The 140,323-nt window shown below is 35.5% G+C and overlaps 1 long non-coding RNA gene and 1 pseudogene across 7 annotated transcripts; both read right to left on the bottom strand.

Moving 5' to 3' along the window:
- Positions 1–18,950: 18,950 nt before the first annotated feature.
- On the bottom strand, positions 18,951–130,755 carry LOC149568317 (uncharacterized). Of its 6 annotated transcripts, XR_016361672.1 has the most exons (6): positions 130,520–130,755; positions 19,776–19,838; positions 19,602–19,682; positions 19,415–19,501; positions 19,222–19,332; positions 18,951–19,082 (listed from the first exon to the last, which is right to left on the bottom strand). It is a non-coding gene; the product is annotated as an uncharacterized LOC149568317 (long non-coding RNA). The 6 variants fall into 6 exon arrangements; XR_016361674.1 differs by lacking the exons at positions 18,951–19,082; positions 19,222–19,332; positions 19,415–19,501; positions 19,602–19,682; positions 19,776–19,838 and adding exons at positions 98,439–99,126; positions 99,260–99,387; XR_016361673.1 differs by lacking the exons at positions 18,951–19,082; positions 19,222–19,332; positions 19,415–19,501; positions 19,602–19,682; positions 19,776–19,838 and adding an exon at positions 65,973–66,352.
- LOC149568318 (uncharacterized) lies at positions 83,509–84,256 on the bottom strand (annotated as a pseudogene). The gene is made up of 2 exons (XR_016361670.1): positions 83,995–84,256; positions 83,509–83,850 (listed from the first exon to the last, which is right to left on the bottom strand). The product of XR_016361670.1 is annotated as an uncharacterized LOC149568318 (transcript).
- Positions 130,756–140,323: the final 9,568 nt, after the last annotated feature.

Genomic DNA, 140,323 nt, shown 5'->3' with positions numbered 1-140,323 from the left:
TATATATATATATTAGTACTATGTCATATCAAAGAGAAAAAAAACCTAGATATCTATCCCTTTGACCTAGGTGTTTAGAAGGGGATACCTTTATTCATCCTCATCAAATAAATTAAATGGAGAATCGCAAAAAAAGGCGAGGCTAAACATGTTCTTGACAAGACTCTCCCCCCTCCTCCACTTAACTAGGCATTCATCTTCCGAGGACTGAATAAATTTTTTTTTTTTAAGTCAAAAAAACAATATATATTAACAAGGAAACTTAATTCCCAAGTCTAAGCACCTCCACTTCATCTTGGCACATGTGACAAGATTTGAAAAAGGGGCTACTCACTGACATGAAGCCAGGACTTCCCACCAAGGTGTCACCTTCATGGAATAAGACAAAATACCTTGGGTTTAGTTGTTTAAAAGAATGTCCATTGTTTGAAAATGTCCCAAACTTCCTACTAGGTGTACATGCATGGGGTAGCAACCAAGTTTGCATCTAACATAAAGTTAGAGGAATCGTCCCTAGGTGTCCCACCTTGGGCAAGGAGAAATGGACACCTACCCAGGGAGAAGTTGCATTGGGAAGAGGGTAGACTTAGGGGACAATCGGATAGTGTTAGGAATGAAGAAAAAGTTAGTTAAAAAGGAAAAATATTGGGGTGGGTAGTAAGAGTAAGTTAATACATTGCAAGTATTGCTAGGTTTAGGTGGTAGTTAGTAGTAAGAAAATAATTTAGGTTAAAATGCAGAAAAATTAGAAAAGGAATTTAGATATAGATATGAATTAGGGTGCTAGGTAAAGTGATACTAAAGTTGGAATGTAGGAAAGTAATTAGTTATTGGTTAAGGAAAGGATATAAGTGATATGGTAGCTTATTATTTAATAAACTCCTTAATAGACTTTCTTAATTATGCTTCCATAATAGCGATTACTTAGAACATATTATAGCTATGTAAAGATTAGTATTGCTTTTGAAGATACTTAATTTAGTACATTTTATCTAAATGTTAAATATTAAAAGAGGGATTAATATTAATAATAATAATAATGGTAATAATAAAAAAACCAATGTGTGTGTGTGTGCGTGCGTGTGTGTGTGTGTGAAGTTATTGGTTTATGACTTGTTGGATAGGATATGTTGAGACTAAGGCACGCATTTAGAAAATGTAAGAATCTATTTAGAGGGAAGTGGGTTAAAAATGAGATACGTACATTGAATAATATAAATGAGACTAGTGGAGATTATGGGTTAGTAAGCAATGGAGTATTAGAAAGCATGTAAGTTTAGTGTTAGAAATATTAAAATATTAATAATTAAAGATTGTAACTAAATTTGTAGTTAAAATTAAAATGGTAGCTAAATCTATAATCGAATTAATAGAGTATAATGATGTGTGAGAAAATAAAAATAATCAAATAAAGTAATCAAATAAAATAATAAAGAAATTATAAGATAAAATAAAATGATAAAGATTATAATGATAAAATAAAATAGAAATATTAATAAATGAGTTGTTAGTGGGTATCATTATATAGAAATGTAGAGGATAAATAATAAAGAGTTGGTAAATAGTAATACATTATAGGAGGGCATGTGCAGGATCATGGTGTACCAAACTATGGCCTTAAGTGGCAGTGAAAAATCAACAAATCATGGTTATGTCAACTTGACACATAATTTTGAAGTGGTTATGGACTTTATATCAAAAAGTTGTAAGAAAATAATCTATAGGAAATTCAATTTAGTTTCTAAAAAACTAAGCCTTATCAGGAGAAAAAAATAATTGATTGGTCAAAAGTTTGAATTTTGATGCAGTACTACGAAAATTTCAGGGCAAAAATAAAAAGTAGGTGTATGTCTGACCACTTTAATCAAAATCATATGATAATATATTTTTAATATAATTATAGATATGAAAAGTAGACTCATGCCCAGATGTGATGCATATTTTTCGGTATTTTTATTCCAAATAAATAATTAAATATGAATTTTCTACCAAAAAAATTTTGAAAAAAAAAAGTCTCGTCTCTGACCACCTTAACTAATAGAAAATTTTACCAAATTTAATTTAAATTTATTTTTTCTTATACTAGGTGAAGTATAGAATGTAATGGAACTTTTAGATTTAAAAAATGTTATACCGTTTGAAAGTTATAGCTATTTTTCAATCAATATGTCAATCAGCACTTTACAATAATCTTCCTTAATAATTAACTAATAAATACTTATCGAACTCAGAATTTGATAGAAATTATATTGACAGAATCTTGAGAGCGATATTAAAAAACTTTTTTGTTTCATTCAATTTCGATCAAAATAACATTGTCAAATGGCTACCCGAAGTCTAAGTATCACTAAAACCCTCTTCAAAGTCTTTTGGGTTGACCAGGTAGGCTTGGTAAATACCAAGCCTAATTGGATATCCGATTTCAAATCGGATATTTGATATGCTTCAGCAAAATTTGGGTGGAAATTTTCAAATCCCAACCCATTTTGGAGAGAAAATTGTGTTTAAAAGTCATAGCTTATGATTTGTAAATTATTTTACTTATATTACTATGTAAAGACATATATTAATATATTATATATATAATAATGCAATGTAAAGATATAAGATATAATCTATTAATATATAATAATATATCATGTTAATCTTACTACAATCTATAAATATAATTTATATTATTATTTTTACTAAATATAATAACGTAATATATACATATATATTATATCTATATATATATAAAATATGTATTATATATTATTATATTAATATGTATGTTATTCATATATAAATATATATAATAACGTAATATTTTCATTAAACATAATATGTATTATATATTATTATATTAATATGTATAATAATATAATATATGTATAATAACGTAATATATTATATATAAATATATAATATGTACTATATATTATTATATTAATATGTATGTTATTAATATATATATAATAACGTAATATTTTCATTAAATATAATAATGTAATACATACATATATATAATAACGTAATATTTTTATTAATTATAATAACCTAATATGTGTGTGTGTGTGTGTGTGTGTGTTATTAATATATATGTATATTATTAATATATATGAGTCAAAAGGGGTCATAGGTCAACCATTGACCACCTTTGACGCATTAAATGACGACATATGTCCCTACGGGTCTTAGGACCGCTAGCGACATATTACAATGGTTAATATGGGTCAAACGAGCTCATAGGGTGACCTATGACCCCTTTTGACCCATTAAATGACGACATATATCTCTAGGGGTTCTAAGACCCCTAGAGACATAGTAAAATCGATCATATTGATCAAAGGGGGTCATAGGGTGACCTATCACCCCCTTTGACCTATTAAATGATGACATATATCCCTAGGGGTCTTAGGACCCCTAGAGAGATATTAGAATCATTCATATTTTGACTCATTAAATAATGACATATGTCCCTAGGGGTCCTAAGGATATATTAGAATTGTTCATATAAGTCAAAGGGGGTTATAGGGTGACCTATGAACCCCTTTGACCCATTAAATGATGACATATGTCCCTAGGGGTCCTACGACCCCTAGGGACATATTAGAATGGTTAATATATGTCAAAGGGGGTCATAGGTTGACCTATGACCCCCTTTGACCCATTAAATAACGAGATATGTCCCTAGGGATCCTAGGACCTCTAGGGACATATTAGAATGGTTAATATGAGTCGAAGGGGGTCATAGGGTGACCTATGACCCCCTTTGACCCATGAACATATTGGAATGGTTAATATGGGTCAAAGGGGGTCATAGGGTGACCTATGACTGGCATATTAGAATGGTTAATATGTGTGAAAGGGGGTCATAGCTTGACCTATGACCCGCTTTAACCCATTAAACGACGACATATGTCCCTAGGGGTCTTAGGACCCCTAGGGACATATTTGAATGGTTAATATGTGTGAAAGGGGGTCATAGGTTGACCTATGACCCCGCACGACCCATTAAATGATGAGATATGTCCCTAGGGGTCCTAGGACCCCTAAGGACATATTAGAATGGTTAATATGGGTCAAAGGGGGTCATAGGGTGACCTATGACTGGCTTTGACACATTAAAAGATGGCATATGTTCTTAGGGGCATATTAGAATGGTTAATATGTGTGAAAGGGGATATGTCCCTAGGGGTCCTAGGACCCCTAGGGACATATTAGAATAGTTAATATGGGTCAAAGTGGGTCATAGGTTGACCTATGACCCCCTTTGACGACATATGTCCCTAGGGGTCTTAAGACCCCTAGGGACATATTAGAATGGTTAATATGTGTGAAAGGGGGTCATAGGTTGACCTATGACCTCCCACGATCCATTAAATGATGAGATATGTCCCTAGGGGTCCTAGGACCCCTAGTGACATATTAGAATGGTAGATATGGGTCAAAGGGGGTCATAAGGTGACCTATGACCCCCTTTGACCTATTAAATGATGACATATGTCCCTAGGGGTTCTAGGACGCCTAAGGACATATTAAAATCATTCATATGGATCAAAGGGGGTCATAGGGTGACTTAAGACCCCTTTTGACGAATTAAATGACGACATATGTCCCTAGGGGTCTTATGACCCCTAGGGACATATTCGAATGGTTAATATGTGTGAAAGGGGGTCATAGGTTGACCTATAACCCCCCACGACCCATTAAATGACGAGATATGTCCTTAGAGGTCCTAGGATCCCTAAGGACATATTAGAGTGGTTAATATGGGTCAAAGGGGGTCATAGGGTGACCTATGACCCACTTTGACCCATTAAATGATGACATATGTCCCTAGGGGTCCTAGTACCCGTAGGAAAATATTAGAATGGTTAATATGTGTGAAAGGGGGTCATAGGTCAATGACCCATTAAATGATGAAATATTTCTCTAGGGGTCGTAGGACCCCTAAGAACATATTAGAATGGTTAATATAGGTCAAAGGGGGTCATAGTGTGACCTATGACCTCTTTTGACCCATTAAATCACGAGATATGTCCCTAGGGGTCCTAGGACCCCTAGGGACATATTAGAATCATTCATATGGGTCAAAAGGGGTCATAGGGTGACCTATGACCCCCTTTGATCCATGAAATGATGATATATGTCCCTAGGGGTCCTAGGACACTTAGGGACATATTAGAATCGTTCATATAGGTCAAAGGGGGTCATAGGGTGACCTATGTCACCTTTTGACCCATGAAATGATGACATATGTCCCTAAGGGTCATAAGACCCCTAGGGACATATTAGAATGGTTAATGTGGGTCAAAGGGGGGGGTCATACGTTGACCTATGACCCCCTTTGATGAATTAAATGACGACATATTTTCCTAGGGGTTCTAAGACCCCTAGGGACATATTAGAATGGTTAATATGTGTGAAAGGGGGTCATAGGTTGACCTCTGACCCCCCACGACCCATTAAATGACGAGATATGTCCCTAAGTGTCTTAGGACCCCTAGTGACATATTAGAATGGTATATATGGGTCAAAGGGGGCCATAGGCTTACCTATGACCCCTTTGACCCATTAAATGATGGCATATGTCCCTAGAGGTCCTAGGACCCCTAAGAACATATTAGAATCATTCATATGGGCCAAAGGGGGTCATAGGGTGACCTATGACCCCCTTTGACCCATTAAATGATGAGATATGTCCCTAGGGGTCCTAAGACCCCTAGGGACATATTCGAATGGTTAATATGTGTGAAAGGAGGTCATAGGTTGATCTATGACCCCCCATGATCTATTAAATGATGAGATATGTCCCTAGGGGTCCTAGGACCCCTAGGGACATATTAGAATAGTTAAGATCGGTCAAAAGAGGTCATAGGGTGACTTATGACCTTCTTTGACCCATTAAATGATGACATATGTCTCTAGGGGTCCTAGGACCCCTAGGTGCATATTAGAATGGTTAATATGTGTGAAAGGGGGTCATAAGTTGACCTATGACCCCCTTTGACTCATTAAATGATGACATATGTCCCTAAGGGTCCTAGGACCCCTAGGAACATATTAGAATGGTTTATATGTGTGAAAGGGGGTCATAGATTGACCTATGACCCCCATGACCCATTAAATGACAAGATATGTCCCTAAGGGTCCTAGGACCCCTAGGGACATATTAGAATGGTATATATGGATAAAAAGGGGGTCATAGGGTGACCTATGACCCCCTTTGACCCATTAAATGATGACATATGTCCCTAGTGGTCCTAGGACCCCTAGGACCCCTAGGGACATATTAGAATGGTTAATATGTGTGAAAAGGGGTCATAGGTTGACCTATGACCCCCCACGACCCATTAAATGATGAAATATGTCCCTAGGGGTAGTAGGACCCCTAGGGACATATTAGAATGGTTAATATGGGTCAAAGGGGGTCATTGGGTGACCTATGACCCCCTTTGACCTATTAAATCATGAGATATTTTCCTAGGGGTCCTAGGACCCCTAGGGACATATTAGAATCGTTCATATGGTTCAAAAGGGGTCATAGGTCACCTTTGATCTATGAAATGATAACATATGTCCCTAGGGGTCCTAGGACATCTAGGAACATATTAGAATCGTTCATATGGGTCAAAGGGGGTCATAGGGTGACCTATGTCTCCTTTTGATGCATGAAATGATGGCATATGTTCCTAAGGGTCATAGGACCCTTACGAACATATTATAATGGTTAATATGGGTCAAAGGGTGTCATAGGTGATGAATTAAATAATGACATATGTCCCTAGGGGTCCTAGGACGCCTCAAAACATATTAGAATGGTTAATATGTGTGAAAGGGGGTCATAGGTTTACCTATGACCCCCCCCCCCGACCCATTAAATGATGAGATATGTCCCTAGGGGTCTTAGGACCCCTAGTGACATATTAGAATGGTATATATGGGTCATAGGGGGTCATAGGGTGACCTATGACCCCCTTTGACCCATTAAATGATGACATAGGACCCCTAGGGACATATTAGAATCGTTCATATGGGTCAAAGGGAGTCATAGGGTGACCTATGACTCCCTTTGACCCATTAAATGACAACATATGTCCCTAGGGGTCCTAGGACTCCTAGGGACATATTCGAATAGTTAATATGTTTGAAAGTGGGTCATAGGTTGACCTATGACCTATGACCCCCCACGACCCATTAAATGATGAGATATGTCTCTAGGGCTCCTAGGACCCCTAAGGACATATTAGAATGGTTAATATGTGTCAAAGGGGGTCATAGGGTGACCTATGACCCCCTTTGATCCATGAAATGATGATATATGCCCCTAGGGGTTCTAGGACCCCTAGGGACATATTAGAATGGTTAATATGGGTCAAAACGGGTCATAGATTGACCTATGACCCCTTTTGATCCTTTAAATGACGAGATATGTCCGTAGGGGTCCTAGGACCCCTAGTGACATATTAGAATGGTATATATGGCTCAAAGGGGATCATAGGGTGACCTATGACCCCCTTTGACCCATTAAATGATGACATATGTCCTTAGGGGTCTTAGGACCCCTAGGGACATATTAGAATCATTCATATGGGTCCAAGGGGGTCATAGGGTGACGTAGGACCCCCTTTGACCCATTAAATGACAACATATTTATATACTATTAATACTATTGTAGTATAATAATAATAATAATAATATAAATAAACACTAAATATTAATACTATTATATCTATAGTAATAATAATAATACTATTATAGCTATAATAATGATATATATATATATACTATTATGGCATAGTATTAATATATATATATATATTAATACTATTGTAGCATAATAATAATAATATAAATAAACACTAAATATTAATACTATTATATCTATAGTAATAATAAGAATACTATTATAGGTGTAATAATAATATATATACTATATATTAATACTAATAAACCAAAGTCAGTTTCCCTCCAATTATTATTCTAATATTAATACTAATATAGCAAAGGTTGTTTTCCCTCCAAATCTCACTGGATAAGATCAGATATCCGATTGTAAATTGGATATTCGATCTGAAATTGGATATCCGATTTTCTCTGGCACCAATTTCTAACATATCCCTATCCCTGTAGACCCGACATCGCTTTTTCTGTTCTTTTTTCACGGGTTTTGCAAAAAAGTGTGTGCTGGGGCCCAACCAATCGAAAAAAATTCAAAAATATAACCTTAGGTGTTCAAATTTTTCATCTCAATGGGGAGCAGTAGTCATTGAAAGGATAAATGCAAAAGGAAGATATCCAATGAAGACATTGCAGCATATAGGGGAAGAGACAAAATGGAACGCCGAAGAAAAAGACAAGGTATGCTAAATATCAGTCAAGTTGATGATGAATTAGTCGAAGGTGAAATCATAAAGTCAGATAATGAGTATGTACAATTGGGGAATGAAAATGTACCTATTGAAAATGATAATGCCAAAATTGACAATTTAGAGAATGAAAATTTTGAAGATGAAATGCTACCAAGTCATAATCCAAATTGCATAATTGACCATGTCAAACATGACAATGCATAGGAACCTAATGCAAAAGAACGTTACATATCTCCTAATTATAATTGACATGAAGGTTCTAAAACACCAAAATGGATCATTGAAATTGATGTAATGATTATTACTAGTTTGGAAGGGAAAAAATCAGAAAGAACCATTCGATTATGGGCTTCAAGACTATATCAAATTTGTTTGGCAACAAGACACTGGCAGATCAATGTCATCTTTTCATGCACTTATTAAAGATGCAAAAGATGAGACCTATGCTTTCCAAATTGAAGATTCGTGTCAATAAAAAGTTGGAAAGAAATGCCATTATTTTGAAGAATCTTTTTAGTGCTCTCAATAGCATTGGGAAAAATAACAGGGAGAAGGATAATAGAGTTGCTTGAAGGGTTATTACAACCTCTTTGGTAAGTCATCATTTGAGAAAGGGTGGATATATGAGACAAACTTGTATTAATTTGAATCTAAATCGTACTACTTTGAGAAGAGCACTTAGTCGACGAGAGAAAATTGATGATCCTCTTCAAAATGAAACATGGGCATTTGGTAGGAGACTTCCACGTTTTGATAAGAAGCTATCCAATGATGTGAAGGAAGAAATTACACAATTTTGGCACTCTAACTCACGAGTATCACCCAATGCTAAAGACGTGTTAAAGTTGAGAATTGGCATCAAAGATTGCGCGCCACATCCTATACACTATTTGGAGGTAAGTCAAACTATGTTGTTCAAACAATTTAGAGAGAGTCATCCAAGTCTTCATATATCACAAAGGGCTTTTGAATCTTTGAAGCCATTTTATTGTATGCCACTCAAAATTCAAAATACATGTTGTTGCAAATATCATGTTGAGTTTTCTATGCACTATGAACTATTACGCTCTATCCGTTCTACTTTGCATAGTAAAGAAATGTTGGAGGATTGTGGTGCTAGTGAGCTTCCAAAATCATCAAGAGACTTGCTAGATCAACTTTTATGTCATAGAGTTGATGGTTTTTTCTTTTATGGAAATGCTTGCTTAAATGAGAAGTGTTCAGAATGTGGTGGCTTATCCAAGTTTGACACATGTTTCCATGAGGGGTGTGAACAAGATCTTGGAAAGACAATAGTGAAAAAAAAGGTATATGAAACGATGAAATAAACATTGAAGAGTGGAGGTGAGAGCTCTAGATGTGAATTGGTTGGAAAAGATATCAATGTAGCTAGTTTTATTTCAGATTTCAAGGTAAATCTTTTTTACAAGTATGCAAGACATAGTCACAGGTCTAAGTGGTTGGATGAACAATTCAGAATGTGCAAGGAGACTTTTCCCATTGGCACTATTATATCAGTTGTTGATTTTTCTAAGAACTACACATTACAACCTCAAAATGAGACATAATCTTAGTATTACAACTCTATTCAGATTGCTATTTTTTTTCACATAACATATAGACATGCCCCTGATAGTGTGGAAGATAATCGAAAGATTATTAGAGAGTATCATTTTTATATGAGTGATGATAGATCTCACTCTCATGATTTTGTGCAACATTGTTTCGAGAATTATTTTGATTTCTTACATGAGCATGCAATTGCTATAGATAGACATATCATTTGGTCAGATAATTGTATAGGTCAATTCAAGAATTCTCGCATGTTTTATTGGTTGTGTAGGATGCACGTAGAGAGAGGGGTACCTCATATTTGGAGTTTTTTTGAGTCCGGCCATGGAAAAAGGGAACATGATAGAGTGAGGGCATGTGTGAAGAGAGCTCTAGTCAAGGAGCAACTGAAGATTTCAGCAGTAGAGCTTCTTGATGCTCATAGCATTGTTGATTGGTGTAGTTTAGCATTATCACAGGGGGGACTCTTGATTCAGTGGTATGCAGGTTCTTTTGGTTGGTTGAGGAAGGGTCTGTAGCTGATAGATTAGATTGTGCTACAGTGAGAGACACATCAAAAATGCATTCATTCTGGAGCTCTGATTCTGGTACATGGACCATTTGGACACGATAGCTTGCTTGCTTTTGTCTTAGTTGTTTTCAGTATGATTGGGATCATTGTGAGTCAAGTGAGTGGGTGGACACATGGGCTCCACGTTATCTTACTCCATTGTCTATCATAACCTCTATGAGAAATGATGACATGGAAAGTTCACTTGAGCATAACCATCTATCAAATCTACTTTAGCCAGGACATGTCTTTGCATTGGTTGCACCACAAGGGAATGATAAGAAATCTGATTATTGGTCAGCACATTGTGTAAGAGGTAAACCAAAACTTGCACAACCAATCACAAATGATGATGGATTCACATATCCTATTGGTTCAGTGGTTGTCACTGGAACATGGCTGCGGACATACATGCTTAGAAGGAACAGAATTCTTGCATTTGAAGACTATCAGAAGCACAAAATAATTCTCGTATATTCGCATCTTATTATAGCAACAAATGTAAATTTATTGAAGCATCAAGGAAGACCAAAAGTAAAAGAATTTTTTACTATTGCTAATGTTGATCATGAAGCTCTGTTGGGACCCTAAAATAGAGAGAGGACCCTATTGGAACACTCAACTAGGTATATTTACTTCTTATGTTATTTTCTTCATAATGATTCAATGAATTGATGATTATCTTGTTTAATACAATAAGTTACTAATTTTTTTATGATATTGGAATGTAGGTACATCATGAAGAGTTTGGGTGGGGGTGGTATTGGGAAGAATTCCTAAGATTTATGATGTATTATGATGTAAAATGTGAACTTTTTTTGTATATGATTTTTGTAATAATAAAAAAGACAGGTTAAATTAGTTGCACATTCTAATTTGTATTTTGGTTGGTTCTTTGTAAGGAATTATAAGAGGAAGATATTGAACAAGTTCTTGCAAATTATATTTGCATGTGATACAAGGCTATAAGGACAATTTTAAGAGCATTTATAACTATATGAAAGATACTTGCTTGTGGATATCTTATTAAAAATTTGGTTTTTTCTCTATTTGACATAAATCTGACATTATGATTATTAAAACTATTTTTATCAAACTAATCAAATATGAAAAATCTAGAAAGTACGGATGAACAATTAGAATACTTGATTTCTTCCATTTCGCAACCAACAATGGCATTTGAAAGCATAAAGAGTCATAATATTGTATAATGTTTTGAAAGACTTTCATATTGAAAAGTTGTAAAGGACCATGAGATTTGAACATCAATAATGTCTAAGTTTGCATAGGGTATGTGAGTCATTACATAGGTCCTAATAAGGTCTCATAATAATCTCAAGTCTTTTCATAAGTTGAAACATTCAATAAGTCACTTAAAATTTAGCTTATTGCTTTAGAAAATCCAAATTTTGAATGTAATGGCTACATGAGCATTTTGGAAGGAAACTCTATAGTTTAAATTTTATGAAATACAGGGAACACTAGTGCAAAGCACCTAATCATTTTTCTTTTCTTGATGTAATATGATCTAGGGATAGATCTAATGATCTCCCTGTGACAATCCACATTTGTAATGGACACAAGACCTCATGGTGCAACTATAAGCCTTGGCCATCAATTGGTCCAATAAAGTGGATTTTAGGTAAATTTCATATTTTTTAGGTAATTCTAGATGTTTAGAACATTATTAGGGTCCCTCAGAGTTTTTAGATTCTATTTGCAATCAAATTTGCAATAAAACTTGTCTTAGCACAAAAATTGCAAAAAGTTGCTTAGCAACTTTTGCAATTTTCTTGACAACTTTTCAAAATCTAAATCCTAACAACTAGAACTATTTGAATCGTCAATGCCATTAGCTCCAGGTGGGTGGGTGAACCCTAGTGACACCCTTGTTCCAACCACGGAGACCATCTATCATTCGTGACCACCCCGTACCAAGGAGTCCCCAAGCTTCTCTAAGTGTGTTTTGAGGTAGATCTTCTTAGGGTCATAACTCGAAGCTCATGAGGGCTATCGATGAACTATCAAATGCTACAGGACAGTGATGTTGAGGCCTAAAATAGGCTACCTCATTTTTGAGAGATCACATTTCGTTTGGATTCGGCACAACGATCTCGCTCGATGCCAAAACTCGCAGTGTGCCTCAGTTCATAGGTGCACCACAGCGTAACTTTGAAACTGTTGATTGTGGCATCAAATTGTCAGCGCCATTAGCTTTGGATGGTCGATTGAACCCTAGTGACACCCTTGTTCCGACCACGGAGACCATCCATCATTTACGGCCACCCCATACCGAGGAGTCCCCAAGGTGCTCTAAGTGCATTTTGAGGTCGATCTTTCGAGGTTCATAACTTGAAGCTCGTGAGGGCTATCGATGAATTGTCAAATGCTAGAAGACAGCAATGTTGAAGCCTAAAATAACCTATCTCATTTTTGAGAGATCACATTCTATTTGGATTCAGCACAGCAATCTCTCTTGATGCCAAAACTTGCAGTGTGCCTCAGTTCATAAGTGCACCATAGCATAACTTTGAAACCGTTGATCGTGGCATCGAATCGTCAATGCCATTAGCTCTGGATGGGTGGTTGAACCCTAGTCACACCCTTGTTTTGGCCATGGAGACCATCCATCATTTGCGGCCACCCTATACCGAGGAGTGTCCAAGGTGCTCTAAGTGCATTTTGAGGTTGATCTTTCGAGGGTCATAACTCAAAGCTCGTGAGGGCTATTGATGAACTGTTAAATGCTATAGGATGGTGATGTTGAGGTCTACATAACGTATCTCATTTTTGAGAGATCACATTATGTTTGGATTCGGCACAGTGATCTCGCTCGATGCCAAAACTCGCAATGTGCCTCAGTTCATAGGTGCACCATAGCGTAACTTTGAAATCGCTAATTGTGGCATCAAATGGTCAGCGCATTAGCTCCGTATGGGTAGGTGAACCCTAGTCACACCCTTGTTCTAGCCATGGATACCATCCATCATTTGCAGCCACCCCGTATCGAGGAGTGCCCAAGGTGCTCTAAGTGCATTTCAAAGTTGATCTTTCGAGGGTCATAACTTGAAGCTCGTGAGGGATATCAATGAACTGTCAAATGTTATAGGACGGTGATATTGAGGCCTAAAATAACCTATCTCATTTTTGAGAGATCACATTTCGTTTGAATTCGGTACAACAATCTCGCTCAATGCCAAAACTCGTAGTGTGCCTCAGTTCATAGGTGCACCACAACGTAACTTTGAAACCGTTGATCATGGCCTTGAATTGTCAGTGACATTAGCTCCAGATGGGTGGGTGAACCCTAGTCACACCTTTTTTTCAGCCATGAAGACCATCCGTCATTTGCAACCACCCCATACTGAGGAGTTCCCAAGGTGCTCTAAGTGCATTTTGAGGTCAATCTTTTGAGGGTCATAACTCGAAGCTCGTGAGGGCTATCGATGAACTGTCAAATGTTGTAGGATGGTGATGTTGAGGCCTAAAATAACATATCTCATTTTCAAGAGATCACATTCTATTTGGATTCGGCACAGCGATCTCGCTCGATGCTAAAACTCGCAATGTGCCTCAGTTCATAGGTGCACCACAGCGTAACTTTGAAACTGTTGATCGTGGCATCAAATCATCAAAGCCATTAGCTCCAGATGGTCGGGTGAACCCTAGTCAAACCCTTGTTCTAGCCATGGAGACCATCCATCATTTACGGCCACCCCGTACCGAGGAGTCTCCAAGGTGCTCTAATTGCATTTCATCGTCAATCTTTCAAGGGTCATAACTCAAAGCTCGTGAGGGCTATCGATGAACTGTCAAATGCTACAAGACGGTGATACTGAGGCCTAAAATAACCTATATCATTTTTGAGAGATCACATTTTGTTTGGATTTGACACAACAATCTTGCTCGATGCCAAAACTCGCGGTGTGCCTCAGTTCATAGATGCACCATAGCGTAACTTTGAAACTGCTGATCTTGGCATCGAATCATCAGTGCCATTAGCTCTGGATGGGTGGGTGAACCCTAGTCACACCCTTGTTCCAGCCACGAAGACCATCCATCATTTGCGGCCACCCCGTACCGAGGAGTCTCCAAGGTGCTCTAAGTGCATTTTGAGGTCGATGTTTTGAGGGTCATAACTCAGAGCTCGTGAGGGCTATCAATGAACCGTTACAAGAGACAAGTTTGTAAGAAGTAGTGGCTTAGTGTTTTATCTAAAATAAGTTAGTGGGAAGGCTTTATTAGAGGGTCTTAGCCAAACTAGTGGGGTGTCTAACCTACTCTCTAATTTTAGATACAGTTAGGTTTTGAAGGGAGATTAGGGGTGCTCTACTACAACTATCCTTACCCTAGCTTGGACCAAGGTTGGTATCTCAAACTTGCTTCTTTTCCATTTCTTTCTTTTAGTATGGTTAAGCAAATATGCAAGTGTGGAGTTTATCAATGGAGTATGCATTGCATTGCATTGTGGAATAGCATTCATGTGAGTGCTTGAATGGTGTTCATTCCATGTAGATTAGTGTGACGCCATTGTGCATCTTGTTGTATTATGTGGAGTATTTTGAGTATGAGGTTTGGATTTCCTCTATTTCCTTGTTGTATTATGGGTGTTGTATTATTCATTGTATGCCATAACCATTCATATCTTGTTGGGGGTGACAAGGAAAGTATGGTGTAGAAAGAAAGTTTGAGGAGTTATAGCTGATGGTAGTGGGTTTGGAGGAGGAAATGTGGAGGCCCCAAGAGGGCATGAAAATTGTTTATTGCAGATATGGTTTGGTATGGCAAGTCTCCATTTTAGAACACACCTTCACCCTATGTTTATGGTTCCATCTGTGAAGCCATTGTAAAATAGCCTTGGGGGGGAATTGTTCAAGTTTGAAATGTAATGTTTATGCATTGAAAGATTGTATGTGTATCCCAGTTTGAGCCTGTTCTCTAGTGCAGGGGTGGTCTCTTTGAGGTCTATGGTTGGGTGGAAAGCACCCATGGTCCTTGTTATTTTGTTGTGTTGCATATGCAGATTTGTGTCCAAGGGAGCAATGGAAATGGCTTGGAATGATCATCTTGCAGATTGATGTTGGATGAGAAAACTTGACATTGTGCCCTCATTTGTGAAGGAGGATTCACCAGCTTGTTCACGTTCTCAAGGATCATGTTGCACAATGTTCATGCTACTCATTATCCATATCTTTCAATGTTCATGTTCCTTATGATTTTGAAAAGTCCCTTATGTTGCCCCACTGTGATGGAAGGAGATTGTATCATTGTTACCTAATGTACATGTAGAGGAAATGATTGATAAGGTTGTATATGCATGTTTCATTTGGAGTTTATATTGTTATGAAAGCATTGGTATGAGTTGTAGATTTACTTTGACATCATTTTTATCATTTGAAAATGTGAAAGAAATTTTTCTCCTTGTGGTATTGTAAATGGCTAGTTGATAATAACAATCCATAGATGTTATGTGATACCATTGATTGTATAAATTTAAAACTTAGTAGTTTCTTACAATCTTGTTGTGCACTCAATAATTTGGAAGGAAATTTTTATGTTCATATCACATGCACTCAACAAAAGCCAAGATTGATCTTGACCACCCTTCTAGAGTAGCCCCCAACATTTCCTAAGTCATTATAATGCAAAAAGTTTTCTCCACTCCCCAAGGCATATTGTTAAATCTGACATTCATTCTGACATGTCATGTCAAAACTTTTATCCTTGAGCTTGCCTCCTTGAAAAGGGGTTTCATCCCCATTAATATACTTGGGTGCATAGGAGAAAGGGTTTATGTCACATCCTTGTCTTGTGCACTAGTCATCCCCTCCTTGCAACAGTGGTCACGTGTTCCCAAGCATAGGTAGTCGACTTGAAATTAAGGGGGAGTGGGATAGCAATCCCAAGGGATTTGTACTTAGGAGAATGTCAAGTTGACATTTAATATGACTTGTTCACATTAGGATTGCTGATTGGAGGGATGGTAAAAAGATGTCCTAAGGCTTGGATTAGTCAAAATTATGCACATGACCCACGTGGGACCTTGTGGGGACCATGTGTAAGAAGAAATGTGGCCTTGGTAAGAGTTAGGGAATGATGAAGATTTAAGATAGATAGGAGATTCACCCTTTAGATATTTTTTTTTTTTATCAGATAATTATTTAATCATTTCAAGTCTTGAGTAGAGGATAATGACACTTAGTGTATTTGAGCTTAGTTTAAGGGTAATGTTTATATCAAGGGGCTCATTTAGAAACATGTAACAATTAAACCATATGGTAATGGAAAAGCTCAATATAGGAAAATAAATTAAATGAAATAAATAAGTTTACAAGAATACATATATAATTGAACATGATGTTAAGTATGGAGGGTTTAATTAAATTAGTGTTAAGACTGTAAATTAGGATAGTTGGATGTAGATATAATAGGGTTAATATTAAGTAAGTTGTCCAGATGATGGGATTGGAGAATCAAGGATAGAGATGGATGGTGGATTAAAATAATAACTCAAATCTAGTTTTATCTAGTCAATAAAGCACATTGACAGATAAGAGTTACTAGATAGAATTGAATCCATGACAAACCTATGTAGATGTTGGATTTAATGTCAAGTGAATTTTATATTTGGCTTGAGGGAATGTTAGTTAGAGAATGAATGTTGTGGATTCGATTGAAGATATTAGTCAAATATCAAAGTCGATAGAATATATATACCAATTTGAAAAGATAGTGTAGGAATAAAGCATTAGCTAGCTAGTATGTAATAAGGGTCAATAGGCATGTCATTAGAGGTAGCCCGTCAGCTCATGTACCCTATGTATAATTAATGATAATATGATTCATGCACACCACATTTTACTATGTTAGTTGCATGAAATGATGAATACATATATGTCAGAATGACAAGGTATGTTATATACAAACGTTATTTATATGCTTGCACCTAATCCTTGCATAAACAATTCATCTAACAAATTTAAATTGACACACTCAATACGATGATGTAGTAGGATGTATTTAAATACTAATCGTGAATTATTATTGAGTTAATTACTTTGAATTGGCCCTTAGACTTACTAAGAGTTTCTCATTTTATGTGCTTACTAATTTGTACTATGAAACTACATTGAATCTTAACATGCTTTGATAATAATAATATTGATAGTGAGAAAGTAAGCTTATGGTGAATAATTAGATGTAATAATGTAAAAAGTAAATGTAATAGTATAGTAATTATAGTAATTAAAATAGTAAATGTAAAAGCATGGCAATGTAGCTAGATTAGTTAGTAGTTGATGAGCTAGATAGTTAGTAATTGTCTTTTGTTAGAGTGAGTTTAATTTATGTATTGAAATAGTATTTTTTGTGTTTAGGAAGTGCTAGTTTGGTGAGGAAGCAATGTTGATAGAATGCATAAGGATGACTAAATAGAGTAAAGAGGGAGAAAATGACTCAGTATTGGTCCAGTCTTCGAGAGGACCTGTACCCAATAAGATATGGATGCAAGCACATGATACACGTTTGGCACATAAAACAAATTGTGTATTCCATAAGTTGTGTATAGTATGTGTTGAATGATGGATACTATCAATAAAAGTGGCCCCTTCTCCATCATGTAGACTTCGAAGCTACCTTTGGGGCATATCTTTTCTAATTTCCAATGGTTAGATCCAATATAGTGTGGTAGATAAGTGTACATTTTCTTATTTGACTAAGGGTGCTCATGTGATGAGTACTAAATCTAAATTCTCTAGATATTTGTGTTTAATCGATTAAGATATACCACACTTCCACACCATATAGTAATTGTCACATTAATATGTATTGTAATGATTAATGAATGTGTGTACATTGGTAATGAGGATAATAAGTAATTCTCATCCCCTTCCCTTACATGCTAGAATCACGACCTAGTCCATATGATACAACCAACAGACCTTAATAGAATATTAGTATCAGAGGCTTGTTAGGATATGAATTACCTCACTAATTTATGAGTGTTGTATCTTGAACTTGCTCTTTTGACTCGTGATGCTAACTTGAACTAGACTGTCATCCAATCTATTTGAAAACCACCTATGATTAAAATGTTACAACCGGATGACACTATCCACATGAGTCTTGAACTCCTATTCAATGATAACCTTGTTTTACAATATGTAATTTCTTATGCGACTTCATAAGCTACAAAAAAAAATTGTTGTATTTTTACTAGTAAAATTTAGGGCATGACACATGATCCATGATAAATTGAACAATACTAGATACTAAATTAATATGTATATCATTGTGCACATAAATGAAAAAAATAAATATCAAAATACATGTATCCATAGACAAAATTTTACACAAATATATATCAACAATCATGTATCCATAGACAAAGTAGTCAAATATATATCAAAATACATAGATCCATATACAAAATGTGGCTAATCATGCCATCAGAATGTGTATAATATCAATGTTTCTGTATACAATGTGGCATATGCCATCTCAAAATGTCTCATGATGCATCCTACGAAAACTATACTATCCTAGGGTGTTGGTGGATGATCAAAATGCAGCCTCTTCACTGCACTAAGTGGATCAGATGCCTCCTACATAAACAAAAAAGGAAAACCCAAAGTTAGACTACTAAATTTATATGATTCTACATATCTAACATTAAATTACTCAAATGCATAATGATCTTTTTTGTAATGGAGATTAATACTATCAAAATTTCATTATAAATACCTCTCTCATCGACCTCCTGCATCGGTCAGGAGTCCTCTCGTATACCCTCGAAAATGTTGGTACCTCTCTGATTGTGGGTTGTATATGTTCAAATATCTTTGTCAGATGAATCTACAATTTAAACTATAACATTATAATTCATAGCATGTTAAATTTATAATATATTTAATCATGAATTCAAACTACAAATTACTATTGTAGGCTCCTCCTCAGGAGTGAGTGGCCACGTCATCAAATCTACATAACTCTCTCGTTGGACCTCCTGTGCACTAGGAGTCTCCTATGAGATACAAAATAGTAGTTGTTAATATCACAGAAATCAGTTTTGAATTTATTTATGAAGATAAGGATAATAAAAAATAAATGATACTTATACATACAACGGGGCTCTTAGTGCGAATGGAAATCCCTGATGGTCTAAGATGCGAAATCTGTACAGGCTCATCACCAGTAGCAACACCCTATATACAATAAAGAATGTAATTAAATAGGATTACCACAAACATTTTACAAGAATGCATCGATATTTAATCAAATAGAAAGTGCCTAATTACCTTTCCTTTGTCAGTGCGTCCTGGCTCACCCTCCGCATTTTGTCCCTCTGGGACAGGTGCTACCTACAAGATAAAAGAAATATTAGCAACCATATATGCTACAATATCAAATAGAAAAAAAAATGCAAACACAACATAATCTACCGTAGATGTCTCAAGGCAAAATGAAATGGCCGAGAGCATGGCATCATCAATCTATCTGAGCTCCTCCTCAGTCATCAACTAAACGTGAATGAAGATCACATACATATAAAAGTCAATATGGCTTAAAAATTAAAATTATTCTACTATAAAAATTAACTTTAAATCACATATGTCATAACAAAAATATATATACATGTACCGACACCAAAGGAGTACATGCCTCTGCATTCCCCTCCTCTCTCGCATTAGGGTCTGTAGCCTCTACGTGTGTGTCTGGTGTATCCTCATCTAATAAAAAATGATACTTAGGAAGATCACCTATGGGACCCAAAAAAATATTCTTGCACGTAATGTAAGTGTGAGACACACAAACATGTGATGAGCTAGCCGATGATGAACTAACACTAGCATCATCAACACGATGAGGTAGGATTGACCTAGCCTGAGATATCATTAGGCTACTCAGCCTATGAATGGCTCTGATAATCTAAGAGCTAGCCTCTATCATAATATCTGGATGCTGCACTCGAGGAGGAGTGGAGATATCGGTGGGGGGACAAAAGTGCCAACTTTATTCTGCTGGGAAAAGGGTCTATCCTGAGGAGCTCCTAGTCCTAAGCCCATGTTGGGCTTCATGCTCCAATAGTTCACTTTAAGTTTCAATACAAATTCAGCATATAATTTTCTAAGGAAATAAAATGGTGTGTCTAAATTACCATGTGGAGGGATATCAAAGACCAACCACCAATGATCCCAAAAGTTTGCATGTATGGCATCATTTGTGCACCATTTAATCGATAGTTTGGATTTTTTTGGGTCAACTGGTAAACCTGTTTTCGGGTTTGCAAAAAGGCTGGCCAAATTGTCTTTGCTTATGTTGAGGGCCGCAACCTCGTCATAATCCAAACCATCATCAAACATCTCATGCATTTGATCACACCAACAAAGAGCAGCATTTTGTTGGTTTGTAAGGGTTTTAATGTTATCCACTATGGTGTTTAACATGGATAACATAGGAGCCAATGCAGGTACATTATTATATATTCTATGGAAACCTCTCAACTCGATGAGATTTTCATTTATCAAATCTTTGATTCGGAGAGGGTTTTGAGGGGGTAGAGGATCGTTTGGTGGACGATTTTGTGGGGGTACTGGATCGTTTGGTGGGGGGTTACGAGGAATATTATTCCCTGCCTTACTGTCATCATTCTGATTAGCCATTCCTATTGAATTGCAAAACGTAATATATATTTTTAAAAAACCTTAATTTTAACATATTTTTTTTCAAAAAAACCCTAGATTCAACTAAAACAAAAAAAATCATGCTAAAATCTATCGAATTTAGATTAAAATTTAGTTTTAAAAAAAAAAAATCATACCTCAATATATTATATTCGATTTTATAATTGATATCCGGTCACGCATCGATACTGGCCCCCAAAATGTGAGAAATAAGGGCCTGCGAGTATGTTCTTTTTTAAAATGTAATGCCGCAGGTATCGGATATCGAATATTCGATATTGAATCGAATATCCGATCGCCCATTATATTTTATATATAAGATATATAACATATAGCTTTGAAATATTATATTATATTATATTTTATATATTTTTATATTATATTTTATATATATTATATTAAATTAATATATATTATAATATAAATATTATATTATATTATTATATTATTATAACATAATATTATTATTATATTATATTATTATAATGTATTATATTATATTATATTATTATAGTTTATAATATATTATAATTTTTTATTATTATATTATATTATATATATTATATTACATTACAATATATTATAATATTAAATATTATATTATTATAATATAATACATTATAATATAATATTATTATTATAGGATAATATTATACGATTGTAATATTATAATAATATTATTATTATATTATAATATTATTATTGTTATTATTATATTATATTATATATTTAATAACAATATTATATTTTAAATTATAATATAATAATATTATTATTATTATATTATAGTATTATTATTATTATATTATATTATATATTTAATAACAATATTATATTATAATATTATTATAATATTATATTTAATAAAATTATATTATAATGTATTATATTGTTATAATATAATGTTTTTATATTATTATAATAATGCCATGAATATCGGATATCCGATATTAAATCGAATATCTAATAATATCGGATATCCGATAAAGCTCAGCCTTTCCTTCCAGGCTTGGTACCTAGATAAGTGGAAAAAACTCAGAGCAAATTTTGAAGCGCTTTTAGACGTGTTCAAACTCTATTTTTTTCACATCGCCACTTTTTGGCACACCATGATCCTACACGTAATCAGGATATGGATAATGAGTAAATGATAGACGATTTAAAATACCTAGCTGTAAAACATCTAGCTGGCTAAAGTTGTGAAAGGATATAAAGAAAGATTTTCATCGAATTAGTCCTACTATAATAACTTAGGATCAAAATGGGGCACAAAATGTAGCAAGCTATAGTTGTTACCTAGGGAAATCATAAACACACTTCATAAAGTAACTATGGAATCCATTATAACAACATCGATGCAGATATTGTGTTACACAATTACATACATAATTTCTCACCTCGAGGATAGGATGCGAATCTGATATAATAACATCACCTAGCTATTATGGTCTATTAATGTTAGGGCACCTCGTGGAAACTTGTAGTGTATGATATCTAATGAAAACAAATTCCTTTTTCACCAGTTAACTTTATCATCTCCAAACCTGATGATCAAATTAGTATCTTCTACCATCCTCGAGGAAACATGAATTGTTGTCCAAACACTCTGCAGTTTGACAAAACGTTTGTAACAAGTATAGTTCTATAAACTTTATCTTTAGTTTTCCTTTCAAAAAAATGGTGTGGTTGTGTTTTGCCTTGTAAATTAGGGCATGACATCACCTACTTCAATAGTTGGTTCTGAGTATGATTCATCAATGTTCTTGGAGAGGTGAAAAGAAATGTCTTCTTAAAATTTTACATCTCTATTGATTTCAATATTTGTTTGTCCAGGGACATAAATCCTGTAACCTTTGGATGATTCATTATATCTGATAAATATGTCCTTCTTTCTTGATGGTTCTAGTTTAGTTCTTCTTTCTTTAGGGATGTGAATATATACAGGGCACCCAAATATTCTTAGATGACTTAAGTTTGGTTTGTTTCTAGTAATTACTTCTTCAGGAGTTGTATTTCCCAATATTGAGTGAGGACATCTATATTGGATGTAAACTACAGTGTTAGAAGCTTCAACCCAAAAAGAGGTGTGAAGGTTTTGATCATGCATCATAGCTCTACTAGATACAATAATAGTTATTTTTTTCCTTTCTATAACTCCATTCCATCGAGAAGATTATATGGTACAAGAAAACTCCCTCTTAATCTCAAAAGAGATGCAAAAAGCTTTAAAAGTTTCAAAAATGTATTTGCCTCCATTGTCTAATCTTAGGGTTTTGATTTTCTGTCCAGATTGCTTTTCAAATACTGCTTTCAATTCTTTGAATTTTGATAATACTTTGGTTGATTCTTTAAGTTACAGGAAGTAAATCTAAGTTTTCCTAGAAGAGTCATCTACAAAAATTACATAGTTCCTCTTAGGGAAGGAACATACATAGAACCACATCAGTCAATATGGATGAGTTCAAGTACCAATTTGGATTTGTGTTCACTTTTGGAGAAGGTCCTTTTATGTTTTTACCTAAGGCACATCCTTTGCATATACCAAAACAATCAAGTTTTAAACTAGGTAACCCTGTTACTATTTACTCTATGGATGATAAAGCATGAAAATGAAGATGACCTACTCTTCTATGTCAAATTTCATTACTGTTTGAGAATTCATGATTTAGAGCTAGATTTTGATGGTTACAAAGTTTGTATAGACTTCCATTTCTAAATCCAATGGATATAGCATTCTTAATGTTGGAGTTTTTTGGCTAGGATAGTACTTTATCTTCTTGGAATGTGATTTGATACCCTTGGTCTACAAGGTTCGAGATGGAGACCAAATTTCTTTTTATGCCAAGTACAAACAAAACATTTTTTAGTTGAAGAGTGATACCTATATTTAGTTGAATTGAACACGATCCAATACCTTTTACTGGATGTCTAGAGTTATCCCCAATAGTAACTTCTTCAAAGGAGTATCCTTCAAAGATTTCAAATTTGTCTCTAAAACTTGAGATATGACAAGATGCTCCATTGTCTATTATCCATGTATTTTTTTGGGTGTTTAGTTCACTAGAGAGTGCTAGGTAGAATGCAAATTTTTTCATCCTTTGTATCTTTGATTCCTAGCAGTGTTTCTTGAATTTTCTTCCGTTTGGGATAGATGTTATGAGTATGATCAAATTTGTCACATTTGAGGCATTGTACTTTTCACCAATCTCTTTTCTTGTATGTTTTGTTAAATTCCTTTCTTTTCTATTTGAATTTACCTTTCTTTCCTTCATTTTTGGTATTAACTTGAAGAGCTTGAATATCTCCCCCTTGATTTAAATTGATTCCTCTTGAGATTAATCTTGACACATCTTGAGTACATTCATTTTTAGGTTGCTCAAATTTTGGAAGTTTAGGTCGAGAGCTTAGTCCACAAATAAAAGTTTCCCAAGATAAGGGTAATCCTTTTAGTGTTATAATACAAAGTTCTTTGTCACCTACTTGATTTCCAATAGTCACAAGTTGATCTTTTAATTCTGAGATTCTTAGACAATAAGATGTAATCGACTCTCCATTGATCATTTTAATGTATAGTAGTTGTTGTTTCAATGTTAAAAATATATTGGTGTTATTAATTTCAAAATTATTCTTAATAGTGGAAAACATCTCATAAGCTATTTTTAGGCTTGATATTGATGGAAGGATGTGATCTTTTACAGAGTCTATAATGATCTTCATAGCTTTATTGTTATGTCTTTTCCAGGTTGTTTTGTTTGGATCATTCTCTAGCATATATTTATATTCCTCTATGTATCCTTCTATTTTTATTTCTCGTAGTATGATCATTACTCATATTTTTCATGATGCAAAGTTTGAGGCTACTTCAATTTTTTCTTCCAGTCTTACATGACTCGCCATTTTTTAGATTGAAGATATTTTAATAGATTTAAAACTATTATAAGATTGACTAAAATTCTAATATCAATGTGGCTCTGATACCATGTAAATGTTTATGGATCTCTGATAGAGATCAGTGGTAATATATCTTCAAATAATTATAACTTTGATCTGAGATATGATTCTAAATATAATTCAGACTGTATTGAATTTTCCAACTTTAATTTTATACTGAATAACAATCACACAACATTAGTAGGGTTCACAATTTTTCATAAATCTCTCACAAAAAATGTACTACTTGCCTTCACAATATTATCAAAGTTTATATGAAAAAACCTTTTATGCCACAACCAGTGGTTATCAACTTACCATATTTTTCCTTAATAATGCATGTATTTTCTATGAATTCTACCTAATATTCCTTACCAACTAGTTGTCCAACACTCAATAGGTCATGCTTTAATCCATCAAGGTAAAAATCATATGTTTTAGTTTTCCCATAAAGAGTAATAGATCCTATTCCCTTGATATGACAAGTCACATTGTTATTGACTCTAAAAACTCCTCCATCATGACTATTAAAATTAATAAATTTATTCATGCCACCAGTCATATGATGTGAAAAACCACTATCTACAATCCAATCAGATTTATTCTCAACCTATAACACTAGGGCTTTCTCTTCTCTAACTTCTAGTTCAAGTTTTTCTTCTTTTATAGCTACAAATCCTAACTCATCATCATTTTCACTCTAAATTCTCTCATCGGAATCATCATCTTTATTTTAATATAAACAATATCTAGGCGTTCTAGACTTGAAATTATTTTTTGTACTTTTTCATTCTTTTAGGAAATTTAGAAGCATAATGACCAAATTCATCACAAGTCTAATATTTAAAGATTTTCTTATTATCTGGTTCTCGCCTTACAAGTAAGGTAATTCCTTCTTCAATCCTTCTATGTTCCTCAAATTTGGATCTACTACTACTAGCATAATCTCCACCGGTGCTTGCACTTATTGATAAGGAAGGGTGAACACTTAATGCACTAAAAGAAATTTCCACTCTAGGAAAATCTCCAACCTATTTTAAGCTCACTTATGTTGCTTCCAATCTTCCAAGAAGAGTCTCTCTAGTAAATTTCTCAGTACAAGGTATTACTTTCTCAATCATTTGTGATGTCTTCTTGAATTTTGGTGTCAAGATTTTCAAGATCTTCCATATAATCTCATCTTCATCTCTAGATCCATTATAAGACTTGATTCTGTAACAATTTTGATATTCTACCAATATAACTTCTTATAGATTCATCTTCCAACATTTTAGCCTCTTCAAACAAACATATCTTATTTTTTAATCGGATTCTCTTAGCATTCTTATCACCTTCAAAAGTAAATTCAAAATCTTTCCAAATTTCATGAGATAAATCTAAGGATTTTACTTGACTATATTCATTTTTCAAGAAGAGCTAACAATAGTGCTTCTCTGGAAATCATGTTACACAATAGATCTCTTTCAACTTCACTTCATTCTTCAAGATTTATTTCTTCCACAATCTTATTTTCATTCTTCATCATCGTCCAATATCCTAGACCCATGCATAACATATGTGTCTTCATCTTCTCTTTCTAGCTATCATAGTTAACTCCATCAAACTTAGGAATTTATTTTCTAAAATGACCCATCATTGATCTCCTTAAGTTGTTAAGCTTTTCCTTCAAGGACCTAATGCTCTAATACCAATTTTTAGAAAGTAAAGTCCACCAAGGTAACTAAGAGAGGGGCTGAATAAATTATCTCATCAATATAGTTATTATCAACCTTATTAAACCTTAGCCATAAGAAGATGCACATACAGGATAACACCAGATATGTTAACTAGGGAAACCTTTGACTAGAGGGGAAAAATGGATGGGAATGGTACCCAAAAAATTATGTACTAATACTAAAAAAATTCATAAGGCGATGGAATTTTTTAGGATCCAATGAAATACATTCTGTACAAATTAGTCCTTATTAGGAGACTTTGAATCCCTGTGAGGAGATTCCAGCCCTGTTAGGAGTTGTGCCAACCCTATTGTAGAAGGTAGATGGACCCACTATCCAAATAGATTCGAGGGAAAACTCACTATCCAACTAGCCTCTATATTATTCCTTTCAGAATAATAGCAATGAGACTAATCTCTACAACTCAAACTATTTCTCTATCCTCTTACTCTGCCAATACCACACCAAATACCTTTCAGATCTCAATACTAGATCTTCAAATTCGCATCACATGAATCCCTTTGATCACTTAATCTCATTTACCAACTTCACATATTACTTTCACAATTTGCACTTACGCACAATTCACTTCACATTTCATCACAAGGAAAATAACCTTCCTTTATACCATGTCCTCAAAATAATTCACTGAGTTCACCTTGAGGCATTCCCAATTAATTATAATAGGACCTCATTAAGATAACATAATTCATTACATCTTTTTATAATTACAAAATACTATCGGCTCACAATAACTACAACCTTTCACACTTGCGACCTCGAACCTCATGCACTCATTGATATCATCATTAGGTTGTCTAGTGTCACTATCTAACTTCACTCATCATGCTACTATCCCTATTAGGAGACACAATCCAAACACCACAAACTACTTCTCAGGTACTTTGTCTACACACTATCTTCTATAAATCACAAATAACTTTCACATGTCTTTGACTTTCTACACACGTACTTCTCCACATCATCAGGACATATTGTATAACATATCCTCAACTGTGCTTGACCTCTTCATCAACACTTAATATGTATGATCTCGTGCTCTATCCTTTACTATGTCAGTCTCTACAAAAATAATACTATGTTGACATCAATGACAAACGCAATCATGAATGCAATATGTCAATCTCTAGTAATGCTTAGGATACTCGCCCAAAGAAATACCATCAAAATTTATGCTAACATGTCCCAACCAAAATTTGAAGGTTGGTGATCACTGGCGGGTCTAGGAGGCCAAAAAACACATGATTAGCATGTTGCTCAAAAAGTTGTCAAGTAACTTTTGAGAAACTTTTGTAATTTTTTAGCATCTTTTACAAAGTTGCACTCTTAGTTCTATTAAACTTTTTCTAAGACCCTAATTAGGTCCCAATCAACTATAAATGATCTCAGACACCTAGAAACAATAAAATATTCCTTTTGACCAACTTTGAGCATGGGCTTATAGGTGCTACCACATGGAAAAGATTTTTTACAAGATAGGCCTTATTACAACCAAATATTCCATTATGCAAACAAATAAGGACCTCCTAGATAGACCATTTAGATTCAATGCAATTCCAAGAGATTTGATCATTGTTGAGGTACTCTTTCCCCATACTCCACTTGTGAATTAGAACTCAAGTTCTTCCTTGAAAAAAATTCTTCCAAACTTTTTCAAGATAGTTCACTCATTCATCCAAGTAGTAGTAGTGCTTGTAAGTATTCCTCCTTGTTTGTTTCATCACCTTTATGTCCAAAATGGCTTCTAACTCCAATGGTTGGTTGGAAGGCAAGTCCTTAAGCCATTGTGCATATTCTTCTTCTTGTACATCATCATATCCTACAATAACTTTGTATTAATTTAAATCAAACACATTAAATATAAGTGATATAGAAATTTATGAGGGTAAGGTGTAATGCCCTGCTAGGGAACTTGACAAGACTGGGTCTAGTTTTACTAAGTTTGGTAACAAATTTTTTTTATAACATTCATTTTTTCCAATAGATTATGTATCAACTAAGTACCTGGATTCATTCCCTCAAAGTATTTTAAGTTTTATTATTATAAACAAGTCCTACCTCTAAAATATAATCACAATTTACAATATTCATACAAACAAATTGCACTTAAAAAGTAAAGATCATAATACAAATGTAGGACACATTTCTTAATAAATACTTGATGCATTATGCTTTCCAAGTTTTACACAATAATAACTGCAACATTTTTCATTAATAAACTTTCAAGAGAGGGAGAGAACAACCATATTTTCACATATCATTAGTTCCCATTAAAGCCCTTCTTTCCTATCTACCCAACCCTTTACAATGCTTTCTTTTAAATACAACAAGTTCCCCTTTTAGGATTTTCATGTTACATCGATTCAAATACATCAAGTGCATATTGATTTGGAAATATCTCCTAAGTATCATCATAAGTATCTCCATAAGCACCATAAAACTCTAAGATTAGACAACGTGCAAGCCTCAAAACAATTTTCCACCCAACCATGTTGACCCTACAAAAGCACCCCTCGAGCTAGGAAACAAAACCATGATCCATTGGGGTCTAAGCTAGAACTAATGCTTGACCCCAAGAGAAGGACAACAACTAAAATGCAAAGATGAAAGACCATAGATCACAAAAAGACCATCAAGAGCCAAGGCTTGACTGGGGGGTTATAACCACATCTAGGTGAGTGTCATTGTACCTTGTTAAGGTGTTGTGATCCACCACCCAGACTTAACATCATCCTATAGCATAGAATTTATTTCCCCTAAGTACTCCAATGACGATAGGCATGACCTAGTAATGTTGGGATCAACCACCTAAAGTAGGGACCTATAAGATACATAGGGCATTGCTACTCTAAGTACTCCAACATTACTTTCGTAATTATCTTGTTTAGTGTGAAACCCCAAAACCCAAACCCAAGTTCATATTATTGTTATTTTATCACTTATTAACTAACTCAAAATTGGAGTTAGCGTACGTAGAAATCTGATCTCCAAACATAGAATCCCTTGTAGCCCCTTCCGAACCCCAGTACCTATGGTGAGCCACTCACCTAGGGTTTATTCCCTACTCAAGGAAACTAAAACAAAAGTATGTCTCAAACTCCAAAAGAATGTTTACATCAGAAGAATAAGAAAATTTCCTTGGTCAAAATGAAGAGTAACAATAAGAAATACAAATTGATGAGCAACCAAAAATATCCAAAACAACAAGAAAACTGACCAAGCAACTATAAGCATGCACATTTTTTCGTTATGCCTACACATCTACCCTCTGTTGTTGAACTTTTATCATATCTATGCATTTATCATGCAGTAAGGCACATTTTTTTATTGAAACCATGCATGTGCCTTTTCCTAAAAAGAATTGTACATTCATCCAACAAAGTTTCTCATATGTAAAGCATAACCGCAGAAATGTTAAAGCAGTGCATATGTAAAGAAGAATCATGCATACGTTAAGTATAATTGCACATTTATTAATTTGATGCATATATAAAGAAATACTACACATGCAGATAGGCTAGAAAAAGGCTGACAATTGGGTGTTTACAAGGATGTGCATATTTTCAGTATAGCTATACATTTATTAAAAAAATATAAAGGATGTTATAAATTGAATTCCCAAAAGTGGTCTAACCAAATGGAGGTTTCTTAACATAGCTTGTGTTGAATCTCTAGGCAAGAACCCTACTATTCTCCTCCTCAAGGGGATTAAACTCCTAGTAACCCATTTCCAATCCCAAGGTATTCAAAGATAAAATAAGAAATATGAAATACATAAACACCCAAGCAATATCACACAAATAGAGAACTAAGATCACAATCATAAGCAGAGATAAATACTTTCATTTTCTCTTTTCTTTTTCCTTCGTCTAATCGATTTAATATGAGAAGGAAATGATCACGAACTACTTGGTTTCCTAAAAAAAAATTGTATTTGAAACTTATGTGTATTCATCAAGCATCATGTTCTCCTATGGCTTCCAAGAAGGTCTAGTTTCCTCCTTCCTTCTAATTTTCCCAAGATTCTCCTTGTGCAAGTTTATATCCAACATTTTGACTATAGATCTACCTTAATATTTCATGTATTTTTCGTTGCCAAAAAAAATGTTTCCAACTTGTGCCTAGTTATCAAGGTGGTTACGGAGGTTCGATCCCAAAGATATTTTTTGGTGTATTGATTGAGTTGTACCATCTCACTACATGGTGATGGTGTGCTTTTCAGAGTAAAAGTCTTCTCTTCCTTTTGGGTTCTTATTTTCTGGATCCTATGCCAATTATTATTTTCCTGTGTTGAAAAAGCCCTAGTTGCAAGGGTTTTGAGGTTAAAACTCTAGATCAAGATTGAAAATCCCCTAAATATGTTCTTTTCATTTGGTACTTTTTAATTCACTTAAAGAAAGGGGTGTACGTTGTTATGTTGTGTTTGAGCTTAGTCGTTATTAAGTCATGACCTTGTTCATGCCTTTTGTTTTAAATATGTTCTATGCCCTAAAAAAGCCAAGGGTTACTTCTTCGTAGTTAAGGCACCTTCGTAAATATCCTAGGTGTTGACTTTTATATCACCCATGTTCAACACTTTAATTAATAATTAAACTTTGGTCTTAAACATTAATTGATTTTAAGCACATGAAATGGTGGGGCCTCAAATCAATGTACCCATTTCTCCTCAATCTCTAACATCTCTTCTAGCAATAATGTGTGATGTTTCCACGTGGTCGATGGTGGGACCAGACACTTATTACTTTTAAGCCAAAAATTGAAGGAAATCAACGGCCACCACTTGTTCACAAGATTTATTTCTTTGTGTGGAAACATAGTGGGATCAAGACAAATGTCTAGGAGATGGGCCTATGGCTTCTCAATATAATGATGTTGCTCATTGACATGATTCTTTTTCATAACAAGGTTACTTTGTGCAATGTATGACTCTATAATTTGAAAAGGATGATGAAGTGTTACATGTTCAGTTATGATCCACCATCTTGCCAATGGATTGGAAGTATTCCAGTTTTGTGTTATTTGAAAATGATTTTGGATTTTCCCTCAAAAAAAGGATTCTGCCAATTATTAATGATTTTCCTCACTCTTTGAGAATTTTCTTGAGGCCAATTGATTTTAATACAAAACCAAAGATGTGTCATCAATGGTGGGATATATATTTTTACCCTCGTACCACAATTATCAAAATATATGGATTTCTAAGAAGGCCTTTTGTGTTTCCCAAATATGTTTCATTGAGGATTGGTTTTCTTGAAGTCATGAGGCAAATTGTCATGCTTCAAGATACTGATTTCCCAATAGAAAAGGCCCAAAAAGGAACTTTCTTTCCAGATCTTATAGTTTTTCACCACTTTACAATCATTAAAGAGGGAAGGAATGATTTGGCATAGTTTTTTAGACCATACAATTTGGAAGTTAATTCAAAAAGGTTGAATGACATAGAGGGTTTCTATATAAAAAGTCAACGAGGTGACTAGAGGTAAACATGAATTTGATTATCTAGTGGACATCATCAAAAATAATGAAGATTTCAAATCTCAAAAAGAAAGAAAGCATATTGGCGTACATATCATGAGATATTGGGGGAAATTTGGGAGGAGGATCCAAGTTATGATCCACTCTCAAACTATAAGGGCATGGATCAGAAGTTGAAAATACTTTTTGATAATTTATTGAGTGTACATGATACTATGAATGAAAAGTTTGGGGGAATAAAGAAGACGAAGGTAACTTTTGTAGATGATGCTAAAAGTTCAAATGTGTTATTGCAATTTGTTGATGTAGTCCCTAAAGAAAGAAGAGGATGGAAGAGGATGAGAGAAAAGTCACAAACTCATGGTGATGAGTCAAAGAAGAAGACTGAAACTCTAGAGGGTTTACGAGTATATCAAAAGGAAACTAGAAAAGAGACCAATTAATTTAAGGACACTTGAGATAGTAAGTCTAGAAGCACTAGAAGCATAAAACCTAGTAAGAAGATCTCCTTCTCCAAAATCGCTAAGACCACCTTCTATAACCATACCACATGAAATGAATCCTGATGATATCCTCGATGAAAGAGAGGTTGGTGAAAGAGATGCCCCAAGGGATACAGAAAACATTTCAGATGAGGAACAATTGGAGGGATTGAATCTTCCTTGTGAAGATGATGATGAAGAAGAAGAATACATCTATGTCACTAAAGAAGGTTTAGCAGGGAGAGATCTTCAAGTTCCTGGGGCACCAATTTATGATATCACAATACAAGAGATAAAAGGCCTCTTCCCAAAGTTGAGAAGAGAGTCTTGTAAGGTAGATGTGACTGATGATGAATTTTTCAAATTAGTCCCATTCAAGAAATTTTTATTGGGAGGATTGTCTCCAAAAGCTTGAAGAAAAAAGAATACAAAATGAAAATGATGATCCTGATGACCTCGGTCAAGAAATGGAGCATGAAATGATGATTAAGTTTGATTCTATTATCCCAGAAGAAGGGAGGAGAATTGTAAAACAATCAAGGATCCAATTATTTCCAAACCTCAATATTTAAGATGCAATAGCATTTATTTTAATCATGAAAGACATGAGATTAAAGAGGGCTAAGAAGGAAGTTGAAAGGTCCACATTTGGAATTTATTACAGTGAAGATTTAGTTGTCTTAGCTACTTCCTCTTTTCTACCTTCCTTTTTTTGTCAAAATGTTGATGATGACTGTAGAGTCAAAGAGAGTTTGGTTTTATAACAAGTGGAGTATGATAAAATTTTGCATTCCACTAAGAATATGTAGGAACATGTTACCTATGTTCATAATGTTGCAGAATGAACGTAAAAAGGATATGAGCAGTTGTAGGAGAGATACAACCTATTTTTTCAGTATATGAGCAAAGGACAAAAGAAAATATTAATCAATAAAGTAAAATAATTTTTTTGGAAAATAGAATAACCAAGTTAGAGGCAATGAAGGATCCTAACATCAATGATTCATCAGGGAAAGGTCAAGAAAGCCCATCCAACCAATTGAGTATAGTGGGATTTGTTCCAACAGTTCAATTACAACAAACTCGTATCAAAAGAGGTAAAAAAATAATGATGTTTTAATAAAGGAGGTAGTGGATTTGAAGATGCACTTGAAAAATGATAAAGAGAAACCTGACTATGACAAAGAGATTATTGTTAGAACTGCATTAATGATGTTACATGAAAAGATGAATTCCAAGTTGTTTAGACTCCATGAAGTATGCAAGATATTATATCTGATCGTCAACAAAATGGAGTATCATAGAATGTTGGTTAACCCAACATACCAAAAGTGGGTAAGTAGGATTGAGAAGATGAAAAAGGTAGAGTTATGTTTCGAGATAGATCCTAATGCTCCTCAAAACGTTATGTGTACAGCCAAGATTGTCAAATCACTTAAGAATTTATAGGTGCTACCTAACTACATTGAAAGTAAATTGATAGAATTCAAAAATATGATAGAAGGCTTTCAAGACAACTCGACACTACCACTTTTAGATAACAACAAAGATATCAAAGAGTTTGCTAATGGGAGGAATGAAGCCATCACCAAAGTAAATGACATGGTGAAGATTATAGGAAAAAAATATGAATATGACACTTCTTTGGGAATGCATTTTCCAATTTGCTTAATCATATGTATTTTATGAAATTTTTGAAAAGAAAGTTACCTGTGCTACAATAAAATAAAACCCCTACATGCAAGTGGCAGATTAAATCCTTAGACACACATGGTCAAGTTACGATGAGTACCATGAATGGGTAAGAAAGTATATTCTAGATGATGATTCAAATCACGAGGACCCCACAAAATTAAATAATTTTTGGAGCTTGTTTTCCATTTTGTAAGGAATAACTTGGGTAAAAGTTGTAATAATAGCCAAGCACGTAACCCCAGGAATGTCACATCATATTATTGATTATTAATAGCATTCACTTTTCTAAAGTAGTCATGTGTTTGTTTGTAATAGGATGGTATGTGCAATTAAAAGATGACATGTGTCTTAGTCTCTATGCCTAAATTTTATTGCAACTCGACTATATAGGTGAGTTCCCAAGTCTAGAGAATGGTTTGAGAATTTTGAAAGGAATATATTTTTCTATGTTTTCTCATAGTCAATGCATTTACTATGTAATATTTCCTGATTTAGAATTGTGAAGCGTAGAATTGCATATCTATTTTGAGTTGATATTCATAGAGTTTCAATATAAGGAATGTATTATTTTTCAAGAAAAATTAATATAAAGAAAGAAATATTTTAAGTGCCCAATTCTGAGCTTGTCTCTCTTTATGTAATATTCAAATTTTCTGAGGCTCAAGAACAAGTATTCTAGGATCCAATTATGATTCTTTTAGTGTTATACCTTAGTTCATGTTTTTTTTTTTATCAAAGTGATTATGTAAATGTTTGATGTGATTTGAGGGAATTGAAAATACCACAAAAGGATCTAATAAGTATAGGATTTTGAATTGAGCACTAATGTTCTCTTTGTGAGATAGACCCATTAGGTTATGTTCAAGTCCTGTGAGTAAATTGCCCAAAAGGATAAAGCACTAATCATGAGTGGGTATTAAACATACCTTGAAAGGTTGCACAATATTAAATTTCATAAATCAAAGACAAATATCTTATGTTTTTGTTTGTAGATCTTGAAAGATGGTCTTTGCTTGATTTAGAGAAAAGATCTAGGGTATGGAATAGTAGCTTAATTGCATTCATTGTGTAGGCTCCAAGTTAAAAGAATTGAAGACAAATGTCTTCTATAAAGAGTAAATTTGTTGAGGTTGTTGTTGTCAAAAAGAAATATAATGAATCCCTAGGTATACCTATCTAAATCTTGTAGAATTCAAAGGGAACAAGACTGCTAAGTCTTGTTAGTTGGTCCTACTGATTTGTGTGGGAATATCTGTTATGGTCTATAGTTGATACCTAGGTTTCCCCTACCACTTCACAAGGTATTTGAAACCCTATCAAATCAGGAGCCAACACATGGGTCATGGGTTTAAACTTTGTGACCTTTTTCTATTCTTAGCCTTCTACAAGATCTTACTAAGTCATCAGTTCAATGTTATTTTCTTATTAAAGATTCATGAAGAGCTAAGTGGGCAAGTTGGTTGTGGGTGAAATTGAATGGTGGAAGGTTCTGAGTTAAAATCTCATAAACATTGTTAATTTCTTTTATCTATTTTATTTATTTTATTTTTCACTTTTAGTTATAAAGATTGCAATTTAATTATGCAAGAGATAACATCACATCCAAGTAGTATCATATATATGTATATGTATTTGGGTATATGTGTGTGTACCTATATATACTCAAATAAATAAATATTTAGACTTTCAATCATAAAACTAAAATCACAATAAAGATGTAAATAAAACATCATAAAACCAAACAAGAATAAAAATCCTCTAGTGCCCAATTTGGGTAGCTGACTCCCCTAATAGGATTCCTAGGCTCAAGGTACCTATATGGATCATGGTCCCATCTCTAGATCAATAGCTAGTATAGAAGCTTTGAATATCTTTTCCCACACACACCTGCACCGCCAACCAAAATGTTGGCTCCTGATTTGACAAAATTTAAACTACCCAATTTGAGAGGAAACATGCCTAAAGTGAAGTTATTTCCTATGCATGCCACATCTAATCAAATACTAGGACCGACTGACAAAGAAACAATGATTTCTCCTCTTTGAACTCTACAAAATTAAGGTGAGTATACCTAAGATTATATTTATTTTCTTCAATACATTTCCATTACCCTAATCCTTAATAAATAAAATAATGACCCCAGATCTTCTACACTCAATGCAAAATAGCAATGGGGTGATCTTCTACGTTTTCTCATACAAGTATGACAATAGTTTCTTGTTCTATCTTTTGATCAGGTAAAGGCTTCATTGTATATGTGATTCCATTTTTAACAATTATATGTGTTCTTTCTACCATTATGTGTAAAATCTACATCATGATGCCAAGGCCTACCAAGCAATAAATGGCATGCATCCATTTCCACAACATCACATAAAAAATTATCCTTATATTCCCCAATGGAAAATTCTACCCATGCTTGTTCATTTACGAAAGTTTGTTTCCCCTTAGTTAGCCATGAAATATGATAGGGATAAGGATGAGGAATTCTAGTTAAATTCAATCTTTGCATCATTTCTTGGGATTCTAGATTCTCTATTGATCAAAAATCAATAAGAAGATTACATACCTTCTCATGGATTTTGCATTTGATTATGAATAGATTCTTCCTTTGTGGTGGTTTCAGTGTGGAAAGGACCTTTAATAATGCTTTCCTCATCATCAAGGACACTCCTTCAAGATCAAGATCCTTAGATTGTGAATCGATACTTTGTGTCTCCACCAACTAGGTTCTTCTTTCTCTTTAATTTCTTGATCTATCTCTCATTGGACATCTACTTGCATGGTGACTAAGCTTATTGCAATTAAAACACATCAATTGTCCTACATTCCTTCCTCCAAATATTTATCTTACATTTGGTCTTCTAACTCTTGAATTCCCTCTAGAACCTGATTCTTCTTGCTTTCCTTGGATTTTTTATCCTTGTGGCCTTGGTCTTTGACCCCTCCAATTTGATGTTCCTCTTCCTTTAAAATTTTTGTTACCTCTACCACTTTTGTTTTGATCATGCTTCCTATTTAGTTTTTCTTCTACACTTACTACTAGTTGATGGCACCAATGGACTATATCAAGGGGAAAAGTGCCAATTCATTTTTTTTATTGTACTTCAATCCATTCATATACCTCTCTACCTTATTTTCTCTTTCCTCTTGTTTGGATATCAAACTAAGATTATGAAATTCCTAAGTATAGGCATCGATATCCATGTCCTTTTGTGTGAGATTCTACTTCTTCCTATGCAACTAGATTTCATAATCCTCTGGAATATATATCTCATTGATCTTATAAACCATCAAGTTCCATGTGCTGATGGAGTTGTCTCCATGTCTAACCCTTTCGTCTTGAACAAAGTTCAACCAAGTCAAGGTAACACCCCTCAATTTGGACTTGGTTACATTCACCTTTAGATTGGCATGAACTTCCTCAAATTCAAAGAGATTGTTGAGAGCCTCAATCCAATCCAAGAAAACATCTACGGCAAGTTTACCATCAACGGCAGTGATATCTTCTCAATCATCTAAGGCCTTTCTTCCAACTAATTTAAGGGCTGCCAATAGGCATCTCTACTCTGCAGGTACCTTTTCTTACCTTGGGGCTTTCTCCTCAACCCCTCCATCATTCTCAAACAATAACCTATCCAACCTGGACTTTCCTAGCTTTCTTCCAAATGCCTGATTCTGTTGACTTCAAATGCCATCTTCCTCTTAGTTCCTCCATCTCTTGGAATATTCTTGCAACTTTTGCAGTCATTCCCTTCAGAGGCATCTATGTAACCTATGTGTTATATGCTTAACACTCATAATATAACATATACTTTTACCCAAAATCCTAACAATCATGCTTCGATACCACTTTGATGCAAAGTGAATAGGGAAAGCTTGACCATAGGCTTTGCTACATAGACACAAGAGCACATAAGCTTTAGGATTGATCAATAACTAGGGTTTTTCCCTTTATGATATTATGAGACTCTAAAATTCTTAAAATAGTATAACAATCATTATGAGCCCATGAACATGTATGATAGGTTTCCAATCCTATCAAGCTTCAAAAACAACTAACACTTTTTATAAGTTGAATTGTGAAAAAAATCATCAAATTGACTTCCTTTAATTAGGGGTGAATCTAAGAACTTTATTATGATCAATTTAATCCAACACAACTTTTGAACACACTATACCAAAAAGGGAAATAAAATGGAGACTAAAAAGAAAAATGTCGAGGAAGTAACAAACTCTAAAAACTCTACTGAAGATGATGCCAACGCAAAAACAGAGGACCTCACTTCAAACTTGGATGATTATTCTGGGAGTAGAGGCATGTCTACCGACAAGGATAATGTGGAGATAAAAAAGATACTAAAACTAAGTCTAATGCAGGGTCGAAAGCATTAAGGGATGAATAGGGGAAACATAGTGATCACCCTTCACCTTCTAAAATGAATTTGAGTAAGGAGAAAATGGACATGGATATAGAAAAGAAAAATGAGGGTAATGCCCTTGTTATGAAAGAGCACAACCTAAGCAAGGAGAAGAAAGATGAGCCTAACCAGAAGTAGGACATAAATACTAAGATCCAAGTCAGTATTGACTCTACAACTAGGGTAGATGATGGATGCAGAGATGAGTCTCATCAGGAGAAGTTATCTTTCCTTCACACTACCAAGCTCAAAGTCAAGGCTTCCATTCAACATGACTCTTGGCTTTACAATGAGATAATAGTGCTTAAGAAAAAAGTCAAAAATATTTAGAAAGAGTTCGATCACGAACGAGCCATGAGAGCCCATCTGGAAAATTGAGTTGGTAACACTCCCGAAAAAATTAAGGAGTATGAGCTGGAACTCTAACAATTAATCAAGGATAGTGAGCTAAGGAGGGAGTTGGTTACTTCCAATTTATGTGTTGCAGCAACTAGTTTAGGAAAGAAAAGCAACAAGGAGATTATGTCTCCAAATAATGTTGGTGTGAAGAGTCCTAGTGGACCTAGCAAGAGAACTAGGCAAAGTATGATGAAAAAGACTACTGAGGCACCTAAGGTTCCTAATTTTGCCATGGCTGATATTATCTAGAGTACTACAAAGATAGGTAAGGAAGTTGAGAAGATCATAAAAGAGCTATTATAGGTGTTGGTTGTGGTCATTGGTTTTCTGGTTGTTGGTCCGTTCTGTTTTGTTGGTCCTATTTTTATTTCCAACTCTTTGTTTAATCTTTAGGTTCTAGGTCCTTATAAAACCTAGTTGTGTTTTCTGTTTAGATTACTTTTTCTATTTCAGGTCCTTGTAAAATATTTTTTTTTGTGTTTTGTTGGAAAATTTAGGTTTCAGGTCCTTGCAAAATTCAGTGGTTCTTAATGATGATCTTTAGCTTTTGTTAAATGGTTTCAGTTCCCTTCAAAACCTATTTTTTCCTTAAATTTAATACTTTTGAACACACCCTTATAGACCCACAAGGCAGTTTGTCCAATCAAGCCTAGTGGGGAGACCTAATTGAATTAGATTGATCAAATTAATTTTTAGGACTTATTTCACAAAAACTCCAAACAAATTTGAGATTCCAATGCCCTTTTTGAAAATACAAGAGATTAAGTGATTTTTTGGTCGTGGCCCTTAATCTGGTATACCAAACCTTATCGGTTAGAGGCACATAGGTGACTAACAGATCATCTCATCAAATTGAAGGAGATTCCTAATGGAAGACAAGGGGTGATGATCCACCTCATTCAAATATGTTAATTTTTCTTATTGTAATAAATTGATCCTTGTAAGGTCAAGGAACTTGAGGTGTCATACAAGCCTAAGTTGCCTTACTCCTTAGGATCTTGCTTTTTCATGTTTTTAGCTAATAAGTTGACTCTAGGAATGATTTGTGAGTCATTACATCTTATTTGGGTCCTAAGTATTGCAAATGACTAAGCGGTTAAATCCTAGGAAGTGTTAGTGCAAAATTGCATTTTGCAAGAAAAGTTGTAGACAACTTTTTGTAATTTTGACATTTTTTCACAAAATATTACAACTAGTCATGTAACTACTTAAACCAACTTGTTATCAATTGGGAACGATGTATTTGGATGCTAGTAGCCTCTATGAAGTCAGAGGAGAAAGTAGGTAAATGTTCAGCAAGTTTTCCATATCTAATACACAGATTTTCTAAGCATTTTATTATTGTACAAAACTGTATGGATTGAGAGACCAAATCTAGTTGCATGATTTGAAAGATTTTTGAGTGTAGAGTATGTTGCATTTTATTTCATCCTGATTGGTTTAGTCTAAAGCAAGTTAGAGCATTTTCTTTACTAGTAGGTTTTAAAAACCTTAAATTGAGGGTTTCAAGCAAGATGTGGCCCAAACCTACATTTCTATGGTTGGTTATCAATGGCTTTTTGGGATTTGCAAGGTTAGGGTATGTATTTTAATATTCCTAAGTTATATATTTTTCTAAGGTAGTCCATGAGGTAAATGAATGTGCCCTAGACTAAAATTGCTATTTTTTTAGTCACAAAAATGTTGATTTTGTGGACAGGGCTTGGAATAAAGTTGTGAAACTTGGCAAGTAATCATTTCTTGGTGGAAGAGGTTAGGTAGGAACTTCAACAACAACAAATCATTCCAAGTGATCCAGGCTTGATTTGGCCAATTAGGCATGTGAGGCTTGTGTAGGTTTAGGGGTGTTGGAGTAGGTTAGAGAATTGGTGCTTTAGGGATTATGTAACTTCCAAAAGGGTATCCAAAACCCTAGTTTTTTTGCCAAGTCTAGTAGAGAAAAACCAAGTTACTATCCTAAAACCTTAAAAAGGGCTACAAGGAGAATTGTGCCTATTGAGAACAAAATTGCAAAGTAGGACTTGTGGAAGTCATACAGTTGTTGAAGTCTCATCCTTGAATGTTCCTTGAAAGGTCCTAGGTGTGAGTTTAACCCAAGGAATAGGTGGGAGTCCATTTCTTAGTTTTAGCCCATTTTACCATTGTTGATCCCTAGAATTGTTGATAGGGAAAGAAATCATGAAAACTTGGAGAGTTGTGTGGAAGGTTGGCATTGTGTTGAAACTTTTTAAAGAAGTCTTTAAGGACTCTAGAAGGTGGAGAAAGGTAAAGTTACCTTAAGTGTTATAGTTGTAGTTCTATCAAACTTTCGATTTGAGCACTCTACATCAAGTGGTATCAGAACCACTTAGAATCTAACTAGGAGAACAAGATGGCAGAAGGAGAAGAGATTACTCTAAGAATAACCAACATTGAATTGGAAAAGATTGTAAAAGAACAAATCGCTAAGAGCAAGGCAGTTAGAGAGGAGAACAGGGCAATAAAGATAGAACTTGACAAGTTGAAGGGGCAAGTAAGAAGAGGAGAGCATGAAGAGTCTGAGGAAGAAGAAGAAGAAGAAGAAGAGGGAGACAACTTTCTTAACATGCCTAAAGATCAAAGGATCATGGTAACAACCCTCCAGAGCGTAGGAAGAAAAGATAAAGGAGACTTACCCATATTTGATGGGAAGTTGGAACCAGAAGCATGCATGGAATGGTTAGATGCTCTTGAGAACCATTTTGAAGCTGGAGAAATACTTGCTAATCAGAGAGTTAAAGTGGAAAAATATAAATTGAAAGGTCCACCCCTAAGTTGGTGGAACTTTCTCCAAAATGAAAGAGTAGAGGAAGAGAAGTAGCCCATTTCTACATGGAAAAGAATGATGGCAAAAATCATGAAGGAGTTTGTACCTAAGTATTATGAGGTGATGTTCCATAAGAAGCTACATAATCTCAAGCAGTAGGACATGGATGTAAAAGCCTACACTCAATAATTTCATACCTTAACCCCTAGGTCTAAATTGTATGAGAATGAGAAACAAAAACTAGCAAGGTACATTAATGGGCTTAAATATAATATCCAAGATGAGTTAACTTTAGTGTCAGTGGAATCAATCCACAAATGTTACTAACCAACCCTCAGGATTGAGGAAATGAAAAAGAGGAAAGGTGAAAAAAATAATAGAGGACGAAGAGGAAATACTTTCAGAGGAAGGGGCATATTCTTTGGACGAGGAAACTATTCTAGACAACAAGGAGAGTCTAGCAGCAATCAAGGGGCAAAGAATGACAATAGTAGCAAAGGCTCCTTTAGGGTAAGGAGACTTAGTCCAAGAGGAAGATTTGGAGGTAGAGGAAAAATGTGTTACCTGTAAGGTTTTTTTCATGTAACCAAGTGGGATATCAGTCCTTTAGGTGTCAAGAAAAGATAGGTGCAACCAACCAAGGTGAAAGGAGGATTCAGTTGCTTCAAGATGAAGATTGTCAAAGTACTACCTCATTCCATACTATTACATCTTCTTCAAAACATGCAAGCCCTGAGACAAGAGAGAGTTTAATGTTCCATAGATCACTTTTGGTGCCACTTAACCAAGAGCCTCCTCAAAGAAAATCAATTTTCAAGACAGCCTGCAAGGTGAAAGAAAAGGTATGTAAAGTTATTGTCGATTCAGGGTCTACTAAAAATTTAGCTTCTAGTGAAATGGTGAATAAACTAAGTATAAGTAGAATCCCACACCCTAATCCTTACAAGGTATCTTGGCTAAGTAAGGAGCAGCAGACTTTAGTAAATGAGCAGTGTTATGTTGAGTTTCAAATTGGGGAATATAGGGATAAAGTATTATGTGACATTGTGGATATGGATGCTTATCTTCTTCTTGGCAGGACTTGGCAATATGACACAAATGCTCAACCTAAAGGAAATGCCAATGTATATACCTTGACCAAAGATGGAGAAACCTACACTATGACACCATTGGTGGGTGAAACTAAGGAGAAGAGTGTACCTAGTATAGTCATGTTAGTAGGTAAAAAGGAGTTCTTAAAGGGATTAAAAGAGGACAAAATGTCATGCTTTATTTTTGTAGTGAAACCTAAGGATAATGCACCTAGAAAGGAGAACCAAACACAAGAGACATTGAGGAAAGTTAGCCCAAAAGAAGTTACAAACCTATTGGATCAGAATAGGGGGATAATTACTAATGAAACCATAGATACATTACCACCTAAAATGGAGATAAGTCATTGAATAGACCCCATTCCTAGCTCCACTCTGCCTAACAAGGTTGCATACAAATTAACTCCAAAGTGGAATGTTGACGTAGCAAGGTAGATTCAAGGATTATTAAAAAAGGGCTTCATAAGGAAGAGCATTAGCCCTTGTGTTGTTCCAATAGTACTAGCTCCTAAGAAGGAAGGTACATGGAGGCTATATATGGACTCTAGAATCATCAACAGGATAACTATCAGGTATAGGTTTCTAATGCCTAGAATAGAGGATCTTATGGATTGTTTGGGAAATGCAAGATACTACTCCAAGATTGATTTGAAGATTGGCTACCACCAAATCAGAATTAGAGAGAGGGATGAGTGGAAGACTGCCTTCAAGACAAAAGAGGGATTGCTTGAATGGGTTGTGATGTCTTTTCGCATTTCCAATGCTCCAAGAACCTTTGTGAGATTGATGAATGAAGTCCTTAAACCTTTCGTAAACGTTTTTATTGTTGTGTATCTAGATGACATCTAGATTTTTAGCAAGGATAAGCATGGACATCTAACAAATCTTGATATGGTTTTGAAAAGGCTACATGAGGCGCAGTTGAAGATCAACATGCAAAAGTGTGTGTTTTGGTAGGAAGAGCTTGTGTTTCTTGGGTTTGTCATCTCCAAAGGCAACCTAAAGATGGATCCTTATAAGATTGAAGCCATATTGAATTGGCCTACTCCAAATTTTGTTCGTGAGGTAAAGATTTTTCATGGTCTTACTAGCTTTTACAAGAAGTTTGTGAGAAATTTTAGTGGGATAAGTGCATCAATGATTGATAATGTTATGGGGGGGAAGGAATGTCAATTTCAATGGACTAAAGATGTAGATTAGTCATTTGAATATTTTAAAACAAAGGTAACACAACAACCTAGCTTGGTCTTACCTAATTTTAACAAAGTCATTGAGTGTGAAAGTAAGAGGGAAATTGGTGGTGTCTTAAGTCAAGATGGCAGACCTGTGGCCTTTTTTAGTGAGAAGCTTAATAAGGAAAAACAAAAGTAATCTACTTATAATCTAGAACTCTATGCTATGGTTCAATCACTTAAAGAGTAGAGGCACTACTTGTTACATAAAGAATTTATTGTTTATACTGACAATCAAGCTTTGAGTTTTCTGAATAGACGGGAGAAGCTAAATCATAGACATATCAAATGGATGGAGCACTTGTAGTCATATACCTTCTCTATCAAGCGTAAGAAAGGAGTAGCCAATAAGGTAGTTGATGCCTTGAGTAGGAGGAATCTAGCCATTCAAGAGATCTAGATGGAGAGTGTTGGTATTTCTACTTTGAAAGATATTTGTTATGTTGATGAAGACTTTCATGAAGCTTACCAAGTGTATATGGAACTAAGGGATAGATACCATACTAATTTTGCAGATTATATCATTCAAGAGGACCTTTTGTTCAAAGGAAGTCAACTTTGTATACCTCAGTGTTCTGTGAGGGAAAATATAATAAAGGAGAAGCATTGTAGAAGCCTAGCTGATCACTTTGGTCTTGACAAGACAGTGCAATTGATAAGAAGATTTTACTTTTGGCCTAAAATGCAATCAAATGTTAGGAGATTTGTAGGAACTTGTTTGATTTGTTAAAGGGCTAAAAGGATAAGTTCTAATCAAGGTTTGTATACCCCATTACCTATGCCTACAAAGCCTTGGGATTCAGATAGTATGTACTTTGTTTTGGGTTTCCCAAGGACCAAGTCTGGTTATGATAGCATATATGTAGTTGTGGATAGATTTTCCAAAATGGCACACTTTTTACCTTGTAAGTCCACTCATGATGCCTCCAGTATAGCAGGCTTTTTCTTTAAAAAGGTTGTAAGACTTCATGGACTTCCTCTTTCTATTGTGTCAGATAGAGACCTAAAGTTTGTGGGACACTTTTGGCAAACCCTGTGGAAGAGACTAGGAACAAGTCTTGCCATGTCATCTACCTATCATCCCCAATTAGATGGGTAGACTGAGGTTACTAATAGGTCACTAGGTAACCTTCTCAAATGTCTTACTAAAGACTATAGTGTTGCATTGGATACTATTCTACCTCAAGCAGAGTTCTCCTACAATGATTCCATCAATAGAAGTACAGGCCTAAGTCCCTTTTAGATTGTGTATAGCTCTCATCCTGGGGGACTCTTTGAGCTTAGGTCAATCGAAAAGATTGATCAAAGGAGTGCCCTTGCTAATGACTTTGTGGAGGTCATAAGGGACATTCGTTAAGAAGTTAAGGAAAGGTTGCAGTAGAGTTCACAAAAGTATAAGCAAGCAGCAGATGTAAGGAGAAGGAAAGTGAATTTTAATGTGGGAGACATGGTTCTAGTCCATCTTAAGAAGGAGAGACTTCCTAAGGGAAAATACACTAAGTTGCACATGAAGAAGATTGGTCCCTTTCATATTCTCAAACAATGTGGACCCAATGCATATAAAATTGCCTTACCTGTTGACATAGCTCTCTCTCTTATATCTAATGTCTCAAATATATATGCCTATAAACCTTCTAGTATTACTAATATTGGTGTTGCAGGGTCTATTTATTCTCTGAACGCAAATATACTTCAAGATCTACCAAAGCAAGTAGGCCCAAGCATTGAATGCATACTAGAAAAGAGGATCAACAAGCAAACTAGGAGGCATAAATACTATGAGTACTTCGTTAAATGGCAAGGTAAACCTTTAAAAGAACCCACATGAATGAGTCCAAAGGATATTCAGCATACAGGAGTGAAGCTTTCAAATATTCCCACACAAGGGACTTCAGTCTCTTTTGGCTAGAGGAGTATGGTGCAAGGCACCTAGGTGACTAACAAGTCATCTCATCAAAATGAAGGAGATTCCTGATGGAAGAATAGGGGTGATGATCCACCTCATTCAAACATGTCAATTTTTCTTATTGTAATAAATTGATCCTCTATGCAGTTAGAGGAGAAAGTACGTGTATGTTTAACAAGTTTTTCATATCTAATACAAGTATTTTCTAAGCATTTTACTTTTGTACAGAACTGTACGGATTTGGAGACCAAATCCAGTTGCATGATTTCAAATCTTTTTTAGTCTAGAATACATTGCATTTTATTTCATCCTAGTTGCTTCAATCTAAACCAAGTTAGAGCATTTTCTTTACTAGTACATTTTAAAAGCCCTTAAATTGAGATATTCAAGTAAGATATGGCCCTAACAGGTTAGGTAGGACCTTCAACAATAACAAACCAGTCCCAAGTACTCGTCCTTGCTTATTCCAAGTGATCCAGGCTTGATTTGGAAAATTAGGCCTATGAGGCTTGTGTAGGTTCAGGGGTGCTGGAGTAAGTGTGAGAGTTGGTGCTTTGGGGATTTTTGTAACTTCCAAAATGGCATCCAAAACCCCAGTTTTTTTTCCAATTCTAGTGGAGAAAAACCAAGTTACTGTCCTAAAACCTTTAAAAGGGCTACAAGGAGAATTCGGCCCATTGAGAGTGAACTTGCAAAGTAGGAGTTGTGAAAGTCAAATAGTTATTGAAGTCTCATCCTTTAATGTTCCTTGAAAGGTCCTAGATGTGAGTTTGACCCAAGGAATAGGTGGGAGTCCATTTCTTAGCATTAGCCCATTTTACCATTGTTGATCCCTAAAATTGTTGATAGGGAAAGAAGTCTTGAAAACTTGGAGAGTTGTGTGGAAGGTTGGAATTGTGATTAAACCTGTAGGAGGAGTCTTTAAGGACTCTAGAAGGTGGAGAATCTTAAAGTTTCCTTAAGTGGTATAATTGGGGTTCTAAAAAGCTTTAGGTGTGAGCACTTTGCATCACTTATGAAGGCTAAATAGGGCTAATCAAGACTAATTCAAGTTCATACTTCAGCAGCGCTTTGAAATTGATAAAACCCAATAAGGAAATGACTTAAGAGGCTTTTCCAGTCTAAGAATACACAATCTTCTCCATTAGTTCACTTAGATCCACCCATGAAATCTCCTTACTAAGGTTTCTTACTATGTCACACGTCAATCACATAGAGGTGCTCAGCTAGGGCTTAGTGCAAAAATTCCTTAACAAAACCTTCCTACCAAATACTTTTGGGAGACTGAAGTGCATTGCCTCTACTTTCTTCTACCCAGAGGTCATTGAATTCTAAGGGTTAGAAGTAATGATAGAGGCATCAATTTTAGAAACCATACGGGGGAGGCCAATTCAGACAAGTCTACAATGATTTGGATTCTACACATGACAACCATCACCTAATCAAGTGCAATTTCCTTTTTTAGGTTCCTAATACACCATTGAATTGTTCCATGCAAGATCAAAGTGATTTCAAATCACCATGAGACATCATAATACCAAAATAGAGAAATTACAAGAAAATATTAGTTTTTTTTAACTTCAATGCACCAAAACTTCATCCAATTCACCATACCATTTGAACTAGGTTCAAATGGGGTTAAATAAACATAAACCAACTCTCCTAGCCAAAATTTGGAATTTTGGTGACCATTAGTGAGTCTAAAAGGCTGGAAAACACATGATTAGCAAGTTGCTCAAAAAGTTGTCAAGAAACTTTTAAGCAATTTTTGCATTTTTTGCAAACTTGCACTCCAAATCATCTAAAAATGACCTAGGACTCCTTAAAACATCAAAATTTTCCATTTGATTAACTTTGACCATGGGCTTATATGTGTTACCAAATGGCAAAGAGGTCTTACACAATGGGCTTCATTACAACCAAATGGTTCATTAGATCCAAACACCTAAGGATCTCCAAGATACACCATTTAGACTCTTTAGCATTCTAGTATATTGATCATTGTTGAGGTGTTGTAGCATGAATAAGTTTGAAATTTTATGTTTGATCGCCCCCACTGAGAAAATAAAGGGAATGCATGAACCTTAATATGAGGAGTGACTCACTCCCTAGTAAATATTTGGGTATTCCCTTCTTCATTGACAATGTTTTAAAGAGGATGGAGAGCTAGAACGGGAAATTGCTAACATCAATTGGTAAGCTTTAAATTCTTAAATATGTCAAATCAGCTATCCCAATTTTTTCAATGATGTCTTTAAAAATTCCTTAAAAAATTCTTAAGCTTATATACAGTTCAAAAAATGAGAAGGTTTTTTTGTAATGCGCCAAATGATGATGAAAAATTATACTTATAATATGCAAAACCATATGTCATTCCAAATATTCTTGTGGGATAGGCCTAAGGGATTGGAATTTAATGAATGATGCTCATGCAGAAAAAATAACCTTGTGTGTCTACAATCATGGGTTAGAAATTTGAAAGTAAAATATTTGGACTCTATAGAAAAGGAAAGAATCAATACGATTTGTAATCCCCTAAGAGGGTCAGTAATATGGAACTTCATTGTGTTGTGTAGACCTAAAATAGTAGATCACACAACACTGAAGGTGTGTAATGGAAAGAAGGCAAACTTCTAGGAGGATTCATGGAATCGATACTCAATATTAATGGAAAATTGTGTTGTGGGGGAAATGAGTGATATTATAATTGAAAGGTGGGGGGAAAAGGTGGTGGACTATGTTTAGCGAAAGAGGATTGAGGTAGGAGGACATGGGAGTGGAGAGATTGAAATGTTGACTTCTTGTCACCTCAACAAAGAGAAGTCTTAAAGAACATCTTTAAAAGAAGAGAGGTTTGTTCACTAGAGGAGGATGTTAAGGTGATTTGGTGTGTTGCCTCCTCAAGGAAATATTCAGTTATGTTAGGGTATAGAATGGTGGAGAGAGTTGATAAAAGTAGATTTGATGCAAAGGATCTATGTTGGCATGAGGATTGTCTTACAAAAGAAGCGGCATTTTTGTGGTTAGTGGTAAGGGGAAGGATTATTATTAGGGAGAGAAGGAAGCATTTATGGGATTTTGGTCCAACCAAATGTGTCATGTTTGGGAATGCAAAAGAAATTGTAGATCACCTTTAGTAAATTGCCAAATTGCTATGGACTGTTGAAATGATCTAATAGGGAAGTGCAATATCCCCTCTAATAAAAAAATCTATCATCAATCCATAATTGACATCCCTAAGTATAATTGATCAAAATGATAGAATAACTAATTCATTATTAGGAAAAATATTACTAATAGATAAATAAATCAATCTATATATATATATATATATATATATATATATATATATATATATATATATATATATATATATATATATATATATATATATATATATATATATATATATATATATATATATATATATATATATATATAGTTAATAAATATTTATCAATAAATAAGATTAAGAATAATATAAGAATGAATATTCGACTCCTAAACAAATGAGCTAATCCGATAAGACATAATTTTGTTTGAGCTCTCCATTTATCCCTAAAATATACTAAACAAATATCTCTAAATAAATTATAACCAAAAATCAATGACCAATCATATCATTTATCAAAGAATGTGATTGATCTGACGATCTCATGTACTATAAATACAAGGCATCGTTAGGACAAAATATTATCGTATCAAAACAAGAGAAATAAAATGTAGTTGTAATAAGAATGCAATTTAACTTTCCACCTAGTAGAAACTTGGAAAGTAAAGAATATAAAAAAGAATAATTAAAAAGAAAAGTAGGCGGCCTTATTGGCTCAACCTATCCAAGACTCTCACACGGATTACACTACATCAATGGTGTGAATAACTGGTCACTTTTCAAGTCCTCAACCAAAATAACATGGAAGTACGTTTACATAGAGGAGAGGATCTAGTACTTGAACGTGTTCCAATAGCTGTGAAAGAAATTGTTGAATTGATACCTACACTTATTGACTTAATGCCCAATTTTATTGACAACATTGTACCAATACTTGTGACTTTAAAGTTGTTAGTACAATGTTGACTACCCAAAATTGAATAAAATGTACCCTTAGTTATAAAAATTAACTAATGATGTGATACCACATCAGTTGTTCAACTATGTGTACCCTTTATGCACGATTATTCGTCTCACTTTTTATTTGGGTTGTTTTGAACAACTTTGCAAAAAGCATGTTGATGTGGCATCATAATGGGTGATGTGGACTTGAAACCTTAGTTATAAGTAGGTGACTCACCAAGTAAGTTGTTGTCAAAAAATGGGAATAATTTGAAATTTTTTACGTAGGATTTTGATAAGCACAAAGTTAGGGTATTCAAGTACTCGGTCCTCTCCCCTGATGTCGTGGACCTCTAAGTGTTTGAAGGGAGTTATGGATATATGTATATTTAAGAATATAATAAATATAACCAATTAATACTTTAAGTATTGATCTAAATAACAATGACAAGTAATTTATACTACTTTCCATAACTCATCTTAAAATAGAACTACTTTATATATATTTCTAATAAAATATTATTACTTATCGACTTGATCTTTTCACATTATTAAAATATTTCCATTGTCATCATTATTTGATTTCTAACTAGAAGCATACAATGTTCCCAAGGAGGGGCTTGTGTAAGTCCAATCTAATTGATCTTATCCCAATAGAGGGTGGGGGTCAATGTCCTATTCGTGAAATGGTCTTCGACCTATAAACTTTGAGGGAGTCCATAGATGATGTCTAGGAAACTTGGATAACATCATCATTCTTCATTCTTAAATCCAAACAATAACATCATTTGAGAACTGAAATGACTATTATGAATATTACAATTTAATTAAAGATATAAATCATGATGGACAAAGAAATGGGACTTTACAAGAAGTTAGGGTGGCGAGGTCCTTGGGAGAATTCGGTTAAAGATTTATTTTAAGGATGGCCAAGAATGATTGATAAATCTACTTTACCAAGTGTGTCGAGGATCAATCCATCCATTGTGGTGTGGGAGAATTGGAAACAAAGGAATAGGAGGACCTTCATGGGTAAACATGAGTCTTTGAAGTCCTTTTTTGGGAGGATAAATCATTCAATTGAGGAGGTGTTAAGTGTTGTGGTTTCTAGAAATAGTTTGTGGGAATCAAAAGTAGTGAAAAGAGAGAGGTGGATTGCCCAAAAAAGGATTGGGTAAAGATAAATTTTGATGGTGCAAAAAGAGGGAATCGGGGACCATCAAACATGGGAGTAATTGTGAGAGATTATAATGGGGAGGCAATTGTAGTGAAGGCCAAAAAGCTAAGGGAACAAACAATATTACAAAGGAAAGTGGCATTATTAGCAATCAACATGGAAAAGAAATTTGGGATAAACAAGCTCTACTTGGAAGATGACTTCTTTATAATTGTGGATGTCATAGAAAGGGAAAATAATTTAACTGTTTCGTGTTTGGGGAACTTCATTGTGTAGATTAGGAAGGAATTGGAAGGTATGGAAAATTTCATGGTAGCTCACATAAGGACGTAAGGAAATATAGAAGCATATGTGTTGTCAAAATGGGCATTAGGATTTGAAAATGAAGATGAGGTAAGAATGGAGGTTTTTAATGATAGATTTAGATAATTATTTTTTGTTGTTCTGTAGCCAATGGGTGGGTTTCGCTACTACTTTGGCTACTTTTATGTTAAGAAAATAAAAGATAAATGTATTTAAAAAGGATATCTATTTTTTAAAAATTCTTTGTAATTTTCAATGGAGGTAGTTGTTAACACTGCATGGAGTCCCCAATTATTATAAAGAGTGATAAAGTTTAGGAGTATTAAATATTAATTCAAAAAAAAACGTTGTGACGAACAAATTAAATGCACTAAGAGAATGTCAAATTCAACAAGTAGTGGAGATTGGAAGCGTTAAGTGGAAATGATGGTTTAAGTGCAGGAAATGGCAACTTAAATCTTGTTTTTTTAATTTCTAACATTACCGCATTTACGAGATGAAACTATGGGTGTCAAGAAGTCTCTGTGGGGAGTCTATTTACATGTATCAAGGCTTTCCTTTAAATCTCTTCAAAGTAAAGTGTGAGTAGAGAAGTGTGGTGTAACAAGACTTATTTTTTGAAGAAAGGTTTAACAAAGGCCTTCTTCACCTTTGAAACTGAGACATATCAAAAAGACCTATTTGGCCTAGTGGAAAACAAGCATTCAAATCTCCTTTTACAATGCCCAACACAGGAGGTTGTAAGGGCACGTAAAAATACTTTGGAGCCTCTTTTTAAGGAAGCCAAACACAAATTCAAATTCATGTTGACATTGTCGCAATGTTCATGCCTTGGGGGCCCAAAATAGTGGAGAGCTCTCAAGAAGTATACTAGGTGATGAAATCTTTGTTCCCAGCAGACTTGCTACTAGGGATGGACTCTTAACTTGAATGAGCTTTCCCAAGGTTTAGGTTTTGACTAAAGAGAATTTTATGAAGATGATGCTAAGGGAAGAGAGTTTTTTCACTTTCCTTCTATCTGGTGGCCAAAGCAGGTGAATAGAGTGGCTTACAAGAACCAAATAGCGAAGGATCAGGCAAAGCTCAAAATGGAAATTCTAAGTTTTCATAAAAGTAAAGGGAAGAAAAGGCAATTGGACATCCTCTGGCATTTCCTAGATGACAAGGAGAAGGAAAACTATGGTGAGTGTAGTTTATCCAAATAACATAGAAAAATTTACCATTGTAAGGAAATTTTTTGGGAAGAAGGGACTTACACAATGTTAGCGCATAGCAGAGATGACTCCTAAATTTTGATGGCGACAAATGAGATGCTTGAAGAATGTGGATGGAACATTTAATGATTGTGTGTGTCACAAAAATCTGAATATATTAGACCTTTTAATTTTGTATTATTAGTTTTTTCATGTCGAGATGGGCTTTGGGTGGCTTGGGTTTTTCTTGGGAAGAATTCTGTAGTGATTTAACATAAGTGAATTTTATGTAATTAATGAATATTTTTATTAATAAAAAAAATTATTTATTGATTAAAAAAAGGCTTTTTCATTTTGTTGGGTTTTTATCAAATTTTAGCCGAGTCACAATTTGTGTTAGCCTTGTCAAGTCATGAGTTGCGTCAGCCTTGCTGAGTTTGAGTTTGGGAACTCTAGTTTAGTGCCTAGCCCATGATTGAATGTGTTGTGTACCTTTTCTAATATGGTCAAGAAGTGAATGAGTGAGTTGGTTATCCATTCATTTAAAGGCAAAGTACTAATCAAACAACAAGAATGTAATGTCATGGTCTTCTTGAATAGGTGAAAATAACAACATAGATTTACATTTTTATGCAAAATATGGGAAGGGTGAAACACTTTGCTTTTGGAATTTAATGAACAAAGAGGAAAATAATAAGTTTTGTTTCAGTAAAAGGATAAATTTGTCTAACTTCAAGAAAAATAAAATACAATTGCCAAGGGAAACAACTTGCTTCTATTATCAAATACATGCTCCCCGAAATAGTTGATACAAAACTAGGCCATGTGCATATTATTGATTTTTGGAAGATGATGAACAAAGAAGAAAAGACACATTTGGCTTAGAAAATATTGGATAGTGATTTAACTTATGTCCCAAGGCACCCATTAGCAGTTTAGTGTCCCAAATTGGTTCTTGAATGCACAAAAGCATATAATCCAAACACTAGGGAGATCAAAACACCTAAAGGTAATGTTATAGAAAAGCTTGATCTCATATCCATTGCCATCTCTTTGAAGTTACTAATCAAAGAGGAGTTTATGGATATTTCTAAAGATTGTTGAGGATTATTTTGATCAAAACTAGAAAAGAGTCTCAATACTATAGCTATGGGTCAGTAGGATGCACTAAGGAAAGGCCAATCATGACTACCGAAGAGACTTTGCAAATCTCTCTTCGTGGAAGAAATTTTAGACATAATTATTCTTCTTAACCAATTGATTAGGAATGAAAATATTGAGAATAAAGTGGATGTTTTTATGTTTCAACATAATAAGTGAAAGTAGACAGTTCATAGATTGGTGAGAGATTGTCAGCACTATTCTTCATAATCAACTAACACAGTTTGAGATCAATCAGAGGTTTCATATGCCTTCTTACGTCGTGTAAGCTATTGCAAGCATGAAGGCAAGGCTTGGTCTTAACCCCTAGAGATAGTACAATGAGACGGCTCAAATTTATAATTATTACACCCATTTTTAATTGAAGCAAAGTAGTATGCATTTTCGTAGGGTAATTGATGATTTTATAATGTTAACTATTTAGGAATTCCAAGGAAGCATTGGTCTTACAATATTTCCTGAAGCAACTAGCCTAGTCTGAGAGTATGGGAGTTACTTCATAAAATTCCCCTACTTTACTTATATATGCATTGGACGTTTCCAAAATGCTCAGTCATGCTACCCTTTCATAGATGATAAACTTGTGTTGACAGAGGTTTACAAGAAAATTTGTCAAGTTAATAAGAAATATCAAAATAAGCGAGTGGACCCCATCCCTTTCCCAATTTGTAGAGGAAATTACAGATATAGTTCTTAATCCAATGCACAAAATAGAGGGATGTCTATTGTCAAAACCATTCTCTACTGCTATGATGTAAGGTTCCCACTTGATAGTAAAGGATATGCCAAGGATAGATTAGAACTTCACTCGAGATACCTTTACTTTCCAGCAATGTCCAAGATTAAGAGGAAGATTGTGAAGATGATTTTGAGGTTAGGAAAAGAGATTGGATGAGGTTTACTATTCAAAAAATCATAGCTTTCAAGCTAGGATGGGATTTGACAGGTACACATGTAGATGGATCAGAATAAATTGATCCATATTCCTTTGAAAAGATCCAATTATTGCAGTTGTCTTACATGAATTGGACCCTTCCATAAATTAGGAATTTAAGAGAGAACCCTCTATGTTATAGAAGGAACAAATAGGTTTCTTAGAGAGAAAGTCAAAGAAACCATGACTACAAAACTAGCAAGAGGAACTCTTCCTGGAGTAATAATGCACAAAAAGGTACATCTAAGTTAGCATTACCTCATATTGTATCTACCACTACTAACTTTCAACCATGTGAACAAGGCAGAGGTAATGATGAAGATCCTAGCAGGAGAGTAGACCTTGCTTCACTATGGGGAACCACTCCTATGGTCAAAAAGAAAAGGTCCAAAGCCAAAGGAATGACTCTAAATTTGATACTAGACATGGTAGAAAAGGCTCGAAGATGACTTCTTTTCCAATCGTCATTTATGAATAAAATGATCCAATTGTAGACAATGAAGTTGTTCAAGTTATCTCATTTGTTCATTTAAATATTTCTACAACAATTCAACCATCTTTTCCCCCACGAGTTAGGCGAGTTGGTTTGAGGTTGTGGGTAGAACCCCATGGTCTTGGGTTTGACTCCCTGCCCATCATTACCCCACCACGAAAACTTGGGAGAGGTATTAGTTATCCAGTGGCCGAATGGATTAGTCTTGCCCCAAGCTTACCCCATAAAGAGAACCCGTTGGGCTTGGGTCGCGAGGATACCCTCTAAGAACAAAAAAAAAAACCAAAACAAAACAAAAAAACAATTCAACAATCTTTTTCAACGCTCTCAACTTCTTTGCTCAAGCAAAAAGCTTAGAGAGGAAAACAAAGAGAGTTATCCAATTGGAAACACTCAGCATGGATGTAGATGCTAATTTGGTACATAAGGAGGTAAAGGTAAGAAAACTAAAGTGGATTCCAAACTAGTAGTGAATCAATCTATAGGAAACCTATTAGCTGAAATTGCACAACCTATTATAAAAAAATGTGTAAACAAAGCCAAAGAATTTGATTTTAACATATCACAATTGTTTCAAGATTCTCATTGTTATATCTTTCTTGTCCCTTTGTACAAGGTTCCAGGTCCTTTCAAAACCTATTTTTGCTTAATCAAAACAATCCTATGTAGTTATGAGATTGATGAATATATATATATATATAGTCATCCCCTGCTCTTGCAAAAAAAAGCCATCCCAGAACTGCCCCTCCTGGAAACTTGGGCTAGCATAATGTAATTGTAAAACACAAGATAAGATAAGATAATGATATTAATGTCCGACAAAAAACCATAGACTAGAAGATACAATAGGGCAAAAAAGCAACCTAGGGGAAGCACCAAACGATGTCTGAAAAAGAACAAGCAACAAAACAAAGAGAGGAAACAAGAATGAACAGAAGAGAGAAGGACTAGATATCCTTTCTCGGTACAAAGAAATACATCACTGAAGGATAAGACCCAGGGAGACCAGGGGCCCAAGCCTGAATACAAGTAGCATTGGGAGTAGAATGTTGTTGCATAATGAAAATGTGGTGTGGTATAATAGATCTAGTGTGTCCTGATGCAGGTATATCCAGCAGTCGCTTCTTACCCTTGGAGGGTGACAAGGGGGAGAAGAAGGTGGTGATGAGATGATCTCAGGCCTGACTCTAGCCCAAACCCCCATGTGGGTTAACCCTATTCATGGTGGTGTACTATTTGTATATGTCAAGTCTCACATACCCATTCAACTCACCTTATGAGGAGATCAAATGAGTGGGAGCATCCAATAAGAAATGGTATGGAGGGAGATGATCAATATCGATCCCAATTGAGCTAAGAGAGGCAATGGGTTGGGTATACCAACCACAAGCTCTAGGTCTCAAATCAAAGCTAGTGATATTAATGGAGGAGGAGCATGGGAGGTAGGAGTATTTGTGGCAGTCATCCACGGAGTCAACAAAGCCCCTGAGGCACTAGAGAAACTAGATCAACTTGAAGATAGCCTGAAGGGATGGGCCCCGAACTCAGCAAAGATAATACTATGCGAGGTGTACCAGTGACATTTGATGATCCTAAAGGTGTCCAAATTTTGGCATCCATTTTTAAGAACAGTAAAAGGCAACTTGAATTCAAAAAATAAGAATATGTGGACTTGGATGAGATGGTGTACAGTGCTCCATGTACAGGTGCAGCAGAAGAGAAAAGAGTCCAACATTTTTTTTAAAAAGGAATTGATGGAAATCATCCTCATAATTATTAAAATATTAATATCTAAATATACTAAAGGAGAAAACCTTCAGCAGTGCAAGATGATGTTGATGTCACAAAAATTGAAGAAAAATTTATATGTAAGGCATGTTCAGAATTGTTTCAAATAGCAGGCAGTCAAGGTTTCAGGTGCAACTCTTATTGTATTTCTTGCACCAATATTGCAACAATGGAAGACAAAGATTTCTCACCATACAAATAAATGATGAAGGAAAATTTTGGAAATTGATTCGTATTGCACTAGACACAGAAAGAAATAAAGAAATGTGATCAGAGTGAACAAATAAGTCATTGAAATATCCAAAAAAAAAAAAAGGAGTGATGTCAGTCTTAAATACATGGCAGAGTATCTACCTAGCATAAACATGGAGCAATAGATCATGGGAAAAGGCCATTGGAAGTTATTGTTGTAGGAGAATATGTGTATAGTTCAAGATTATATCACCTGAATCTAAAAGCAATTAATATATCATTATTCTCACCCAGATGGAATGATAATACAAGTTTGAGTGGCACGTTCTTAGCCCACAGTGACCTACAAATATATATTTATATATATATAATCACAGCATGTTGACAGAACTAGCTTGTGCAGGTATGGAGCACATGATGATGATATCTTCACACCTTATCGATTGCAATTCAAAGCCATAGGTGTGGGGAAGTACACACAAAATAATCTCGACAATGATATGTATGAAGTCAAATATGTTGAACCACTTCAAATACCAAAACAATAAAGAGCCCCGAATTGAGGACAAAGTATAAAGTTGATTGCAAAATGAATTACAACGATGTTACACAACAATAATTTGCAGATGGCACCAGCCCGAAAATACTTTGATGGAGTATGTGCGACTTCAAAACTATTCCACGGTATTCGACTGATGTCTATATCCGTTACGAAACACGGGGAATGTGATTATGTTCACTCGATAATAAAAGAGTGCTCGCAAATTAAACATTTGGGCTTCTGGACTCAAATAAAAGTTAGGATTATATTATAAACTAAGTTTAAGAGCCCGCACTAATATAATTATCAATCAGTTATTTATTATGGAGCGGTATGTTTCTTAGAGGCAACCTTTCATCCTTTTTCCCTTTTATAAATAGGAGATTTTTTACTTCAAAATTCATTCACAGATCTGAACACATTCATACACTCTGAAGAAGTATTTTATATTTATTTATTGTATGGAGGAATAAGGGGCTCATTATGACTTTGTAATATAAATTCTATTATTTTATTTTAATAAATTAAAATGTTCTTTGTTTATTATTAAAGCCGTGGAGATTTAAACTACAAGTGAATCATCCTTCGTAATTATTTTCTGAAATTTTGTATACAATTTAAATTCAGATAAATGGACATGGTCATTTAGCATTTTAAATTGGATCATCACAAATATTGTGAAATATATAGTTGTTTCTGTACTTCTGTCCAGTTTGTCTCCCTACCAGAGGAGTTAATATTCAATCTAGACTAATTTAAGATTGTGTATATATTTGATTTGTAGCATCTTGATTATTTAATTGTTGGCAGTAAAGTACGTAAAACATAATAAAGTTGTATGTGAAAATTCATTGAAGTTGCCTCTATTGCCCAGATGAGCAGAAGCACTGGTCTTTTTATTATTGAAGTCAAAAAATCTATAACTTCCTTCCTACAAGCATCGAATTAATTATTATTCAATTATAAAAAACATTCAACCATTATCCAACATCCAGTTTTCATTTTAATTGAGTTTGAGGACATTGCCAGCCGAAGAACTCCAAAGTTTAAATTCGCTTTAGAAAATCTTTGAACCAAGTGATCAGGGTCGAGGAGAAGGTCTACCCGACTATGTGTAGCGAAGCCTGAAGTGTAGGGGAATTAAGGTGATTCTCGTCCGTTAGCCAGAACTGATTGTGGAATCCTATCATAGAAGTGGCAAGCTCTTGGATTTCCAACCTGCGATTTTGGGAACTAACAGATCCAACAAAAGAGAAGGGTCTGGACCGACTCGATTGATGCCCAGTTAGAGTCCAGAAGCGAAGGTCCCCAAACCATCAAGCTATAAAAAAAACTATCGGTTTGACCAGAGAGTCCAAAAGCGATAACTTGGACTCAGTGTCCTGAAAGTGATGCTGGAAGCACCGTCTCTCCAATAGGGTGAGGGAGCTCATCCCTTTGGCAACCTTGGGCAAGCAAGCTAGTCTCATGTTGAACTGGGGGCCAAAGAACTTAACCCCAAGCTAAGTGTATGATGAAAGAATCTCAATCTCTTGATTCTGAAAGGTAAAGCGAAGATGAGAGGTCTTCAAGCAATGGAAGACCATGACCTAAGTCTTTCGCAGGTTTACAACGAGCTGGAGACAGACACAGAAAGAGGCTAATCCATCAATAAATCTAGTGTAAGTAGCAACCATCTCTAGGGAGGGAGGTCTCCCTGAGAAAGGTCTCAAGCTCATCAATTTATATACCCAATAAAGTGGGGATAGAGGGCATCTTTGTTTCACCCCAATGGAACTGTGAATCGGATCAGAGAAACCCTTAGAAGTCTGAAATATGCCCACCATTATCTCATCTAATCTCATGATCATTGTCAAAAGAATGTTTGAAATACCAATGGCTCTGAGCCTTTGGAAAAGGGCTCCACGAGGAACAGAGTCGAAAGCCTTATGGAAGTCTACGAAATAGTAGTAGACTTTCATAGCACGATGTTGAACCTCCTCAATGATAGCTTGCAACGTCAAGATGTGATCCATAGTATGATAATTGGTACGAAACACGACATGTCGTCTAGCACGATATTGCCTCCTGTTGAGGTATTCGGACAAGATAGTGTTCAAAACTATGGCATAGAACTTGGTAAAGGTATGCCCAATCATGATGGGTATGTAGTTGTCGGGGTTTGAAGCCAACCCGGACTAATAGATGGGATAAATCATGTGTCTGGACTAGGAGTTAGGAAATCCATTGCAAACCACTCTGTTGAGGAGTGTCGGAAGAAAAGAACAAAGGATTGAAGTACCAAGCTTCAAGAGCTCTACCTGAAAACCTTCCTTATCATAGCCCTATTCCATCTTATGATTCTAATGGTCTCACTAATGGTGGAGGAAGTGAAAAGATGGCAATGTGTGGAAAAAAGGGTGAGTGGGTAGCTGGCCAAGGATATCATAGAGGGTGGAGCTATGGGATACTAATGAGTGCCAGTCGAGGGTAGAAGGCGGCGGAGTGTGGTGGGGGAACAAGGTACACCATAAGGTTTTTGGGTCACAAGCGAGAGTGTCACGAAGAGATCTGCACTGCAAGGCTGCAAAAACTCGCTTCTTGAAGCGAAGAGGGCAGTGGTAAGAAGAACGTAACAGAGTGTAAGAGGGGGAGTGTGTCGTGAAGGAAGCACGCAAGGAGCGATGGAAAGATTTATAGTCCCCGTCGAACCATGAATTCATGGGGCAAGAATTCCAGCTAGTAGGGTTGTAGTGGGAGAAACTGCAATGGGGGATGGAAAGGAGGGCGAACTCCCATAAAGATGAGGAAATGAGGTCAAAAAGACAAGCATGGGAGATAACCAACAAGTTGTCGAAGGGGAGAAGTCGTATGAGGTGGAGGGTGAAGAGGTAGCAATTGTAATCCGAGAAATGAAAAGTGGTACTAAGGCCTAAGGATAAGGAATGGGGGTGAAGTGGGGGGTGGGTTCGGGGGGCAAAGCAGACTAGGAGATTGAGGACGAAGTGGTTCACCAAAGGGAGGTGGGTGCAGTGAAGTTGTTCATCAAGGGGACCAGGGAAATCGGCATGAGAGTGTAGTTGACCACACTCCCCCCCCATAATGAGGCCAATAGGTGAAGAGCTCAGATTCTGAGAAGCAAGAGAGGCCATTCAATATTAGCAAATTGACCAATTCACAAATCTAGAGGAGATGCAGCCACAACATGAGAGAGGCCCAAGCGAGTCCTAATAATCTCTCTGAAGACCAATGGTGGCTAAATCAATTTCCCAAGTACAAGACAAGTGTGAGGAATGGTCCTGGAGAGGGGTCTAAAGATCTATAGTTCATGCATTGAAGTCTCCTAGGATGATGATGTCACCGAAGCCCAAAAACTTGGCGATATACTCATGCAAATCAGAGAAGGGGTCTCCATCAACCGAGTCGTCTATGGCATAATGAGAGGTGGTCTGAGGAAAATAGCAAACTGCAATAAACATGTCTCTAAGACGGTGACCAATATGAGCAGTATGGCTGATCTGGATCCACATAAACCTAGTTGCAATGTCAAAATGGACCATTGTCGTGACACTAGCAAGGTCATCTCTGATAAGACAGGCAACACCCTTGGAGCCTCGAACAACACCTAGCGTTCGAACCTCCTCTCTACAAGTAGATAGCCACTAATAGTCCAAGAACTCGGGGAGAGGGTGGACCGAACTCTCATGAGTCTCCATAACCACCAAAATATGTGTTGAGCCAACTGCATCTAAGAGCAAGTCAGGTAATGACCAAAGAGTTGCACTACCATTCTAGTGCTTAGTTGACATGGAGAGAAGTAGGGAAAGGTTCTCTCCCATGTGACTGCTAGCGTGACCATCATTTGGCTAGAGGATCTTGTCTCTATTCCTATCCACTGGGGGGGAATCTTTAATGATAGCCCTAAGGTTTCAGATCACTACCCACTTCTCATCTCCTCTAGCCTCTAAAACTAACCCCCTAGAATGTCTCAACTCTGCCATCTACGCTCTAGTAAGATCCTCATCCAAAAAGATCTTTGAAGGGAAAGGAAAAAGCTCCCTTCTCGACCAAAGAACCCATAATCGGTCAGAGAGTGAGAGGATCTACAGACAAAGATATCCATCTGGTCCCATCCAACAATTTTCCAAGGTGATATCTATGATGCTTAGCTACTCCATGAGAAAATATTGCCCAGTTGTCAATGGATCAGTGGTAAAACTAGGGAGACCATGAACCCTGAGGTTAAGTTTGCAAGACTGTCTCCAACACTCCTCAGTGAGCTACCCCTTGACAATATTTTTGACCCCCGCAAGAGGGGTAGAATTGAGGGTGGTGCACACTGACGCCCATGACTTGACCTTCTGCTCAGTCTTGAATAGAAGTGTGTTTAGCCACTAGTTCCCTTTATTGTTCCCTGAAAGTGTCCAAGTCCCCAAGTTGTTCTATGACCATGTCGAACTAAGTCTTAATGACAGTAGCGTTTGAAATGAGAGTGGTTGAGAACGAATCAACCTAGGTTTTCAATGTAGCAATAGTCTCAATGAGTATGAGCATTATTTCATCGATTCAAGATTAAACACCCAATCGATTAATTTTTGAGAGCGATTAAATAGAGAGACAATTGTATATTTTAGTGCTATATTATCCTTCTCCACTTTTGTTAAATGGTCAATAATCTACTAAAGTACGACTCAATCAAGTGGGGGATTCATTCCATCAAACAGTCGACGAGCAAACCCCAACTACCCGTATGTAGATTTAGTACCTTGAATTTTCTCGGGATGGATGGAAACCCTTTTACACAGAGCGCCTGCAATTATTATGACTAGAGAGCACTACTACAATCCTTTAGTTCACTGTGGCTCCATTGTAGTGTGGGTCACAAAAATTCTTCACCTAAAGCTTGAGACGATATTGAAAACCAAATGCAATGCCCCTTCCAATCGCAGTCGCAGAGAAACCTTAAGATACCTGTTGGGAATTGTCTGGTCTTAGAAGTGGCGCAGAAACTATTGTGGATTGTTGCACCAAGCCACCTCAACCCATAGCACTCCTCATTAGACAAATATTCATTTTTTGCATGATATATTATCGTACAATGAATAAAAGTTTTTGTTTAACTAAGTAAACCCAACCAAAAAAGCTTTTAAAACATCTAAGGCTCTCATACCAAGTGATTCTATGTTTCAAAAAAATTTCATTCCTACTTACCATTGTTAAGCACAGCATGATAGAAGCAAATGATACACATTGTCACTCTAGATATTCAAAGATAATAACTCCTAATAAATAACATCAAAATAAGCTTGATTGAAAACATGATCTCAATATCCAGTTACCATTGTAAAAACCATTGTCTCTTTGTTTCAAGCACGAGAAAGAAAAAGATTCACATTATTACTCTAGATATTCAAAAATAACAATTCCTAATAAATACCATCAAAATACGTTCAATGAAAGACATGGTCTTCATATTTACACAATTTTTAAAGAGAGAAATTATTTAGAGATCTACATATAAAGAATTTTTACTTTGTTCATATAAAAAGTATAGCCTAAAATAACATGATTTTTTATTTGTATCTATCATAACTAAACACACACACAAAAATTAAAAATCTAAATAAACTATATATCAATATATTAAAATAAAATCTATATTTATATTTATTATTTACTCTCATACTAGCTCAATGTATCACAAATCTAACTTCAAGAGATATGTACAATTCTAAGAGGTATTCATTTCATATTTATTCTTATATCAATTTTTACTCTTCATATGATATATTTTAAGACATTTATTAAGTATGTAGCTCATAAATAACCTAAACAATATGTATGGTTTCAGAGAACCTCAGGTTTATCTTTTGTAAGTATATATTGATTTATGTAGTATCACAAGGTCTAATATATTGTATAATTTCTAACAACCTTATATATCTCTATTCAATATTTCTCTATTGCCTGATATTACACAACCCTTTGCAACAAAGGATAACAATACATATATATATATATATATATATATATATATATATATGGTAGTATAATTCTACTTTTTGTCCTACTAGCATTCGGTAAACACCCCTATATTATGTTCTGAAATTTCAAGGCCTTGGAAATTTCTCAACAATGTGGCTCATACACATGTGCCACAAGGTAGTCCTTCTCTGTTGAAAGCATATGATTCCCTAAATTGGGAATAGTATAATAATTGCATTCTATGATACTAGCATTCTAATGGGGTAGAATTCATAAATAAACTTGCTTACAAAAAATTACGGCCCTATCTACAATCTTGCATCTGATTCTTTTTTAAAGTGCCTAGAGCACATCATTTAGTTTACGTGAAACACATAAGATCCACATCAAACTAATAATACATGCACACCACTCAAAAGGTATATTTTTTCTTCGTGTAAATATAACTATACTTTAAATGATGATTTCGAGAGAAGAATTGTTTTCCAAACTTATACATTCTCATAATCAAAGTCCTCATAACATAAGAAACACTTTATTTTATAAGTCACAAGAAGAAACTTCCTAAATCAATCAACCATGCAACCTCATGCATACATAATATAGAGTACAACGATAATGTCACTACCATCATAATTAGAGGCTCCTAATTCTTAATCAATGTCAAATCTTTTTTTTTATTAATCTATAGTTAAAATACTCAACTTCTTCCCTTACTCTTAGTACACTTTCCCTTCATCCTTCCAAATACCTTATTCTTGAAACAACCTTTATAACCATTGAATCATACTAGATAGGTTCTAAAGTTTCTCATATCAACTCATTTGGGTGTACTGCATCCATCACCTCATCAACAATAATTTATAAGGGAATCTTATTTATTGCATTAATCATTTTTCTAAAAAACATTAGGCAAATAAAATAAGGTCCTCTTCTTCCATGTACAAATTCATAAATGTTATTTGTCTTAACTCAAAATCACCTAATCTTTTCATATAGAATACACAAGAACAACCTAATCTCATCTTATAGAATACATAAGAACAGACCAAGAGTATTTCTTTTATGTATTTTTGACACTAAGAAGATATAATGCCTAAAGTATGCATACTAAAAATAATAATTTCTCTAGAATTAGAACTAGAACATCTTAATTTTCATTTTCTAGTTTCTTATATAATTGATTATAATCTAGAGTATATACTTTTCTGTCCATATGATCAAGATATTTTCTTTCTTCAAAAGTTTTCAAAATCTATACATATAGATATACTTCTAATAAAGGTGCTAACACTCTCCCATCACAATGAAACGAATGCAAAAACTAATATTCAAACAACAACATAAATTATAGAGAAAATTTTCACAAATCACAAATTTATCGTTAAAAAACACCAATGATCTCTTTATATGCACCAAATCATAGATCAATTGTAAGTGTATAGAAATTGTGATATTGCTATCAGGATTTAACTGTATGATTTCGAGTCAAACTCATTGACCCATGTTTCATGAGTAGTGATTCAACATGAATCCATCTCTCATGAGAATAAATGGAACACTTAGCACTCATTGGATCTAGGTGATGCTCACAAGGGCATCACCTAGATCCAATGAGTGCTAAGTGTTCCATTTATTCTCATGAGAGATGGATTCATGTTGAATCACTACTCATCAAACATGGATCAATGAGTTTGACTCGAAATCACACAGTTAAATCCTGATAGCAATATCACAATTTGACTTGCTGTGGAAATTATCTCCTACTTATCAGTATATAGAAAGACAAACTTAATGAATTCTAATCTTGAACAAAAAAATTCAACAAATATGAAGACCATTGATGAAGGTTTCACTAATTCAAAGAATAAGTCAAACAAACTATATAAATTCAAAGATCTACACAAGAAATGTCACAATTCAATGCACATAGGCAATCAATATTTTAGAATTTCCACAAAGTAATCTAATTGATCATCCAAATTTGATTGAGTGTCACTCCTATGCCAAAGCATACGAGGGACAAAAAATGCCAACCTTTCCCCATTCAGTTAATTACATACTCAGACTTCAATTTGGTGTGTGCAAGAAGTTGAGCACGCTTATAGAAGCACTTTTACACTTAGTTGTCCTTTTTACCCCCTGAAAATCAGCTCTACAAAATAGGATCACGAAAAATAGAACAAGTTCACATTTAGGTTTGGACTCCCAAGCCATAAAATTAGATCAAGGTCACGTTCTACAAAAATGAAATGTGACCCCATTATTAAAAATATAAAAAACATGAAAACATGAATGTGACCCCGCTCTACAAAATGTGGCCCCATTCCATAAATGTGGCCCTCTTTTATTAAATTTAAATTATTGCCCTAGGAATAGCTTCAAATTTTGGTTTGATAAAAGACTTGGTTAATTGAATCATATCTGTGAATATAGTTTAACATGCACCATGGAGGTCATTTTAATGTTTAAACAAAATACAAATTTTGGACAAATATCTTAATACATTTTCTACATAATTTTGACAAAAAAACACCCATTACAAATGAGACAATGCGGATTCAATATATGCAACTTGTTTTTAAATTTGAATGTATTCTATTTTTCAATTACTTCTACTAAAACAAGTGTACAAACTTCAAATAACTGACTTTCTTATTTTAATAACAATTTTGTTTCAACAATTTTTGAAAAAAAAACACTATGCGACTACAAACAATTTTATGGACGACTACAAACAATTTTATGGACATTTTAAAACAAAAACAAAAAGGGTAAGTTTAGGTCAAATTATGCTTGTCATACACGAGGAGTTTTAAAAACAACAATTATGCCCAATAAAAAGTTAATAAAAAATACGTATTTAGAAGTAAGTTACAAAATATATATAGTCATCAATCTTGACAAAGTTACATACCATTTCCCAAAAGGATTCAAAGAAATAATTTCTTTTAGGCCAAATGGAGCTCCTATTTGATGAGGTGGACCCTATTTAGTTTTATAATATCTTAGAGTTTTGGCAATGATCAATATCTCCTATATCTACACATGATGCTCATACTCCTTGACGTCAACCCCCACAAACCTCTATAAAGTCTAATAGAATCAATTTTTGCAACAACAAAAAATATATGGCATAAATTGCACGCCATGTCAATGAGGAGTCAATTTTGGGTAGCTTACTCTCTGCTTCTTGATTTAAATTCTTAGGATCAAATATAGTGTTAATAAGAATCTCAAACTCTCCTATTGGCTCCTCCATGGCAGCATTCTACAATGATGTCACTTCTCTTAAAATGGCAACTAATATAAACAAATTCTTGTACAAGGTATCCTATTGTCTTGTTAGCATCTTATAATTTATCAAGTTCCTTAACGTATTGTTGCAAGACATTGTGCCTCCATATGAGGCTTTCAATCCATATGATATATTGATTGTCTTGGGCTTCTAAGAGTATATTTTTAGCCATGCTTGCAATCTCTTGGAGCTTACTGATGGTTCACTCATGAGTAATATATTCTTTCCATATAGCTTCACTCTTAGACCTTGCACCATTTCAAGCCAAGATGAGCCCTTAATATGCTTTGTGTGTACTATCAATTAAAGTACTTTTTCCTCAATCTTCTGAATCCAACCCTTGGTCACCTGACAACAGTGACAATCTTCTTGCATTTTCAAAATTGTTTCCATGTTGGCATCCCCTCTAGGATCAAGAATTGTGTTTGAGAAACTAGGTGCATGTGTTGTAAGCTTTTAGAGGCATATTAAGCAACCAACCAGTACCCCAACCATCATTTTCAATTAAGCTTATATACTTATTCCTCACTGTCATCTTCATCAATTTGGTGGCTATTACATTGAAATTATACAAATCTACAATATTTGTTGGTGGACCCATGTCAATACAAACCAAATTGAAGTACATTTAAATGGCTTGGCTTGGATCTTTTTGGACAGCAAGGGTTGCAACTTCCAAACACGAGATTAGAATTGTCATCATCCATTATCTTAGTGGTAGTCTTAAGCTTTTTTATCTTTGATCTTTGGTACACCAGCAAATTGCAAAAGTTGTTGAACAGCATTATCTAGTAGCACTTTGAAAAATTCTAACTACTACTTTTTAGACAGAGAATTTTCTAGCCTTGATGGTAAGGACAATGTTTGCATTGCATTCTTTGCAAAGTCAAATGCAAGAAATTGTTTGGTTTTAATGACAAGACTTCCTCTGGCCTTATATGAATTGACTTACAATTCTTGACACTTTTATCTAGACTAGGGCTCAATAATGCATGTGATCCTCTAATCTCACTAACTATAGCATTTCCTTTATATTTATTCTCCTCCTTTTGGGGCTCGTATTCTCCTCCGCTTGCCACAATTATGTGGATTGGGGCTCACTACTACACCTAATTCTATAGTCTCACCAAATATAAAATTTCCTTTATTCTCCTCCCCTTAGGATCTCAATCAACTCTTCTCTCAGTTGTCTTGTTGTTGGTGAATTTGAAAGTTATGAATGGTTTATCCAACATAACAATGTCATGTATGCTAAGGTTTGTCATATACGTCAGTATAGTCTATAAAAGGTGAAATATGTACCATTAAGATTGTTTTCACTAGCGATCTTCCTAATCTCGCAGCAAAGACCCATATCGATTGCATTTGGGATCTCAACTCCATTAAAAAATTCAAAGGGGACTCATATTCTTCTCGTTTACTTGTCTTGTCTCTTTTAGTGTTCAGTTTGGAGAATTCTCCTTGCATCTTCTCGAGACGCCCATTTTTGTCATATGGTTTTATCCTGTAGTTTTTGTTTGTTGAACTATATTAGTAGTAGAATCAACGACATTATGGAGTCCTATGGGACTAGGATTACTTTTGATCCCCTTTATTTTTTGTTTTTTGAGTATGTGTTGTATTCTCTCCCCTTCTTTTTGGCAACCAAAATCTAGGTTATCTTCAATACTTTAACAACTTTGGCAAACGAGTCATCATCTTCAAGCAAACTCCAATCAATGGAGGCTAAAGGTTGTATTTTAACAAGAGTTGCATACACAAGGTCAACTAAGTCAGGTCCATCATCAACAATCCTTACTACATCACATCCCAACTTGAAATCAATTATCTATTTGACGCTCAACCTCATCCACACTCTTTGTGAACTGTGTAGTCATCTAAGAAAATGATTTCATACATAATTATCAAAATGCAACCTAAGTTAATCATATGTGGAAAATCAATATTTGATCGTGTCTTTAACAATGTTTAGCACTCCAGACTAACCTTTGCATTTATAAAACCCTAGTACTAGGAACTGGATGCAAGATTTCCTCTTCTTTGAATAGAACTTATTAACATTACTAGTTATCTGCACACTTCAATCCAAATGAATTTATCTTCCACATACTTGGGCATCTTCTCAAGGAAAACATTGTAGCCCCCTATCCTAAAATAGGTGAGTTTGAGGATAATGAATGAAATAACTATCATATATATCTACCAACACACTTGCTTTTGGAGATAATCTTCCCCATAAATCCCTATTAACTCTTGGGCTAGTTGCATAGTGAATGCATTATTCACTCTTCTACAATTGGCATCGCTTTTTTGCAATCAAAATATTGGATAAAAATAAAATATCTAGACATCATTGTCAAAATCCTCCATGTAACGAAGTCCAAGCAAGTACCTTGTCTAGGCCAAGGCATATAACAAAAACGAAGGCATGTATAAAGGCTTGTGGAAATATAAATGGGAGATCACCTTATGCAATTGGTTGTTAATCAATCCAACCCAATCTAACTATTGCTCCTCAAAGTAAATGATATTACGAGGTAATTGGTAAATACTTGTTTTTTATTAACAAAGATCAAGAGGTCAATTTATACAAAAGAATGATCGTAAAGAATAGAAACATTTTATTCTAGAGAAAGCAAAAAACGAAAGCAAACTGAAGCTTAAGATATTTAGAAGATAATCATTAACTAATAATAGATGACTTATCTATTATTGTAATACCCTCCCTTAATGGTTAATCTATCGAACACACTAAGCTGTCCTTTGAATTTGACAAACTTATCAGGACCAACAGGCTTGGTGAGAATATCCGCAGTCTAATCTATGGTAGGAACATACTGCAAATCTATAGTCTCGTCTTCAACCAGTTGTCTTATGTAATGACAATGAACATCCACATGCTTGGTTCGTTCATGGAAGACTAGATTCTATGCTAACTTGACAACGCCTTTGTTATCAAAAAATAGAGTAGTCGGTCCTGCTAGTGACATCTGCATATCCCCAAGCATACGATGAAGCCAAACAACTTCACATCCTGCCTTAATAGTCCCTCTATATTTAGCCTCTGTAGAAGAGAGACAAACTGCCTGCTGCTTCTTGCTGGTCCATGTGACTGCACCGAATCCCAAACTGAACACATATGCAGATGTTGACTTTTTATCATCAACAAAGCCTGCCCAATCTAAATCTGTGAACCCACTGAGTTTAGGATTAGAACTCCGAGAATACAGAAGTTCATAATCTGAAGTACCCTTCACATAATGAAGCACACGCTTTGCTGCCATCCAATGATCAGCCTTAGGAGCTATCATAAAGCGTGAAATATAGTTGACTGCGAAGCTGATATCAAGCCTAGTAGCAAAGAGGTAGATGAGGCTGCCTACTAGCTGCAGGAGCTACTAGAGCCCTCCCATCAGGTGGACCTAATGGAAGCAGAACTCCCAAATCATGAGCCTGAATAGGCTGGTTTGTTGGATTAGGAACAGGAGAAACAGGCATGAATGGTCCTTGCTACTCATCAAAGACGACATCACGACTGTTTATGAGATGAGATGTCTCAAAATCAATCAGGCAGTAGGCTTTGTGAAGACTACTATATCCAACAAGCATCAGTTTCTAACTCTTGGCATCCAACTTGGTGCATGAAGCATCAGGGATCCAAACAAAAGCAAGAAAGCCAAAAACATTCAAGTGATTGATTCTGGGCTTGCAAGCTGACCAGGCCTCTTCCGGAGTTTTACCTTTGACTGCCACTTTGGGTGATCGATTCAACAGATAAACTGCAGTGTTAATTGCTTCTACCCAAAACTGCTTCGGAACATGTCTGTGTTCGAGCATGGAACAAGCGATCTCAGTGATTGTCCTATTCCAACGTTCAACTACACTATTTTGTTGTGGCGTGTGGGGTGTGGTGAACTGACGTTGGATGCCATGTGTATCCAAAAAGCTGGAGAAAGCATTAGAGCAAAATTTCACCCCATTGTTTGATCTAAGAGTAATAATAGATTTCCCAGACTATTTTTCAACTAATGGTTTAAACTTCTAAAATACAGTAAATGCATTTGATTTCTTTTTAAGGAAATACACCCACATTTTTCTACTAAAATCATCTACAAACAACAAAAAATACTTGGACCCAAGAACAAAAGGAGTGGCCATAGGGCCACAGATATTGACATGAACAAGTTGAAGTACCTGAGAAGCTCGCCAAGAATCGCCACTGGGGAAAGGTGTGCGATGTTGCTTCCCAGCCTAACATGTGTCACAAACTCCAAGGTGTTGAGTCTGAATCTCTGGCAATCCAAGAACAAGCTCATCCCGAGCAAGTTGTGAGAGATAGTGCACATTTAAGTGCTCATATCACTGATGCCAAAGTGAGCTGACAGAAGATTGTCGAGCAACCATTGCTAAGTCCTGAGAATCACCAGAATCAATAAGTCTGAAAAGACCATGATCCTCAAGACCTACTGCAACAGTAGACTTAGTCGCCCGATCAGTGATGGTGCACTGATGTAAACTGAAGGTGACTGCCAAGTGTGGAGAATGTCGCAGCAACTGACTGACTGAGAGTAGATTTAGTTCCATCCCTGGAACGTAGTACACATCAAGGAATATGAGATTCCTCCCAAAAGACTAAATCTAAATGTTGCCTTTACCGATAACCATGTACTCTTCTCCACCACCAAAAATAACAGAATCTGAATAAGGTTGGTAGTCAGTAAACAAATATCTGTCGTGAGTGAAATGTCGAGAGGCACTTGAATCAATGTACCATGCAAATGACTTCACATGATCTGTGGGTCTTTTAGCCATGAAGGCGTAAAAGGTAGATTTCGCCTACTCAGCATGCTCCACATTGTTTGCTTTGGGTTGCGAACCTGATTGCTTAGATTGGGTAGCTAAGCATTTTCGGCATTCAACCTTCATGTGACCAAACTTGTGGCAATAGTTGCATTGAACGTTCTTCTTTCTGGAACCATCAGATGGTGGAGTATAAGACTTCTGCTGAGATGGTTGTTGAAACTTGCCCTTATCCTTTTGAAAGGATTTCATAGCAAAGGCTTGCTCAGTGGAGGTGGAACTAAAGCTGCTATCGAAATGTTGTTTCCACCGATCTTGCTGAAGCAGAAGTGTGCAGAGATCAATGTACTTCAGATCAACACTAGTAGATGTGATGTTTAAAGTCTCGATAAAATGCTCGTAGGATTTTGCTAAATTCCGAAGAGTGATTACCACAATATCTTCTTCCTCCATCTTGCAACCGATGGCAAGTAGCTGATCACGAATTTCCTAAATCCGATTCAAGTGTGCTTGGAGCGTAGTGCGCTCATCCATAACAATAGAAAACAGAGTGTTTTTCAAAAAGAAGGCTCTGCTCTTGTCAGAAATCTCATGAAGACCTTTCAGATGTGTCTAGATTTCGGCAGTTGTCTTGCTAGATGGAATCTAAGAAAGTTGATCATCAACCACAGATAATTTGAAAAGCATCACTACCTCTTGATTATTTGAATCCCATGTATCTTTATCAGGGCCCAGAGAAGTCAGACATTGCGTAACACCCATAACAAGTTGATCGGTGTTCCAATAGTCAAAGATTGCGATGATGCGCTACTTCTAGGTTCCATAATTGCGGCCATTGAATTTGGAACTATGCTCGAGCAAAATATTTGTCAGAGATGCCATGGCACATTTTCCAATGAGAACTGTGAAAATTTGTGAAGGCATGTTCTTCTAGGCAAAAATACGAGAAAGACCCAAAAGAATCAGAGAGTGACCCAAAAGAGAGCTCGAAATACCCAAAAGGAATATGTTGTTATTTTTTGGAGCTCGAAATACCCAGTTGAACTCTCGCAAAACCCACCAAAAATCTACAATCAAAAAAAATTTCGAACTCAAAAATTAGGGTTTCGAACAAGATATCAGTTGGGGGCCAAGGGGGTCAAAAATAACAAAAAATGGTGTTTTGCAAGTCAAAAAATGCTCGTTTTTCTTCAGACCTAAGGCGTTTTTGCATGGACAATATAGACGAGGAAGAATGGACACTAAACAAGCAGATTTTGCACCCTTAAAATTGTGATTTGATAGCCTCTTGAAAAAAAAGGTGAACGGTTGCCACAATTTGTAAAAAACGGCCTCAACAACAGCAAAAGCTGATTAAAAAAAACTGTGATTGTGGAGATGGAAGTAGCAATTTTATAGAGGAGTTAAAAACTCGTGAGTTGCAGACATGTCTAGTTTCGAACTAGACGAAAAAATGTGCGATTTGCAGAAAAGGTGAGTTTGAAACACAGTCTCAAAAACCCTAGCCCGAGGGTGTGATCAGATTCGAAGCTGGCAAGACAAAAAATCCTAGGCAAATTTTTAGAGAATCTAATTTTAAAAAAATTGAAAAAATTTAAACAAATAATTTCAAGAAGAAATTATAAATTTTTTCGAAAAAATTTAAGTATTAGCTCTGATACCATATTACAAGGTAATTGGTAGATGCTTGTTATTAACAGAGACCGAGAGGTCAATTTATACAAAAGAATGATTGTAAAGAATAGAAACATTCTATTCTAGAGAAAGCAAAAAACGAAAGCAAACTAAAGCTTAAGATATTTACAAGATAACCATTAACTAATAATAGACGACTTATCTATTATTGTAATAAATGATTTGCATAAAGAAAAGCATCCATTCATCCAAATTTAATGCACTGAATTCCTCATATAACATGTGCGACAATACAATAACATCGATAATCTCTCCCTTCAATTGTGACTTGTGTGTAGTCTTGGAAGTTAGGATTAGCTTCTTCTTCACACAGGGAACCATTCTTTTGCTATAATATCCCTACATAACTTTGCTCATACTAAATTCACATTGTGATAAAGAGGGTTGCCAATGTGAGCAACCCTCTCAATTAGGCAAACAAACGCAAGCATGGATCATTAAATTGCCACTAGAAAAGCATTCACTTCCAATAGTCCACTTTCTACCAATTTCAATGCAATAGGGTGTTGATTAGGGTTTTTTTTGCTTCTCCAAAATTCATCCAAATTTATATACCCTAGCCTCATGTCACCTACTTCTACAATGTACCATCTAGAATATTTAAATGTTTGCAACCCAAATATTTGAACTTAACTTTGTTGAAAGTTAATAACAATTTCATCTCCAACTAATCTTCAAGTGAAACAACCCTAACTCTCTTACAAGTAATACAACAAAAATCAATGGTACTTACTCCTCAATGTAGTGATGGTAGTGATTGTCGCTCAAAAATTTGAAGTAATTATTTTGTCTAGGGCTTTGCTTCGATCCACGCCTCATTCTTCTCAAGCAATCTTTCCATTGTGAACAATTAGGGAAATAAGTATCCTATTAATGCCTGCATTTTGTTCTCATGCTTTCGCTGTCATAAAATGTGTTGAACCCAAGAGTCACGTCACTACTTTTCTTTGAATGAGTTTGAATTGGTTCGTTGAAATCTACCTTTGATTTCAAAACCATATTACATTTTGGTTTGTCTCCACAAGCAATACTTCTTATACCTTTCATCAAACTTTTGCATTTTTACCATTAGTTCTTGAAAGGTAGTCAAACTCCAAAAAGGTTGAGTACTCTTTCACAATCCAAAAGCATCACCATAATTTTCCATCGTACACACTTGTTGCAATACAAACATTGTGAAAGTCTATTGGAGTTTAGGCGAGTTATGACAACCACTTCAAACTTTGGCACTACTTTGTACACTAGAGTGAAAGACCATTTGGAAGAGACTTAGGCATCACATAAAAAGTTCAAGTTTGCGTGTGGGGTTCCAAACGAAGACTAAGTACTAACTTGAAGATTTCACTTGGACAAAAAATTAAGTTTTGAAAGGGTTGTGCAAGTTGACGAGACTTTTAAAGAAAAAGATACACACCGACAATCTTTCAAAACTCGGGAAATGAAGACCATGACTTAGATGGATGGTATGAATAGACCCATTGGAACCCAAAACAATTTCCTAACTTAGGCTAAAATCCAATGACCTGAAGATAATTACCTAAGTGTTGCAAAAAATTACTGCAACTGAAAACTTATACAATTATGGGGCATTCAGAACTTTCATAGAGGGGTAATTTTGGGAAGGAAATTCTCTAGCAATGGATTCCTTTTTTAAAAATGACCTTTGATGCTTTATTTACACCTTAACTTATATTATTTTTGCATCTTTAACATTTTACCAAATATCCATCATTTCCCTCTTCCTCTTTCTCTCAAAAGTATTCATATATTACAGGATTGTTATATAAATTTGATATAAAATGCATCATGTTATAAATCAATGATACTTTGTTACAATTCAAATATAATGTGTTATTTTTAAGCATTTATAAATATTTTTTATACCACTTATTTTAAACTATTCAAATGTTACAGAATTTGTATTAAATTATGTATATAAAGATCTTACATGGATAAACACTACGCTGAGTTTAGACTTTTCTTGGTGGGAAGTAAGTTTGCTAGCAAATATAATCATAACAGTTTGAAATATTTTCGAATCAAAAAGATCTTAATAAGAGGCAGGAAAAGTAGGTAAATAAGCTGCAAGCTTACATTTTTTACATTGAATAATACTGATTGGAAACATCAATTATTCTTGAATATGTAAAAGACTCCACCACTTTACAAGTAAGTATGAAGTGGCGAATCAGCCAATCTAGTATATAGAACTTTCATGATGCTCCCTTAACTGGTCACCAAGGATATTTAAGACAAGAAATTTTTGAGAAAGGTTCTCATGGGAAGGGCTTAAGGGTGATGTCCTTAAGCCTGTTACAGAATGGGAAGTATGTCAACAAAACAAGAATGAGCATACTTTTCCTATAGGTCTGGCGAAAGGAGCTGTGAAGAAAAAAGGGTTACCATTTTTCATATGTTTTTAATCTAAGCAGATTTGAGAGATATTATTTCTCACAGAATATAAACTTTTCAGAAATACCAATTTCGAGTATGAAAATGCTCCTAGCTGTATTTGATGATTTAATCTTGAACCTACAGTTGTGTCAGCAAATGAAGATTTTCCATATCACTACTTAAGATACATTTTGTTACATATTATGACACGCTTTAACATATTTTGGCAATGTTTGAATTTTCAGCAAGCATAACAGTGCTACCAAAGCTAGTCATGCTACCTTTTACAAGTCATACACCTGAAACTGTAAACTACATTAATTTGATGGGGTCGAATCTCATGTTTTTCCTTCACTGTATTATACCATTTACTGACTATACATTTTTTGGGAGTCTGTGAAGAGGTTGTATGCTTTGGAAGTTGGTCGCATGTCCACATAGGGGCGAGTGAACCCATCAAAGGGATCAAAGCAGTATGACTTGGTGGCATTTACAATTTAAGGATCATTAAACATTCCAAAATCATTCAGGCATGGAACATTTGTGCATTTAGTGTTGCAAAGAGGTCATACAGTGTTGTACTATGCCTTGGCAGTTCTGATTTTAAGTTGTTACTGTTGTTGGGTGTTGCTCAACGTCTTAAACTGTCTTTAAAATATGCTCTTCAGTGGATTTCAGTTTGTGCGGGGGGGGTGAAGGGTTGGGATTTGGGTGGAAAGGGATTGTATCAGCATTTTGGGGTGTTTGTGATTGTAACAGACCTTATCAGACCAAGTCATCAGCTATGAAGAGTGATATCAGTCTGTTATCAGCTGCATACTATTTCCCTTTTGAATTGTGTGCGCATGTGTAGTAAACCACAGACATTTTTATATTATATGTTAGACGGTTTACCACCAAAAGTTATAGAATTTTCCCATTCAGCCCATTTGGCATGAACAAGCTGGCATTAACAACAATTTTGGTCTCTGTCAAGCGTACAAATTCTATCAATGGCTTGCATTACATACACAGTCTGCAAAAGAGGTGTTGATAGCCTGGCCTTTCCACTTATGTGGCATTCTACATAATCTGCTGAAAAGGTATCAATCAGGTTGGCTCTTTCACCTATGTATTCCAGACTGATTGCTGCCATATCTTTGTAATTGCAATCATTTAGGTTGAATTGTGTGGTTAGAGGCACCGTACTCATCTCTGATAATAAACAAATAAATGAATAAAAGTATAGTGGGTTGGTACGTGAGATTCCCAGAAGTGAGGTGAGCAGGATACAGGAGACCAAAAGTGCTCAAATTAAATACATGCACAAATATTGGATCTGCTGCCACAGAGATCAATTCTCTTATTCCAGATATTATCCCAACAGTTGCAAATCGAAATGTTGAATCTGATATTAGCCATCTGGTAGGGTGTGAGCCTTAGTCACAACATCAAATTCAAAAATAGCATCCATCAGAGAATATTCAACTCTAAACGAGTGTTACCCCAAGTTTCCGGAATGGGTATGGCAGGGGATGGTGGGGACAAGCTTCCTGGACAAGATTTTACAAATTTTAGGGACGGAAAAGGGGACCGCAAAAGGGACGGCTATATAACAATAGGGAAAATTAAAATATATAGAGAAATTACAAATATTCATATGAAATCATGGATGAAGCATGTGCTTATACATAATAGAACCTTAAAAATATAAGAAATAACAGAATTTATATGCCAAATTTGTGTTACTTTGAGAATCAAAGTCAAATTTTCTCTACAAATCAAAGTCCAAGTCCAGTAGCCATCCTTTGTCCAGTCCCTGGGTAAAAGGTGTTCTAAATATATGTGCTCTCATCCTTGAAGAAGAACATCCAATAAACTCAGAATCAGCAAAAACGGTATGCAGATCAGCACAAAGTAGAGAGGGATTTTGAGGTTGATGACTAGGTGTACTTGAGATTGCAGCCCTATAGGCAATCATCTCTTAAAAGAAGTGGTTTAGATAAGCTAATACCACGATTTTATGGTCCTTATCAGATTGTCAAGAGAGTTGGAGATGTAGCGTATGAGCTGTTATTACCAGCAAGTAGCAATGTACACAATGTTTTTCATGTCACCCGGATAAAGAAAGGTTTGGGACATATTGTTACTCCATCCACAATATCACAACCTTTGGATAAGGAAGGGAAGTTGATCTTAATTCTAAAGCCATTATTGAGACAAGGGAACGTACTATTAGGAAACATGTGATTAAAGAGACTTAGTGAAATGGAAGGACTTATCCATGGAAGATGCCACTTGGGAAAATGAGCAAATCTTGATGCATCCTTGATCTGAAATTGCTTAAGGGCAAGCAATTTTGAGACAGGAGGATTGTAATGTCCTGCCTAACCTATAACCTACATGTTACAAGACTTGATTAAATGCTAATCATCCTCTTAAGCATTTAATTGAATATCTCGTATTTCTCTTACAAGTTATCAAATTTTATATCTAAAATGTAAAGGCGAATATTAACGTTGAATGTAAGAGGGAATAAAAATATATTAGAGGAATTCAAGAGACTCGGCAGTTATACTTGGGAAGGATGTTATCAAAAGGTTAGAGGAATCGTGGGACTCAAACGGGAGGAATACCAAACTTCTGAGTTTTTTGTAAGTTGTAGACCCATGGACTAGTTGTTTCCTCTAGAGGACTGAATACTTCAGCAGAGCATCATCTTCAAAGCTGAGAGATGTCTACAGAGTGATTATTGAATGCATTCTTGTAAGGCGTGGGGGATTTCCAGCTAAGGAGTAGTGTTACATGTCTTATTGCTGCATATTGAACCTTATTACAAAGATTACCAGGTTCTTTATATTTAATTGTAATTTCCAATATTGTTGAAACAATAATGCTGTAATAAGATAGTTGGAAGTTGAAATTCAGTATTCGGCATTCCTAGTGGAAGTAATTCAATTGTTGCATTCCAGTATTTGGGATATTTAAAAAATAACAGAAATTGTATATGCTGAAAAAAAATTACAAGATTGCAAGACATTTCAAAACAAAAACAATATTATCCAGCATTACAATAGTGTGAGCCAGTTGGGTTCGTTGCAACAAAAGATCCAATTTATAGCAAAGGAACGTCAAACATGTTGGGCTGTAAGGCCTTCCCAGCTACAGCCAATACCAAGAATCCGGATTACAAACTAACTTCAATCACAGGCCTCAATCTAGCCTTCTTTTTCTTCCTAGCTACTTCTTCCTCACTGCTCCCTCCACAAGACACACAGGTCAGCTTTAAGATCACAATTTCCTAATATAGAAAATGTGTTACACAATATAGGATTGCCCCCCAAGATTAAATGACTAAATACATAATAAAGCATAAGAACACCAGCGACTTTATATATAGGTCCGCACATGATCCAAAAATTCACATGTAAAGCCACAAAACCTTGCAATCAGCAATGAGCTTCGCATAAGCAAAATACCACGCATCACCTAATGAGCCAATGAAGAATACACCACCCAAGAATAATGAATTGGATCTCCAAGCATACAAAACATAAAGACATACAACCTTGGGAAGATGATCCATAATAGGTCCTCATTAAGAAACCAATGTGATCTAATGATCGCCACCTCAAACACTTAGACTAGAACTGAAAAACATAAAATAAACAAACTATTTTTGTATAATGCAAGATTGCCAACAGCCCAAGGATCCTCCTACATCAACTGAGCAAAGCGAGTTTGTCTATTATATCTTCATCGGTAGAAGACCCATAAACCATGTGAAATCTTTTGCCTGGTATATCAATTTAGGTGCCTCATGCCACTTCACTCATTGTTGGGATTGGTGCACAAACTTCCAGCCATTCATGGATTCTCTTATTTTTGAAGGGGAAGAGTACACCGTTGTCCAAAAGGGTAATATATAGATTCAATCTAATGGGAGGAAAATATGTTTCCTGAATGTGTATTGTGTTTTGGGAATGGAACTTGACATTCTCTCAGTAAGTCAAATTCTAAGACATTCTCCTAGGCTAGACATGACCTTTTGTTCATATCAGTGCGATATCATTGATCGGGTGACTCAATCTATTGTTACCAGAAGTCTTGAGGATTATGGTCTATTCAAACTTGTTAACTCCACTGATTCTCAAGACCTAGCCATGGAAGCTAAGTCCCCCTCTGTTAGTACACTTTGACATTAGAGAAATATGCACTATATTTCTCCCTTTGTTCAAGAATATCTTGAGATCCAGACCCAAAACCTCAGAGTTTGCATAGCATGTTAAGCTAGGAAGAAAAATCAAACTTTATTTTCAGATGGTGAATCCTAGAGAGCTTTAAGGTACTACAATTGGTCCATGCTGATATTTGTGGAACTATAGATACTCCTATTACTGGGCCTCATTATTTCTTACTTTTTGTTGATGATTTCAGTCATAACATATGGGTGCATTTCCTTCATAAAAAATCAGAGGTGTTGGTTTTGTTTCAAAAGTTCGAAGCATCTATACAAAATGAATCTAGTCAACATATTGTTACCCTTAGAATTGACAATAGGGGAGAATTTTATTCTTCCGCCTTCTTTCATTTTTGTGAACAGCATGGCATAAAGCACCAATTAACACCCTACACCCCTTAGCAAAATGGAGTCCTTCTGACTCGAATCCATAACTCAAGACGACTAGAGATGGCATCATCCTTCTAGTTAAATATGTTAACGATTTGATGATCACTGACATTTTGGCATCTTCAATTCAAGGTATCAAATAGAATTTATGCTAGTCTTTTCACATGACCAACCTTGGTCGTCTCCAGTATTTCCTAGATGTTTAGGTTTGTCAGGAGTCTCATGACATCTTCATCTCTATGTCTAAGCATGCACAAGCTCTACTAAACAAATCCATAATGCAGATCTGCAAAACTGCATCTACACCTACACCTATGGAGTTTGGCCTACAGTTGTTAGCCAAATCTGGTTCTCCAATAGAGAATGAATTCGCATTTAGGAAACTAGTGATCAATTTAATCTATCTCAATGCCACTAGACTTGATCTTAACTTTTCTATAGGTTACATATCCCACATTATGATAGCTCCTACTTCAGATCATCGAGCTACAGGGAAGTGCATCCTGGACTATGTCAAGGGCACTTTAGACTTTGGAATTCTCTATGCATGAGCCAAATATCCCATACTCGTTAGTTACATAAAATTCAGATTAGGAAGGATCTTTTGATTACAGAGAGTCCACTTCCAGGTATGTTTTCAGTTTGAGCACAGGTGCTATCACTTAGACTACTAAGAAGCAACAGATTGTCTCTCTTTCCTCGATGGAAGATGAATATCGGGCAACAGTCAAAGCAGATTGTGAGGTAGTTTGTCTTCGAAGGATGCTTTCAAACATACATATGTCTCAAGCAAGCCCTTCCCCTTCTTTTGCGACAACCAAGGGGAACCCAAGCTTGCCAAAAATTCAGTCTTCCATGAGAAAACGAAGCATATTGACCTTCACTATCAATTCATCCGTAAGCTTGTTGAAGTTGGATCTATGGATTTGTAGTATGTTCCCACAACGGACCATACTACAAATATTCTCATCACATTTTCTACTTCTAGATAATTTTGTTAAGTTCAGGGGGCTCCTTGGTGCAGTAGACAAATTGACCATTAAGGGAGGGTATTTCAAAAAATCTCCATAGATATTTCCTATTTTTATTTAATGGTCAATACTGTAAATCTTGCGCATATTAGAATGTTTATAATTCTTACGATTTCCTTGTAAACTATAAATGTACATTTGTTAGTTAATTAGTTCATTCAAATATTTTACCCGTTACTTGTGTAATAGGTCAAACGATCAAGAAATGGAATAAGAATTCTGAGTCTGAGTTTAATTTAGAAAGAGGCGAGGATTTGTTTAGGGAAAAACATCTCATTTATGAAATATGATCACCCTAGTAAGAGCCATGACTATTCATATTCTTTGACGGCTATAAAGGAAGAACTTAATTTAGTGAAATACGATAGTAAAGAACGGTTCAGATATACAAATCCAAAATCAGTAATCAGCGGACTGGTAATCAATCAGTTTTGGAATAAATATTATGACTCTTTCCTGTTGAATTACAGTAAACCCTCCAAGGTAAATTAAGAGTTCTATGGATGAAACCCCTTAAATTCTATTCGTAACTTACAAAACCCTTTATTGTCCATTCCTGAGTTAGGGATGACAACCCCTGATTCAGGTAAATCTGAAAGTACTTTCAGAGTAGACATGCATGAGGATTTGTCATAGTTTGAAGGAGAATTATAGCAGATAATCAAGATGCTGTTTACTTTCAGAATTATGTCATAAATTATGAATCTGAATATTATAATAAAATTCATAATTTTAGAAAAGCCATGAGAAAGGATTGTTGCTTTAGGGCAATAATTAGAAATGTTTTTAAAAGGGGCATTACAAAAGGGATGTGACCTATTTAACTCACCTTTTTACCAGCATAATATGTTGAAACACAAAGGTTGGTGTATAGATTATAACTTGTATAATGTATATGGTGTATACGATAGGAAACATAATCCAAGTATGCAAAGGAATATAGGTCACTCTTGCCACCTTGGAATTGAACTGCAGTTATGGAATAAGCATTGCTATATAAAGCTGTATCTTGCAGTCTTTTTCAACCATGAGCGACAACAGAACCTCTGTTCATCCATTAGAATAAAGTTATAAACTCTTACAGATAGAATGAAATATATGCAAAAATTAAAAGTTTTAAGGAAGCAAAATCTTAAGTTACCAATTTGAATTCGGATGTGGATGCGGGTATGAGAACCCGGTATATGGGTACATGAGATTTTTTTAGGGGGTTTTGGGTGTGTTTGGGTACATAATGCAAGAAATATACAGAATTTAATCATTTGATATTACAATACTTCATTATTGAATATTGATCAATGCCAAATGCCTAAGATAAATATTAAATGTCAATTGATAGTTCACAAATATTCAAATAGGCCATTTCATATATGTCTATGTTCATGATTCCAATGGAAATCAGAAAAGTCACATTTAAAAGTTGTCATCAAAAAAATTGTGTTGGGCATCCAGGTGCATCTGGATGCTCACAGGTAGCATTTTTTCTGCCTGTGGATGCATCCGGATCAAAAAACCAGATGTACCCACAGAGAAAAAGCTATCCCAGAGCGCATCCAAATGCACCCACACCAGGATCCGAATTCATACACACTAGCACCCAAACTCATGTGCAGGGTACACACACTCGATATCTAAGAGCAAAATAGTTAGAAAAAGGAATTAAGAAGCTCTAAATTTGTGCAGATTACATGATTCAGATTTATATTCATTTTTTTAAATGCAATAGCCAAAGCATCTACCAAAAGCAAAGAAAACTCCTCAAGAGGACATTTACCAAACCCAAGTTGATCCTTGTATGAAGAGAAATATTCTGTGTCTTCCTTTAGTGTAATATCTTTAGCTAGGGCATCATATGCCTTCCTATCTGTCATTTCTTGGAGCCTTTTAAGGCGCTCTGTCAGCTCTTTACTCTGTAAAATTATATATTTATGAAACTTGTCAGCAGCTATACTGCATACATGGATCATAAACATGAAATAGCATTGGAAGAGCCAAACTATAAATGCATGTAACAATAATTAAATTATATATAGTTTTGAGTTTTGAGTTTTAACCTTCTCCCTAGGCTTTGGCCTTGGAAGAACAAAAGCGACGCCAACAAGCAGATTAGAAAATTTTGGTCTTTGAGATGGTTCCATTTGAGACCATGTCTTTGAGAACTATATATGGAATTTCGTCAAAACAGATATGTTTTTTTGCAGATAAGAGTATCGCACAAGACTTCGCATTTGAAGATGATGCTACCTCTTCCAAGAACTTCTGAATAGCAGAATTATTTTTCAGAACAAGACCATAAGGCTGGAATACCTCACCCATACCTTCCAAATAATAGCATCCCCTTCATGCGATCTGGTGTAAGATAAAACTCCTAGGCTTAGTTTTCCACTCCCACCAAGAGATTTCTCTTATCTCCTAGTATCCTATGCTTCTATAGGATCTCCTAATAGGATTAGATCATTAACTAAATCCTATTCACTCTTTACTACAAGAGTCACACCTCGAAAACTCCACCTTGGATGATCCACACCTTAATTTTGGTTCTCTTTCTCACTTTCACTTAGATGGATCTAAGTGCCAAATCCACTAAAACCTCACAAATTTCAAACTTCGTTGTGGGAACCTTCTTCACATTGAATTCATTCATATTCCATCCCATTTGACTGATTTGGGAAGGTTCTTGGCTCATGGGTTTATCAGATTCAAGATTTCATCAAAAGAGATCTTAAAAATAAGCCTATTTCTAGTAGCCTTTACCAGTCCGTTTTTCCCCTTTTTAGTAAACTTTTCCCAAACAACTCAGAAAAATAAAACTTGATTTGGATACCCTTTTGGAAGTTTTAAAACTTTCATTAAGGGTTCTGGGTCTCAAAGTGACCGTACGCCTCCTTCCTAATATCAAGGAGAAACAGGGCTAAAAGGCCTAGTTTCCAGGACAGTTTGTCTAGGATTGATGAAAAATGCTCAAGACCTATCCTAATGGACTGGTACGACTTCCCAATGCTTAGGATGGATGAATAACATGAAAACCTACCATAAAAATTCCTAGGGACGTGCTGTACTTCCCATTCCCCACATGAAATGATTTGATTTCCCCCTGTCAAGCCTCTAACCGGGTATGTCAAACTCACCTAGGGCCTGATCATAAAGCTAGCTCCCTTGCTCATGATGATTCCTAAGTTTAGATACAATATGTACAGAGGCCCCACTTGAATATTCAACCACTTATTCAGTGTTTCCATGGTTGAAACTCATGTGGGAGCCATTTTTACAAAATCTGTCACAGTGTGACCAAAAGAAAGGCCTGAACTAAAACAACTTGAAAACTATGATAAATCTACTCTAAACCCTTAACACATAAAATGAAAAAGTCTTCAAAATGACTATAGAACACGCCTCAACCACTGTATCAACACGTTTTTTGCTTCAAGTATGACTGTTCCTTCAAAAACCGAAATATCACTTCAAAAACAGAGTTTTCCAGCACTTTTTTAACTCAAAACTTTTTTACAAATATATAACCAATGCTTGGAGATTCGAGCCATAACTCCATTAGGTGTCTTCTCCACCATTCTAGGTCCCATTTGGTCGAAAATAACCTCCCACAATCAAAGGAATCCAAGGCTATCCATGTTGCATGGAATATTTGCAATAAGTGCAAAATGATGTTATGACAACATTCTTACAACACTTGGCAACTTTGATAGATGCCTTAATCCTATATTATAGGCTTCTTATCCTCACATATTCTGAGGATCCAAGATCATTCATGATCATCATATTTATAAAATAACCATTAACCATTCTTAGGCCTAAGACATATTAATGACTCAATCTCCCTAACTCCTAACATTAAGAAATTAAATGACAACTAACAAAGGCTATTTGTGTGACCTTAGTCTTAGTGACTAATTCACCTAGCCAACATAAAACAAGACCTTCTAAGGTCCTCAACCAAATTACACTAACTTCTTAACTTGGCTAGAGTCAAGTACAAGCCAAAATTGACTAACTAGTAGAGGTTAGCCTAGGTGCTCCTGCACCACGATCATAAATGGCCCTACAAATAAATATAAGCATTAAATTTGTTAGAATCCATTCTCATAGTCAGCCGCACCAAGAAATTCATATACAAAGAAATTGTGAACATGGAAACCCCTAGAGAAATAGGAGCTTTGGAGTTTACATGTAAAATATTTATCGAAGTTGTGGAGAATACACAAATTCAGGTTTTGATGACTTAAAAATATTCAAGCAACCAGAGCTAACATGCCACCTTCTCATAGACTTCAAAATGATGCAAACCAGCTTTACGTGAAAACCTTAGGGTTCGTTTGGATCACGGCTTTGAGCGAGAATTGGAATACAGAATCCTCAAAAATTCCTAATCCACTTTTTGGGTCTGCAAAATAGGAATTGGAATTTGGGGATATGTGGATCCGGTATCCCCATTTGACCCCCAAAACAAGAATTTTGTCTCCCCTCAAAATACTTGTTATTTAGAATTCCTCTTTTAATTCCCATTTTAAATCTCATTTTTTCAAAATGAGGATTTCAACTAAAGTGAAATTGAATTGGGTTTGACATCTCAATGCCCATTTGGGAGCACCTATTTTTGCACATATTTTTGGAATTTTAATCGAGTTGTAACCAAGAGAGTGAGGCATTTCAATAAATAATACCCTTTGCATCTACTTCGAGCACCCTTTGAACATCATTTTGTAAAAATTAGCAGGTGTCGCTTGAATAATTCGAAAGATTATTGTAGAAATTTGTAGAAATACAAATTTTTTTTAATTAGGGGAAAAATTTCGGCTATTGTTGCACCTACTCATATGTTTGGATTAATTTAAATAACTAGTATCACACATATCTAATTTCTTTCGTCTTTCTTTTAACCTTTTCTTGAATTTTTATTTTGCAATGAACATCGACATTTTCAGCATGTGTGGAGTTGGAAGCACCATGAACAGGACCTTGAACAAATTGGAGATACGAATCGTCTTTCTCACTATCACTTTTATATTCATTTTTTGAACTTTATATTCATATTTTGAACCAAACAGGCTTGGAATAACAAATTCCAAATATCAAATATTTTTGGGTTTGAACCAAACAGTCCCTAATAAATTCCAAAAACCCTAAATGGATTTCAAGTTCCAGAATCCCAAATCAAGGATTTTAGATTCCAATTCCTAAATCATATTCTAGCAACCAAACGAGCCCTAAGATACTTGTGCGTCTGGGAAATTGACAGGTGCGGGTGTTGGTGCTTTTGGGTGTTGCACCAGTTAGCCTAAGAAGCTTGTCCAGCCACTGTGGGTGCGCCCATGATGCCTCCACGCGCACCCAAAAGGCATCCAAAGAGCACCTAAGCACACCTAGAAAGAACCCGTACCAATATGACCTTTTTTAACACCCATAGTCACTTAAGTGACTTAATTTGCATGTGTCTAATTTTTTATTTTTTTTATTTTTTGTTCCTCTTTGCTCCTAAACCCTAAAATGGCTCTAAAAAAGGTCATTCATTGTTCATTCTTCTCATTTTGTTTGCAGTTGGGCTCTCTTCTCAATTGGTCTCCATTTTGGCATTTTGAAAGCAAGGTCATATTTGAAGACGATCATTGGTAGCGTGTCAAATAGCTTCTACAAAGGACTTCTAAGAATCTTTGATCTCATTCATGAGATCTTTTACTTATCTTTTTTGAGATGATGAATTTTTCATGTTTTGGAAGAATTTGTACAAATTTTTTTTCCACATTTTTTTATGAAATGAAGGAACAAGTTTAGCTATCTTTTTTAATATTTTTGAATCATATTTTTGCACTTGTATGTTTGATGTTCATAGTTGATTTAATTATTTCTGATTTAATTTTTTTAATTTTCTTATTAGATTCATAGTTTGTATTGTGCAAGAATGGCCACAACTGGTAGTCAAAGTTCAGCAGTAGGGCAAGACGAACAAAGTAATAACTTCAATATTGATGATGCATCTCCATTATGGAGACATACCACAAGATTATCACAAGTTTCAAGAGGCAGGACATACATTTGGAAATGCAATGTATATCACAGTAAACCATTCAACAACTCATATTATCAAGTCAAAGCTCATTTAATGGGCCCTACAGGTAAAGGAATAGCAATGTGCAAAGGAAGAAAAGATGGAAAAAGGATAAGCGATGCACAATTAGCAAGATTTATAAAAGAACAAGTTGTTGATCATTTAGTTCACAAATCAAAAACAAGTTTTTATCAACCTTCATCCAAAAAGAGCAAAGTGAAATAGCCCAATGATCATGTTGTATCTTCTAACATCCATTCTTGCAAGTACCTATACAAGGAGAGGAAGAGGAAGAAGTAGAATTTTTTACCCACGAAAGAGGTCCATTGGATCAAGCATTTAAAATGAAGGCAAGAGAGCTTGTTGAAGAAGCAATTGCATGTTGCCTTTATGCCAATGGTCTTCCTTTCAACTTGGTAAGATTGCCATATTGGAAGGAAATAGTTGCAACCATCCTTAAAGCGTCGGCTAATTACACTAGTCCTAGGTTTAAAAAGGTGAGTGCCACTCTTTTGCAACAAATTAAAGATTTCTATAAACAAAGCTCTTCAACCAATTAGAAGTTCTTGAAAAACTTGGAAAACTTTCAATATAACAATTGTGTTTGATGGATGGAAAGATACAAGAAACCAGCCATTGATTAATGTGATTGCAATGTCCCCCAAAGGGGCAATGTTTTTTAGGGCAGTAGATTGTGAAGAAGTTAAGGATATACAATTCATTTGTAGAACTCTCAATGAGGCAATAGAGATGGTGGGTAGTGAGAATGTGGTCCAAGTGGCCACAAATAATGCCAAAAATTGTCGGGGTTCAGGTGCTTTGATTGAGACTCGGTACAACCACATTTTTTGGACACCATGCACTGTACACTCTCAACTTGGTCATGCAACAAATTGACACCCAAATAGATTGGGTGAAGCAAATACACCAAGAGGGAGAGAAGATACAAATGTTTGAGACAAACCACCACATGTCACAATCCATGTTCAACTCATTCTCCAAGTTGGAGTTGTTGAAAGTAAATTTAAAATTGTACTTACTTAGTTTCATTTATTTATTTAATTTTAATAAGTTTTATATTCATGTTCAATTATCAAATTGTTATTGTATATAACCTTGCTTAATATTTATTGTCATATTGTATACTTCGTTTCTGAGACCCGATTCGATCTCATATTTTTGTTATGAGACGACTCCTCAAGGTGCAAGGGGCATTTAGTCAAATGGTTATTTCTAGCCAATGGGGTATATGGAAGGCTTCAAATTCAAAGAGAGACCAAAAGGTCAAGGCTTTGGTCTTGGATGACAATTGGTGGGCTCATGTGCAATTTGTATTCGATTTCACTGAGCCTATCATGACTATGCTACACTTTGCTAATACAAATTTACCATGCTAGGGGGATGTGTACAATGCCATGGACACCATGGTAGAAAAGGTAAAGCTTTGCATACAAGCACATTATAATGACCCCACAGAATGTGAAGCCTTATGTAATAAGGTAGAAGCAATCATTCATCATTGTTGGGAGAAGATGACTACCCCATTACACCTCCTTGCATATGCCTTATCTCCAAGGTATTATGGCCAAGAAATACTTGTTATGACGGATAGAATTGTACCATATGCTAATGAAGAAGCTACTACTGGGTGTTGAAATCCATTTGCAAGACTCTTTCCAAATGATGAAATGCACAAAAACGTGTGGCTAGAATTTGGCTTATTTGCCTCAGGATCAAAACTTACTCCATATGCAATAGAGGACCAAAATGACATGGTGGTACATGTATAGTCAACCATTCAAGCATCTACAACCCCTTGCAATCAAGATCCTCTCACGGGTAATTTTTTTAATTTTCGTTTAACAATTGTATTCTACAGTTTAGTGTTTAACATTCTTTAATTTGTGTTTCCTTTGTAAGTTTTATTTTATGAACACTATCTAGGTTACAAGTTCTTCTACTGCTGAACGGAATTCGAGTACATACTCCTATATCCATTTAGTGAAGTGCATTCAGTTTGGTTTAAAGAAAGTTGAGGACTTGGTTTATATACATACCAACTTGTGTCTTTTGTGACGTAAGGAGGAAGGGTACAAGGAAGGGTCAACCAAGCTTTGGGATGTAGCCCCTGAATGTGAAAACTTGGATGCAACATTGCAGGATCTTCCTATGATCACAGATGATGATGTTGATAGCATCATGGCACGCGCATCTAGCACAAGTGGAACCATGTTTAGCTCAAATGAACTTGTAAGTCTTGCAGCAAAAGGAGATGATGAGAATGTGGCTTTTTTTGAGAATCCTTATGATTCTAAATGACTAAATTTGATAAGTGAATGTTGAGTCTTGACTCTTAATTGATCAACATTGAATCATGAACTAAGTTTTGATTTTCCAATTCAGAAATGCATCGAAATCTTGAACTTGAGTAATTTACTAATTAGTTATTTCAATTTGTATATTTGTCACTTTGTGTTTGTGAAGTTTTAACTATCAATGGTGAAGTATCATGCTATGGAATGGTTTAATTTTGTATATTTCTTGCATTTCTTTGCATATATAAATTATTGTGTGTGTGTGTATTGTTGGTTAACAGTTTGTCCCTCTTGCTAACTTGCCTTTACCTTGACTCTAGATGCCCACAATGTGAGGAAACAAAAGGATGTTACCAACAAATGCATTAGTGTATGTGTTATATCACTGCCATCTAAATTATAAGGTACAGCTCCCTTGTATGCAAAATATGCAATGAATTGTGTTTTTAATAGATCATTGGGATGGGGGTATGCTCTTAACCTAAGAGTCGAAGAGGATAAACCAGGATGCTCATAGCTAAAAACAACCCAGGCAAAAATAGATTTGGGCAACCTATAACACCCAGTGGAATCGATATCATAAATTACCGTAAAGCCCTTCTAATACTACTCCTACTCTAATCTAAATGTCGATTAGTCTTACTGAAATGCAATCTAGGGAAAGAGCAGAGATGCACATGAAAGATGAAACGGAATCCACCATGACTGATAACCCTCCACTAAAATGGAGTCTAGTAAGATATCATCAGCTTCAAATACATTTGTTCTACAATCCTGTAGAGATTACTCTGAAATGCATGGTCAACTCGGCCAAAGGAAACAACGAAAGACCTAGGCATGCTAGTCCTAAATGGAATCAAAACGTCACATTACCTAACTGCAAACATCATAGAAATCCTTCATTCCATCTAACTCTTTGATTCTCACTCAACATCTGGAAATGCAAGGGGAAAAGTTGGACAAAGTTACCAATCCTTTCTATTAACTTAAAAAATTACATATATAGGCCCCCTCTTAGGGTTCTTGGCTAGTTACAGATTCATCAATTACATCAATAGAGCACTTGAAATGCTTAGAAATCCAATCGACATCGATTACAGTTCAATACATCAAAAACATACAGCAAAAATGATTAGAATTCCTCAAAATGGTTCATATTCTTCTCTGATCTGTAGCAGTCACATTGGCGCCAAATTCATATAATTCATATTCCAACGGTCACCACAGGTTTAAATCTCCACCATCGATCTAATATTCAACAATCATGATTAAAACATAACAAACCATCTCATCTTTACCTTGTCATTCCTTAGATATCTTTATTTGATGCGACGATGTGATCAAAGGATTTCGTAGCTTCACTGTGTTAACTCAGGATTACCTCTAATCACACGCGACTTTGCGAACAAAGGCTTTCGCAACTTCGCCAAGTTAACTCTAGGTTATCTTTAATCACTTGCAAATCTATGATACACGTTGATCTCTTAAGATCTAACAGCTAAGACTTGAAGATCTTAATTCTTTGTTCTGCTCTACAACGTGGGTCCCTATGTGTATACATGTCAGATTCTCGTATTCCCATGTCAGTTATCCTTCATAGATCTCTAAAAAATAGGTAAGCGAGCATCGTCAATCTTTTGAAATCAGACGGTTGAATGTATATCTTCTATTCATGTTGCATCTTTGCAATTGTCATTCATACGATGTCTTTTTCCGATACAATGATGCTATAGCTACTTCATTTGCAAGCTCGCAACTTAAAATGTCTTGAACATCTTCTAACAAGCGATCATGCGATCAATGACTTTTCACGGCTTCGCAACTATCATTCATTCGATATCTTCATTCAATGCAATGATGCGATGAGTAGCTTTCGCAGCTTCGCAACTTGGAAACCTTTAACTGACTATATAAATGTGTTGATGTGATGACTTCTTTTATGCTTTGTCGCTCCTTCACAACTTCTCAGACTAACCTGGCACTTAATGCTGCAACAATGCGACAACTACTTCTAGGTTGCCCCTGACTTTGTTTTCACAACCTCGCAACTTTAAAAGTAACTGTCATTTTAGACCTACGATGTTGCGATGACTGTTTGAATTAACTGTCGATGCTTCTTGCATCTTCGCAAGATGAAATTGAACATTTGGCTAATTGCGTGCGATGTTGCGCTCTTTTTAAACTTAATTTTTCAGATTACCTTTCGCAGTTTTGCACCCTTAGCTTATGATTAACCCTAAGCATGCGATTATGTGAAAGCTTAAAACTTAAATGTTGGGCCCATCATTGCATCCTCGCGACTTGAAGGGATTTAACTGTTATATCACTTGCGATGGTGCGAGAACCTGTTTGATTTAACTATGGGTAGTATTCCACACTTTTGCAACTTAGAAACCCTAACTCGTCTTTAACCCTGCGATGATGCAATTAACATGCTTCGCATCTTTGTGACCTTGACTAAGAGATAACGTTAACCGCCTACGACCTTGCGAACATTGATTTTTCGCAGCTTTGTCATGTCAACTCTGGGTTACCTTAAATCAGTTGCAAACGTGCAGCGAGCGTTGATCTTTATGATCTAATGGTTGAGATTAGAGGACCTTAACTCTTTGTTATGCTTTGCAATGTGGGTCCATCTTCTCCACATGTCGAATGCTTGTATTCCCGCATTGATTATCCTTCATGCATCTTCGAAAAGCGAGAAAGCGACAATCGATGATCTGTTAAGATCTGAAGACTGGGAAGATTCATCACTAAGGGGCATTATAATTCCATCTTAAAGTATCATCCATCGATCTGGTCTTCATCTGACGATCCAAACTTAATCTCTGAGCCATTTGACTTGTCAACTTTGCAACGTAGACACGGGGATTAAATATAAGTCATCAATTGGATTGCAAAGAGAGTCATACCACCTTTGACTGGGTTATTTCACCATTTCTGAGATTTTATCTACTTTTGCATTCAATTCGTCTTCTCTGATTTCTATGATGTTCCTGTGATCTCTCCCTTCAGATGTATCAAGCACTCAATGAAGTACTTAATCATAGAGTTAGTGTTTCTGAACAACTTTCTTCTCATCTAGGAAATGCATAAACTTACCCTCCCTTCCCTAATCACCTAATATAAACGAATGCATTAGATTGCTTTTGAATGCCCACCTAGGTGTACACAAAGGAATAGATGAGAAGAGAAGTCCCTTAAAGGCAATCTAGACACAGACATGACATCACATTGACTCAATCCTATCTTAGAAGCTTGAAAAATATAGAGGACTGAAATCATGGCAACATATATATATATAGACATCCAAATGCACCCAAAATCAAAACAAAAAAAAATGTGCATCCGCACATTAGAATTCCGCACCCGCATCAACATCCGAACTAGCATCAGTAACTTAGGTGAAAACTTTCCTCTTAGTTTAGATAGCGTATACCATGATGACACAAACATAGAAAATTGTAGTGATTCAATGGTTCATAAAAGATTTAGACTGAATTGGTATGACAAACAATGCACCCTAGATAGAATTAGTCATGAGTAGCCAAAGAGACAAGGAAGCAAAGTTGATATAAGCAATAAATATATGACAAATGATGCCCCTTAGCACAAAATTAGTCATGAGTAGCCAACAAGACAAGGAAACAAAATTGAAATAAGAAATTAATAAATCAAGATGTGAACCAACGCTCATTAACAAAGAACAAATTTTTCAATCGCATCAAAAAATCTTTCACTGATAGAAGACGTCAGTTTCTATTCCCAGCTAACTGTCCCCATGTTTCTCACCAATTATTTCATCATATTGTCAGTTTTTAAAATTATTTTTACACAATGCTATAGTGTAACTTCAAGCATAAGCAGCAATGCCCAAAAGAGAACTAGAATTGCATGCATAATTTATATGTGACCAAACGGCAAGCTTATCATAAAAAGTGAAAGTAATAACTAGATAAAATAAGCTATTACCAACGCCTTTTTTGCCTTGAAAAAACAACAAAAGAACAAATTCCTACCCATTGGTCAACTTGAAAAATATATTGCAAATAACATTGAATTTTTGGTTTAAAATGTGTAATTTGTAACATCAATGTTCTAGATCAAAATAAGAGGGTTTTGAGGGTTTAAATGTTACATCCCAAATTTTTTCCCTAAATTTTAAATTGAACTTAGCCGTTGATTTAACGAATCATTATCATGTGAAGTGAGTTAGTTAATTATAGCCGTTGTATGAACTTATTTCTTCCTAATCATGTGAAGTGAGTTAGTTAATTATAGCCGTTGTACCAATTTATTTCTTCCTAATCATGTGAAGTGAGTTAGTTAATTATAGCCATTGTATCAATTTATTTCTTTCTGATCATGTGAAGTGAGTTAGTTAATTAAAGTCATTGTATCAATTTATTTCTTCCTGATCATGTGAAGTGAATTAGTTAATTATAGTCGTTGTATCAATTTATTTCTTCCTGATCATGTGAAGTGAGTTAGTTAATTATAGCCGTTGTATCAATTTATTTCTTTCTGATCATGTGAAGTGAGTTAGTTAATTAAAGCCGTTGTATCAATTTATTTCTTCCTGATCATGTGAAGTGAGTTAGTTAATTATAGCCGTTGTATCAATTTATTTCTTCCTGATCATGTGAAGTGAGTTAGTTAATTATAGCCGTTGTATCAATTTATTTCTTCCTAATCATGTGAAGTGAGTTAGTTAATTATAGTCGTTGTATCAATTTATTTCTTCCTGATCATATTAATTATAGCCGTTGTATCAATTTATTTCTTCCTGATCATGTAAAATGAGTTAGTTGAAATATATATGTTGTATTAACTGATAATGAGATATTTTCATGAACATGTGAAATGAGTTAGTTATTCTGACGTTGATGAAATCTCTACGGTCATTAGATGATCAACAATGGTTTTGAATTAACAATTAATAAATCTTGAATTGATATCTTGGCGAAAATGTTGTTTTGAATGATTGCAAGAAGAAGACTGAAGAGAGGGGAAGCATTGCTAAATGGGATCATCAGAAGGGGATGGTCGAATAGTCCAGTCATCGGAATTGTCAGGTTTGACCTAAGACCACTCTAGCAAGGATACTAGGTTTTTTAACATGTTGCATTATGGAACCGCATGAGCTATTAAAAGAACAATATAATAATCAATTAAAAATTAAAACTATAATTCATATCTTTGAAGGAATTATTAATAAATTCATTATTTAATTATTATTATTCATACTTAAATACGAACATATGTACATAAATATAAGGTGACACCAATAAATTATAAGCTATAATCTAATGATGCCACTTTACCAATACGTACACATGAACGTATTTTAAAAAGAACAATAATAATAAAATAATAAAACCAAACTTTTCAACTTATTCTTTCCCTCTATTTTCTTCCTTTTAAAAAATCCGAATCGTTTTGCATTCGAAAGGTCTCTTGTAACCAATGGCAGCTGAAGAGCCAAACAAATTCTTGTATAGAGTCTCATGATCGTGTCTCAACTCGTCTTTGTCTTTTTCTTCCTTCATTGCGATCGAGCTCTCTGTTCTCTACCTTTACGTAGAGTAAAACCCAACTGAGAATCCTTTGCATTCTGTTTTTTATCTGCATTACCTTCAATTTCCATAACCGTGGGATACAGAACAAGGAGCTGAGACCAATATTTCCAACCACAGCAAATCCGAATCAAAACAAAAGTGTCATGTAAGGCTGCCAATCTATGTTCTTTATTTTCTTTATAATCTCTCTTAGTTCCAAGTCGATTGTGAATCAAGTTCAGGCCAAGTTCAGATGTTGTCTTGTATATTGCACCAGTCGTATAACCCTTTGTGCATAAATTTCATAATACTGATGTCTATTACAAACTGAACCTAGGGAACTGCAATTAGATTTTAGAACATGGAAACTGTCAATTATATCAATGATGTTATACATTCATGTTAGTGAATCATTCATGTATGAATACGTATCTCAGCTCAGAATTTAGTCCTTTCATTTATATCACATGGAAATGAAATAATATCATGGAAATCCAACACCAAGGAATTCACCGGCAATAATGCCAATATAGGTGGAGAGGGGTGAATCAAATATGGTGGATATAACTCGTGTGCACCTAGGGATCACCGGCATGGTAGCCTAAGAAGGTGAGCAGGTGTAGAGAGTCTGCATATAAAAGAATGGAATCAATACAAAGGAATAATAATAAACAAAACTGAAATAGCTCATGCATGTTCCAATTATGTAATATGTTGTCAAGTCGAGTGGTGGAGATCGGATTTGTAGACCCAACTTGAAATCCTTGGCTAGGGTAGAAATTAGGCAGATGTGTCGAACATGTGATCTTTGTTGATTGTCCAGACACTTCAATTATTTTGGAGAATAACTATTGGGACTTCAACCGACCTAATTACTCAGATTGTTGGGCTTATGAACATCCCAAGCCTAATCCCGAGGTAGGGAGGGTCATTCTATTAATTTAGAATGTGTGGGAATAAGTAATGGTCCGTGGTTGGGAGGTTAAGCCTATGTCAATGCTTTCTCCTCTCACCAAAGCCGAGGCCTGGACAACAAGTTAAAGAGATTCTTTGTTATTACTGCATGTTCTTTTCACTTTTTACCTCTGTAAAATAGATAGATAATTTCATTTCAAGATAGAGAAAACTTTAACTTTTATGTTGAATAAGCGTTTCAATTGATAATTAGTCGTTACTTTATTTTTAGTTGAACAATTAAAGATAGTTAAATTGTTAGCAATACATAAATATCTCTTTTTCTTTCTCGTGAATTCAAATGAATATGTAAGATGGATTTTCAAGAGTTTCTTTCAGTTATAATTTGGTAGAAATCATTGTCATGTGAAATGAAAACAATTACTTGTGAAATTAGATTAATTTGAGATGAAATTTTGGTTATGAAAATTCGTATGTTACATTAAACTTGAGTTGTTTCTAAGGGCTTTGACAGTTTTGAAGATTGGGAAGTTAGGTGAGGGGCCCTTACAAAATCCTCCATCCATTGACAAAGACACTGGAAAAAGGCAAAACTCAAATTTCGTGGGCTAGGTCTACTGATTCATATCCTGTTTTCCTCTCCATACAATATTGATTCTTTCCTTTCAAAGAAATATTCTTCTTAAAAATGTCCATAAGCTGCTACGTGGTAGATGAAATCGAAGGGATATAGAGGAGTTAAATATCCTACAAACCTCATGAATGGTTGATGCTCTCATGGTGGAGATCCCTGATGACCTAACGAGTGATGCAATAGCTGAATTGTGTGTTACATCCCAATTTTAAATGCTCCTTTATAATGTTTGTTAAAATTTCAAAAATTCATCGAGGACGATGAACCACAAGGGGGAGGGTATGTCACATCCCAATTTTGGCTCCATTTGAAATGTTTATATAGCCGTTGAAGTTTCATGTGAAGTCAGTTGACAGGTAAAATTAGTTACGATCATGTGAAATGGTAAGATGTTTAATCATTATAATCTCATATGAAGTTGGCATGTTGGTTAACCGTTATGATGATATTTTAATGTTATCTTGGAAAGTTTGTTACTCATCATGAACTCATGGGAAGTGAAATGGCTGTAAGTCGTTGTGATAGTTTATGATTAATAACTTCTTGTGGTAATTGCTATTATATTGAGGAATATGATATAATTGTGGAGAAATTCCTTGCAGGAGCACGTCAAGGGGTGGAAGCATTGTCAGAAAAGAATTGCGCACAGGGGCACCACCATCACTAGGCAAATAGGTACAAGTCTTGAACCACCATGGCTAAGGGTAAAAGACTTGGCAAGCAAGAGTGTACGTTGGACAATACCATGAGCTACGTGGTCAATTTTTATAACAAGAGAAATATTAAACATTTAATATGCCTTTTTGTTTTTACCATGGAAATATAATCTTTATAACTCCACATAGATGAGCGGTGGCCACCTCCATAACGGCACCATCTTTTTAAAAAAAAAACTTTCAAATTTGCGAAGCCATCTTGTAAGCGCACACGAGAGACCATATAATATCCCGAAACTGTTGAAGGAGGGGCATTCAAATCAAACATAATCGCCCTAATATGAGCACATTTCCTGAACTGCGAGCTTGGAAAGTTTCTTCCTCTTTCTATTGACATCTTGGTCTGTCTATTTTGTCACACGAGTGGAGACTTACTATGAAATCGATAGCCACCAAACAACCGCGAGCTTGGAAAGTTTCTTCCTCTTTCTATTGGCATCTTGGTCTGTCTATTTTGTCACATAGGTGGAGACTTACTGTGAAATCGATAGCCACCAAACCGACTGGTATTATTACAAGTTATGGATCATTCACGATCTATTCTTTTGTCTATTCCATGTTCTTATCAATGCAATTAAGTATCTGTTCTATCAAGTATGAAGATAGTCATGTTGAAGTTGCAGATACAAATGAAATACAATCATATTTCAGTATAAAAATAACTCAAATATGTTTCCAGCTCTATTACTCTGTTTATGTCTAAATCTCAGCTCTCTATATGTCGATCGCATAACCATAGGAACAACTTATAAGTCCCCTTAAAACATATTCGTGGCCATATTATGCATGAGCATTCTTGTATAGAATCTGAATCCAAAGTTATGACATTCTGACTCACTCACTGATATTTGTTGTATAACAACTGTAGTAAGTATCAGAAAGGTATTCAAGGAAACCATATGTCAAAGATCTCATTATTAATAGCAGTCTCCTGGGATGCACCCAAGGCTAGTGAAGTTGTGTGAATGGGTGAAGAGGAGAGGAATCCTGCAAGGGAAAAACAAACTATGATCAAATTCTCAACTGCATGAACATCTTAAAAAGAAATTGTTAAAATCCAAGTCAGCTCATGATTGTCCAAATGTACTCAATTGTCAAGTTGAGTGGCAGAATTAACTACCAGGATGCTCGATAGTTGGACAAGGTGTTCCATGTCTATTCCAGGGAGGAAGGGCCTTTCTTGGATGAGATTGTGTGGGGATAATTAAGGGCCTGCAATTGGGAGGTTAAGCCCCTGACAATGTTTCCCTTCTCCACCAAATGCCAAGACATGCACAAGACAGAGATAAGTTATGCATTCAACATCTATTGGTAACAAGTATCTTACTCTTATGATATTTGAAATTGCAAGTTGAAGATGTGATAGATTAATCTATATTGTTGAATCAATTAATCCCTTCAATGAAATCAACTTTATCGTCAATATAAATGGTAAGCAGTAAAATCAGTTGATTTTCTAGTTGAACATGAAATATATTTGTACGCATGAGATAGATTTATCTAGCAGTTGTCATTTATGTCTTTCACTTTTGTGAATAATGAATATGAACATATCTTCTAACTATATGTTATTGTCATAGTTAACAATAGAAAGAAAGGGGATGATACAATGGTATTTGATGCCCTAAATGTTATTTGTCTTTACGATATAGTGGTATAAGTACTGGCGCCCTAAGTGGTATATGTGGATTAACCTAGGTTTTGCAAATGTTGCCCTAGGCGGATTCCAGTTTCGAAATTCAGGGTATGTAAAACTTAAATTCTTTATTTAGATTTATTGATGATGCTATCAATTGTTAGTTAAAAGAATTCATTTAAATTGACTGTAACCATTAATCTCATTCACATGAACATAGCTATTATAATTGTCTTTCATGGATATGAAGTAGTAACTGTATTTTTATGATATGGTAATTGTCAGTTAAGACCTGGAAAAAGGGGATGTTACACCATGGCTAACATTGGTGGGTAAGTTTCTTTACTTTCAGGCCTAATATTGATCAAAGTATGAGTTTGGCTGACTTGGAGTGGAAGTTGAAAGGGTGGCATTAAAATTAGCAAAATGGCCAATTGCCTATTTCTTGTTAGTTTTGTATAGTAAAGGTGTTTATGGGAGGTTCTTAGACTATTGGTAGTAATTTTAGGAACTTCATACCTAAGCATGGATTGACCCATCTACGAATTTGGGTTCAATTGCTTTGACCTAGAACTACCTCCCTGGCCTGCCATTGGAATTTTGGCACCTTGGCATTTTTAAGATGATTGCTAATTCTTTTGGTCATCTTTCGGCGGTCAATAAAATGACTTGGTAGAAGTCCCATTTGACTTTTGCAAGATTATGTGTTAATGTTGTTGTTAATTTGATTCTCCCTATAAGTGTAACTCAAATCAAACTATGGATCATAGAATCAATCCATTGAATATGAGAATGATGTTGCATTACGTCAGACATACGGAAGGTTTGGGCATCTTAGTAGTTATTTTACGAAGCACCCTATAAGAAAAATCCAACAATGAAGGAAATCAATCCAAATGGTGATTCTTTGTTGGGCACTGGATAGATGGTGTACAAACATCACATTGAACCAAAGACCTACATGAAGGTCAATAAATGAAAACTTATTATCTTTATACTAATAAGGTCTAAAAGCACCACACTTAATGTAATAAGGCCATCAATAGCCAATTAAGTCCAATTATGGAATCATCAGTCCCATGGGTCCTGCAAGTTGCCACAAGCATATGAGATGTCACAATATGTCAAATGATCTATATTGAAAATGCAAAGGTGGAAATGGGCATTTTGGATCATATTTGATGTTGACACATGCAATGAATCCTTTTAGAGTCCTTAGATTGACAAAATAATCAAAAAATGGAAAAGATGCAAAACTACATAAAAAGATGTCAAGCAACTTTTCAAAGTTACTTGACAACTTTGTACGTCAATCCATTTTTGGGTAGTTAGAGGGGAGTTAGTCGGTTGGGAAGTGTCTAATAACTACAACTATGGTGCAAATGCTTCAAATTGTAATGAAATGGGCGATGTTCAAGAATTTGGGCAATACAGATCAAAGGTTCTCTGGAATTACCCACGGTTTTCCTGTTCAACAGTCTGATCACAGTCCATCCTCAGGGTATAGACTTATTGCTTTGATCTCATAATTGTTTCACATTAATAAGGCATTAATACATCTCCATTTTGACATTTGTGTCATTCCAGTCCCTGTAATAAGGAAAATATTTAATTTTTGTTCAGACTGGTTATAATCCTTGCTAGTGTTTCCAGTATGCACAAGAAAATGTAGAACTCGCATATGTTTTGTCTAATAAATGTCCAACTTGGGAGGAAGGGACTAGAAACAATGTATTTTGATTTCTTCAAGTTATCAGAGAACCATGCAAAAGCTCTCACCTGGAACTGACACGGATAACACTAAATCTGTTGACTCAGAACTGTGCAGTACAGGGAACATCACCCTTGAAGATACTTCACCTACTCTGATGTGTTTGGAGGGGCAATGAGGCTATGGTGATTGACATCCTAATGAGTGGGTGGCCAAGGACCCAAAGACAAGAGTCTCAAAGATAACTGTCACAGAGAACTGTTACTGACTGTCCTAAATGACAGTATACGTGAGTTTACATTTGGAATGCCTGTTGGTGTTGGGATGGATAATACAACAGTCTGGTTGCAATAAGTGTCCTTAAGTAGGTTGAGTATTGAAGAAAATGCTCCTTGAGGAGAGATCAATTAGTTCAAGGAAGAAAGGAAGATGTTCATTAAAGGAGTAGTGGGATTTAAGGCAGTCAATAGTATTCTAATCACATAAGGTTTTGGAAGTTGTGAAGTGTTTAAGGGAAATTGGAGAGTCTCTAGTGAGTCAGGGAGTGGATTAGGAAATTGGGACAAGAGTTTGATCATTAAGAGAGTCTATGTTATGATTAAAGTAAAGACGGCATAAAGGTCTTGTGATCAGTAATGAGGAAGAATGTATCAACAATGTGCTTCTGAGTCAAGGAAGATTCAGTTGGACAATGGTACTGTGGTGAATGTGCTAAGGTCTTGAAACTTTTAGGAAGATCTTGAAAGGAAAGGGGTATCCAATTGACAAATTGGGATAGTGAATCCTTGTAAGGAGGTTTGAGTGGTGGATGCTTTGCATCATAGTGGTATCAGAGCTAGGGAGTAGGTCTTATTGAAGGTTTAAGTAAAGTTAGTCAAAGTGCCTCCTAAGAATGCAGGTACTGCTAGAGAGATTCAGGAATTGAAGGAGAAGAATCCCAAATTGCCAGAGTGTTATAATGCAGTCTTGGCTAGGCTTGAAGCCTTGGAGTCAAATCAAAGAAAGGATGTTGAATTCGGAGGTGTGAGTAGTGAAGAACCAGAAGAGGAAGAAGATGAAGAATTCCAAGAAGCAGAGGAAGCATTACCAGTGGATCATGAGGAACAAAGAACAATCAAGTTTATTAAGGCAGTAAAAGGAGATAAGGTAAGAGGGGACATACCAGTGTATGATTTAATTTGAAGGAGGAACAGTTGTTGGACTGGATGGCAGCCATGGATGCCTTTTTTGAAGGTGAAGAGGTACCTGATCATCAGAAAGTCAGATCGGCAAAGACGAAGCTCAAGGGACATGCACTTCTATGGTGGGACCATGAGGAGGCTGATAGAAGGAAGAGGGCGAAAAGCAAGATCACTTCTTGGGACTGAATGGTGGCTAAATTAAAAGGTAACTTTCTTCCTAAAGATTATGAGATTCAATTGTATAAATTATTACAAGGGTTAAAACAAAAAGATCTTGATGTTTATACTTATACTGATAAATTTTATAAGTTAAGCATAAGGGCAAGGGTAGAAGAGGATGAGATTAAGCAAGTTGCAAGGTACCTAGGAGGTCTGAGGTTTAACATACAAGATCAACTTGTTGTTGCTAACCCCAAGACAATCAAAGAGTGTTAGCAATTTGCCATCAGGATAGAAGAGAAGATAAAGAGAAGATAAGACAAGAATACAAGGCAAAGGGGCATTAGTTCAAGGGGAAGAGAGTCATCCTTCCCAAGACAAACTGGTGAAAGACAAGAAGTACAGGGACAAAGTTCTGATTTCCGAGGCAGAGGTCCAAGAGGAAGATTTGGTGGAGGTAGAGGCTCAGGAATCTTTATAGGGAGATGCAACAATTGTGATCAAGTTGGGCATTCATAAAATAGGCGCCCTTCGAAACAAACATCCAACTCTCAAGGAGGAGAGAAGAGGACCTATTTGGTTCCAGAAGAGGATGAAGATGGAATCCATCCAGTAGGGCCAATACTGGATGGAGAAAATGTTGATGTTGAGAAGACAAGTTTTGCAACCATTCAAACAGGACTTGAGTCAAAGAAGGAATTTATTCAAAATCTTGTGTAAGTGTAGGGGCAAACTTTGTAAAGTTGTTATTGATTCTGGTTCACAGGAAAATATGGCAGCTAGTAAAATGGTAGACAAGTTAAATTTGGCTAGTATACCCCATCCAAGACCCTATAAGGCATGTTGGGTTTCAGACAATCAGTCATTAGTTGCGAGGGTGCAGGCTTATGTAGATTTTCAGATTGGACAATACTGGGACAGGTTTTTTCGCATGGAGTGTTGCCATTTTCTATTAGGAAGGCATTGGCAATTTGATAGGCAAGTGTTGTTTGATGGTAAGAGGAACACCTATCTTGTTTACAAAGGTGGGGAGAAGTTTAACTTGTTCGCAGGAATCTGAGTCAGCAACTAATGAGTCAAAGGTCATCGTGTTTGGTCAGCAAGAGCCTCTCAAGAGAGAAAAAGTTCATGCCATTTCAAGGCTTGAGGAAACAACAACACCCAGATTGTTTGAAGGGGTCATGGTAGGGACAGTCATGTGTCCTATTATGCATAAGAAGGAGAACATTCACAATGCAAATGAAAATACCATAGGTCTAAACCAAATCTGAATGATGAGCCTCCTTTGGCCAAGATGGTGGTTCAAGTTCCCAAAACTACCTATGGGGGTAATGCAAAACCGGGCTTCTTTCTCTCTGCTTCTCCTTGTTTTTTGACTTCATGTGCAGGTATTTGTCCTTTTGTTGCAGGTATTCAAGGAATTCAGTGCCCAGTTATGGCTCATGGTACTCACAGGACATGAGTTCTTTTCTAGGGGAGAAGGGGGGGCAAGGGCGCCACATTGAACCAAGGACCTACATGAAGGTCAACAAATGAAACTTTTATATCTTTATGCTAATAAGGTCTAAAAGGACCATGTTTGATGTAATAAGGCTATCAAGAGCCAACTAAGTCCAATTATGGAGCCATTAGTCCCATGGGTCCTGAAAGTTCGTCAAGCGTATGAGTTGTCACAATAGGTCAAATGATCAATATTGTAAATGCAAAGGTGGAAATGGGCATTTTGGATCATGTTTAGTGTTGAAACATGTAATGTATCCTTCTACAGTCCTTAGATTGACAAAATAATCAAAAAAAATGGAAAAGTTGCAAAACTACACAAAAACCTGTCAAGCAACTTTCCAAAGTTGCTTGACAACTTTGTGCATCAATCGGTTTTTGGGTAGTTAGAGGGGAGTTGGTCGGTTGGGAAGTTTCTAATGACTACAAATATGATGTGAATGCTTCAAATTGTAATGAAATGGTCGATGTTCAAGAATTTGAGCAATACAAATCAAAGGTTCTCTAGAATTACCCCCGGTTTATTCTTAGGGTATAGACTTATTGCTATGACCTAATAATTGTTTCACATTGATAAGGCATTAATACATCTCCACTTTGGCATTTGTGTCATTCCACTACATTCTGTACTAAGGAAGATATTCAATTCTTTGTTTAGACTGGTTAAAACCCTTGCTAGGGTTTCCAGTAAGCACTATAACTTTAGAACCCGGATGTATTTTGTCTAATAAACATCCAACTTGGGAAGAAGGAAGTAGAAACAATGTATTTTGATTTTTTATGTTATCAAAGAACCATGCAAAGCTCTCACATGAATCTGACACAGATAACACTAAATCCGTTGACTCAGAACGGTGCAGTACAGGGAACATCGCGCTTGAAGATACTTCTCCTACTCTGATGTGTTTGGAGGGGCAATGAGGCTATGGTGATTGACATCCCAATGACTGGGTGGCCAAGGACCCAAAGACAAGAATCTCAAAGATAACTGTCCCAAAGAACTGTTACTGATTGTCCTAAATGACAATAAATGTGATTTTACATTGGAATGCCTGTTGGTGTTGGGATGGATAAAATAGCAGCCTGGTTGCAATAAGTGTCCTTAAGTAGGTTGAGTATTGAAAAAAAGGCCCCTTGGGGAGAGACAAGAAAGGAAGATGCACATTGAAGGAGTAGTGGGATTTAGGGAAGTCAATAGTATTCCGATCACATAAGGGTTTGGAAGTTGTTAAGTGTTTAAGGGAAAATGGAGAGTATCTAGTGAGTCAGGGAATGGATTAGGATGTTGGGACAAGAGTTTGATTGTTACGAGAGTCTAAATGGTATGATTAAAGTAAAGAGATGAAAAAGGTCTTGTGATCAGTTATGAGGAAGAATGTGTCAACGGTGTGCTTATGAGTCAAGGAAGATTCAGTTGAACAAAGCTACTGTGGTAAATGTGCTAAGGTTTTAAAAGTTTTAGGAAGATCTTGAAAGGAAAGTAGCTTCCATTTGACAAGCTGGGATAGTGAATCCTTGTAAGGGGGTTCAAGTTGTGCATGCTTTGCATCAATAGATGCCCCTCTGTTTCCTGGGGTTAAAAAAAATGCAGATATGGTATTGGAGGAAAGGGCCAATGAGGTTCCTCATGAGATAAATAAAGCTTAGGAAGAACCGAACAATGGAGAAGTTGTTTCCAACTTTAATCGAAAAAAAATGAAGGTAAAGATCTAGCAAGCTTAGGAAAAATAAAAGGAGATGGTGATTCTGATGAAAACGAATTTGCTCTCGATTACGAATTTGTAATGCCCCCTTTTTGGGACATTAGGAATTCCAAAGTTAAATTTATAAAATATTAAATTTGGCTTATGAGAGTTTATAGCAAATTTATAAAATGAGTCAATTTAATATCGTAAAGGAGGTGAAAAAGTGACAAAAGAAGAAGAGGACAAAAGACAGAGAGGTGGAATCTGAAGAGTCACAGCTTGATGCATTAATACAAGGAAAGCAGACTCATTTTCGCATGATTGGTTTATGATTCCAAATTTCAGTTTCTCTCTTGGAAAGCTAATTGGAAAGCTTCAGCTTTAATCCAGCCTGAGGACAAAAACCCTCATGCCAGTAGACCGGTGAATGTAACCCCATTGTCCATGGAGATGTCGCACCAAGTGTCTCACGTATGCTTATAGGTTCTTTCTCTGTTTCCAATCTGACTGTAAATTTGTGTTTAAGATTGGGATTTTTGAGAGCTGGTTATTGTATTGCTGATTTGTAATGCAATAACGTATTCTGAAGAGTTTAAATGAGTTTGCTTGTCATGCTATTATAACTGTTGAATATTAGAAGACAATAGAAATTACTGAGGTTTTCTACATGCATGTGTTGCTTAATTGCTGGTCAACTTTAAAAGTTTATTGCATAAGCGATCTTGTTGTATCCTGAATCGTATTTTTGAGACAAGTTTGAGAAAATATCCATTTGGGAAAATATCCATCTGGGAAATTCCAGTGGCATCAGAACAATGTATCCTGCCATGCTGGTGGGTACAAAATGCAATAAAACATCATATAGTGTTCTATCAGCCTGTGAAGTTGAGAAGGACAATATTGTGAAGTCTTGCTAGAGACAAATTTGGAGAAGTTAAAGATTTGCAGTTTATATGTTTTTACGGGTTTTGGAAAAAAAAAACAACTATTTCTTGATGCTTCTTTTTGGGATGAACGAAATATTATTGCCACAGTATAAAACTCTGATTTGTGGGAAGATTTATTGAAGCTGCAACCTAAGGGAAGCATTTGGACATAAACTTTCCAAAACTTGGAAACAGTTTGAATGCAGAAACAAGGACTTGATGACTCATATCGAACATACCTTGAAGGCTGAAGGCTAAGAGTTTGTTATGCAACTGTTGAAGGAATCGAATGGCTATGAGGGTCTAGTGACAGTAAGGAAGGACAGCGATATCTACGAAGCATGAAGGCGGCTTAATATAATGTTTGAAAGTAAAGGTTGCAACAGAAGTTTATTTATCAAAGATGTATTAATACATCACTTCCCGTTGATATTATTGTCAGTTTGGCTGGAATGCATAAGCCGATGAAGCTGAGCAATGAGATCTTTGTTTGCGAGACTAATGTTTTAAGCCAAAATATTGGACTCGAATAAATTAAACTGACGGTGGTCCATTTTCACAATACTGTTATATCTGAGCTTTATCATGACACGCGAGCCATTACTAGAGGAGAATTGGCGATAACAGAATTTTAGTACACAGAATCCAGAAAATTTGAAATGGTTTCTAATTTGTGCAACCTGTGGAGTTGATTCATTTTGCAACTGTTTGGAGGTATCGAGATTGCAGACGAATGGAGGAACGATGAAGATGATATTTTCCTCGACTAAGATTAGTAGTGGAGCTATGGGAGTTAGAGGAATTGAGCTAATGTGAAAGGAGTATTGGGTCGTTTGACTGTTGTTGGATGTGTTACGTTGTGAAGTTAATGCCCATGTTTGTTTGCAGAGTCAATGTGATAGCATCTCTGTGAAGATTACATTCCAGTATGACAGATTTGCAAGTGTTTTGCCAACACTGTGTATGCATTCAGTTAAGTTGAAGCTGAAATATTTTAATATTGTGGAACAACTGTGTTTTGAAGAGAATTCAGAAACCGATGACAAGTGGAAAAGAAATATTATATTTCATGTTTTTCGTTAGAGGAACGGAGAGTTGGGAAGTTTATCGAGCAAGTTAAAATTGTGGGTGTGTGGAGAATTTTGCCCAGAGTCCAGCCTGAAGCTGAGCGCGTTTGGACACTAGTGCGTACCTCCAAATTTGAAGTGACCGGAAGCAACAAATCTTTCTATGATTGATTTTCGTGTCAAATCAGCATCATTGCCGTTTTTGGCTTCATGCAATATCACTTGTGAGACAGGGGAGTCAATAGCAATCTTCCATTATTATAAGTTCCCAGGAATTGCTACTGAGTATCTACCATAGCCAAACACGACATGAAGGAAAGAATTCATCGGTATGAGCTTTGAAGACAATTCACTGCAGTGTTCATCCCAGCTTTTATGTGCTTCTCCGGTAGGTGAAGATCACAATACATTCCCTATTGTGATCTCAGCCACTGACTCTAACAAAAAAATTGAATGGCCTAGTTGTGCATGCCGTGACTGGTGGAATAAGAAACTTGCATACTATTTACATCTACGGTAGGAGATATTGGTAAACGTCTTTCTACAAGGGGAATATTGCTGGAATTGGTTCAGTTCGAATAAAGAGCACAATTGGTTGTGAACTAGCTCTGCAGTGTAGATATCTTCTCACTCATTGCCGTTTTAAAAAAAGAAGTAATAACAGACATTTACTTATTTCATGTGTAGGAAGTTTGGCGCCTAAGACATTGAAAGTGAGGTAATTGATGCCAATGAATGAAGGATAAAACAACAATTTCCTTAAGAAAAGGTTGTCATGGCAGAAGCCAACTCAGTCTGGGCAGTTACGAATCTACATTGAAACTGGAGCCTTTTTTCTGTTCAATAAAACCATCTGTATGTCGTTTGAAGAGGGATTTTGTTGAAACGGTTTGCTATTGGCATATACTGGAAGAGCCTTAACAGCCAGTAATACTGGTGCATTTGTGAACATTGGGTGAGGTAGGGTATTTGGTGTTGTCAAGAGCATCTGTTGGAGTGTGTAAATATATAATAATATTTTCAGGCTGTTTCCAGGATACAGAACGTCTTCTTCGTCAAAGCTACTCTTGTGGTGATCTTCAAATATACTGTTTAGCCTGCCTGAAACATATAAAGTAATATATTTTGGTGGGGCAGACATTTCACTGCATTTATAACTGCCGACTCTGAAGGAGACTAATATTTCATTGAACATTTGAATTATATGTGTAACACGAAGTTATCAGGAATTCAACAGCAATGGTAATGATAATAATACTGGAATTAATAAAGTGCCTGATATTTGATTATCGCTGGATTTCTTTAGAGATGGAATTAGCATTACCGTGAAGAGATTGGTGACAACATTGACAGAGATATTTTGATTTCTTAACTGTTTTCATTTATCTACATAATATAGTTCTCTGTTTGAAGGAAGTTTGTCATCATACATTTGAACTTGGTGGGGACTAAGCCTAAAGCCAGTGCAACACCAGTTTACAGTCACTCTACTAGAACCTTTATCTGTCCCACAAACAGAGCACACATAAGCAGATATGTTCAAGGAAATTTCAGCTAAAATAGGCAAAAATTATCAATCAAATATTGCAATAGTCTGCTACAAGCCTTACATCAAGAAAGTTGCCCTCTTGTCCTTATTGTCGTGAGAGCTGAAGTTTCAGGATTTAGTTCAGTATCTGAAGCAAATTGTGGTTGGGCATTGACTTCTCGATTGACTTCATCAGCATATTCAACTATAGAAAATTTGAATGGCAACAAAGGACATATCAAATTTGGCCAAAGTACTCTATGAGACCAGTAGTAAGCTGGGCTTGGAATTGCAAACAAACAAACATACTCTCAGCACTTCGATTGAATTGGAGGGATGCTTAAGCATGGTCAAGCAATTGCCCTCTAAGTTATTGTAGATTGCTCTTGCTCCTATAGTGAGCGCTTTGAGTCCACACAAATGGCTGAAGCATTCAAACAAACACGTAAGTTTGTTGGTTACTTCTTGCTTGATGGAGATTACAAGGATTTTAGCACCTCAAGAACCTTACAAAGAAAATGTAATGAAAAAGGTACTTATGGTTGATAGCTTTCAAAATCTTGGAGACACCGGCAGTTATCATTTCTCAAGAAGGGTTGTCATACTAAAAGCATTTGCAGAAATCAGACTATGCAACCTTATGCTTGACATGGGATTTTATGCAAGCATAAGATTGTATGATCTAATACATACCATGTTTCAAAATCTATTAGGGACAATCAAGGAAGAACACAATGCAGATGTTATTGCAGTCATGCATGACATTATGGTCATAACAATTAATGAGAGTGATGCCCATTTCCAGCCACTTCTACAAATGCTGTTAACCCTTTCCAATGGTGAACAAAGGCATCACTAAGTGCTTATAAGCTGATCCACAAGGTGCTCAAACATTGTGATTGAAAAAATGAGAAGTACAAACAACTACAGGCTAAACAAGAACCCAAGGCAAGGGAATTACAGGATGTAGAATCTCAAAAGATGAGCAAGAACCAAATGAGGAAAGAGCATATTTGCTTCACTTGCAAACATTTTTGGTCACTTGGTCACATTTGTGGGGCTAACAAGCAGGAAGAGTCAGCTCAAGAAGTGCAGATAAGTGTTGAAGAGGTTAAGGACTCATTAGTTCAACTTCAACCTAATGAAGGCCATGAGAGCAAACCCACCATGGTTAACAGTACAGATTATTCTAGCATCCTATATGGTGAGTTGGAGGTTATTGTTAACAAAGATTATGGTGATCCTAAGGCTGAAAATGAGACTCTCAATGCGAATGAATTATTTGAAAGCAATGACATGATAGTTGATGAGACAATAATCTGGAGAGGAAGGAAGTTTATGAAAATGGTTCAGTTGAAAGTGAAAATGAATCTAGTATTCAAGAACAAGCGCAAGATGATGTTACCTTAGGGGCTGATTTGAAGGACCAATCAGACAATTCATTTGTAGATGATGATTTTGGAGCGTATTATTTAAAGGATAAGCTGAAAGTATCAAATGATATGATCATTGCAGCCTTACATTGGGGAAATTATGTGGGAAGTAAAAAATATTTAAAAGGAGAAGGGAATAATGAAGAGAATCAATAGTGCAAGTCATCACATTCTTAAGAGGGCATTGGAAAGAACGAAATCAGATTACTTAAAGTTGCTCAAAGATAGAGATATGGCTGTCAAACATGCTGAAGATAACGAGAAGGACATAGATGAGTTATATCTCCAGTTAAGTATGACACAACAGTCATTACGTTAGACTAAAAATCAGAATTATTTAATAGCTACTCGCATAGATGATGTGCACAATTATAGAGCCAAGGATATCATACACATTGTAGAAGGGATCAATACCCTTGGTGAGAATTAAGATTAACTTAGTTTCCCCACTTCACCAAATCTAGATGAGACTCATAATGATGAAGCAAGCTTCAAGGACCAGCAAGAAGTCAAACACATGAGTTCTGATTTTAACAACAACAGTTATATGATCTCACCTTATCATGAGGTAGAGGATGAACCAAGTAATCTTACTTCAAAAACTATGTGTGAAGATGATCATTTTGTTGAGGAAGATGTTGATTTTAGTGATGATACTTATGGTGAAGCAGAGAGTTCAGAGTTGTCCTTGGTGTGTCCTCGGTGTGCCCTAGGGCTTTTTACAGGTTATCTAGAGACTTACCATCACGTTCTTATGATACGGTAGCTGCCTAATTATTGATTGGTGATTTTATCTTCCTGCATACCCTAGTTATCAGTGGCTGCCTTGCTTGGAGTATTACTATATTTTCATATTTAGCTTAGCCTACAAGGAATAGTGAGTTGCAAGCAGACAAGTGGGAACATCACATGTTCCTAGATTTCTTATGAGATGTTTTCCTTCCCAGTTCAACAGCTTATTGGTGACAGTAGACATTCTTGATGCTGATTCAAGTTATGGCGGTGACATCCTGAGGCATGATGAGTTGGTTCCCCTTACAAATGGGCACTGTGTTTGGTTGGTTGATTCAAGAGGTCAGTGACTCGCCGATCATCTAATTCTACACCCAGGATCATGTTCACAGATTGACATGGGATCCAAGGATCTAGTTGATGGATGAGATGCATTTCGACACCTTGTTTCGCAATGTGGCAGGATGTGTTTTCAGAGCTACCTGCAGATTGATATGGGATCCTAGTGTCAGTTAATGGCTTTATGATTGCTTGAGGGAAAGCAATAACAAGGAGGGAGAACTACAGCCTCCCCCTTTTGGGACATTAGGAATTCCAAAGTTAAATTCATAAAATATTAAATTTGGCTTATGAAAGTTTTAAGCAAATTTATAAAATGGGTGAATTTAATATTATAAAGGAGGTTAAAAGGTGACAAAAGAAGAAAAGGATGAAAGACAGAGGTGGAAACTGAAGAGTCACAACTTGATGCATAAAAAGAAGGAAGACTCATTTTCGCATGCTTGGTTTATGATTTCAGATTTCAGTTTCTCTCTTGGAGAGCTTATTGAAAAGCTTCAACTTTCATCCAGCCTGAGGATGGAAACCCTCGTGTTGATAGACAGTGGATGCAACACCACTGTCTGTGGGATGTCACATTAGGTGTCTCACGTGTGCTTACAAGTTCTTTCTCAATTTCTAATGTGACTGAAAATCTGTGATTAAGATTGGAATTTTTGATAGCTGGTATGTATAATGCAATAATGTATCAGAAGAGTTTAACTGAGTTTGTTGGTCATGCTATTATAATTGTTGAATATTAGAAGACAACAGAAATTACTGAGGTTTTCCACATGCATGTGTTGTTTAATTGCTGGTCAAGTTTGAAAGTTTATTGCATAAGTGATTTAGTTGTATTCTCAATTGTATTTTGAGATAAGTTTGGGAAAATATCCATCTGGGATATTCCAGGAGTAGAAGATAAAAATTAAAATCTGGTTAAAATTGTCTCTCATGCTGTTATTACTAAGGCTCAAAAACAACTAAGTTTGCTGCTGGTGAGTCTCATCCAAAGGAAATGATTTCTCCAAGTCATAAACAAAATTTATTGATTCAAAATTCTCCTACTAATGTAGTTGTTGCAAAGGTGTGTGAAGAGAAGAAAATTAGAGATGAGAGCCCCTAAGTTAAAGGCTGGATTCAAAAATCTTAAAGAGAACCTTGTGTTGCTTTGTTTTTCCTCCTCTCCTCCTCGAGCCAAATAGAAAAATGCCAAGGAGGCTAAGGTGCTTCAGGAGGAATTAACTCAAGTTGGTGGGAAACCAAAAAAGGAAGAAGGTAGATGTCAGAGGAGAGAGTAAACCAGATTGCACTTCTCAAAGAGAAACAAGAATTAGGGATGCAACAAAAGAATTGGCTAGGGATTTTGGATGGTCTCCGGGAATCAAAAAATAAAAAGATGTAAAACAAAGGATAAGCCTCCTCTATCAGAACTTAAAAGTTGTGCTCAATAGTAAAGATAACTGTCTACTCTTTTTAATATGAAGATTCTTTATGGAACATTTGAGAGCTGAATAGCCTTGCTAAACAGCATATTCTGAGATGTATGCTTGTGGAACAAAAAGTGGATATTTTATTACAACAAGAAACCAACATGAAAGAAGGGACTTATAAAAATACTGTTTAAAAAAACTGGCGTAATGCTGATTTTTTTGTTAGTGACAAGGAAGGTGCCTCTAGAGGTTTAGCTACTCTATGTAATTCTGCCAGACTCTCTCATGCTGAAGCACCTATTTCTAAAAACAGCCTTATTAATATGTGTGATTCAGTAACTAGTCAGAAGTGGAAGTTGTTGAACAACTATGCCCCTAATTCTATGACTTCTAGAGTTGCCTTAGATAATCTGGTCTCTTTGATTCTAAATCGTCACAACGACTGCTAGATGTTGGGGGAAGATACTATTTCTCCATTGTTTCCTTCAAAGAAATAGGGTTTTGTTAATGATTTCTCTGATAGTATGCTGGATTTTGCTAATTTAATTTTTGTTGTTGGGTTAGTTGATATTAATCTTCAAGGAACTTTCTTTACTTGGTCTAGTAGGTGAAAAGTTATCTAGGTCAACTTGGACTGCTTTCTCTTATCTAAAAATTGGGACATTTTGGAAAATCTTTCCTTGTTTGCTCTCCCAAGGACTGGATCTGAACACAACCCTCTCCTTTTGAACTTCGATTTCAAAAACTTGATTGAAAATTGGGAGTACCCCTTGTGATGGAACTTCGATGTTTAGGGTAGTCCACAAACTTAAGACCATAATGGACACAAGGTGAAAGGATGAAATAAAATGTTCATTAACAATATCTTTCAAAGAAAACAGATTTTTTGCTACTAAAATTAAGGAAAATCACGATAAAGTGGAAGGAGGCCAAAATGATGAGGAAATTTGTAATGAAGCCAACTTTTTGATAGAATTGTAATTACGAAGGGTTGTGAATTTTCAAATGGATTGAAATTATGAAGGGTTAAAACTTTTCAAATGGATTATGATTGTAAAGGAGAATATAAATATAATTGGCTTTCTTCAAAAGGAGGAGGAACTAAATAATCTTATATGATTGTCAAATATATTCTATCTAAATGGTATATATATATATATATATATATATATATATATATATATATATATATATATATATATATATATATATATATATATATATATATATATATATAATATTGATCATAGATCGATAACTATGACTATTATACTATTAATATCATTTACAATAATGAGATTGTAATATCAAGTGTACTAGAAAAATCAGAAATATATATCCACGCTTCAATCCTACTACTATTTGGCTAAGAAGGGAACATTGAAGTGTTGTCAAGGAGGGGCTAGTGTAAATTCAAAGAAATGGATCTTTGTCCCAAAATAAGGTAGGGATCAGTGTTCTATAGGCCTTCGCGATATGGACTTGGACCTGTAAACTTTGAGGGAATCCATTGATAGTGGTATTTAGGCAACTTGGTTAACACCAACTGCTTTTGTCATGAGTTGGAATAACTAATAAGGTTGGACATAAGTGTTAAAGATAAATCCAAGCTAATGAATCATATCCCAATAGAGGGTAGGGGTGAGTGATACGTAAACTTTTGAGATGCGGACTTGGACTTGTAAACTTTGAGCGAGTCCATAGCTGGTTTCTAGGCCACGGAGGAGCTTGTATAAATCCAAGCTAATGAATCATATCCCAATAGAGGGTAGGGGTCAGCAATATGTAAACGTTTGAGATGCGGACTTGGACTCATAAACTTTGAGCGAGTCCATAGCTGGTTTCTAGGCAACTTGTAACATATATACCATCCATCCATAAGCTAAATCATAATATGATTGGGTAATTGGAATTATTATTATTATGGACATATTTTTAAGACATATATACATTATGATTGATTAAATAAGTATCAATCATGACCGACCCCAAAAAGGGGACATTACAATGGTATCAGAGCGTGGTCTTGCCATCATGTAGGGTAAAAGAGGATATAGGAAAATAATTCATATGAAAGAGTAATGCGGAATGCCAATGGAAGAGGTTCAATCATAGCCATGACAACAATTGAACAATTTGGACTAAAACACATACATCTTTCAAATTAGTAGACAAAATTATCTAATTGCTTGAGGACAAGCAATTTGAGGATGGGCAAACTGTCATGACCCAATTTAAGATAGAATTTTAATATTAATTAGATAATATGATTTTATTAAATAAATAATGATAATGAAATCATATATTAAAATTGATATTAAAATATAAAAACAAGAAATTATAATAAAATTATAATAGAAATGACAAGATACATAATCTATCATCAATAAAATAATATCAAGTAAGATTTAAAACGATTAAATAATAATAATTTTACAATCAATGAATAAATAAATAAAATTAACTTCAAGAGAGAATATTGTAAAAAGTATGTTAGCTTTCTAAGAAGGATTTAATAATATATAATAATAAACATAAAATAAATAAGTAAACAAATAATATAATATAGAATAATATATTTTTAGCTAAATCTAATGAAAAGTCAAGAGATATATAACAAAGAAATGTGTCTCTTTCAAATTAATATGTAAAAGAGTGGAGAGTTCATTTGAAATGGGAAAAGATGAGAAAAAGAGAGAAGTTGAAGAAGAATTAATAGAAGAGGAAAGGAATGTGAAGAAAATAAGGAAGTGAATTTTTGAAAAGACAATAATGATGAAAAGATGTAACTTTTTCATAGGGTTGTAAGTATGAAGGGTTGTGAATTTTCACATGGATTGTAATTATGAAGTGTTGTAACTTTTCAAATGGATTATGATTATAAAGAAGAACGTAAATACAATGAACTTTCTTCAAAAGGAGGAGAAGGAAACAAAGAATCTTATATGATTCTTAGATATATTATATCTATATGATATACATATTTATATATATGAAAATTGGTCATATATCAATAAGTACAACTATTGTATTATTAATATCACTTACAATAATGAGACTGTCGTATCAATTATAACAGCAAAATCAGAAATATATATCCACATTTCAATCCTACTACTATTTGGTAAAGAAGGCAAAACTGAAGTGTTGCCAAGGAGGGGCGTGTATCAATTCCAAGCAATGGACCTTTGGCCCCAAATAAGGTAGATGTCAGCATTCTGTAGGCCTTTGTGATATGGACATAGACCTGTAAACTTTGAGGGAATCCATTGATAGTGGTATCTAGGCAACTTGGCTAACACCCACTACTTCTATCATGAGATGGAATAACTAATAAGGTTGGACATAAGAGTTGAAGATAATTGTAGGAGTATGGCGTTACCAAGGAGGTACTTGTATAAATCCAAGCTAATGGATCATATCCCAATAGAGGGTAGGGGTCAACGATTCATAAACCTTTGAGATGCAAACTTTACCTTGTACACATTGAGAGAGTCCATAACTGGGGTCTAGGCAACTTGGATAACATCTATACCATCCATCCATAAACCAAATAATAATACGATTGGGTAATTGAAATTATTGTTCTGAAAATATTCTTAAGGCTTATATACATTATGATTGACTAAATAAGTATCAATCATAACCAACCCCAAAAAGGGGACATTACAGTGGTATCAAGGCATGATCCTACCATCTTGTATTGTAAAAGAGGATATAGGAAAATAATTCCTATGAAAGACTAATGTGGAATGATAATGCGAGAGGTCCAATCATAGCCATGACAACAACCGAACAATTTGGACTACAAGACATGCATCTTACAAATTAGTAGATGAAATTATCTAATTGCTTGAGGACAAGCAAATTCAGGAAAGGTAGGTTGTTATGTCCCCAATTTAAGATAGAATTTTAATAATAATTAGATAGTACAATATTATTAAATGAATAATGATAATGAAGTCATATATTAAAATCTAAAAACAAGAAATAAAAATGTAATCATAATATAAATAATAGCATACATAATCTCTCATCAACAAAATAATATCTAAAATAAGATTTAAAACAACTAAATAATGATAAATTTACAATCAATGAATAAATAAATAAAATTAACTTCAAGAGAGAATATTGTAGAAAGTATGTTAGCTTTCTAAAAAGGATTTAATAATAAATGATATTAAACATAAAATAAATAATATAATATAGAATAACATTTTTTTACTAAATTTAATGAAAAGTCACGAGATATGTCTCTTTCAAATAAATATATAAAAGAGACGAAAGTTCATTTGAAATAGGGGAAGAAGAGAAAGAGAGGAGTTAAAGAAAGATTAATATAAGAGGAAAGGAATGTGAAGAAAATAAGGAAGTGAATTTTTCAAAAGACAATAATGATGAAAGGATGTGACTTTTTGATAAGTCATAATCTAAGTCTCAAGGTTCGAATTCGAATTCAAGTTTGTCAAGCATAAAATTCAAATGCAATTCGGCAAGGTTGAAAATTCAAAAAAAAAATTGACATTAAATTTCGCTTGTATAAATTTATTTATTTTTAAAAATAAGTAATATATCCACAAAGTTGTCAAAATAGTTTGACATTGCTAAATAATTAAACTAAATAACTCAATTTTCCTTTAAAATAAAACAATATTATTATAAATAACAGTATTATATAATACTATGTGACTCTGGATGGTAGATTTTCAAGGATGTTCTCACACTACTTTGTTCTTTTTAATCATTTTAGGCACAGTACTAAGGTTTCCATTTCGTTTTATCTCTTATCCTCGGGAAGAAAACTCTGGCTAACCCTCCTCTCCATGAGGGCTTAATGTAATGAGGCCCATAGAATTGTAGGGACTGAGTAAGAGATTATTGTGCATACCAATCGCCCTATTCTTTTTGAATTGGAAAGATACATCCAAGGATGGATTGATCAATCAGCAAGCAGCCCACCTAGTGTCGTGCTAGGGCGGATCATTGAATTGAGTTTGGTTCCCAACCGAATAGTAGGCACTTATGAGTACATCAAAGCCCATTCCATTAGCAAATTCCCTGAGGTGAGAGAGACGGAGGATGTGGATGAGAGTGAGTCGGAGGAGTCTCGGGGCCTTTTCTAACCCTGAAGACAATGAAGGCTTGCACTCGGAGAAAGAGATAGTTCCAAAAGCTAAGGGGAAGGGTAAGGATTTTGTCCACAAAACCCTTGTGAAATCTTCGAAGAAGAATGTATTAACTGGGAAAAAGCAAAAAAAGTAAATGGAGTCGGATGAGGATTTGTATGAAGAGGAGTCTATGGAAACTAATGAGGATGTTGGTTATAGCAAGAAAAAGCAAGGTAAGGGGGTGCATAAGAAGAGGAAGGCTATGTAGATGGCTTGGACCCTTGTGCCCAAGAAACAAGCTAAGATTGTCATTTCGTCAAATGAGTCTAAGGAAGATAGGGATGAAATGGACACAGATGTTCAAGAAGATAGTACTAGCAAGAGTGCCAAGTCGACCATGAGTAAAGGTGAGATGAAAGATGGGTGAAGTTCAATTTCCTCACTAGATTTCATTAAAGATCGGTGTGGGGATGATTCCACTCCAAAGGAGTAGGACATTGTTTTGATGCCCACACAGACTACAAATACCAAGTCGGCTGATGAGAACCCTGCAACTTCAAGAGATAGGAAAATGGCATGGAAAACTATAAGTATGGATACGGTAAGGTTGGAGATTGCGAGGGAGAAGATAAACTTGAAGGTTGGAGAGGCTAAACCAGGTAAAGTGGAGATCCAAACACTCATTGATCCTTCTTTGATCATTCTCAGTGACAACAACGAGGAGATATCGATTTACTGAACAATGTTAGGAACAGTCTTTTGGATAACTTCAAGTCCATCAAGTGGTTGTTTCATTAGGTCATTGACTTGAAGTATAGGATGGGGACCATGGAATGGAGAATTGATGGTGAAAAGATTCAGGATGTTGATGAGAGGGAGAAACCTCCCACAAGTTCTCTAATTGACATGGCTACTTTCTACAGGTTGGAGGCCCGAGTGCTAGAGCTGGACAATAAAGTGAATGGTATTGAGAGCACCCTCAAGAATATAGTGGATCAAAGCTATAAAATCCTCAAAACCTCCAATGAGCATGTCAAAATCCTCATTAGTAAATTGGAAGATAGTCTGAGGGAAAAAGCCATTGACACTGTTGTTGAAGACCAAGGAGTTGATGTTGATAACAAGGAAGGGACGAGGAGGAGGACCAAGGCCAACACTAGGAAAATGCATATTCGGGCCTCTTTAGATATTAGCCAGATTAAAGAAGCAGTTGAGAAGATGGACCAATTGGAGGAGCAGGCAGCTAAGCTGATCAAGAAAATGGGTTAAGTCCCATTTCTTGTCCCTCTTCCTTTTCCTTTGGTGTATTTTTGTTTTTGTGTTTTGTTAGTTTTGTTGTCCTTCTGTAGCTGGCTTTGTTCGGGTGTTGGCTCTATTTCTTTTTTATATAATGTATATCTAGACTTAGTGTTATATCTTTAGTATCTTTTGTACAAGGTTTCAAGGCCCCTTTACAACCTATTTTCCTAATCAAAAACAGCGTTATATTAGATATCATAAAATTTGGATGAAGTTCGTAAAGGGTAAAAATCACTGAAATTCAAACTTCATGGATGAAATTCAGCATATCATGTGACTTAGGTCATAATTATGAAGGGTTGTGAATTTTCAAATGGATTGTAATTATGAAGGGTTGTAACTTTTCGAATGGATTATAATTATAAAGGACAACATGAATACAATGGGCTTTCTTCAAAAGGAGGAAGAAATAAAGAATCTTATATGATTCTCAGATATATTATATCTATATGATATACATATTGATGGGGAGCTTCTTCACTTAGAGCCTTTTTTGCTCTACCAAGGCTACTTCTTAGCCTTCTTAGGGTCCCTTCTCTAACCTTAACCTAGAGGACACTCTCCTAGTCCCCTTTCACCAAGAAACTCTCCAATCAATTCAAGTTTCACTCCTCTGACTCCAAACACCCTAACTGTGCACCTTTTGGCTTAACAAACCAAAACTCCACCAAATGCCACCAATAGGTCAAAATCAAGTTTGGACCTTCCTCTTGAGGTTCTTGACACATTTCATACCAATCTGCATCATCTTGCTGAGTTTCACACACTCACAATCCAATATTGCTTTGTTTGTCCTTGTAGCCCTTATTAGCCATCCTAGAAACAAGGAACCTACAATAACTCACGAAATCCCTTAACAAGGCCCATTGGAGCCTTTTAGACTTTGTTTCCTATTGACCTGGGCTTGAAGATTTTCTAGGTCTTAAGTCTCCATGGTGTCTATATAGTACAATTCCAGAAAACCCCTATTTTGAGGGTTTCAAGGGCAATGATGACAACTCAACTTACCAAATGGTTTAAACCTTGCACCAAGCCTTCTCCTTTGGTTTGTGGACACCTAACACTTTCCTCCTCCATTGCCCATTCAAGATTGGCATGTGCCAATCCATTGTTCATGCTAGAACCCACTTGCAAGCATCACTGCACCTTGCCAAGCTTCTACTAGCTTGCCTAGGGCTTGCTTGCAAAACTAGAAAACAACCTTTCCCAACCTCCAAAACTGATATTTACATAATAGACAGTGGCCATTACTTGATTCCTAAAGGCCATGGACTTTCAACTATAGGAAGTCAAGCTTTAGCCATGTTTGTGCTGATTGCTCAAAATTGGGCAGCAAGAGTGTAAAAACCAAATAATTTTGTAAACCCAATAAAATGGCAACTACTGATCAAAACAAACTTGCATAGAATCAATAAATGAACTCAAGCAACTATTCCATCAAGAACAATAGGCACACCAATCAAGCAAAACAAGAAATCCTTGCAAAACCCATTTTTCTGTCAACAAATCTTTTTATTGTTTCATTAACTGTTCGTACATGTGATTCAACAAACCCCTTCAAATGAGTTGGATCATGCTTATATAGCCTTCAACTAACTACTCGGACCCTTAGGTTGAGTTACAAACACCCATCTTGTCTTTTCCTAAAAAAGTGCAAAAATTGCCATTGCAACTTTGCAAAAATGTCAATGAGCAATTTGACAAGTTTTTGCAATATGGCTTCTTGGCCTTCCAACCTGATCCAATTTGACTTCAAACCACCTAAAATGTTCTACGAACACCTAAAGACCTTTCCAAATCATTTCTTGCCCCATTTTAAGGTATTTTTCCATATTGTGCTCTTTAGCACAATTTGAGCATTTTTAGGCTTAATAGGACCTAAATTGCTAACAACATGACTCAACCCTAACTCCTTTCTTAATCACACCTCCTAAACCTACCTTGGGACTTTACACTTAGTTCTTATTCCCTAAATGGTTGGCTAGACCATTTACAAGCCAAAATTATCTTAGGGTTTTGCCTTACCCCAAGGTGCTCCTACACCACATATATATATATGAATAGTGATCATAGATCGATAAGTACAACTATTGCATTATTAATATCATTTACAATGATGAGATTGTAATATCAATTATAATAGCAAAATCAGAAATATATCCACATTTCAATCCTAGTACTATTTGGCTAAGGGAAGACTGAAGCGTTGCCAAGGATGGGCTTGCATAAATTCCAAGCAATGGATCTTTGTCCCAAGACAAGGCAGGGATTAGTGTTCTATAGGCCTTCATGATATGGAGTTGGACCTGTAAACTTCAAGGGAATCCATTGATAGTGGTATATAGGCAACTTAGTTAATGCCCACTACTTCTATCATTAGTTGGATAACTAATAAGGTTGGACATAAGTGTTAAAGATAACTTTAGTAGCATGGTGTTACCAAGGAAGTGCTTGTATAAATCCAAGCTAGTTGATCATATTCCATTAGAGGGTAGGGGCCAGCGATCCCTAAACCTTTGAGATGCAGACTTGGACCTTTGAACTTTGAAGGAGTCCATAATTGGTGTCTAGGCAACTTGGATAATATCTATACTATGCATCCATAAGCCAAATACTAATATGATTGGGTAATTGGAACTATTGATATGGACATATTCTTAATTTACATACATTACGATTGATAAAATAAGTATCAATCGTGAACAACCCCAAAAGGGGACATTACAATTACCTAGACAAAGATGAGCTTAAAAGGAATAACGTATGCTTCAAATGTCAAGAGCCATGGGAAAAAGGGCACAACTATCGTAAGATAGGGTTAGACATAAAGATATCATGCTATAGATGCAAGGAAAGATGGGAACCTGGCCATAAATGTAAAAGCCAAGCCCACCAATTAGAAGCACTTCTAAGGAAGAGGGTAAAGAAAATCCTAGCAAGAAGGCTAAGTATGATGATATCGAAGAACAAGCAGCTTTGGCCACTATCACTCAAACTGCCAAACACCATCCCTTCCACATAAAAGGCACCCTTAAGGGACCAAAAGTCATCACCTTGGTAGATAGTGGAGTTTCTCATGATTTCAAAGATAGGAAATTGGTGACAAAAACAATATTGGAGACTAAAGATTTCAAAGGCTTTACAGTAGCAATTGTGATAGAAGCCATGGTCAAATGCACAAAGATAGTTCCCCAATTAGAAGTGTGTTTGGGGAAGCACCCTATTAAGGAAGACTTTTATGTGGTACCATTCGATGTTGACAAGATATTAGGCACTCCTTGGATATATTATTTAGGATGCTTTATGCTCGATCTACCAAACTTAACAATCTATTTACAGCATGAAGGGCAAGAAGTGACATTAAAAGGGACCCAAAATATTCCCTAAGGTAGTTGCTTGCAAGAGGATGGAAAGAAGTTTTAGGAAATGTCAAGGGGAGCGGGCAGCATAGTGCATGATCCTTGAAAAGTCTGCCCCACAAGGAAGACCATTCACATTGATAAAAGACCTATCCTAAAAAGGCATAAAAAGTCTTTGATGACATACCCCCAAGGTTACCCTGCAAAAGGGGATTTGAACACATCATACAGTTGGGAAACGGAGCACAACTTGTAATTACCACTCCATATAGGCAACTGCAAAACTTTAAAGACGAGATAGGAAAAATTATAAATGAATTGCTGAAGTTGGGCCACATTCAACAGAGTTCCGACCCTTTTGTATCATCGGTTGTACTGGTTAAAAAGAAGGGTGGGACAATGAGAATGTGTATAGAGTATAGAGCCTTGAATAAAAAGATTATCAAGAATCAATATCTTATCCCTAACACAGACAAACTCATTGATGAGCTCCATGGAGCCAAGTATTTCTCAACAATCGACTTAAGGTCACAGTATGACCAAACAAGAATGAGGGAGGAAGATATCCCAAAAACAACATTCAAATGCCACTATGGACATTCAAGTTTCTAGTCTTATCCATTAGTATAACAAATGACCCCACCACATTTTAGTCCTGTATGAATCACAGCTTCAGGAAGCAACTCACAAATTTTTTGTTAATATTCTTTGATAACTATTGACACAAAAGTTTGCACCCTTGCTTGAGGTTGACCCTCAAGCGACCTTGTGTAACATGGAAACAGCCTCCAAATATGGGACTTGCACTCTGAGGCTGAATCTTCGGAGAAGGCCAACTTCCTCACTGTCAAAGTGCACCTAAACTACTACTTGAGAGAAAAAGGGAGAAGGAGAACAGAAATTAAAATTTTGAAAGGGAAAGGTGATGCACCAAGATAGAACATGGTTACGACTTTGCCCACAACTGCATGAAACATCAATGAAACACTCCAATATACATAACTCCCCAACTCCAATTACCCCTCACAACTCATATGCAGATCAGGAACTAGATAAAATGCTACAAGGAAGAAGCTTCACAAGATAGCATTAACAATAAGCAAAGTAGATACAACATATAACTTGAAAAACAAAGAAGCAACACTAACAAAATGCAAGAAGGCATGCACAACATTAATGGTGGAAGAAAGTAAGAAATAGAGCTATTTCATTAATGGAAGGCAAGAGTTGCATAATGCTACTGCAAAATACAAACAGAGAAGAACCCCTAAGAAATATTTACAACTGCCTTTTAAAGAGTTTAGGCATAACTCTGATTTAACTATGGAGTTCAAAGCCCAACCAAGGTGGAGTTGAGTTGCAGAGGAGAGCAATAACTGAGAATCAGAAGAAAATTTTATCAAGGAGTGCAACTTGATGCTGGAAATGACAGGCAAGGTAAAAACAATGCATCTAGCCGTAAAAGGGATCAAATCACCAAAGATTTGATCATTACATGCATTAAAGAGGCATGGAGGGCATTGGCGTCGTGGAAACCAAGCCCAAGAAGTCATTGGGCATTGAAGAACAAGCCCTGTTAACGTGTCATGGCCGCAAGAAGTCAGTCTGCCAACAAAATGTAGGGTTGACTGTGAGGGGGAATCTGATTTCCCCAAAATTGAATGGTGGTCATCGATGAAGGTCCTCTCTTTGAAAGGGACAGTCTCGATGCCACAGGAAATCTCCCAACAAAAGATTAAGTCGCCATTGTCAATGCAGATCTTCCCCTCGAGATGGACGGCCAAGATGCTAGAGAATCTCTCTTAACGAGATTAAAACATAGTCGTCGATCAAGATGATCTTTATTTCCAACAAACGGCTGAGATGCAGTGAGGAGACTCTAAGATGAGCCAGATACAACAATTGTCACACAATTCCGGGCTTCGGAGCCTTATGGAGACTCTGTAGCGTGAAGAAACACCGAAATGGTGACACGTGGTAGCGTGACACAATTTCAAGTTTCAGAGCGTTGAAGGAACAAGGCAGTGTGAGGAAACATCAAAATAGTGACATGCGGCAGCATCTCCTACCTTGCCATTTGACAGAACGGACAACAATTTATAATCCTCCGTTGAATCTCCGTTGTCGATCTACGCAATGGATGTTGTGTTAAAAACAAGTGCCAAAGATGGGATCCTCTACCAAGAATAAACCGAGTTCACTCGATCAACGAAGAAACTGAGCTAACACAAAATATTAGCCGCCAACCTTAGTGGGTTAACCCAAAACAAGAATCCAACCCATTGAAAGATTACTCTAATCGGATATCTGTGATGGGCTGAATGGAGGCAAAAATAGCCAACAATAACATCCTCATATATGGTAAAACATGATCATCTCAAGCATATTGACGAAGTAATTGAAATTCTTGAGCAAGGATCACTTTATGGCGAAGATTTAAAGTGTGAATTTGGAATTATAGGAAATTCTATACTTAAGCCACAAGATCAGTGAACGAGCTATGAACGTTGATGAAAAGAAAACTAAGGCTATTAAGGAATGGCCTAAACCCAAAACCTTTAACTCAGTCTAGAGGATTTGTGCGACCATGCAATTATTACAAAAGGTGTGTGAAGGGACTCTAAAAAATGACAGCCCCCTTACAAACTTAACCAAAAAGAGAGTTATTGGATGGAATAAACAAGCTCAACGAGCCTTTGAGAACATCAAAAAGGCCATCTGTTCATGTCCTATTCTGGCCATCCCTAACTTCTCTCTTCCATTTGAACTGCAATGTGATGCATCTGGAGAAGGCATTGGTGCAGACCTCATGCAGAACAGGGACCCAATTGCTTTTGAAAGTAGAAAACACAATGCTAACGAAAGGTCTTACTCTATCTATGCTAAAGAAATGTTGGCAATTATGCATGCCTTGGCAAAATTTAGGCAATACTTGTTAAGACAGATCACAATAGTTTGCAGTTCTTTTTAAAACAAAGGGATCTTGATGATCGCCAACAAAGCTGGGTGAGCAAATTGCAGGCTTTTAACTTTGATATAGAATATGTAAAAGGAAAGAATAATATAGTAGTTTATGTATTGTCCAAAAGGTCCCACTTGTATGTCATAACCAATATTACAGCAGACTGTCACTAATGAAGAAAATAGTCGTTTATAAACAAGAACATAAATATCGATACTCAATAAAGATACTCACTGACCTGGAAGCCTGCGATTCAAAATACTTGTCACATGAATCAACAAGAGTATCAACCATAATTAATAAATAAAATTAATGTTAAAGCAATGTCTTGGTAGGACAGCAATTATAATCCACATCCATTATATCATGAAGAGGCACATTAGAAAACAATTTCAATTAGTACACAATGGTCGATGTCACATGACAATTAAGTTATCAGGAAGCATTATAATAATGCTCTGATTATGCAGCAACTAGTATTGATAATGAAATTATACAATTTAAGAAGACACTTGGGTCATGTCTTTTACACATGACTCCTCGTCCCAAGCATAGGTTATAAGAAGACACTCCATCATCAATTCGGGCATTGGAAGAATTGGGTAAACAGATTATAAACTACATCTAGCTATCATCAAAGGACTGAAGATTATTAAATAATAAAGATTTAAGGATATATTCAGTTCGGACTGATAGTCTGAGACATGGTGTCAGCAAGGATTGGTGCATTAAAACTATCAACTGTTACAGTAGCCTGGTATGTTCAGTATTCTAATATTTAGGAAGTATAGTTACAAATAAATAAGGAATATAAGGTATATCAAGAAAAGATTAATGGTTGAAATATATAAATATGTATGTCCGTGATTGAATCCTGCTACTACTCAATACCTGAAGAGGAAGGGACTGAAGTGTTTCCAAGGAGGGGCAGTCTAAACCCAGCCAATACATTGATTCCCAAGATAGGGTAGGAATCAACATCCCTTAAACCTTGAGGGTATAGTCCTAGGATAGGATAAGGGCTTGGACCGGTAAACTTTGAGGGAGCCTGTTGTGCCTCATCTCTAAGCACTTTAGTTACATCCATATCTTCTTCCCTATCAAACTTAAGTAGTAGTAAGATCAGCATTGACATTTAAGAATTAAAATTAGTAAAAGAAGCCAAATTACTTAATATGTTTGACAAATGAACAATTTTTCCTCACCTTGAATCATGGAATAACATAGATCCGAATCATTATATCTTTGTCAACTCAGCTTGGGATAATTCTGGTTATAACAGGCCTGAACCTTGTAGGGGGCATTACAGACATAGAATGAATGATAAAGGGTGGAAGTAGATAATAACAGCATGGAGAATGGGACAGTTCCAACTGAGGAATGGTGTGCAAGGTATTAATATGGAGAACGAACAGTCTAATGAAACATCACAAGGTGTTTGCTGTGGCATGTAATAAAGATATAATGAAGACAACAAGGAAAGCATAAGCATTCCTTTTGACGGATGATGATGACAAGAGGCCACAAAGATATTTGTTGAAGATTGTGAAGACATGCAGGACAGAAGTATGGTTATATGCACAGTGGGCAACAAAATGCATGAGCACCATTTCAAAGTTTCAAACTATGAAATGGGCAGCAAGGTATGAATTAAGAATGCTATGACATTGATTTACAATTACAGAAGTATATATTTGAGACAACAGTAATGAAAACCTACAGAGATAGAAGAAGAGTGATAATGAGCATGGAACAGTCATACTGGGATAACCATCTTGTGAAAGAGGCAGTCAGAGAATTCTAAGGAAATGACAACATACGGGGGTAGTTTCAAGCTTTAAAGGCTTTGACAAGACTCCACATATGATGTAAGTGCAGTGAGAAATAGGACAGAAAGAAAAAAGAGGAGAGTCGAATGTCATGAAAAGGGTGTAAAGGCAGTCCATGCATGAAATAGTCACAGTTTAGCAATAATTGGTGACAAGTCTAAAAGGGCAGATTATCATGGAGTAAAATGGCAGAGAAGCCAAGAAGGGAAATTTTGGAATAGGTTATGAACATTCATCAAAGCATAATGAAATGGAATTTCATCAGATATTGTAGTTATAAAGTATAAATACCTTGATAAACATGACGCATGGTGATACCATGAAAAGTAGAAACAAATGAGAGAGGTTAGGTACAAGGAAATGGCAATTGTTTTTTTTAATGAAAACATAAGGATAAAGCCAAAGATGAATCACAACGACACAGTATACCTAATGACAATGAGTTAAATGATGAATGGATAATGGAATATGAATATAACAAACTCTTACTAATGGTGGCATGTGCCATTTTCTTATCCTTAAAAATATCCCACGTCCCTAGAAGGTAATTATCATTTCAATGTTGTTTTTCACATGTTCTAAAAGCGTGGAACTGAGGCTCAAAGCAGGTTGAAAGATTTGAAAGACAATTATGAGGCAGTTGTAGCAATTTGAACAACAAATAATGACATATGGGACACCTGGGAGGCATATGCCAGGCATCCAAGGGATTCCAAAAAAAGTATGCAAGTTGAGACCAAGTCAACACTTCCCTCATCTAACACCACCCAAGGAGATTTCAAGAAATCAAAACAACAGAAGCTTCTTTCCGGAACAAAGATGGAACGCAACCAGGTCAATTGAAGTTGTTAATGACCCTAACCATGCCCTATTATCGCTCATATTTGTTGAGGTTGAAGATATAGTACAGCTAGGGAGGCTTTTTTGGGAGTTCTTGCTGGCTTTTGGCCAAGACTGTAACCTGGAATAAGGTTCTTTTGATCTGATTATGCGAAGAGACTCAATTTTTCAGATTGTGCACTGCTGCAAACCTTGTGGCTGCTTCAATGTGTGCATTATATTGATTGATGAGTGTTTCTGTGAAGTCATTTGTATTTTAAAAATTAAATTCCTTTAATATTTGTCTCTTTGGTGCCTTTAGGTAGTAAAATATACTTTTGCAGATTGTAAGTTGTGATGACTTTGTTATGGTGTAAGCTGTGAAACTGTAAGTTTCCTTCTAAAGACTAAAAACTGTTTTGAACTCAAACCTTCTTGCAAATCCCTGATGCATTGGTGAGTGAACACATTGAAGTTGTGTAAAACAATTTTGTCTAAAGAAAAAGCAGTATGGGTATGAATTCATTTTGGTGCATTGCCCCATGGTGTAGTTTTTATTTTCAAAGTTATTTCTATTCCCTTTTCCCAGAGAGCAAAAGTTCCAGTGACGTACTGAAGGGAACTGGCCCTCTCTGAAGGTTGACCTCTACTATCAAAGCCCACACTTTGTGAGTTAATCCAATGTTTCATTGCCTGGTTGAACCAGGTTCAACAAGGGTGTACATTCTAGTGACAACAGTGAGATGATAGGTCAAAAATTAGGAAAACATAAATTTCTACGATGATCCCTGGGTCCTCCCTCATCCCCCAGCTAAGATAGCAGACTTAGCATGATTCTCCAGCTTAAACAGGTCATTGGCAACATTGTGCAACCCAGGTCATTTCCCACATGAAACAGATCAATGGAAACAGCATACATAACTACTTTAACAAGGTTCCTGACAGGGTACCAGATAGAATGTGAAAAATTCTGCCGTTCCCGAATATGCCTCAACTCGTTCCCGGAAAAATGAAGTAAATGGAGTTCTGTCTTCTACCACATTTCCCATTTTAATGACAAAGATAATGTTTTATGTGGATTACTAAAATAGGAGTATAATGTCATCTTTGGATATAAATAGCTCAATTGACACATGGGGCAGGTACATAAGCCAAAAGCAAATCCAAATCTTGCGGTTGGCTGCCCATCCAAATATATTTTACCGAAAGGATAACAGGGAGCTCTCAATGTGTACACTATGGTATACATGTACGCTGTGAAATCTCTAAATATGTGATGCCCCCTACATGAAAAATTATCTGTGCAGACCATCCTACCGGGAAAAAAAATTGCTTGAAGAAACAGTAAAATTCTCACCAACCAGCCTGCAAGCAGACAACTAATAACAAGCAAAGGTATATCCTTTATGAAAGCATAGCTGCTAACATAAATACAAAAATGGAAAGGCGTATTTGCAGTAAACCAAGTATGATAATTACCTTTTGTTCTCATTTAAACTGAGACAAGCCCAAATTCGGATTATGTTGTTTTCCGATAAATTAGACCCAGAAATTAAGATGATTTTTTTTTTAAATATCGAACCATCGGCATCAACAAGTCTTTCAGAGTATGAAGATAAAGAGAAAGCTTATATAGGCACAGGTTTTACAGGCTAACAACTGAACTCTTCTGATGTAACGGAAATATCATACCTTCCAAAACCCGGGAGATTGCTGCGAGCGAAGCGCGGATCCGCAACGAAATTGAAACGAATTTTGAACAATCGTCGTACAGATTGCGGCGGTAATGAGATTGAAACGAATTTTGAACAATCATCGTACAGATTGCGACGGTAACGAGATTGAGACGAATTTCCACTCTCCAAAGGTTTTCCCGCGTCGTTCACTTCTAAATCTATTTCAAACCTTCGTCGTATACCAAAAACATGGCTTCCTTTGGGGAGGTCATTAGTTCAAACTTGGCATTCTCAATAAATAAATAAATAAAATAGTAAATTTATATTTTAAAAATATGAAAAGATTTTTGGAATATATTAAATTAGTAAAATTACAATTGTCTTGTTAAAAATATGAAAATGTCAACACATTGGACATGTTAAATGTATTACTAACACTTGCATCATAAGAAGTGCAAGAGAATAACTAACAAACAATTTTGTACATGTTTTAACTTAACTACTTATATGTGTAACTATGTAAAATTAAACAAATTGTTCAAGTATTCCTATTACGTGTATCATTTGCCTCAATCAAAGAGATTTCTTAGCTCTTGTAGTCTTGGCATGAAGAATAGAGTTGCCCAATAGATAGGTTACTCGGACAAAATTCTTGTTATGGAAGATGGACCCAACAACTTAAGAAATAAGAAAGTGAAAGGTATCTCAATCTGCTCAACTAGTAAAAATTCTAGGGAAAACCACCATGCAAAATCTTGCTTCTCAAATTTATAGGGAGCATCAAGTCCATTCGCCTTCATTGTCATATTGAAGGTTGTCTCTAAGACAAAGTCTTCTTGTCTCCATTGTCATTTGTCATTGTTGTATCTAGGCAAGTGTGATTTTCTTTTTAAAGCTTCAATGCTCTTTACTTTGTTTATAGGAAGTCTGATGATTGGAAGTGACAAACTATTGGGTTAAAAAATTTGATATAGAGCATAACTTCAAGCATCCTTTCATGTTTTGTCATTGTCTACTTGATGGTTTAATATTTTGAGAACTGTCGAATGAACCCTTCCCACATGTTGATATCCAATCTTGAACATAAAACTCCCCTTCATCCCAAAGGAGGTATGAAAAATATTTTGATGATCGACTACCAGAATCTCTCTACATAATTGCAAACCTGCAAATGTAATAAGAAGGGAAAATTAGAGTGACACTATTTAAAGGCTCTCATTTGCAGGAAAATTTATTATTATCGAAGTGAGCTCAAATAAACAAAGTGTCTAGATCACAATATACTTTTGATAGCAATCATAGAGATGCTAATGAAACATTTTCCATACCAAGCCATTAAATCTTGATCAAAATGTTTGAAAAAGAAAGAAAGTAAAGGTTAGTAAACCCAAAAAAAAGTATTCATGTAATAATTACTTACTAAAACTGAATTTGAAACAATTGCAAAATTCTTTAGAGGACTAATTTGAACCTAAAATCATACGACACAATAAAACAAAAAAATATTACAATCCAAAACATGTGTAGATATTACCAAGCGACAAGTTGTATCTAACAAAATATCTTGCATCTATTCAAAGGGCCTTGAAACACAAACTCACAAATCCTTAATATCAATGCTTGTAGGAGTTGTTCAATTTTAGCAATAATCAATATATTGAATAGACAATTAATACTTAACACTATACAAAATAGACAACTACCAAAATATTGACAATTAAAAATACAATTTAAATTTCATTCATACGAGTGTCAAATACCTTTCAACATGTGAGCCTTCTCAAATTTGTGGTTATTTGAAAAATCTAACCCTATATTTATAAGCATGAGTTCAAAACATGATAAAATTTATGCATAGTTTTTAGAAAAAAGTTAAAATAATATAACAAAATAGATGATTTTATGTTTTATATGTTATTTTAGAGATTTATGAGTCAATTTGTTATTTGTTCTAATTTTTGTATTTTAATTTAATAAAATAGATAATTTATATTCATTACTTTAATTATTGAAAAAATATATTAAAAAAATTAGTTGTATTGCCAGAATTAGAATATAAAATATACGTTTTCAATTAATACAAATATGTGTTATTTCATACGAATCTATATTTTTTTATCGATAATAGGTTTTTTGTATTAATTTAAAAAGCATTACATCGAGTGCAAATCCAAATAACATCTACCCCTACCTCTCTACCTCCCCACAATCCTTTCTCCCCCATACTTGCTTATCCTCCTTATAAGCCAATCATCTATGCTAACTATTAACTATTAAAGTTGTGAAGTCTATACATTTTACAATGATGCATAATCGAAAAACCTTACGAGCTTTTATATTTTCACAAAATCAAGCTTAGTCACTTTGTTGTTCGCGGCTTCTTCCTTTTTCCACACTTTCACTAGATAGTGTCAAAAAACCAAAATCTTCCACCTCGCATCTCCTCCATTCCAAAGCCCCAAAAAAATTGTTTTCATCTATCACCTAGCCATCATACTCAATCACCGCCCGAGCCAAACCAAGACCCAACACTGCTTCTTCAATGATGAGGGACATTTCTCCAAGGTCCTAAGCTAGCTATATTTTTTGTCTGTTCCACTCTCCCCAATTCTCTTGCAACCCTCAACCACGCCTCCTCATCTTTATGAAACGGTAATGGTTTATCCACTTGTGTTTTCCAACACAGGAAGGGCACATATCCATAATGGCGAGCATCATCTTCATCCTTAAAGCACTTGCTTATGTCTTGCCCTATTCTAGAGATTGACCACTTCATGATTGATCCCAACCCATCTAGTATATCGTCTACAAACAAGGCACATGTCACAAATTCCACCCTATGAGATGAATATTGAAATCACATCTAAATTTGTCCTCCTCTTAATGACTCTTTCCTAGAATTGATCTCTAATCACCCCTAACACTCATAAAATCATCTCATCAATCTTTATTTTTAACAACCCTTTCACCCTTTCTCATCTGGGTGGTCCTTTAAATGCCTTCATTTGTCTCTTTGAGTCTACAGAGAAAGTGGCTTCCATCTTTTACTATTTCTTTGTGTATTCCTCCCTACACCTAGCCAATTTATAAAAGCATTCGAAGTGACTTGTTCTTCACTCTATCCTTCGCACGATTCAACCATCACTCTTCATGAATTCCTATTCAAGTTATTCTACCGCAAAAAACCTCTTCATGTACTTTTCATCTTCCACATTTAATGAAACATATCATTGCATTTTGTTGGCACATCTCCCACCTTCTTATGACTGTCATTAATATTCAATCATCCCTTATTGGGTTGATCATTGAATATATCCATCATTATATCACCAATATTAGGTAGTGATATTTCATAGTTTGTTAATTTATCAACTTCCAGGTTCACCTCTCTATAAGTGTGACTTATTTTGAAGTTGGCAAATATGTCCATCAATACAATTATTTCTTCTATTTTGCTCTGTAAAAACCAATTATGCGATCGTCTTTTTTTCAACCTATTTACTATTATTTTGAAGTCCCCTTCCAAATGAATATTATTCACCTTCAACTTTGCTCCTAATTGCATAGCTAGAAGAGTTGCATTTGCTTCTGCTACATTGTTGGTTCCATCTAGCAGTCTTATTTTTGAAATAGCTGCAATTTCTCCATTAGCCATTTGAGTAATTGCCCCTACACCAAACACTCTTTGGTTCCCTTTCAAAGCACCATTAAAATTAATTTTCATCCAATCTTTTTTCGATGGTTTCCATAAGGCACTCTCCCTTCTTAAATTTTTTTCCACTCTCCTAATTCAATTTGTGCACCAATTGATTCTGATCACTGGCTAATATCTCTGAATCAAGCAATCCCAAGAAGAAAAAATCCTATTCACTTGTCCCCTATAAGTGATAACTTACAGAGTTTTACCTATTGATCTATGAATTTGATTCCAAACTCTCTCCATCGATTCTATTTTATCTTGAAAAATCTGCTTGTTTCTCTCCTTCCACACCTCCCATATAACTATTGATGGGCTTATAATCCAAACCTTTGAAAAGGTAGTTTTTTAAAGTCTTTTGGCCATCCTTGGAACAGAGGCCATAACTTATTTGGCAATGGGCTAGACCAATTTAGATGTCTTAATTTTTGCCAGCACTCCTCTGCAAATTCACATTAGACCAATAAAGGATATGTATAGGATACATCGAGTTGGTCTAATTAACCCATATTTCTTTCTTCTTTCACAAGTTAAAATTCTTCTTTGAATTTCTAACCAAGTGAAGGCCCCTGCCTTCTACAAATAGTCTTTATCGCAACCTAATTTTGATGGCCATTCTTCTATGCATTATGCTCTACTGAGCATTTGATATCCCATTTTTGTTGAGTAAGCCCCACTTTTTGTTGCACACCAAATGATCCTATCATCTTTCTCTCTATGAATCACCCGTCTATCACTAAAGATCCTCTACATCACTCTATTATGATCTATTGTTAGTTCCAAGGGAGTCCAGTCTTTCTGGCCTCAGTAAGAGCCTACAAAACCTCATCTAACTTTGTGAGAACCAGTGCTCCATTCCAGGAGTCATTCCAAAAGGAGGCCATTTTACCATCCCTTGTCTGCCAGGATAAGTGATCTATAATAATCTGTCTGTAATCCAGAATGAAATTTTAGACAATAGAGCCTTTTGGTGGATTTCTAACCATCAAAATTCTTGATGCCTACCTAGAATCAAGATACTTAGCTTGTAAAATCTACACCCACAATTGAGAAGGGTTTGTATACATCTCTCACACCAATTTATCTCCAAGTGCTTTGTTTACCACATGCCCTTTTTTGAGGCATGCCCCCCTTGCTTCTTTGGGTTACAAATCCTATCCCAAGCTATAAATGGAATCTCCTCCTCCTCCTGAGCCCTATTCCAAACAAATTTCATAATCCTTTATTCAATATACCTTGACTCTTTAAGGTGGGTCTTTAAGCAACTCATTACAAAGACTAGGATTGTCGAGATAATTGATTGTAGCAGTAATAATCTACCAACATATGTTAACCATTTTCCTTTCTAACTATCCAATCTTTTAATACAGGCATATAACATATCTTTCCATAGATTAGCTTTGTTACACTATAATATTTGGGTTCAAATTGTGATGACAGTATAATTTGTGGTCATTTTCATGCTTTTTTTTTGCAATTGTCTCTGACGTTGTCGCAATACTAATGTTGGCATCGTAATCACAATTCCCTTGCGAGCAAAAAAAAACCAAAAAAAAAAATGAGAATCATTTTCTATTTGTTTTGATTTTGGAGAGTTGTGCGTGAAAGAGGTGGAGAGCTCCAAATGAGGGTGGAGAGTTGTGAACATTGTCATGGCCCTTGCGACTAGTGCATTTGATTGTTGTGCCCTCGTGATCTCTGTATTTTGTTTCTATGCCCTTGCTCTATGATTTCATTATCATATCATGCCCTTGCTTTGCAATTTCATTGTTGTGTCGTGCCCTTGCTCTATGATTTCACCGTCGTGTCATGCCCTTGCTCTACGATTTCATTTTCATGTTGTGCCCTTATGATCTACATGCCCTAGCTCTGCGATTTTCTTCAAGGGCAAGAAGAGGTATGTATGTAAATATTTTTTTCCTTTTCCTTGTAAACATGTATGTCTTTATATTTCCTTCTAAACATGTATCTCTTTATATATTCAAAGAGATCTTTTTCAAGGTGCTTATTACATATTTGATCCAGCTGCATACATATTCCAAAATCCAAATAATAAAATAATAAAACTCACTCAACCCTTGCTAAGTGACTTACCTCAAGATCTTGCACAAAAATAATGCAAACCACAAAAAATGGGTCCAAAAGAAATTTTACAAAAACATATCATAGTAGATATTTTTAGAAAGAAACAAGCCATAACTAGTTAAATGGGTCTAGTTGTTGATTAGTTGGGTTGATATATACGTATATTTAACTAGTTTATGGCTTATGCAAGGGTATGAGCCTCGTGATGATGCATATGTGCTTTGTGCATTTCGTTCCTATGATATATCTCTTCATTTCATTGTGGTGCCCTTGCTCTGTGATTTGGTTGTCATGCCCTAGTGATCTTTGTCCTTCGTTGTCGTGCACTTGCTTTGCGATTTTAGTGTCATGCCCTTGCTTTGCGATTTTGTTGCCATGTTGTGCCCTTGCTATGTGATTTCATAGTCATGTTGTGTCTTTGCTCTGTGATTTTATTTCCATGCCCTGGCTCTGTAATTTTCAAGGGCATGTAAATTTTGGTTTCTTTTCCTTCTAAACAAGTATCTCTTTATATCTCCTTTTGAACATATATATTTAGAGATATTTTTTAAGGTGTTTATTACATCTTAGCTACACAATAGAAAAATTGATCTAGCTACATACATATTCTAAAATCCAAATAAAAATAAATAAAACTCACTCAACTTGTGCTAAGTGACTTACCTCAAGATCCTCCACAAAAATAATGTAGACTAGGAAAAATGGGCAAAGTTTGCAAGAAATTTTACAAAAATATATCATAGCAGATATTTTTAGAAAGAAACTAGCCATAACCAGTTAAATGGATCTAGTTGTTGATTAGTTGGGTTGATTACAAATTCCTTTAGAGCTATCATCAGATTAGGTACAATAAAATGAACAATCAGTTGTTCCCATCTAGCAAGATCAAATACAATTTTCCAAGGTGATAAAATTGCATATGCAAGGAATTGAAGAATAACTTCAGCAAAGAGTTGAGTGTAAGGAGTTGAAGAAGAAAGTTTTGCTTTTGTGTAAATGTCATAATCACGAGGCTCATTCCCTTGTAGAAGCCTCTACCACAATGGCATTACCTCTAAACCATGCAAAGGATGTTGTAGTGGTTCCCAACCTTGAAACACTCTTATAAGCATTTGGTACTTGGGATCATCGCAAGGAGACTGTGTCAATACTTGAAACACTCTTACAAGTATTTGATAGTTTGATCGTAAATTCTCAAAGACACTTGCAAGGGATTCCAATGTCATAGTACCTACCGCAACACTTTCCTAGATTCTATCCAGTGGCTCCCATAATATCCTCTATGTTGTCTATTTGTTGTTTCCATCGTGTTGTCTCTTTCTAAAGCCACTCCTTCTCCTTTGCTCTCGTGCCTTAAATTTTGATTATCAAACTTCTAAATATCTACCTCTACCTTATCTAAAATCAAATTCACATTGTGTTGTGACTTTGGCATAGGTGTTTGATCATTGATAGCTTTCATTTTAGCATTCAAGTTTTCAAGATTGGTCAACACCCTTACTTGCGAACCTCTCACGTCAAGCACTTTTTGTACTATTTCAACACCATGTTCTTGTTTCCGAGCTAACAATTCTTCAAATGCATTTTCTTGTAAAACATTAAATTTGTTGAACAATTGTAAACTCTTAGAAATTGCATTGTTATTTTCATGTACGTATGTATATATGTATAGATGTGTGTGTGTGTGTGTGTGTGTGTGTGTGTGTGTGTGTGTGTGTGTGTGTGTGTGTGTGTGTGTGTGTGTGTGTGTGTGTGTGTGTGTGTGTGTGTGTGTGTGTGTGTGTGTGTGTGTGTGTGTGTGTGTGTGTGTGTGTGTGTGTGTGTGTGTGTGCGAGCGCGTGTGTGTGTGCGTGCATGTGTGTGTGTGTGCATGCATGGTTGCATATATGCAGAGAGATCTTGTGGATTGTGGATTGTGGATTATAAACAAAAAAGAAAAGAAAATACAACATTAATCATCCCCATTTAATTTTGACTGATTGTGGAGACTTGCGCATGAAAGACGATGGAAAGCTTCGAATGAGGGTGGAGAGCTCTAAGCATTGGTGGAGATCAGTGGAGATCTAGGATTTTGTTGATGTTCCCTTGTGATCTCTGTGCCCTTGCTCTATGATTTTCTTTGAGGGGAGAAGAGGTACCTACGTAAATGTTCTTTTCTTTTCTTTCTAAACATGCATCTCTTGTTCATATATAATAGCTTTGGTCAGATTGAAGGATAATTGATTATGATGATTGTATGTATATGTGCATGTACGTATGTAAATCAGTTCACTGTGTGAACTACTTTAGATGCATACATATACACTTGCATAGTCACTGTGCTAAATTAAATTAATCATTCATGTCTTTAATTCACACAAGCAATTATTCTTACATTCAATTGAATTTATTCATACCAAACTAAGTATGTAGAAATATGTACTTGTAGATTATATTATCTCTTGGTGATTGAGTAAAGATCTCATGCATAATATCATCGAGGTAATGATCATATGCATTCACATCAAGTCATAATTGTATCGAGAAGATGATCCATTTATGTTACTTCATACTTGTTTTATCGAACATTTTGTTTAACATAATCAATAATACTAGAATTATACAACTACAACTAGTACTCTAGTTTATTTTATTTAATCGTATACATTTAAGACTATTATATTTCTTAAAATTAGATTGTATATTTTTTATCACTAAAACACAAATATAGATCTTTGATAATTATCTTTTTCAATTTCAAGATCTTCATATTTAACGTGAAGAGTTTCCACTACTGGACAATGAAATAGCCACAATGTGGAGCCACATAGCTCATGGATTTTTCCACCAAATTATATTTTTATTATATTTTTGTCCTTCAAAAATATTATAGGTGAATTTTCTTCTGATTTTCCATATATTTAATAATTTTTCGCTTGTCATTTGAGGTAATTTTCTATTATGAGATATAGACATCTATCAGAAGGATGGACAAGCCAATTTTGATCATCCCACTTTCAAAGTTGATTCCCTTATCTAATTAATGAAACTACTTGCAATTGACACCCTAATTTCTACAACTTGCCCGATCAACCATTCACACAAACGAATCATCCTATATCCTTTAACAACATCTAATCTTTTGTAAGTCTCTCTCCTCTAAAGACCTAATACATGGAGCCATTATCATCATGAGTAGACTCACGATCCTCAAATTTTCAATTGAAACTATTCAACCAAACTAAGTATGCAGAAACTTGTACTTACAAATTATATTATCTCTTAGTGATTGAGTAAAGATCAAATATAGTTTTCCAAGGTGATAAAATTACATATGCAGATGTATGTATGTATGTATGCATGCATGTATGTACGTATGTATATATGTATCTTTGTATCTCGTTGTCATGCCTTTGTGATCTTTGTATATGTATGTTTGTATGTATATATATGTATATATACATACATATACACATGTGTATGTATGTATATATGCACATATATATACATAAAGAGAAGCTTCTCTAATAACTTGTTGGGGGAAACATAAAGAGATACATGTTTAGAAGGAAAAGAAAGGAAAATTTACATAGGTACCTCTTCTCCCCTTGAAGAAAATCATAGAGTAAGCACTACTACATTTGGGTCCAAACACCATAAATTACACCACCGTCATAATTTGACCCCAAATGTTGTAGTGTTGTAAAAGGCATAGAGATCACAAGGGCACAAAAATACAAAGATCACAAGGGCACATTAATGAAATCCTAGATCTCCACTGATCTCCACCAAGGGCATGACAACAAAATGCAAAGATCATAAGGGCACGACAATAAAATACAGTGATCACAAGGGAACGAAAATGAAATCTCCACCAACGTTTGGAGCTCTCCACCCTCTTTCGCACGTAGCTCTCCACAATAAAAATAAATGGGGAATAATTTATGTTGTGTTTTCTATTTTTTGTTGATATCTAAAATCAAATTTACATTGCATTGTAACTTTGCCATGGGTGTTTGATCCTCGATAGCTTTCATTTCAGCATTTCAACATTCAAGT

This window comes from Cupressus sempervirens, chromosome 3 (genome assembly GCF_028749045.1).
Source record: "Cupressus sempervirens isolate cs-2001-9-10 chromosome 3, ASM2874904v1, whole genome shotgun sequence".
In the NCBI taxonomy this organism is placed as follows: domain Eukaryota; kingdom Viridiplantae; phylum Streptophyta; class Pinopsida; order Cupressales; family Cupressaceae; genus Cupressus; species Cupressus sempervirens.
This window is presented reverse-complemented; position numbering and strand designations above follow the sequence as displayed.